Raw genomic sequence first — 133,240 nt, 5'->3', positions numbered from 1 at the left:
AATCAATGTCGATTCCTCATTACAGGAATGCATTACTTGATTCCTTTCAGATTACATTTCGTACTACTACTATCAAAAGTACATTTCGATAGTAGATATGTTGTTGATGTTGGCTTAATAGATATAGATGCACCTTATTTGAATCAGCGGGCTCAGCACGGTTCCATTTTTATCCACTATCACTAAGCCCGTCACTTTCGCACTTACATACTTGTTAGAACGTGACAGGCATGGTGATAAATGATAAAACTGCGACCGTGCTACTAGGGCTGGTGTGCAGATTTCGAAAATGACCATTTTGGAATCCAAGATGCGACCATGCAGTATGTCATAAAAGTCGTCATGGATGTTGTTTTATACGTATCAGGGAGTGATACGATAGGTTGTTCAGTACGTGTGGTTCTGAAGAGGAACGAAAATTTTATTATTTTTGCGCTACGAAGCACTGTTTAGGAGATCCAGCCCTATAAAGATTTTCTCTCTTTTTCTTCTTCTTTTTATTCGTTTTTAGGGTTCCGTAGCCAAATGGCAAAAAACGGAACCCTTATGGATTCGTCATGTCTGTCTGTCCGTCCGTACGTCACAGCCACTTTTTCCCGAAACTATAAGAACTATACTGTTGAAACTTGGTAAGTAGATGTATTCTGAGAACCGCATTAAGATTTTCACACAAAAATAGAAAAAAAAACAATACATTTTGGGGGTTCCCCATACTTAGAAGTCTTAGAACTGCACTCAAAAAAATTTTTTTCATCAAACCCATGTACCTGTGCGGTATATAATGGATAGGTCTTCAAAAATGATAATGAGGTTTCTAATATATTTTTTTTCTAAACTGAATAGTTTGCGCGAGAGACACTTCCAAAGTGGTAAAATTTGTGTCCCACCTCCTTCCTGTAACTTCTAAAATAAAAGAATGTTTAAACTAAAAAAAATTACATTACCATGCAAACTTCCACCGAAAATTGGTTTGAACGAGATCTAGTAAGTAGTATTTTTTAATACATCATAAATCGTAAACCGCAATTTTATTATGTTACTTGCTACGGTACGGAACCCTTCATGGGCGACTCGCACTTGGCTGCTTTTTTTAATTTCCATTTCACAGATATTTGTGACACACCTTCGTGGCATTCAGCCATTAAAGTGGTAACACTGTCGCACCGCGCTGCGGCCTCGGAGCGTCGCACCCATGGGTGAGATCGAGAAAGAGATATCTGTTTCTCTTTCTCGCTCTCACTTATGGGTGCGACGCTCTAGGGTCGCGGTGCGGTGCGATGGTGTGTTACCACTTTAAAAAATATATAGGCAGTATTTGGTTTATGGTACGATTTCTTTTTTTTCATCTTTATAGGGCTGTATACTTGGTCAACCAGAACTTGACAGTAGAAAAAGGCGGTAAATTTGAAAAATGTAGGCGCGAAGGGATATCGTCCCATAGAAAATTTGAATTTCGCGCCTTTTTTTACTGACAAGATTTGGTTGACCAGCTATATATCCTAAACCGTACGTCGTAGCGCAAAAATAATCAAATATTCATTCCCCTTTATGAAACTCCTAAGTCATATTTAAAAAACACAAAAAAATAAAAAAAAATAAAAAAAAAACAAAAATATTTATAGGGCTGTATCTCCTAAACCGTGCGTCGTTGCGCAAAAATAATAAAATGTTCGTTCCTCTGTACGAAACCCCTAATTAATATTTTAAAAAAAAGAAGAAAAAAAAAACTTTATAATGCTGTATCTCCTAAAGTGTCCTAAACCGTACGTCGTAGCGCAAAAGTAATCAAACTTTCGTTCCCCTTTAGGAAACCCCTTAATAACATTTAAAAAACACAAGAAAAAAAAAACTAATAAATAGAAGAAAAAAAGGAAAGAAAAATCTTTATAGGGCTGGATCTCCTAAACCGTGCGTCGTAGCGCAAAAATAATAAAAATTTCGTTCCTCTTCAGAACCATACGCCGAACAACCTATCACGTTAGGACATTATTATTATTTCACATTGCATGTAATAATGTCTCAAATAAGAATTTAAGTTTCACTATTCTAGATTAACATAAAGAATAATGACATAAGACTATGAACTCTAACTACTATCGAATTTAATTGAATCATTTTTACAAGCAAGCAGTAACGTCAATAGGTGTCTCATTTAATATAATCCGAATAAATTACATTTCAGCAACACCTCCATATTTCACAAAATAAATCAAGACATTATCCAACCTATATAATCTTGACGTATATTATTATATCAAAGACGCCTGTACCTAATATAAACCGACCAAGTAACGAATTAGCTATACCATCATATTTAACAAACTAATTTATGACGTTTTGCAACCTTCTTATTTTGGCAAATATATTCCGACACAGCCGGGTGGTATTCTATCTGTCCAATCTCGGTCCAATGTGTATTTGCGTCTCACATTTTGCTTAATGAGAGAGTGAGACGCAATGCATATTGGACAAAGATCTTAAACAAGTAGAATACCACCTCTTTCATTTGATAAACATAAAGAATAATGACAAAAGACTATGAACTCTAACTACTAGAATTAAAGTTGAGTTTTACTAACGTACATAATTATCTTTAATGTATTTTGACTGATTCTATTTCAATTTGACAGAAGCCCTGCCGTATTTATGGTCAATAAGGTCTACTGGCCTTAAAATTGTGTATGAAATTACAAGCAAATATCAGCTTAAAGAATGATAGTGTTAACGTTAGTTTGGTAACGTTAGTTTATAATGTGAATTGGGTAACGTTAACAAGCCCTGCAATAAAAAGTAAAATTACCGGTAAAATTAACGTTAACTAGCTAACGTTATAATAATGTTAAGTTATCAAGTATCGTTACCATTTACTACCGGTAATAAGGTATTTTTATGATTTTAACGTTAAGTAACGTTACTTTATAATGTGAATTGGTAACGTTAACAAGCCCTGTTAAAAAGACTTAAAAGACTACTGTCTGTATCATCACCATCAGATCAGCTCGATGGTACCATAAAAATATTGTATTGTCACCCATATTCATGAATCTAGTATTAAACTGGATTGGGCATGAGTGGTGGGGATAACTGACAGAACGGGATAGACTTATGTATCTTTCAGTAGGAGTAGCAGCGAAAGCGCTATTATTGTTTGTCCTTGTCACAGTCTCACATTTTTTTTTATTCCTCACCGTAAATTAGCATGGATGATTGGTCGAATTTATTTGTTGCCCACCATAACAAATAAATTCTACCTATCATAGCGTCGCATTGCGTATGTTTTGTCCCTCACGGAGGCACGCGTAGACCACTTCTATAGGATGCTACCTTCTATGCCCATATTACATATTATGTACTTATGTAAATTTTCAGCTTCATTGAACACCCGGGAAGTGGGTCAAATTTAATTTGCATGATTTGATTGGAACCGGGACAGATGAAACTAACTAAAAGCTTGTAAAAATGTGGCTTTCCAATTTCTATTGCAACTTCAGATGAAAACGTCCTTATTGAAGCATAAGGACCCTTAATTTATGGAAAGCCACATACAACAACCAATTCGAGGCTACTAGGCGGCAAAATACGACTCAATACGAGTAGGTAGGTCAAATATGAGTAATAAAATACGGATTTATATTTGGCCAAATATTCTTTATTGTGACAAAGTTATTCTTCCTCGCGTTATCCCGATTTTGCCACGGATCATGAGAACCTATGGTTCGCTTGACAATTAATCCCAAGAATTGGCGTAGGCACTAGTTTTTCCGAAAGCAACTGCCATCTGACCTTCCAACCCAGAGGGTAAACTAGGCCTTATTGGGATCTGTTAGGCTGTTAAAGTTTAAAGTTAGCTACTCGTAAGTCTCGTAACACAACATATAAGTTTCACATTATAACAAAAATTACTTACATATATATTATGTACCTAAACATATTACTTTTCTAAAAAAAGGACTGAAATCTAGTGCTGCGAAGAAACGGTATTTTTGTTCGGCTTTTTTGTTGCTATTTTGGCATATGGATACATGGTAGAAGAAGTAAGTGTATGGAATCCTCCTCCATTTTGCGTGGTCCGACGCACCTGGCCGGGTTTTCGCGATTTTCCGTCAATGTTCAATACCTTATTTCTTACGAACACCTAAAATAATAAGTTTAAAATTAATCTCAATGTCTCCAGTTTGCTGTTCATTCAAACTGACAAAATCCAAATTTCTGAGGCAATATACGACCGCTGTCTTATATAAGCCATTAAATATCAACATGAATAACCCCACGTTGCGTTGTTATAAATTTAATTAAATAAATAATTATTTTATTATTTAATTTATATCAACTAATTAGGCATAGCGTCCAATTTAGAATATGGCACAGGCACTAGTTCTTACGAATTTTACCTTAATTTATTAATCAAAGGACCTGAGGTAAAAGTGAGAAGAGGTTGATATGCAGATGCAACCAGCTAGTCGCCGACGCTCCGCTTCCCCCGGGATTAGCCCTTAAGCCTGCACCTAACAGACTGGCTCATAGGGGGCTATGAGCTCGCCGTTGCGTCAATTTTCATTTTTAGAAAAAAAAACTAGTCTACTAACTACTAACAACACAATAAATGCTTATTTTGCCGCATTCTTCACTATCTCTCCCTGTTTCACTGCCATCTAACCCAGAGGACAAAAATATAGCTTATTGTGGCTACTCCGTCTTCCTCATGACTCATGATATTTTACTTCACCATAAAGTAATTGGTGTAATATCAAATGATATTTTTCGCACAAGTTACAAGAAGTTCATTGCTAAGAACCACGACGATTGGTTTAAAATTTAAACTTTATATATAATTTGTTACCTAGTAATTATAATAAATCTGTTTTCTTTTTGACATTTAGTGGTATATGTATTGCTGTATGTTTATTGTCAAGTTTTTTTTAATTCTGGACAATTGTCATATATTCGTTTTCATGATAGATCTACACCAACGCAACTGCATGTCATGTTCTTGCGGTTTATTTTTATAACGCCAAGATCAAAATTTGACTGTTAACTCCATCTTGCGTCGAGTAGAGGAATCAAAAAACTATAGAAAATAGAAATGCAGTTTACTCTATGCCATAGAATCCCCTTTTAAATGTCATAAATCCAAACATGGCGGCCATACCAATAGACAATCAAGTCTAGCGATGAAATGATTTGTTTACATGAGATTCACTGACAGATAATGATCTTTACCTATTCGACAACCCACGATAGTTCAGATTCAAATGAACTTCAACATGCGACGTCAAAATTGGCATGTCGAATAAGGCCCCTGGTTCAAGCACACGCCAAAACATTTGATTATCCAATGAACTGCACTCTTCATTCAGTTGACATTGCCAGTTAGAATGCTCCAGGCAACAATTTTACACTTTAAAGATCGGAAGAAATCGTCAAGTCAAGTTAAATAGAGAAATATTGCAATCAAAAATAGTTCTACTGGTGTTTTCCTAACTGTTAATAGTAAAATTTGAGCAGAGCACGTAATCCTGCCGATCATTCAGTAATACTTGTAACGTTGCCCTCGAATAAAAGGATCCCTACCTCTTATTAAAAATGTATATGGCCTAATACCCTTTTAGCAAACTTGTTTTAAACAACACAATTTTGTAAGATTTTTTATTTTATTTCAGAGGATCTTGGGACCTAAAGGTACTACAATCTATAGCTATATATATTATAGGTGGGTATTTGAAAGCCGGGGCAACCTCATCTACTCCTACACGAACCTGCTGTTCAAGAGCGAACGCGCCAAAAGGCCAAGACTACATATTGAAATTTTATAGTTTTTTTTGTTTATGACGTATCATACTTCCTAACTTAAATCTTGTAATACACATTCACATTCACTTTCTTCTGTTTTAGATTCATACAAAAATATCCTTGCTCTACAAAAATCAATATTCAGGACGGCAGTCATATAAATCCAAAAGCACCTAAACCACTTTACCGAGCACATGCAACTTAAATCTTCAGGCGCACGTCTTTCTAATATTTCATAGAAAGGGCAAATTGTATCATCGCCGTGGCGTTGAGGCTGGAACTAGAATTGAAGGTGACAACACGCTTTTAGCGCGCTCCTAACTCGTCGGCTGGCTGGTGCAATGGGATTACAGGATGTTGGCTTGGTCCAAGATTCGTATAATATTTTTAATTTCTCGGTTGATTTCAGCCTATTCTTTATTTTTATTGCCTAAACGTCAAATTATTATTAATTTGGACAGTTGTTAAAATAAAGGGTATTTATAAAAAAACATGTTAGCAGTTAACAATTATAGAAATGTTGAAAGTAGGTATAAGTTTCCCCTGAATAGGGTAACAGGTAGGAGCCGATCTGTCGGCAACCGTCATTCTCTAACTGCACGAGGTTGTGCACGTGTTCTAACCTATTGGCTCTTAATCGGATTTCGATTTAATTTGGTCAATCGTACTTTATTTTGATTTCAGGTGTGTTTAAATAAAACCGGTGATTGTTAACCCCATTTAGATGGCTCAAAAACTTTACCGTGGAATGGGGTTACTTTGAATCCTGGGTTTACTTTGATAAAAACTTTACTTCATGTTCAAACTCGAATATTACGCTTTCTGAATGCACCCTGTGGATTGTTTTTCTTTACGGCTGGCAAGATTGAACGTCAGGCCTAACAGCCTGTATTACCTACCTATGTCAATTGTAATATGGTAGCAGAAACAATAAAACACCCAAATATGAACACACTTTTCTTAACATGTTTATTTAAAAATAAATATTATACCTATTTTAGAAAAACCTCATCGCTTAAAAGAGTAATAATACCTTTCCTAAGAGCCGGGTGGCTCTGACAGGCTCACAACAAGAGGGGAAAAGTTGTACTGATGCGTTAACTTAGAAAACAGTTGTGCTATTCTACTTGTACGTATTTTATACGAATGATAATATCAGCAAGAACCTGCACTGTTAGAAGCAAACCATTAACATAGCTCCAAATCTAGTGAAAGCTGCAGGGAATATTAGTGTAAGTGTCGTATTTTATTATATTTTATATATAACATAATAATATAAACATTTTCTCTTGCGGTCGTATAAAATGCACACGCTTGTAAGTATGCCTCGTTAATGTGTTTTCAATATAGAATAGCTGCTCTTCATAAATATAGATGGGCTTTTTAGGGTTCCGTACCCAAAGGGTAAAAACGGGACCCTATTACTAAGACTCCGCTGTCCGTCCGTCCGTCCGTCTGTCACCAGACTGTATCTCACGAACCGTGATAGCTAGACAGTTGAAATTTTCACAGATGATGTATTTCTGTTGCCGCTATAACAACAAATACTAAAAACAGAATAAAATAAAGATTTAAGTGGGGCTCCCATACAACAAACGTGATTGTTGACCGAAGTTAAGCAACGTCGGGCGGGGTCAGTACTTGGATGGATGACCGTTTTTTTGCTTGTTTTGCTCTATTTTTTGTTAATGGTGCGGAACCCTCCGTGCGCGAGTCCGACTCGCACTTGGCCGGTTTTTTTTATTTAAATATGACCGTCAGCGACAGATGTCAGAAACACAGGTAAGAGAAAAGCTGTGAAAGGCGTACAGACCGAAAATACCTAAGCGTCCCGTTTTGCCAATTTTGATACTGAACAACAGTAGAATATCAACTTATAGCATCTAATATTAGAAAGTGCAATAAATTACGTCTGTACAGAGTCAGTTTAGTATTAACTGCTGTTTGGGTTGTAAAGCATAGAGGAGCCCAGTAAATCGCTATGCAAATAAGACCGCGTACGGGTATATATTATCGCTTTAAGTTTGTTAACAACTTCTCTTAGACCGCGAGCCACGAACAGGTTTCCATGACCAATCGCCTCCCAGGCGATAACTCCTATAATGGTTAACGGCTACGTATGATGAATCCTCGTGGACGTCAGCTGCCGCTCCGTTGGTGGGTTGAGGAATGGCAGCAACCGAAACACGTAAAAAAAAAATATATTTTCAGTCATCGCCTCCCGTTTGATACTTTGCCAGATGATAGTTTAGGTGCTATTGTTAATAAAAAAAAGCGGCCAAGTGCGAGTCGGACTCGCCCATGAAGGGTTCCGTATTTAGGCGATTTATGACGTATAAAAAAAAAACTACTTACTAGATCTCGTTCAAACCAATTTTCGGTGGAAGTTTGCATGGTAATGTACATCATATATTTTTTTTAGTTTTATCATTCTCTTATTTTAGAAGTTACAGGGGGGGGGACACACATTTTACCACTTTGGAAGTGTCTCTCGCGCAAACTATTCAGTTTAGAAAAAAAATGATATTAGAAACCTCAATATCATTTTTGAAGACCTATCCATAGATACCCCACACGTATGGGTTTGATGAAAAAAAAAAATTTGAGTTTCATTTCGAAGTATGGGGAACCCCAAAAATTTATTGTTTTTTTTCTATTTTTGTGTGAAAATCTTAATGCGGTTCACAGAATACATCTACTTACCAAGTTTCAACAGTATAGTTCTTATAGTTTCGGAGAAAAGTGGCTGTGACATACGGACGGACAGACAGACGGACAGACAGACAGACAGACATGACGAATCTATAAGGGTTCCGTTTTTTGCCATTTGGCTACGGAACCCTAAAAATCGTCAGCCGGTTGTATCGCGGTGGAAACACCGTCAGCTGGTCACATGAACATGTAAAAAAAATTTTTTTTTCAGTCATCGCCTCCCGCTTGATACTTTGTCAGATGATAGTTTAGGTGCTATTGTTAATAAAAAACATCGTCAGCCGGTTGTATCGCGGTGGAATCACCGACAGCTGGTCACATGAACATGTAAAAAAAAATTTTTTTTTCAGTCATCGCCTCCCGCTTGATACTTTGTCAGATGATAGTTAAGGTGCTATTGTTAATAAAAAAAATCGTCAGCCGGTTGTATCGCGGTGGAATCACCGTCAGCTGGTCACATGAACATGTAAAAAAAATTTTTTTTTTCAGTCATCGCCTCCCGCTTGATACTTTGTCAGATGATAGTTTAGGTGCTATTGTTAATAAAAATAATCGTCAGCCGGTTGTATCGCGGTGGAATCACCGTCAGCTGGTCACATGAACATGTAAAAAAAATGTTCATGTGACCAGCTGACGGTGATTCCACCGCGATACAACCGGCTGACGATCTCTTTTATTAACAATAGCACCTAAACTATCATCCGACGAAGTATCAAGCGGGAGGCGATGACTGAAAAAATATATTTTTTTTACATGTTCATGTGACCAGCTGACGGTGATTCCACCGCGATACAACCGGCTGACGATTCTTTTTATTAATAATAGCACCTAAACTATCATCTGACAAAGTATCAAGCGGGAGGCGATGACTGAAAAAATATTTTTTTTTACATGTTCATGTGACCAGCTGACGGTGATTCCACCGCGATACAACCGGCTGACGATTTGTTTTATTAACAATAGCACCTAAACTATCATCTGACAAAGTATCAAGCGGGAGGCGATGACTGAAAAAAAAATTTTTTTTTACATGTTCATGTGACCAGCTGACGGTGATTCCACCGCGATACAACCGGCTGACGATTCTTTTTATTAATAATAGCACCTAAACTATCATCTGGCAAAGTATCAAACGGGAGGCGATGACTGAAACCAATTATTTTAAATTTTAGATTGTATTTATTTATTTGTTTTATAAATTCATGTGACCAGCTGACGGTGATTCCACCGCGATACAACCGGCTGACGATTTTTTTTATTAACAATATCACCTAAACTATCATCTGACAAAGTATCAAGCGGGAGGCGATGACTGAAAAAATATTTTTTTTTTACATGTTCATGTGACCAGCTGACGGTGATTCCACCGCGATACAACCGGCTGACGATTTGTTTTATTAACAATAGCACCTAAACTATCATCTAACAAAGTATCAAGCGGGAGGCGATGACTGAAAAAAAATTTTTTTTTTACATGTTCATGTGTACAGCTGACGGTGATTCCACCGCGATACAACCGGCTGACGATTGTTTTTATTAACAATAGCACCTAAACTTTCATCTGACTAAGTATCAAACGGGAGGCGATGACTGAAAAAAAATTTTTTTTTACGTGTTTCGGTGGCTGCCATTCCTCAACCCACCAACGTAGCGGCAGCTGACGTCCACGAGGGTTCATCATATATGGCCGTTAACCAGTATACGAGTTTTCACCCGGGAGGCGATGACTGACGAAATTTGCGCCTGGCTCGTGGACCATCTGAACGGAGCACGCCTAATAGCTAATAGTAGGCCAAACTCGGCAGATAGGTTACGCGGTTTGATTGCGCCCTGCATAATTTAGCGAATTATTTGTGTAGTTGACGGAGAGGAGAGATTTGGTATGTAATTTATTGCCTCGCAAGATATTTAGAGGCTTAAGATTAAAGTAAAGGGCCACTTCTCTATACAGAAGTAGTCTCCATTATCCTCTCTAGATTTTAACATTTTAGAAAAAAAAAAACCGGCCAAGCGCGAGTCGAACTCGCGCACGGAGGGTTCCGCACTATCAACAAAAAATAGAGCAAAACAAGCAAAAAAACGGTCACCCATCCAAGTACTGACCCCGCCCGACGTTGCTTAACTTCGGTCAAAAATCACGTTTGTTGTATGGGAGCCCCACTTAAATCTTTATTTTATTCTGTTTTTAGTATTTGTTGTTATAGCGGCAACAGAAATACATCATCTGTGAAAATTTCAACTGTCTAGCTATCACGGTTCGTGAGATACAGCCTGGTGACAGACGGACGGACGGACGGACGGACGGACGGACAGCGGAGTCTTAGTAATAGGGTCCCGTTTTTACCCTTTGGGTACGGAACCCTAAAAATGTGAATTAACCATAGCTATTAGCTATGCTCCTTCGATTGTTTTATTTTTCGATTTTTTAATTATAAGAGTTAGGAGATTTTAAAATTTTGTATGTACATAATTTGTGTTTCGCTCCCAACTTTAGTAATAATCAAACAATCGAAAACTGTCAAACGGACGGGAAGGGACACTGCTATGATTAATATATACATACAATAAATTGTGTAAAAATATTTTCCATAATAATATTCAGGGAGGAAGATGTAGACTACGACGTTTGTACGGAGAAGCGTTCGTCCACTACTATCCTCTTAATAGCGAGCTTAAAATAAGGTACTTAAACTCGTTTAGCAGTCTAATTTTTAATACTGGCATTCTGTTTGTCAATATTATTGCCAGGACATATTAAATATAAATAATATAACGGTCACCCGCGTATTTTTCAGTCGTAGATTGGTCGACATGTTTCACTCCATAACGAGAAGCTTCAACGGGAGCGCGCGTTGGCGGATCGACGCAGACCAATCATGTATGTCGAGCATTCTTCAACTTAAAAATACGTGAGTGACTTAAAGTTACTTATTTAATTTGTCCATATTTCACAGAAGACTTAAATTGCTATTAAAATCAGGCAGTATCAAACATTGGAGCATTTACTACTACTACTAGATAAGTAAGTTTTCTGACAGAAACGACGAACAAATTCTGGGTTGCACAACCCAAACTTTGTTAGAACATTTAGAACGAATTATGCGATCGATTACACAAACGCGATTCTTCCTATTCGTGATTCCCATACATATGGATTCAACTGCAATTTATTATATTCGGGATTTTTTCAATTCGCGATTCTTCACAATATGGGTTCAACTTAATTGCAGTTTACTGCATTCGTAACTTCACTCCGTTGTTATTTTTACATAATAATTAGTGTTTCATCCTAATAAATACCCACAATCCCCATTGTTATGACAAAGCCGTCTGCATCCTAAATACATAAAAAAACACTGAACGCCAAATTCCAACGGACTAATTCAGTCGTACGTTCACATCCATGGCGAGCCGGGCAATTAGCCGCCTACCCGGATATCCGTCTATCGATTTGCACGCAGCTATTATCCTTGCGTTACCCGGCCGGTCGTAGAGCAAGGATCAATTACCGCTACCGCCCTATATTATGCGGGAGTGAATGAACAAAGAGATGCACTCCGTAAGGTTAGTACGTCTTTCGTCGGGAACTGTACACGTTTTTATAACAAAGTTCCCACTGATATAGCGAATTTACCACTTAACAAATTTAAGTCACACATTAAGCGCTCCTTGTTGAGTAAGGCGTACTACACTGTAAATGATTTTATAGATGATAGAGATGCCTTTAAGCCGGCAGCTTGATTTCGATAGTATAATAAGAGTTAATATGTATTGTTTTTCTTTTCTTTTTTTTTCTTTTCATTGTGAATTAATCATGCTAGTGTCCAGTAGAATTGACACATGAGACCATCATGTTCTCGATTAATTAGGTATATTGTTTATATTGCTTAATTTAATTTTAGTTTTTGACACTTGGAGACCTTATACATCTCTAAGTTTTAATTTTATTTTTAATTTGTTTGTACATATTTATATTTTTAATGATTCTGACACTTGAGAGACCTATACATCTCTTAGTCAATATAGGGCATTTTGCTTAGTAATTATGTGAAGATATACCGTTTTTCATGTAACATACAAGAACAAAATGTTGTGTCTCACAGCTATACGTTATTACAATTTAAATATTAATATGGCCCGGCAGCTTGAATATGTCATGCTCGCTTAAAAGTCTTTGCTTACGGTGGCGTTGTTGATCGGGTCGCCACTTTCCCGAATGAAGGTTGAGAGAGGCGATGGCTGAGATACGCGTCATACTCGTGAACGGGTGCTGTTTGTGGAGACTGGTCTATTTAAGCTAACACGAGCTATTATATTTAGTAACTTTATTTTTGAGTATAATTACATGGACACACCTCATTCGGTTCTCGTATGCTATTTTATTTTTACTATCATTTTCTTTAATTTAATGAATGTTTTAATTAGGTATACAGGATTTTGACTCTTGGAGACCCTATACATCTCTTAGGATAATTTGATTAACTACTATATATTGTAATCTTTTAGTTATGATGACACTTAGAGACATTTACATCTCTAAATAATTTTAGATTATAGTTTTTGTATCTTTGTGTTTTTTTTTTCAATACTATTGTTATTGCGTTTTTTGTAATTCGACATTTAGAGGCTTTATACATCTCTATGTTAGTTTGATTTGATATTTACGGCTTAGTTGTATTTTATAATTATTGATGTGTTTTTTTTTTTGCTGTATGTAAATTCCATATTGACGTGTAAAAGTGCCCTTGTGGCCTATTTGCTGAATAAATGTTGATATTTGATATTTGATATTGATATTTGATATTTGATACTGTGACGTTACTGGATGTAAATTAGGCAATTGTTTCGAAATAATGATTGCATTTGCAAATTATACGGATATTCTGAATTTAGAGTATGCACACAAACATACTCGTATAGAACAAGCTGCATCAATCTAATATACAGCCTAGTTAATAGTGGGTACTGCCATTGGCACAAGAAAATTGACAAGAATATAATATGCAGTAATGACCATGAAACATTGAAACCTAAGATAATATGGAGATAAGTCTTTGGAAAAGGCAAAACCACTGTGTTGATATTAACCTTTCAATACACCGTCAGGTACATAACAAATGTTTTTGTTTACTAAAATCAACTTGCATGAAGGAAATGATTGTTTTCCCGTCTCGACAACACCCGTACATTTATTTGCCAAAAACGCTACATAAAGCACGTTAACGCAATCTATGACCCATAGTTTTGATAGTAATGGCCCTGTTTATACGGGCTCCCAGCGCCTCTCCACTCGGTATCGTATCTCTAAGAGATATACTTATTTTCGCCTCTCTCATATCCTCCGCTCCATCGGAATTTCCCTCAGTAGCGAACTGGCGTAATCCCATTTCGTTGAGATTAAAAAGGGTCTCTTCTGACAAAACTGATTCAATTGTATGATGTAATTTTTTGAAAAGTCGCTTGCGTTATATTCACTTTTATCCTGTTGCTATGATTTAAATAGAATTGCATTTGCTATTCACTTACGAGGTTTTGATATGGTTCAGGAAAGAAGAACAAAATCTTAGTCCGTGTCTTGGATGTGCAACTTAACACAGTTGTCAATTATTCTAACGAACTAAATTGAATATAAGCCGTTATAAACTCGTACAGAAATAGATGGTAACTAACATTCCCGCTCTGGAATCTACTGAATTTTTATACACATTATTTTTCTAAAACTTCCTAAATTACGACATAGTTGATTAACTTATACCAAGAAATAAATAAATTTGCAACTATACCTTCAAACATGTTGAATCCATCATATTCAACGAATTTGAATTCCTTGTGACATGTCGACTCCTCTCGCTTTGTCTGGAAATAAAAATATGTTGTCTCTGATTCTATGAAAGATTGATAGAGCTAACATGGAAGATATTTGCGTTCGAAGGCACTGGTAATACAATTTAAAGTTTTGGAGCCCACATGAGCCTCCGTCTCGTTGTCATGGCAACGCCCTCTCGGATTTCTCGCTAAATTTCGGCAAACGCACGACGTGTATGGATAAAGGAAACGGTTTTCCGAGGAGGTGAATATCATTAGCTGATCGAATGATAGCGTTTGCTTACCATTTGTCGGTGCCATTAGCGAAGACGGAGATCCAAAAGAATATATGAGAGTGCGACTATGCGGAAAATGTGTCTACCGGATTTACTCGCAGATTGTACCTACCTACTTACAAATCGAGTGCTGATACACTTCAAAGTAAAGTTTTTTTCAAAGTATGTAGTGTTTTTTTTTACATAAGTACTTATATGAAACATATTTGACAAAAAAATAAATGAGAAATAGAAAGAAAGTATTTATTTATACCACTTATACTTCCTAATAAGATTACATATTAAGTTACTTACTAAATGAATTGTATACATTCAAATATATACACAGTCGTAAATTATAGTAGATAATTAAAACGTACACTGTTCAGACATTCATGGGGCTTCCTGAGAACAGTATACACAAAGGTCATAAAAGTAGGATCTGGTTAATACGCGTAGCGACTCTATAAAACTTTTTATAGTGTGTAAAAAAGCGGCAATAGGGAATGCACCCAGATTACAAAGGATGTCAAAGTAGGTATAGTGTACCCATACCAAATAAAAATGTACCCAGTAGGTACATTGTGAAAACTTAACAATTGTATTGTCGTTAGTCTCACTACGAATCAATGTTCTATTTCTCCAAATCATTTAACTATCGGTGAGCAAAAACAAATAAACACCAAAATCTCTAACCTATAAGGTACTCGTATGTTCAGAAATGTAAAATATGATAGGTAACAATTAGGCATCAAGTGCTGAATATGAGACTAAGGTTACCCAACTTATAAAAATGTCTCGTCTGTGCCAATTTTTGTATTGTGTTAAGTAAATGTAACTTTACTATTTAAAAATATCAGCGTCCCAATCAAGTTACACGCCTACTCAATTTAAAAAAGCAATAGTGGGAGAGGAGAATATATCACTCGACGTGGCAATGAAAAAGGAATCCGTCCCAGGCAAACGTCGCTACGTTTATTCACCCCCTTTATTTACAGTGGGGATTTTCTGATTTTACTTCGGATTTTCCAACAGTAGTCGGATTGCAGGCTCCTTGTTCCTCTATCTTTTCTTATACTACAAAATAGTTTGCTTCATATTATTTTCTGTACATATGGGTATGTTTTTTTTATATTTTTTCAAATTTGTTTTCTAATTGATAGTCCCTGAATGAACTTACTGTGTTTTAAAATACCTATACACTTAAGATGTGTATAAGTTCCAATGTGATGTGATAGCATTGTTTATGCTGTAATTAGGCCCATTGTTTTTCAATTAAGTAGCATTCCTTTAGGTGACTAAATATTATAGAACAAAGTCCACTCCATACCAAATGACCAATAACATTAGTCGTCATAATGTTTAGCGCTAATTTTACAGCATTTGCAACTACCACATTAATAGTTAAGATATTCTTTACTTTGTATTACAAGTTGATACCTAATCCAACCAACATTTACTATCACATAGTTTTATGCTAAGTTTGTGTTATGTAGGTACCTAATTGTTTATATTACGTTATGTTGACGTAGTTTTCGCTATATTCTGTATGGCGAATGTCAACTAAGCCCTTGGTTTACAATATTTCAAACAAGGCATCGGTATTTAAATTTTCACAAGTATTGGTTTAGGATTTCACACGTCAAGTTTAACATATCTATAATTTTGAGTTTCGACCTTGTCAGAAGAAACTGTAAGTATCTTTTAACAGTTTAAACATTTATTGATTTAGGTACATTGTATATATATACTACTGCATACTATATCGGTCTATCCACAGAAATCGCCAAAACGAAATACATAAAGTAACTGTGTAAGTATTATATAAAATTTTCTAGGCATACGAAAATCAACATAACGTGTATATTTTATAGGTACTAAAAGTTTAAAATTGTATAGATTGTTCACACAAATTTTCTCGATATTCTTTTATTCAACATGTTTTGCATTTTAAAGTCAGTCAATAGTGGAGTATATTGGCGTGCTATCCCATAAGATTCAGTTGTAGAGGAGCTAGCCGGATAAATCCCTGCTTAGGAGATGTTCTTGGCTCCAACAGACAGATAGCTTTAGATATTCTTTACCGTTTGCCCCTACATTCACTTTACCGATTCTTATGTCGAACAATATACGGGAAGTTTGTCTCTTTCAGCTGCCTTACTTTAGATATGCTGCCACTGGACGCAGTGAAATGTTAAATTCGTGTTACTTAGTAGAAAAGTCAACAAATAGTCTCGTTTTGATAGGTGCTTCATAGTTTAGTGCATTACCTAATGAATTCGGGAAGTTACTCATTGAGGCTAAATAGTAAAATAAAATAGGGGACCTCCCGGTGCTTAGTAATAACAGCCATGCAAATGATGTCATTAAATATTTTTTCTACTCCAGCACTTAAATGTGTCAATTAAATGACTGACAGTGATATCTAAAGCAATGTCATTTGAATGCTTTGTCTATAGGCTCATAAGATGACTGCTAGCAGTCATCTTATGAGTATAATACAACTGCTTTATTTTTTTTAAAGATACAAGTTCCGATCATCTTGATTGAAAGAGGTATGTTTTCATTTACAATAATAACTCTTTTTTTTTTAAATAATAACTCAATTTTTTTTTAAATAATAACTCTTTTTTTTAATAATAACTCTTTTTTTTTAATAATAACTCTTTTTTTTTAATAATAACTCTTTTTTTTTAATAATAACTCTTTTTTTTTTTTTTGCTGCAGCTGTCATAGAAAAAGTAATGTATGCAACAGCTCATAATTGGTTCTTAAAATTCTCGGGTCTTTTTTTACAAAACTCGACTACGTCTCGTTTTGTAACTTCGACCCTTGAATTTTAAAAACCCTTATTATATCACTGTTGCATAAACTACTATTTTTAACTCATAAGTAAGTGTTGTAATAAATACAGAGTAGTAGTATATTGCTTAAAAATGAGGATGAATATGGGTTCTATTTAACTATAGCAAACGATCATTATCAATTAGGTTATTAGGTTAGGTAGGTACTGACATATTAAGTATGTGGAAAAAAAGATATGTACACTTCCAAAAGCCATTAGTTATCCAATAACTCCAAATCTTACAATCTCAATTAATTAAGGTCTTATTGCCTATATAATCTCACAGTAATATAGTGATATCACTATGTCCCTGGAATTTCAAGTCTTAAATAATTAAATAAAAACTTACAGTCGTCATGCTACACTATCAGCCACCTACAATTAAGTACCTATAACAGGTACCTACAACAAGACACTTAAACAACTTTGCCACTTAAAGAGACTTTGAAGTTTTTAAATATCTCCAAGTCGGATTGTTTCGTGAAGTTTCGGAAATTTTCCTGTCAGTGCCTGAGTGAAAGGAGATTAATCATCCTGTCAGACGAAAAAGAAACGATAGAAACTTTTTGGAGGTATCCTCGCTCGGCTTTCATCGAGGATGTACAAATAATAGGCAAAGTTTTAAATTAGATTTCCAGTGAAAGCATAAATCAATCAATATCTATATACAAATAGAAATGAAGAAAAAAAGATATATGTACTAATCGTATTGACAAGTAACTAAAAAGAAGATAATATATGTATCATAACCGGCCAAGAGCATGTCGGCCGTTCCGTAGCTACCTGTCCGTCACTATAAGTAGCTGCCTGTAACGGGGGTTAATAGTAAAGTATCATTTACATTACAAGAAAAAAGGGACACATTTATTTTCTTTCTGTGTCGTTATTTCCGAAAATATTTAATTTGTCAAAAAATGGTTGTTGAAGCTATTCTTGTCGAAAAATCTATCCAATGACACCGGACACCATAAGGGTTGCAGCAAAAAAAATCATCCCCACTTGTAAAGTACCCTCAAACAATATTTTTCTAGTTGTTATTTTACGACTTTGTGATTGATTTATATATCTATGCACTCTTTCGATTTCCGTCCTTAAACTTAGCAGTAGATACATAATTCCAACAAAAAATCAATTAATTTTATTATTCCTACCCAGAACACAAGTATTTACATAACTAGAAGTAATAAACATCACGCAAAAGTATGTACTAGCTTGTCTATTTCTGTTTCCGCTGATTCGAATGGCAGCATTATCACAAGGAAAGGTTATCGGTTATTCATTAGTCATTCGTCGTCGGCCGACCGAGCGAGCAGCGCATCACCCGAGCCTGTATTTGTGCAACTACGAGTATGTGAGATTAGCTCGAAATGCGTCTAGCGTTTGTGACATTACTAGGTTTGTTTGGTGTGTGCGTGACATACGACATGATTGTTGGGGACACTGTGCACCGCAAGATGGTCTTCCACCAAAGGGTGAAGGAATTTGCGATACCGTTCAAGAAGAGGATTCGGACTTTATCCTATACGGATCCCGAGAAAAGGACAATCAAAGTACGTATATGTATTTGGGAGTTAAATTTCAATAACCTGTATTTTACAAGTTCAGTAATCATAATTTATAAATTTTATATAAAACTTTAAATTGCAACTACACTTTTTTAAGTAGGTAAGCAGATACACCTATACTAGAAAAAATATAAAAGTAGTTAGTAAAAATTAAGAAATAAATATGCATTGACATTGTTGACCACATCCATTAGTTGGCAAGTAATTTACCTACTTCTACATGAACATTAGTGACGGACAACTAATGATAATCGAAATATTAAGTGTCACGTTAAAATAATTCAGCACGTCACACCACAACAATAATTATATCCTACCATAGGTATGTAGGTACAGTCAGCTCCAGACCCCCCCCCCCCCCTTAATTATTTTTAATGAAAATTGAACATTTAATTTACCTAAATATGAATGTAAATAAAAAGTTTAAAAGTGCGTACGAGTATTGTTTATAAAAACATGTTCGTTTTTTAAAAGTGGGTGATTACGGTGTATCTATTTAATAGATAATACAATTGCAATTTCTTAACCGTTGTTGGTATTTTTTTACAGGAGTAACTAATACGTTATCTATACTATTCACGTTGTAAGTTTATACCTAGGTACCCTAGGTATACCTAGGTATGCGCTTAGGTGTATATACATACTCATAGCGAATTAACTCGAAAAAATCCATCGAGTAATAACAACATAATTTACTACGCTCGTAAGTTATTTACTCTAAATAGGAGTTAGATATTTTTCTAAAAAAAGCAGTTCTAAGTGAACGCGGGTTTTATTATTACAGTCCCCCGTAATTGACGACTGTTAACTGCTTGTTAATGTTAAATTAACATTTCTTAGCCTTATACGGGAAACTGATAAAAAAAGTCAGCTTACAACAGTTGTATCGACAACTACACAAGTTGTAGTTGAGATGCAGTTTACCTGACGCTTACCTTCTTTCAAGTCCGAGAAAAAAAAGGACCACTTACAACATGTATGATAGGAAAGTCTTACTCCCTAAGTAAAGATATGTAAGGAAGTCGTAATTTTATATAGTCAGTGTTTTCATTTCGATTGCAGGGTATCGCAGCTATAGACAACGATTTCTCACATGCCAGCGCCAATATTACGGAAGGTGGAGTAGGGAAGAACTTCGTCACAGTGAGAATGAAGAGTCAAAGGCACCATCCACTCAACTTCGAAGTTGAAATATATGTGTAGGAAGTAGGTAACTTTTGTATGGAAAGGCTAAATTGCATGCGATGGATTAGACAAACAAAATGATCTGCTGCTGGTGAAGGATTCTTCTGTTCAGTTATTAAGTACGTAAATATGTTATCGGCTGAGCTGGGACATTAAATAAAATAAAGATAAAATGATCGAGTAAAAAAAAAATCTAATTGTCTACCTATTCTAGTCTTTACATCATACCTAGGTGTCGAAAACATTTGATAGGATTCCAAAAAGGGCACAATAGCAAAGTAAGCTGCCAAGTTATTGCAATGACAATGAATTGTTTTAAAACCTTGACGTACTAACGCCCGGTCGTATGAGTTGAGGCAATCGAATATAAATTAAATATTGCATGATATTAAATTATCTGTTCTTGTAAATAATTCACAAAATTATTTAATGTAAGTAGTAATTATAGAGGTTATGGATGCAATATGTTCTATTATAGAAGCACAATTGACATAAAGTCCGTGATCTGAATTCCATTTAAAGAGATTATATAAATTCAATTAAGTACTTATTAAGGCCTTTCTGTGTCAAAGGCTCGTAACCAGCCACAATTATTGCGGTTTCCTATTTATCCAGATTTCAATTAACTTGGTTTTATTGTAACCTATATAAAGTCTATAAACATACAACTTCATACCGACTATTCTGTTATCACATAAGTATCCATGTTAACGCGAAACTCAAACTGTGAATGACGTAAGTTAATCCAACTATGTTTTAAACATACAGTACTGATCTATTATTACATATTTATGATATGAATCTCTTATTGTTAAGGTTATGTTAGGTCGTTCAATATTACAATAAGGCATTGTACTCGGAAGTGAATAAACATTTATGATACATACATGTTTTTTATAATGACATATTTAAACCTAAAGATAACCATATTGAATTTCAATACATTACTTAAACATACAATACAAATATGCAGACCTTAGTATAAATGTAAAATAGCAGCCCTTGTACTGTAGCTACTTAAATTCAAGTTAATAATGATTGTCATATATTTCGTTCTCTCGGGTTTACACACTTCGGAACACTTTACAGGACTTGTTTCCTGTTTACCTACTAATAAAATAACAGTCAGCTGTATAAATTTTAGTTTTTTTACATATTGTTTCGTAGTTTCAATCAAAACCTTAAGGCCAGATTTCACTTTTTACAAGGTGTCAAAATTGCGTGGTAAATAAAACAGTTTTTTTTGTGGGTGTAATAAGTATGTGTTACTTTATTGTCGATTTTTAATCCAAAATAAATTTTAGTCTATTCCAACGTGATTGTAAAAAAAATGTTGAATATATATGGACTAGCTGTTGCCCGCGACTTCGTACGCGTGGATTTGTATATTAGTGGTTACATATTCTACATTAGCTTAGAACATTATGCAGCAAAAGATAGCAGTAGGGACTGTTAATCATTTGTTAATTATTATACACAACCTGGCTACGAAGTTTCAAGCCCCTAACCTAGGGCCTAACTGAATAAAATTGTTCTCAATATAATCCCTCTCAACCTCCAGCATATTTTCAAGTCCACTATTTAGTAAAACCTACTACCTAACTACCTATTTACGAAGTTTGAAGTTCCTAGCTTTAAATAAAATTTGATCTCTCTACCAAGTTTCAACCCCTTCCTAAACCTTTTACGGGATGAATTAAAAAAAAAGCTGAAATTACTTTTCATGTATTCTAATAACATGCATTTATACAACGATTTGAATCGTGCCGCACTCAAATAAATGTTTGACCTCCATACAAATTTTCAACCCCTTTTTTACCAGCTTGAGGGATGAATTTTCAAAAATGCCGAAATTACTTTTCTTGTATTCTAATAATATGCCTTTATACAAAGTTTCTAGTCCCGCACACACAAAAATGTTTGATCTCCTTACAAACTTTCAACCCCTATTGAACCCTTTTAAGGGATGAATTATTAAAAACGCTGAAATTACTTTTCTTGTATTCTTATAATATACTCTTATACAAAGATTCAAGTCCCGCACTCAAAACATTTTTGATGTGCATACACACTTTCAACCCCTTTTTCACTACCTTGGGGGATGAATTTTCAAGAACGCTGAAATAACTTTTCTTGTATTCTAATAATTATGCCTTTATACAAAGATTCAAGTCCCGCACTCAAAAAAATGTTTGATCTCCATACAAACTTTCAACCCCTATTTAACCCTTTTAAGGGATGAATTTTTAAAAACGCTGAAATCATTTATCTTGTATTCTTATAATATGCCCTTATACAAAGATTCAAGTCCCGCACTCAAAAAAATATTTGATGTGCATACAAACTTTCAACCCCTTTTTCACCACCTTGGGGATGAATTTTCAAAAACGCTGAAATCAGTTTTCTTCTCTTTTATTATAATACCTTTTTACGAAGTTTCAAGTTCCTAGCTTACGATAAAATTTGAACCCCAAAACAAACTTTCATCCTCTTTTTAACCCCCTTAGGGGTTGAATTTTTAATAATGTTTAATTAATGTATTTTTTTTATTTTATGTTACGCGTTTATAAGAAGTTTCAAAGAATTCGTAATGGATTCCATCTTTCAACCCCGTTTTAACCCTGTTAGGGGATGAATTTTTAAAAACGCTGAAATTAATTTTCTTGTATTTTAATAATATGCCCATATACAAAGTTTCAAGTCCCGCACTCGAAAAAAATTTCGATCTCCATACAAACTTTCTACCCCTTTTTCACCACCTTAGGGTATGAATTTGCAAAAACGGTGAAATTAGTTTTCTTGTATTTTAATAATATATCTTTTAACGAAGTTTCAATTTCCTAGCTCAAAATAAAACTTGAACCCCATACAAACTTTGGATCGCTATTTCACCCCTTTAGGGGATGAATTTTGAAAAATCCTTTCCTAGTGGAACCCTAGGCCTTATAAGGAACCTACTTGCCAAATTTGGACTTTCTAGGCCCAGCGGTTTGGGCTGTGCGTTGATTTAAGTCAGTTAGTCAGTCAGTCAGGTCTTTCACGTTTATACAGGGTGGAAAGATAAGTCGGGCCCTGGAGGGAAACTACCTTAAATCCTTAAGCTGGCTCATTTTACTTAAAGCAGACATTCCTTTATTTTTAAAAAGAAACAAAACTGCATTCAAAGTATTTTTCTTTTTTTCTTCAATTTGGCTTGTCTAAAAAAATCTTGAGTACTAAATATAAGATTTTATGGATATTTTGTACGACAGACGAGTGTAATACCTAATGTTTCTTGGAGAAATGTTATCATTAACATTAACTGTATCGACTAGTAGAATAAAATTGCGAGTTTTTATTTTTTGGAATTTTAAGTCGGTTCGAGTCCCGGGCGAGGCAAGCGAGTTTTAGAAAATCTTTGAATGCAGTTTTGTTTCTTTTTAAAAATAAAGGAATGTCTCCTTTAAGTGAAATGAGCCAGCTTAAGGATTTAAGGTAGTTTCCCTCCAGGGCCCGACTTATCTTTCCACCCTGTATATATAGATAATATCGTCGGGTGACAAGTAAAAGTCACTAAGTACTATCAAAAAATTAAAGTACACACACACACACACACTTTACGTGGGTCATACTGAAAGTTTCTGGATTCTGATATATGAGAAAACTTATTTTTTCTAAGTGGCCAGTTCAGGAATTTTCAGTATGACCTAAGTATTACACTTGTAACACGGTTTATTGTCCAATAATTTCAATGATGTTAGTTAGTGACTCTTACTTGTCACCCGACGATATTATGTACAAATATAAAATATTCAGAAAATTAATTAGTTCCACTTTATTTCGTCCAGTATCATAAGTTTGATATTTACAGAATTACTTAAGGTACGGAAAATATCCATTTCCATGTAAGACTGTTCCTGAGAGTCTATTTCACGGCCGTCAATTCCATACAGCGTCGGAGCTCGGAGGCTGAAGAACGTAAAGGCACAGACTTATGCATAGGTCGTGGATGTAGCGTAGGCAACTACCTACAGACGTCATTCCATACATCGTCGACTAAGTATATCAGTTATATCATCAAATTCATCAATAACTTCGGCAAGAGTTCGAATAATATCCATCATTATTATATTTATAGTATGTATTTTATAAATATGTGGTAGTTTATATATATTTTATTTATTTATGTAATTTATAAGTATAGTTTGCTTTTTTTAACTCACTCAATATATTTTCTCTCTCTGCACCAATTGAAGGTATCTCTGTTTGGCCCTATGGTTGACTGGTAGAGAATGCCATTTCACATTAAGTCCGCCATTTGTACATTGTTGTATATATTTTGTGCAATAAAGTTTAAATAAATAAATAAATAAGACTTCTACTACTACTTAACAAAATTAGACAAAAGTAGTCCTAAATTATGATGAAATCTTAAGTTCTTGTAAATAAATATATTTTCTGAAACATTTTATCTTTCACAGTCAGTTCAAAGGAAAACGAGTAACCTTCCATTACTTCCAATAAACCCAAAAACTTTAATCCCAACTCACGGCAAGGATCGCGTGTTCCATAAATCAATAGAACAAAAACCTTTGTTAGATTAAAGAAGAGCAGAAAATATTTGGACATGGGGCACGGAAACAGCTTACGGGCTGGTTTTTGTGGACAGGCCGGCAATAAATCAGGAAAACCGACCAGACTCTGTATACTTATCGTTTACTAAGCACAAGCGATTCTTCGGCCGCAAACAACCAGTATAAAATGACCTTTTAATCTGTAGCAACTACGATTAATCGAAGTACACATGTGAATATGTTTATTCACCTCACACATGCTCTCACTCGCGGTGCAAATAAAACTGTCCAGGGGTCGATGATATCTACCGGGACTGGATGCGCTAACCCTTTTTAGGGTTCCGTAGCCAAATGGCAAAAAACGGAACCCTTATGGATTCGTCATGTCTGTCTGTCTGTCCGTCCGTCTGTCCATCTGTCTGTCCGTCTGTCTGTCCGTCCGTATGTCACAGCCACTTTTTTCCGAAACTATAAGAACTATACTGTTGAAACTTGGTAAGTAGATGTATTCTCTGAACTGCATTAAGATTTTCACAGAAAAATAGGAAAAAAAAACAATAAATTTTGGGGGTTCCCCATACTTAGAACTGAAACTCAATTTTTTTTTTTCATCAAACCCATACGTGTGGGATGTCTATGGATAGGTCTTCAAAAATGATATTGAGGTTTCTAATATCATTTATTTCTAAACTGAATAGTTTGCGCGAGAGACACTTCCAAAGTGGTAAAATGTGTGTCCCCCCTGTAACTTATAAAATAAGAGAATGATAAAACTAAAAAAAATATATGATGTACATTACCATGCAAACTTCCACCGAAAATTGGTTTGAACGAGATCTAGTAAGTAGTTTTTTTTAATACGTCATAAATCCCCTAAATACGGAACCCTTCATGGGCGAGTCCGACTCGCACTTGGCCGCTTTTTACTTTGACAGGCATTGCTAAGACGTAATTTGGATTTGGGCTTTAAACGAATTACTTACCCTACACTCAGATAATTGTGGCCCAATCTTTCAAATTTACGGGTTTGTAATATGTACATAAGGACGTCAATAAGTAATTTTAAATTAAAAAGTTTGGTAAGTATATTGGCTTTGGCTAATGTGCGAAGTTGGTGGGAGGGGGGGGGGGGGGCTTTCAAATAAGCAATATGTCCCCACACCCACTAGGGCAGCGCCACACTCATCCACGGAGCGAATATTTTAAGAAATTATCTAAATACTGTAGGTAATTTAGAGTATCCTTTTATAGGTTATTTCGTGATTTTTCAGATATTTTTAAAGCGAACTCTATAACTATACCAAAATCTGGGCACCAATTTATGTTCGACTGCGTAAGAACAGCAAACTGCACTGCTGTCAGCTACACACATTGTTCTAATTCACTGACTCGAATGCTCGCGGGCTTCTGATCTCTCTATACATTCACCAAAAAAATAAAAGATATAATATATATGAACTGCTTTTTCTCAGTCAACAAAAAATAGCAAAGCGTAACACTTTCACCAAGCTTGCTAAATATATTTATAACAGAAGCGAAACACATTCTCTATTCATAAATTTCCTGGAAAAGTACATCTACGCTTCCATCATAGAGGCGGAAGTTGCAGGCCCGAGGGATAAACAAAAAGGGTAGGGTTTTTGCGGGCCCTCCGTTATTAATGTAATAACTGACACTTTGTTTTATGAGAGTTCCTACTTTGCTAGTTGGTTCGTGCTGGGCAGCGATAACGTGCTGAAGCCGAAAATATGTTATTTGGAATTTGAATCAAGAATCATCAATTGGCTTCAATATTTTTTGTTATAACTTTAAGAATTTACACTACGAGGACGTTTTCTCGAGGCTTATACATACATACTTAGTACGAAAACAAGTATTTTAATAATCGAACTAAATGTGTAGCATAAAAAAACAATGATATGATGACATGACAAATGGAAATATATCGTACAAGAAACATAAAGACTCACACTATGAGCCTTACTAAAACATACTCCAGTCGTTTTTTCTAAGTGATATATTTTAGGGGAAAAGAAAAACCTTACCTAGCTAAAGGAAAATCTTGCACGTCCGAGGCGGGACTTTGCTCCAATCGCAGCTTAAACTATCGTTGGGCTCTGTACTCAGTCCGTTCGATATCGCGTAGGTACGTTTCCAACGTTCAGGAATTTCTAATAATGCACTGACTTAACTATAAAGACAAAATAAAGTGTTATCTGACTGTATTCCATAGGCAATAAGTGCCAAATTTGAATGTTATTTTCTATTCCATTCCGCAAAGTTAACATTGTATAGACACTTTTACGCTACTTAAAGGTAAATTTGAAAGAGTTTTCAGCTTACAAGGAACGGGTCGGGATCAGTTTAAACTGAGCATTTTTGTAATAGAAACGAAAATCGTCTAAAACTTTTAGATTCCAAAATAAAATGTAATTCTCTTCTAAAATAGGTCAAGTTTTTTCATACAATTTTACTAAACAGTTCTTCCTACAATCTGAGTAGATATAATAATATTAGCTTCAAACGTCCTTCCCAATTTTCTGCTATGCAGGGTTGCACTCATATTCTATTAAATGGACCAGTAGGTAAATCCTCCGTAATCCTAATGTTTATCCTAGTTTGCAATTATTGGGGGGACACAAAATGTTTTCTAGGAACGTAGTGGATTTGAAAAAGACATACGAGTATGTTAATACAATGTTAATTCTGAGTTTAATCTCCGACTTCTATACGGAACGGAATGGAACACAAACAACTGGTATCAAATCACAACATTTTGAATGAAGATACTTTAGCAGCGGTTGATTGTATTGAAGGGGAGTCATTAACCCATTTCTTTATCCATTTTAGCCGATTCATAGCTTTGTCAGCTTGCTATCGGGAGTCGATGAACTTTGATGTGGGTAGGCATGCACAAAAGAATGCCGTAACAGTAACAACAAAGGCTTTGATGTTAATTGAACGACATGTATACGATCTGGTATACATAGACGAAAAAGGGTAACTTGCTATAGGTAGGTAGGTAGGTAGTAATATAATAAGAAGAAACATTGTACCAAATTTGGTTTTATAAGTTATAAAACTTATATAATTATTATACAGCTCTCTACGGGATATTGATTTAAGGTGTATTCGGGTAATTCCAACTGTTTAAAAAATGTCCGCTAATTCTGAATATCACCCATAATTCCATATTAGAGCCATATTTTGGAATCACCCGACATTTTAAGCTTTTCGGAATTACCAAATATACCTTACAACCTCTACTCAATTTTGTTTTATACTTCAGCCGTGACGCTACTTTAGTGTAACACAAAAACCGTGTGAAATTTATGGATAAAATTACAATTTCGTAATTTCACCAATTCACTACCTATACAAGATACAAGTTGATTGACAGATGGGTATACCTAAATTTTATCTCATAATTCTTTAGGTTACATTAATATTTATAAATGTTAACTTTGTTGAGCTATTTTGCTCATATACTATCTATTTATAATAAAATGTTACGTTACGTAAAATGTAAGGGTGGTTTCAAAGACCAAAAGTAACTTATTGTCGTCATAGTCAATCCTCAAATAAATTCATACAATTCTATCTATGTATTATCATTTTCCCAGTAATAGGATACAGTATCCAGCCACCAGACCTTTCCAAAAGCCGACGCGTCCCAAATTAAGATTCGATTTCCCTATACATTTTAATTTAGCGGACGTCGTATATCTAAGGGATTTTGTTGAGAAGCTAATTGCGTAAGACTTGGTACCGCTGCGGGTTTGGCCCATCCATCAATCAGGATCTGTCGGGGAGCGTAGAGGCTAATTTGCCCGTTTGTTTCGCTATTAAGGCTTGCTACGTTGACGGGTATCATACATTGTATGGCTCTTTGTGTTGAGCGTACCGGCTTTGGAACAAAGCTTAGAGGTGATTTGGAGCTCTATGTCTTTGATTTAGAAGATATTTTGCAAATAATGAAATTGCACGACGTTTCATCTCTTCGAAAGTTGTGTGAGGGTCGATGAGCAATGACGATTTTATTTGGATAAAGTTAGTCAGATAGATGGCTTCTGACGGAGTCTGGTCCATAAAAAAGCAATAATGATTATTATGTAGCACGTTATCTACCACGATTGACATAAAAATACATTGTTTTTCGTTTTCTAACAAAACTCATCGAAGCTCAGCTTACAAAGTTTTGGGATCTTTCTGTGACCTAAACTTATTACTTACTTAAAGGAACTTAAGCTGAAAATAGGAAATCGAAACTACATTTTTACTTTCCTAACACCAAAGTTAAAGTAAAATGTAGTTGACAAACATTAAAATAAACAATGAAACTGGAACCACAGGCTTTAATAAGTTAAAGGTCTCAAAGAGCTGAAGACGGGATTTGAGGTCATAAAGTAGTTCCACCGGGATCAAGGCATGGGAACATAAAAATCACTTCCTTTTAGGATTTGGTAAAGAAGTACAGAAGGGAAGGTTGACACGGAAAGATTAAACTTGCACTACAGATAAGAGAGCTAAATCATAAGTGATTTTGGTTAGAGAAAAAGAATAATGTTGTAAGGGTAGTTCAATTACAGATTGAATTAAATATGCATGGCCTTCTATTAATAAATGAATTAATAACTATTATGAAATGTATTCGTAATGGTAGTAAATTATAATTGTTGAATTTTGTATTTTGTAAGCTGTTATTTATTTCTAATTTATTTATAATGTATTTTGACGATTCAAAAGAGATTGTAAAATCCTACTTGATTGAGATGATATTCTATTTCTGATTATGATAGTGATATTATAGTAAATATGTGTAATCTATTACCGGAAATGTCGTTTTACCAGAAATTTCCTTGTTGCCTGCAACAACACTGTCAGCAATTCTCAATATTAGGCATGACAAGAACTACATACCTATTTTCTAGTAAATACAAACATTTTTTCTTAAGGGTACTTTCTTACAACTGCATGTTCTGCGCTGCAGGCAGGCAAGTAAGAAGTTGACCTGCTGTAAAGCCTATTTCCCATTGAAGCACTACACGTTGACGGAGACATCGTAAAAGAAAGCTTAGGATTGATTAGAATTTCAGATACGCAACCTACTTGCATACATAGAAATTAAAAATTGTCTTCATTGTACTACATATTCTTGCAGGGTTCTCTTGCTGTTTTGGATGCTAAATGAAATAACACACATCTAGAAAATAGCGAATAAGATTATTTATATAGATTTCTTTAATTATAACACTTGTGCAAAGGAAAAACACTATAATCTATGTATAATTTGAATTCACATAATTACGACGTCTTTAGTTTGAGGAACTCCTCAAACTAAAGACGTCGTAATTATGTGAAACTCGATGAACTCATCGAGTTTCACATAGTTTTAATAAAATTAAATACTAGGTACTTTAGATATTGACAGTGTAGGGAATGCTTACTTCAAGGACTAATTTACCGATAGGTACATACATTTCAATTTAAAAAGCCCGTCTAAAATTCGATATTGATTAATTTTATAATAATCCCACAGCTGATCCAGATCAACACTTCCTAAAATGCAACTCCTTCCTCATCTTGTAAAACAATCACGAAACAATCTTCAGAACTGTCGAGGGCTGGCTAGGGGAAAGTTTCCTAGCAACGCAATATGTCCGCCACATACAAACGACTGCAAATGATACCGAGAATTATTTCGCCGCTGAACTGAAAAGTATCCCCGAGGCGAAAGCGTTTTAGTACGTAATGTAGTAGGTATGTCACATGAGAGTTTGTAAGCAGATAAAATGTTTTAAGTTTCTGTATGAGATGTTTTGTCACAACACATAAATAAACCGCTAATTTATGTCCGTTTATCTTGATAATTATTATATTATGCAGATTTTAAGTCATACTTAAACTAAACAAGTTGTGAAGTTTTACTTTGCCTACGATAAATCGCAAAGTACTGGACAGATCTCTAATATTGAAAGAAATAAAAATGCGTAAAATTTTGCGGAGATAACTCGCATATTATGCAGCAGATCATGCTGTAGTAACAGCAATAGTGCTGTAGTATGCAAAATAAATAACATGTAAGTATACATGTTATTTATTTTGCATACAGGGAAAAGTTAACCTAGTCCGTATCAAACGACTACCTATACCATTCCTTTAAACCATTTTTCATATACATATATACATCATTGTAACGAGCAAAGGCATCCGGAAGCATTTTCGCATTCTTTCCCCTCGCTGCCTACAAATGTGTCACACATTAAGAATGAGTTAGGTTTATGAACATCATTTTGTCGACAACCATTAGACAGGGCTCGTATGGGCTCTTCAAAGGAATTTTCTTAATAGTCTATTTATAAAATCAAAATACGACTTGGCTATCTGTCGCCGACCGCAAACTAAAACAATTTTAATTATATTTGACACTTCGTAATTACATGGAGGAAAGGAATACTATTCTGAGAGCCATTCGAGGTGAGAACATTAGAAGCTATTAAATATATTTTAATGTTTGTAGACGTCGGCCGTAATCCAGGAAAAATAATAAAGGCGAACGTGAGCGCGTGAGGCCACAAATGTCAGAATGTTTTAATTTACGTTTACGATTCGGAATTGGTGTGTGCGATGTCTTTGTTGAATTTTGATTAGACGTAAGTTAAATTAAAGGTACCTATAATGTTCCATTTTCATATAAATAGGTAGGTAACATGACTTAGTCTATGTTACCTTTGGGGTCAAACCGATAGCTCGTAGTCGTGTAAGTACCTCTATCTTCGTTTGATCTGTACTGAAAGCGACGTATATAAATAGTTAACCATAAAATTCATGCATAATAGCAAATTCGCGTCAAAAACTGTATTCATTGAAATATTTGAAGCACCACTCATTTGAAGACCTTCCTGAACTTAACGCCTTACCTAAATTTGCCTTCTACTTCATTAGATGCTAATTAGCATCTAGTTCTAGGTAATAATGATTCAAGCAATAAATAAAATTATATTGGTAATATAAAGGGTAATCTGAATTTGTTATGAGTTACCCGTCAGTTTTATATTAACTGGTTATCACATAAAAACCGAAAAGGTATTTTCGTCATAGGAAAGCAATTTTACTAAACGGAACTTAATTACATAAAATATATTTTATAAACCAATTGAATGTTTCGGTCGTGTCGTAACGCCGCCCGTGGTCCCGAGCAGAATATAATTATTTCAATAAGTTAAAGTCGTGAGTTTGGACTTAATATTCTTACCAAGCCAGTCTCTCTGTTATATTCTAAGTAACATGACTGTACTAAAATAGCGAAACCTAATTTCTACCCACATACTTACACTGTAAAGACTGTAGTTACTAGGTACTATAGGTTTTAAAGAATGAAGTTACCAGTAAATCATGATAGGTAAGTATATAATATGGGACTTTCCAGTTACTTTTTCTCTATGAATATTATCAAGAACGACAAGAACTGCTAATTTGACTTCAAAAATGATGAACATAATTAAACTTTGCTTGTACTAAATCAAAACTACGGTCTCCGGGGAAATTTTTCATTTAAATTGGAGCGGAAAAACTCGACTAGGTGTATTAATCAACCAGACAAGGCAAAAAGTATAATTAGAGGACTTTCTTACTCTTGTTTCGTTTCGGGGATGAACATTTTCGTAATAAGCCTGCTTGGGTAAGTAGTATAAATAAGTAGGTACAATCAGCTTCAACAGTAGCGAATCAGACTACACGTCATAAGTCTAACAGCATACATATGACTATAATGTAGAACATAAGGACTGTAACAGATACTTTTGAACACAAACTGTAAATATTTACCTATCTCTAATTGGAAAAGTATTCCATGGTATTTTTGGTATCTTATCTCATCCGCTACTGTTGATGCCGACTGTCCTTAACCTAGGTGGATAAAATATCACATTTCATGTTTAGCTCTTGGATAAAACGAGTTGTGAACTGATAAATATGATATTTAAACACTAGTTATCGTGATTGCAAGTGACATATATATAATTACTGAAATTACAAAAAAAATAGATTTGGTTTTCAGTCATTTATATTTCATAACCTACTAATTATTTCAAATATAACCCGTGGGTTAAATTATTACATTATTATTTGAATTAGGTAATTGGACAGTCAGCAGCCGAAGTTGCTAAGCGGGCGAGGTGTTCAAAATTACCTCGACGCGCTCTTATTCTCGTAACAATAAAGTCGCGTCAAGATCATTTAGAACTGCACCTCGCCCGCGTAGCAACCATTGCTGCTGACTGGACAAAAAGCTATACGCAAATACAATAGATGCGAGTTACGAGTATCACCTATCGATTGTGTTCCTTTATTCAGTGGTAACTGTAAATGCGTATAAAAGCGGGTAGGTGTCGCACTCCTCGCGTAGGTAGGGGAAGTAGTTTTATGACCCCGCCCTGGGCCCCTGACTGTTAGTCCGGACTGATTCCTTGATGACACAGTATTCGTCGGAATACCACATGCCGTTTCAGTTTCAACCTTTTTAACAAGAATACATCGAATGCGTGCTCAACTTTAAAAAGAAAAATAAGCTATGACAGTTTTATAAATCGCGCTGTCAAATATTTAGTAGGTATCTTCAGAGCTTAATTTTATTATCGATTATAATAAAACGGGTCACTAACGTTTTTACTCTAATGTTTCAGTAGTTTTGTCTTTAAAATATCAGATGGAACGTAAGTTGTTAGCAGGTATAAAAAGTGAAAAAAAGCTGAGAGACTCGGGTGTCCGAATAAGGTTGGCATTTTCGAGGTAAGTGGACTTCCTTTGTAGTCTAGCCAAGGGCGGATCCAGGGGGTCAACTGACTATAAAGAAGGTCAGAAGGTAAACACCAGTTTAGAAAAATATTTACTGTTTTCCTAGACCCAGTCAGGCAACAGCTAGGTTACACTCGGTACTTTCGACATGTGTCATTTATACTTCTCGCATCCCTTCTCGTTCTTATATCATTAACCCTTTAAATGTACAGCCTCACTGGCGGAAACGTCCAGCGTCGCGTTCTCAGGGTGTGCACTGAGGCCGCCCACATATAGGTAGTTGCGTTTGTACTGCATGGATACCGCGCCGCACACTACGCCGGTCGCTCCGCTATGTCTTCTGTGGCTCCGCTCAAGCTTCCGCTCGGACAGCACTCAGGGCGCCTAGCCAGGATGCCAATCGTTTGCGCCGTAGCGAACGAAACGGTAATCTCTCTCTCTATCACTATTATTAGTGCGACAGAGAGACATGTGCGTATCTTTCGCAATGGAGCGAACGATTGGTATATTGGCCTGGCACCCATGAGCCAGTGCTATGCGAGCCGGCTAAAAAAAATGTTTACCCACCTGTGCTATTCTCACACCCCTATTAAGTTGAATCGCAATTTAACTGACTGTCAACACGCGTAACTTGATGTCATGAATGAGATGCAGAAAGAATATGCTTTTTTTTATAAACCTTACTCGTATCGTATTTTATCTTTCGTTTCGAGCAGCATCTGCAAACTGCGGGTTGTCTACACGCATAAGAATGCACGGCCGTCTTGAGACGTCGCCCCCAAGGTTGGCTGCAATTTTACGAGCGGCCGCCCTAGCCTGCCCCTGGTATGCAGCCCTAGCTAGCATTCCCGTACAATGCTACAAATACATGAAAATTGCTTTTCGTGTAAATCTCTTACTTTTGGCTCTGTGCAGATAAAGTTAAATTACGCATTCTTTAGGCAAATGTGTAGTAGTATATCTTTTGAATAACCTTTCCCTTCAGGTCAAGTGAAAACCTCTAGGTATCTATGTCAATTTGATATGTTTTCTTTTTACTTTTTTTTTACTTTTTTTTTACTTTTTTATGTTGGCAAAAAAGGTATCGGACATAAAAATAGCTCTATATCTAAATTTATAAAAAAAGCTGGAAGAAAGTCTATGAAAACGTATAAAGTAAAGTATACTCTGCTTGCACTTGAGTTTTGTATGGTAAAATCCATACATACTACAGAAGATACAATGTTGTTAATAAATAATAACTGGACTCATCTTAACACTTGCCCGGTTGCATTTTTTTTGCCTCTAAGAAACAAAGATAAATCAAATTTTACGTAAGTTATAACCAGTGATCGTTAATTTTCCAGCAATTTTGGTGCAGCATTGTTGGTTAAAAGCATCTGTATGCCCTACTCTAGGTGGAATAGATAATTAGGGTTAATAACAGTAATATTAACCTTAACCAATCCTCTCCCTAGAAAAAAATTGGGAAAATCCTTTAAAACTATGCTGCACCAAAATTGCTGGAAAATTAACGACCATTGGTTATGACCGTTTTATGAATGAAAAATGTTATATTAGCCAAAACAGGGTATTTACACGTAATATTTTGGGCAGGCTATACGTTAGTAACTAAACTAGGCTGAGCCTGTATCTGCGAGTACGGTAACAATTGACAGTAAATACAAATTTAACAAAGAAAGTACTGTTCTTATCAAAGAAAATCATTGTAGGTAATTCGCACATAGAAGATAACTAAGAATTTAAAAATAATATTTAGCGCCGTCTACAATAATTACCTAATACCTATTATTCACGCGGCGTTATACGGCAGTTGTCGGTCTTCTCATTTGACTAGCCTCTAAGTGTCACATAGATTTAGCTTTTTGGCTACCTATATAAAATAATTAATCAGTCGCAAGAAACCGTTGTATTTATAACCGCAGGTTTGAATACGCAATCAATCCCTTCCCAATCACACCTAATACTCGACTTACCCCTAAATCCTATATGGCCATAATTATCTATGAACAATCTCTACAACGTCCCCATTTATCATCACGTAGAAACAGTTTTATCGCTCATGTGACGATGATTTATTACCGCTAACTTAAACGGTAAAACAAAAAGGGGCCCAATTATGCATCATTTATAAGAGCCCATGCATATAAATCAATGTAATAACGCATGTCCTAATAACAGGCCACGGCACCGACGCCTATGAAACTGGCGTCTGTAGGTATACACATATACTGCCTAGACTTGTTCGGAGAGTGGTTGAGTGAGGATGACATTCAATTAACTGAAGCCTACGTAAGTACTGTAGTAGAATCTCTAGTAAAATAGACGCATCAATTGGTTTCAACAATTGACAGAGATGCAGATATAATTAATAGAAATATTTAGTACCTAGCCCAATACCTACCTCTTATTCTACGTTTCATAAGTGCAATCTTGCATCTTACAAGGAAAGGTCCCGTCTGTCCGGCTCCAATTTGAGTAATTTTTATATAGTTGGAGAGTAATCTAAAATAACAGACACGTATTTTTTTAACTACCCAAGCTCAATCTATTTGGAGAAAGGATCTAGGTATCGAAAAGTGATGCCCTGGAGTCATGCCCTATTTTTCAATTTGAAATAACTTTGTATGATTTGAGTAAATAACAGTGCTGTCAACAAGTACCTACAGCCGGTAGCCATTTATTAGATATATTGAACCGGTCTTCACAAATTTCTTAACAAAGCCTGTAGGTAGGTATTATCGAGATTTTAAAGTGCATGTTCAGATATTTTTAGCGCATTGGCCGCTCCCATATATCTCACTGTGACGTACTTGTTGACAGCTTCGCCAAACCTGTAGGCAATGTAAAATGGTCTGGTGGGCTGGAAATATTTGTCACAAAGCAAAAGCAATGCAACACACAAAACATGCCGCTGTTTATTCCCACGCGCCTCGCTGTGCTACGATTGCGAATTTAAAATTCTATTTTGGAGCTTTGCGAAAAGTTCAAATTGCTGGACAGTAGGTACGTCGCTACCCAAGTAAAGTGGCGTGAGAGTATTGAAAATTGCTACGATTGTGAGCAACGAAAGTTGACCGACTATTTCGGTGGAATAAAATTTCATAAGTACTTCCATATTGATAGGATTGGGTGTAGGGATCGAAAAAGTTTAATACTGCAGGCAATACTTAAGTAGGTACATACTTTTGCTGTACCTATACCTATTATTCTCATCCTTAGGTAATTTAAGGTCCTTGCTGTTCGTGTTCCGGCTTAATTGTCTGTACCAGTATGACAGGCCCCAGTCTCCCGAAGAGACCGTAGCAAAGTACCGAGACTACGCTAGGGGGATGATGATGATGATGAATGAATGGAATCGCACAGATAGCTTTAGTATGGAGATAAAAATCCAAATTTTAAAATGATAGGGAAACAATTTACTGAAATTCTGTCCCTATCATTTTAAATAGCACAATTGGCCTAAATAAGTATAATAAATAAAATAACGAAAAGAGGAACAAACAGCTCACTGAATGCTTAAGTTTGAATTCAACGCCATCTAGCGGAAATGATGGATACAGTCTCCTCCATAGGCGCTGTGTCTCTCATTATGGTGTTTATTCAATGCATCCAATCTCTAAGAACGCGTCTGGCGCTTTTATTAGTTTAGTGCGTGTATGTGAGATGGCGCTTTATTTAAATAATTTGAAGCTGTATATTATACTAGCTACTAGCTTATTGCCCGCGACTTCGTATTCGTATTCGTGAAATTAGTTCCAACATAACTGATGTAAGTAAGTATAGCGCCTGGATAAAATCTAATAGCAATAATCTTTAGCATAATATGCTTAACTGCTTACACCAATTAACAGGCAATTCATAAATTTTCTCATTTCCGCCCCCCTTTTCACCATCTTAAGGGATGACTTCCGACATAAAAACTATCCTATGTCCTTCCACTAACTCTATTACAAAATTAAACTAAATCTGTTCAGCTGTTTAAGCGTGAAGAGGTAACAGACAGACAGAAAGACAAACAGACATTAATAATAGTATGGATTATAAACACTAGTTTACTTATTATCAGTGATCGTTAATTTTCCAGCAATTTTGGTGCAGCATTGTTGGTCAAAAGCACCTGTATCTCATCTGTACTAGGTGGAATAGATAATTAGGGTAAATAACAGTAATATTTACCTTAACCAGGCGTGTCTCACTCCGCGATTTCATCGCTTTGCTACAGGTAGCTAAAAGTACATCCGTTCCGGCCCCAATTTTGGGGAAAGCCATAAGCCGCGCGTGGCGCTGTCGCCACCTAGCGGCCATACTGTGCTGATCGTAACAGACGCGTTTTGTTAGAGAGTGAGTCTTCTGTACTTAGTACTATTATTTATTCTGTGCCTTAACCAATCCTCTCCCTAGAAAAAAATTGAAGCAAATCCTTTATTTTTACTATGCTGCACCAAAATTGCTGGAAAATTAACGATCGCTGCTTATTATCGAAGACAGATGAAGAATTTTATCAACCCCGGATTATTATAAAATAAAGAGAACAACAAAACTCGACAATTTGCTATCTTAATTAGGTACTTGATCCAGGCGTCTGTCAGATATTCATTGGTGGAGCAGAAAGAATGCAGGCAACTTGAAGCGTACCTAATTATTATTACGTCACCCTAGGCCAGTAAGTGGGATTTTCTTCCCGCTACGCGAGAAGAAAATCTCACTTCCTGGCCAAGGCAAGACGTAAAACTTTAGACAAACCACGGGCGGTAATTCGTAAAGCCCCAGATCGCATATTTATCACAAACACCTGTGATCTGGAGTATTTACGAATTCACCTCCCTAGGTATGTACGTAATGTACTATTACTTATGTATTTGATTCAAGATTCGAATATATTAGGTATTGCAAGGCGTTTCTGTTATAGGAATAAACTGGGGCCAGGTCCAAGTGACATGTTACTACACTTACTACTAACTTTCTATTACAGCAACACAAGAATTGTTGCCTCCTACTTATCTCGATAATTCCTCCTGTACTAACTAGGAGTTTCTGTTTGACCCAATGGTTGACTGGCAGAGAATTCCTTTAAGTCCCGTCCTTTGTACAATTTTATATCGTGCAATCAAGTTTAAATAAATAAATGTGACGTTATCTATGAAAAGGGACCTTATTGTCGTTATTAACGATGCTCCGATATAAAGACTATGCCGTGCGACGCTGTGCGGCGTAAGCGCCATCGACAATAAGGTCCCTTTTCATAGATAATGCCCCAAATAATTGCATAAGCGATTGGGCTTGCCGCAATGTTTGTCACCTTCGAAGTAGGTAGGTGCCTATTAATTTGTTGTTCATCCAATGTTCTCCACATTTGCAACTCGATAAACTTTAGGTTGAAGAGAACGGCGAAACTTACAGATTTCACAAATCGAATTATTTAGGTAATTTTTGTATGTTTTTCAAACTCGATGGGCAGGCTGACAGATTTCATCTCAGTGCAGTTTCGCGAGACTTGGCGTTTTTAGGTTATAAATTATATGGACAAGATACCTGTCACTGTCACTCTACCCATCGTATTTGAAAAATACTGTAGTGCAAGCAAGTGCGTTAGAGATGGAAACTGTCTTTGAACTATGTAGGTATGTATAATGTTTGCCGTAGCCCCCCAGGCGACGTGAAGTCATCACTCACCGCATGCGGCGAAAAATCAAGTCCTAAATCTATAGGGAAGGAATCATATAAAAATTCAAGATGCATTATCCAAATATTTACTAATACCAAATCAATATTACACACATCAAAACAGACATATGCACAATCTCACTTAACTAAAAGTAATAAAAGTATTCTTTATTTTGTTTTTGGAAAACAATTACATAAGTGTATAAGTATAAGATATTTATTATTTTTCGTTATAATACTTTATTGAAAAATAATTATTATATAAATATGTACAAAGTTCATCTAAGGCACTTGATTTGTGAATTGCCGTTAATGTAGGTAAAATAAGTACAAATTTAAACAAAAAAATAATAACATGTAGAAGCCCTTCGCCGACGTCTGATGATGGCACTAGACATGTTTCAAGAAACAAATTATATTGTTATCGCAATGAAACACAATAAATAACCTATAACTAACTATAAGCAGAACGATTATTTATACTTTGTACGATATTCCCTACTTTACTTGATCAACAATTTTATTTGATTTAGCTAGGTTTCCTATTCCATGTTCCATCGGTTTATGGCATTGATTTATATAATTTCACGGTAAATGCGTCATTTGTATAAACTGGTCTTTTGTACACATTATAAGGCACTCATGATACGATAAATTCTATCAAAAATGTTACGAACAAGAAAATGTAGTAATGCTTAATTTGATTGTTTTAAAAAATATACCTCTGTATTATTTATTGTTTTTTTTTTCATCTTAGGAAAGGAAAATACCTATTTTATAATATACGTACGACTATTATTAAGAACGTGTTAACACAATTGTATGATCTCGAAACGCATATGCGGATCCGCTCTTAACTATTCACGAGACCAACGAATTAAGTACTTAAAATAATGTATCCATGGACGGAGTGTTAACAACTTCAAAAGGTAGGTATATTGATTGAGGTTAAGTGTATTTTGTATATCATATTTTAGCAATTACAATTTATTGAAACCAAATTAGCTGTTTGAGATATTTTAACCATCAAGAAAGATTTTGTCAGTGACGTATCCATTATTCGTAGTAATCTCAGTATCAGATCTCTATGAATTATTTTAAAAATAATATCTACTTACTCAACATATTAATAATTGAGATGTTAATAATAAAATATTTAGAAGAAATAACATTTCTATTGCACTATTTTTTGAAAAATATTGCTACAGCAACTGCTAACTTTTTATAAGGTAAGAATAAATGTATTAACTGTATGATAAAATTGAGATTAATCCTTCAACGGGTAAATAAGAGATTCTTACCGGAGATGATTAGAAAGACACTTACAATAAGGTCGATAAGTAAGGTATATGCTTTCCAACACACTAGTGTAGATAGGTACTAACCTATGACGCTCGACTATAATATTTAAATAAATTCTAGATCCAAAACTGCAGATTAACGATAAACATAGCAAAGTTAACAATAATTTAATCTCCTCTAACTTAACTAAGTTATAGAATAACATTTTTATAAATAACCCCAAAGAACATTATACATTTAACTAAGGCACTTGGGACGCGCATATATAACGGGTTATCTTTAAATATTTAAGCACTAATATTATACATATAAAATACAATCCTATGTATATCTCTAAAGATAAATGTCATACCATAGATTCATATACTTATTGACCAATAGGTTAATAATTATAACAAGGAAGACTTTTTTTTATATAGCTTTCACAATAAGAAAATATTTGTCAAAATCGCTACAAGTATAATATTAGTCTTTGGTTTTAAAGATAGATATAGTAATATGGTTGCCAAAAATGTGAGGTCAATAAGTATGTGAAAATCTCCTATTTATATTAGACTATAAATCGAATATCAGTCCAACATTTTAAATAATTTTAATGTTTATAATGCAAAGCAATGAAACGTATTAAAAGAAACGCTAGCAAGAGCATCATTTACCTTTAGAGTATTGACGTAAAATATGAGTTCGTCCCGCCATGTAAGTAGTCACACCAAAAGTATTATTTGATGCATTTAAAGCGGATGGTACTTACATTAGCTTTTGAATTAGCCAAATGAAAACATGTATCTGGTTTGATTGTGCCACGCCAACTGGACTGCACAAAATGGCAATCTCAATTTATTTATTTCACTCCATTGGTGGATATCCGTTGTTATTCCAAAGAAGAACAATAATGGTATTGTACCTAAGTAATTAGGTTCACTCAGATTACTTAATTGCAAGATACAAGTACCTTGTAATTCTGAGTCAGTTTTATTTCAATAGTAAAATGTACGGTGCTAAATTAGTTTCAAACAAAATACAAAATACGCGACAGTCTTCGAAAAGTAAGTGTATAGTAAAATGCATAGAAATAAGTCATTTAGTGACACAATACCTGAGGCGTCTTCGGTTTGACAGTCAACAAATTTAGCACCGCAAGTACGGGGCAGCCTAAAACAAATCGTGCTTAAACAACAATACATTCAAGCGACAACAAAAATACAATTAAGTTACAGAAATAGTAAATATAGTCGAGGGCGTGTGCCATTTTAAAAATGTTAATAAAGTTCATCATGTTATAAACATAACAGGCAGATAAATGTTAATAGTTAGACTATTATAATACATAGTATATGTTAACGTGAAAGGCCCAACAGTTATAGCTACATGGTGGTCGATGTTCCGATGATAATGTTACGCGGCGAGGGCGGCAGCACCGGCCGCGGCTCCGGTTAGTCCCTCTGCGCCGTTAGCACTCTCCTAGCCGGGTTAACGAGAAGAGAGAAAAACAGAATGTTAGTATCGATCGAAATGTCATGGTTCGACTACAAGAGTAGCCCCAATCCCGGGTCCAACGGACGCTGACGTTGCACTGCGCAAACCGAATGGGGCGATGTTAGGTGAACTCGATTCGATACATTATCTTTATAATTCCATGGTATTACAAGCTCAAAGGGATCGCCTCGACATGCAGAGATGCAACAAAAGCGGTAAACCGTTAACTCGGATTGATAATGACTTGTGTAGGTACGGATTTTTTTAAATAAAATTGTACGTAATCTGATAAAAATGTCAAGGGGAGTCTATCAGGCATTCGCGCCGCGACATTAAGTTCCGATTATTGCCCAGTTAATAAAATTATATTACACATCGGATAGGTACTATTAGTTTACGCAGTTAATGGTTGAAATGTTAAATTAATTTAGTATGATAATGATACGAGTAAATTCTACAATATAGGATTAAAATGCCCAATAGTTCCCAACAGAGTAATGTTTGAAACCGAAGTATGAAATTAATTCAATCGCTGCATCAAACATTACTCCAACAAACAAGCATAAGTAATAAATTTTATATACCACTTAGGTATTATATAACCATAGCACCCAACTGCAAGTATGTAGTTATTTATAACATCACTGTAACATCTCAATATATTGTATGTAGCATTCTCATAATGTTAATAATTTACGATAACATATCAATCTCGTTACATATTTGCATGTTAGTTACTCATATAATATAAATACATATGTAGTTACAAATAATCTGCAAGTAGTGGCGGTAGCAGTTATGAAAGTGCACTTTATTATTATTTCACAAACGGGAACTTGGCCTTGTGGAGTTGCATGTTAGTCGTGTGAGGCTACAACTGTCCAAAATGATTGCACGTCATCAACTTTATTGACTTATCATCAAAAGCACGTTAAGACAATTTTACCGCGGATCTATATAAACTAATATAAAGAAAACGCTTATTTTAAATTTCAGACAATTTATTGCATGTATTCGTTCTGAAAATGCATTTAATTACAATCAACAACTGGAACAATTATTTTACAAAGAAACATTACACTTCAATACAAAAAAATATGCTGATCAAAAATTCATTTTATTAAAAAAGAAGCTTTAAAATACGTATTAACGGCATTTGTATGCCTCATAATCCACAAGGACACAAGTGCAATAATAAACACTTTCTAATAAGAAAGTACCTAAATAAAATATATCCTAAAATACCTAGGCAAAATAGAAACAACTAGTTTAAAAATTTCATATAAAAATCTTAAATTGACTAAGAAAGTTGTGATGATTAAGAATCTGTCAAGTCAAAGGAGGGGCGTTTTGTTAATACTGGACTGATGGCACGATTCTGAAAATACCCTTTCCTTTGACTAATACTGGGCGAAATTCAGAAAAGAAGGATTTCACAACCCGGAGTAGCACCTCGTGACCTACATTTAGCAACCTACTCAGATTTCAAAAAGGCTAGTATAATATTATTCATTTGAATGAGTACAAAATTAAATCCTCCTTTCCTTTATTTATCTATATGAAATGTAAAGATACATGACTCTTCAGAAGCACATGTTGTGGTACCTAGTCTGTTGCAACAACAGCATTCATAAACAACAACAAGAGTATAATAAATTTGGTAATACTGCTGTTTACAACATACATTAAAATAAAAAAGAAAATACATTATTATAATGCCTTGTGCATACTCATAACTCATAATAATGTCGTACAACACAACATGTAACAGATCTAAAAATCTATAAAAAGAAATATAAAAATCACAGTTTCCAAATTATGCAGGGACTCTTCAACCCGATGTGAAGTTACGGATAAAAGGCCTTATCGAACTAATAATAAAAACGTACCTAATAAGTACACAACAAATATTATAAGAGACACAGAGAGACAACAAAATACACTCACGCATTCATTACTGAGAATATGATTGCTTGTCAAAGTTTTACTCAGAGAAAGAAAAAAGACCTTCCATCTAGAGCTACCTAAATAGTCGTAGTCGTAAAATTTACTATGGGCATGTAGGCAATACCCACAGTACAGCAATAGTTAAAATCTACTATCAACACAATTTGTAACAAGCAAGCATACTCGTCGTACACAGCATGCGTGGGTGCGCTTCTCACCTTGTGAACAAAATGGCGGCGTGAGAGCGTTTTGGCGGGAATTAAGGCGCCGGTAAGGCTGTGCGTTGGTAAGGGTGCTCCCTCACTTGCGCGAGCCGACCCGCCCGTCGCACGACACCTAGCGGCATATTCATATAAATCATCTGTGTCACCATTACATCAGAGCTTGAAAACGTGATCATTTATTATGAAAACTATATAGTAGGTACATTCATTTGTATCAGGTAGGTACTTAAACAGAATCGCCAAGATCCATTTTTTATCACAAAATTAACATGATTAGATATTTAAGGCAATTTTTGGCGATAATTAGATAATAGTCGATTTAATTTCAGTGGTTCAAGCTCTGCGTATTTTAAATGCTGAAAAGAAAATCTCATTATTCTATATTCAAATATTTATATGCTAAACTTTTCTGATAGCTATCTATCACTGCCAAATACTCGTCATTGTCAACTACATAATACTATTTTTATCGAAGCTTTTGTTTGGCAGTAACCCTAATTTATTTATAATATTATGCCTACGCCTACATATTACCTATTATTTTTAGTGCTTTGGAAATAAAATAATAACATCTCGGGTAAACGTTTCCCGGTCAAGGTACAGGTAATGGCTGGCTTCGCAATTTCATTTTAAATAAAATAAATTGACTCTACAATCAACTGTATTACATGTAAAACTACACAAAATACGGGTATGATATTTTCATAAAGCTCACTCTTTTCTATCCTATCTAAATCTTTAAAAGATAATAATACTTAACCTATGGTATGTTTATAAATATAAGTATGGCTAATAAAATAATAAATTACGACATCATTTATAACATTTAGAACCGCCTAGAGTGTTGTTCATTTTTGATCGAAATGTATATGTTCGTAGTATTAAATTAGTAAGTGTGTTATAAAGTTAAAATTAAAATATTGTTTTGTAAATAAAATCAAATAACATATTTTGGTCCCTTTTGCTTGTAATTAGCTGATGCTTATTTGTAACTTATTCTGAGTTCCAGAGATAAGTGGTGAGTATGGCTCGAGCGGAGTGTAGACACGACAAAACAGCATGCATGATGGCACTAGAGTGTGGCTAAAGTCGTGACAGTTTAAACACGTATTAGTAAAAGTCTAAAAACTCAAAGAAAATTGGATACCTATTAACATTACAGTATGTTAATATAATTAGTGGTGTTACAAGCAAGGGTTATCACAAGATGATAAAATGACGGGTTTTATTATGACTATCATTATAAAAAAAATATAACGAAATAAACAAATAAATATAAAAACTCTACTTCTTTGTTAAAATACATCGGTAACTAATAAGATTTTTGTTGGCAGTTCAACTTATCAGTAAAATTAAGTATTGTCTATTTTTAAAACAGTTACGTCATCTGCCATCCACCTATCCTAACAAGACGAGTATGTAAAAAACGTAAATATTAAGTAATAAATAATTGAAATATATTAATTTGTAAATAGGTATTTAAAAAACCTTTATAATGTATATAAATAAATATATCTCTGCTTTTTCAAATACGAAAAATACCTTTTGTAAACCTGGTACAAACAGCCGTCGAAGAAACAAAGCTTTCAAAACTTGACATAGTTATAACATCATCGTAGGTACAAAATGATTGTGGTGTAGTGTTTTGCTTAACAGATATAGCTTAACCTAGATTGATCATGGCTTTTAAATGACTGTAAGAGTGCGTCCTGGGGCAAGTGGTGTTTACAAAGGACGTCAATAATGTTGCGGAGGTCGATACGTCGCGTGGTGGCGGTCGTATCTTATGGCGGACTGATGATGCGTTTGCGGCCAATGTCAAAAGCCAGCAAGTAGGTATCTCGACGCTGCAAACCCCATTAAAATATATCACACACAGTTCACTGTAAGCTCAATACTGTGTTACGTATCGTATTAGTCGATTAGTGTTGTGTATTCACGAGCCCTCAATATTTGTTAATAAACGTGGCCAGATCGCTGCCTTGGGTAAGTTACCTAGTTACTCGATTTTATTACCGCGGTGATTCATACCTAATTTATTAGTTTGTTTAAGAAAGTTAGAAATTTGAAAAAGTAAGGTACCTGATAAAGTAAATTATGACATTACGAATATCATGCACGTAAATGATTCATTCGGAAAACAAGACTTATTTGTATAGGGTGCCCACATGTTAGTATGTATATTTACACTATTTAAGTACCCGTTTATTACTAAGGCACTAAAATGCGTCCGTTGATTCACGATGATTTGGTGAAATAGACTTAGGTGTAGGTAATGTAATTAATTTACCTACATACTAACACGATAGCACCTCTACGTTTTTAAGGCATGCGGTTATTTCAAACACGATGATAAATTGCTTTATAATCGACTTTAACGTCTTTTTGCATTAATGCTTCTAAATTGTTCTAACATCTAGCTTTTAACGTTATGATAATAATACGAGTACTAATATGACTGTTGTCTGTATCGAATTTACCGGATGATACGAACCCAGTACCGTGTGTTCCGCATCTAGTTAGTAAGACCAGCGTTATTCAATGACATTTAAATCGATTAGCTTACCTATTTAAATGTCATTAAACAAGACTAGTGTTCGAGTAAAGAGATCAACGGGCGAACAACCCACCCGTATGGTCAGTAGTGGCGTACTCCGCAGTGAGTAACGGGTTGGCGGCGGCGGCGGTGAGGGCCGCGTAGTTAGCATAGTCGGCGTAGGGGGACGCGTAGATGAGCTGGTGCGACGGTTCGCCCGGGGACAGCAGGCCGGCCGCGGCGCCTGCGCCGGTGCCGTTGAGCAGGCCGGCCTGGCCGCCGTGGCCCGCGGACATCCTCGGGGACAGAATCAGGGGGGCCCCGAGCGGGGCCTGCGTGCGCAGGGCCACGCCGCCCACGCCACCGCCTGGCGCCAACAGTCGTTGCGTCTCGGCCGCGGCGGCCGCAACGCGACGCCATTCCTCGTCCGCTGTGAAGTCACCTTCATTGTATCAATGATAAGATACACTGCATTCCGTATGTTAGTAAACTTACACCGGTTAGTCAAATTGGCCAAATCGTTAGGAAACAATTCCAGTAACTTTCCTTGTTACATTCGTATAAGACCTACTACGGCTTGTTCATAAAAAGACAAAAAACTAGAGTTGGAAAGCAGCCAAATTATGTGTAAACAAGACGTAAGGTAATATAGGTATTCATGAAAAACTTCAAACTATATTGGCACTAGCTGTTGCCCGCGACTTCGTACGCGTGGATTTGTATATTGGTGGTTATAAATTCTACATTAGCTTAGAACATTATGCAGCAAAAGATAGCAGTAGGGACGGTTAATCATTTGTTAATTATTTTACAACGCATGAGATTTGTCTTTCACAACCTGGCTACGTAGTTTCAAGCCCCTAACTGAATAAAATTGTTCTCGATAATCTCGATATAATCTCTCTCAACCCCCAGAAGATTTTCAAGTCCACTATTTAATAAAACCTACTACCTAACTACCTATTTACGAAGTTTGAAGTTCCTAGCTTTAAATAAAATTTGAACCCTCTACCAACTCTCAACCCCTGTTTAAACTTTTAGGGGATGAATTTTTAAAAACGCTGAAATTACTTTTCTTGTATTGTAATAATATGCCTTTATACAACGATTCAAGTCCCGCACTCCGATAAATATTTGGGTTCCATAAAAATTTTCGACTTCTTCACCACCTTGGGGGATGAATTATCAAAAACGCTGAAATTAGTTTTCTTGTTTTTTAATTTAATACCTTTTTGCAAAGTTTTAAGGTCCTAGCTTAAAATAAAATTTGCACCCCAAGACAAAGTTTCATCGCCTTTTTTACCCCCTTAGGGGTTGAATTTCCTAAAACGTCGCAATTACTTTTTTTTGTAATCGGCTATTATGCCTTTCAAAGAAGTTTCAAAGCATTTGTAATGGATTCAAACTTTCAACCCCTTTTTAACCCTGTTAGGGGATGAATTTTCAAAAACGCTGAAATGACTTTTCCTGTCTTATAATAATATACCCATATACAAAGTTTAAAGTCACACACTCACAAAAATATTTGATCTCCATACAAATTTTCAACCCCTTTTTCACCACCTTGGGGGATGAATTTTCGAAAACGCTGAAATTAGTTTTCTTATTTTTTAATATAATACATTTTTACAAAGTTTCAAATTCCTAGCTTAAAATAAATCTTGAACCCCATACAACCTTTCATCCCCTTTTTAACCCTTTTAAGGGATGAATTTTTAAAAACGCTGAAATTACTTTTCTTGAGTTTTAATAATATGGCTATATACTAAGACTCAAGTCCCGCACTCTCAATAATATTTGATCTCCGTACAAACTTTCAACCCCTTTTTCACCACCTCGGGGGATGAATTTTTAAAAACGCTGAAATTAGTTTTCTTGTTTTTTAATTTAATACCTTTTTGCAAAGTTTTAAGGTCCTAGCTTAAAATAAAATTTGCACCCCAAGACAAAGTTTCATCCCCTTTTTTACCCCCTTAGGGGTTGAATTTCCTAAAACGTCGCAATTACTTTTTTTTGTAATCGGCTATTATGCCTTTCAAAGAAGTTTCAAAGCATTTGTAATGGATTCAAACTTTCAACCCCTTTTTAACCCTGTTAGGGGATGAATTTTCAAAACCGCTGAAATTACTTTTCCTGTCTTATAATAATATACCCATATACAAAGTTTAAAGTCACACACTCACAAAAATATTTGATCTCCATACAAACTTTCAACCCCTTTTTCACCACCTTGGGGGATGAATTTTCGAAAACGCTGAAATTAGTTTTCTTGTTTTTTAATATGATACATTTTTACAAAGTTTCAAATTTCTAGCTTAAATTAAAACTTGAACCCCATACAACCTTTCATCCCCTTTTTAACCCCCTTAGGGGTTGAATTTTTCAAAATCGCTTCTTATCTCTTGTACACTTTACAAATGCAACCTAGTGTGCAAATTTCAACTTTCTAGCTTTTGTAGTTTCGGCTCTGCGTTGATGAATCAGTCAGTCAGTCAGTCAGTCAGGACACTTGCATTTATATATATAGATTGACCCTATAGAATTGAAAAGGCCCAGTTAATGGAACAATCAAAACATGCTACAAATCACTTAAGTTGTGTTGCCCAGATAGTTAACGATTCATAAATTAAGACAATTTATGGACATTTGTTAAACAAATAATAAAAATGAAGCCATTGAAGGGTGATAAACATCGTGAAATAATATTACAGCCATGACTAACAGAAAATCCCCAAACACAAACAGTGAATTCAATGGTCATCTGATCGTGAACAGAATGCAATTATTTATAACCCATTTAGTCAATCACACTAAAGCAAACTTGAGAGACATTGTGATTATATATCAAACACTTCAGCAGGTCTAGCACCAACATTAAAAACACAATAAAAATAAAAGTCAGTACCTACACAAAAATTAAATGAACAGTGTTTGAAACCCTTGGAGGATATAACCAAACGGAGTAGCCATTAACAGGCGTTCCCTTCTATCGAAACTCTATGACCAATGTTCATACACATTGTATGGACTGACGTTTATCTGAAATGGCTATTTTTACGTTACGTATACATTTGACGTGCCCCTCCCCTGCAGAAATCGGTAGACTGTTTTGAACAGAAAATGACAGACAAGGCGTCTCCATTTGGTTATATCCTCCAAGTTGAAACCCGATTTTTGTTAGTATTTTTGACGGATTCTGTTAAGAAGCTGCAATAAAAGAAAATCAGCAGTTTACCTAATTTAATGATGCAAATTATGGATAGACATTTCAATGCCGCTTGATAACAGAATCCCTGGTTAGTTAGTGACAAAACATGAATGCGACCATACTTATGAGGCACTGACCGTTGACAGGCACAACGGCTTTCGCGCTGGAGTCGCGGTAGGTGCCGTTGATGATGGCCAATTCCATTAATTGACGTTTCTTTAATTCGTCTTCGCCATCCGCTTGCTGTAAATAAAGATGTTCAATTTTAATTTATGCATTGCTTCTGCAATTTAGCATAGTTTACGTTCTTAACCAACATCCGTAATAGATAGATACTCATACCTTGCAGAATTCAACTTGCAACTGAATTCCGAATCTGTAAACAAATTCAAGATCCAAGAGTGTCATCTGATTAAGGTGTACCTAAACGATTCGGGCAGCAACCCGAATTTAGACACAATTCCTCAACAAAGTATGCCATTCCATGTCCTTGTAATGTTGGATGACTTGGTAATTGTAACACTTTTATTTTGAAAATGGAAAATACATACTCCCACCAGATTTTAAAATACAGGGTAAAAGTAGTCCAATAAGGTACTTACGGGAATAAGTAGACGCTTAACCTCATCGACGGCCCTGGCGAGCTTCAGCTTGGCCCTGTTCTCGGTATCCTCTACCGTCAGCAGCACGTGCAGGTCGTCCGCCAGGTGCTCCCAGTTGGGCTTACCCCTGTTCGCGTCCTCCTGAAAATTTCACCAGATGGAATGAAGAACCCAAAACTCCTCAAATCACAAAACCACCACCACAAACCACAAGCTCGATATCGGCCTGACAAGCGACCATGAAGTTTTAAATTTATAATTTAATTTTAAAGCTAAGTCTGCAGTATTATTCGAGGGGTTAAAATCGTCAGTCAGCAGTCTCGTGGCTTTAAAGACGTTGTTTGCTCAAATGGAGCTATGATTTCTTACCAGCTTTTATGAATTGATGTATCTCTATGAAAATATACAATAATATTCTTAAAAAAGATAAACCAGTGGTAATTGAAATTGAGTATTTCAGAAACTTTGCTATATGAAATGGATGCCTACGATTAGGTACAAGAGTTTGGCATTCTAGCTGTGTTTCTCTCAATCTAATTATTCAGCGCCACTTGCACCATTCCACTAACCCGGGGTTAACCCGTTAACCTAGTGTCAAATTATACTGGTAACCATGGTAACTCCAGGTTTAACCGTTAACCCCGGGTTGGTGGAATGGTGCAAGTGGCCCTAAGGGATTTAAGTAAATTGTAACCTGATCCTCCATTAGGGCTGCATGAAAAACAAAATTAATTTGTTTAGGCGAATTTAAGTAGATTAGATTGTATGGTATAAGACTGAATGATTAGCTTACAGTAATGCTCACCTTCTTCTTGTCTCTCATGGATCCCTTGCCTCTGACCATGATTTTGCAGCCTGTCTCCTGTTCTAGCTGCTTAGCTGTCATACCTCTGGGCCCCAGAATCCTTCCCACGAAGTTGAACTGTAACAAAATAAGACCATTCATGAATACTTGTTTCAATTCTTTGACATTTTTATATACATCCAGAATAGGTATGAAGTCAACTCAAACTCAAGTGTTAATAATGTTAGACAGATTTTGAAAAGTATCAAATAAAATATATGTACGTAAATTGAATTTCACCACCATTTAGTTTGATCAATTAGTCATAGATAATTTTACATCTTAACTCTGAGACGCCCCAGTACAAGTACTGCTATTAGCCGTAGGACTAATTACGCGCTTCGCTACGCACACATCGTTTCCTGTGTGCCTACACACGTTTACATGTACACTAATTTAACCTCAATTCCTTAGCTTCAAAGCGTCGGCCAGTAAGGTATATGAACTGTGAACCAGTATCACTCTGCCGTACGTTTGCACTAAGAAAATGGACCAACCCGCTTGGCACCTCGCCAGAACACACATAGGTATTTCACAATTTTTTCTTGAAGATTCAACTACGTTAATTATTAAATGCTAAATTAAATGTGAAGCGTAAAATTTAATACGTGTCAAACTAACCAATTACCTGCGTTGCTATAAAAACTGCTAATGGATGCTCTGAAAACTCGCACATATTTTGAAACATTAAATCCCGAAAAAGGTCGGCAATAGTTTGTGATCTACGATCTAATTACCTATGAACTGTATTAGGTTGATTACCTATTGTACCAATGCAACTGATGAAATATGAGACACGGAAACAGTCTTGGGACATTCAGCATCCGTCGCGGTCGAGCAACCGTGACGATCGATGGCGGGCCACCAATCGTAAATCAATGGGAAAACAAACGAACCGAAGTTTGGCATATTGATTTGCATCTAATGAATCTTATCAAACCACAGTTTATCATAAATTGACATCTACGTGCTTATAGATCTTGGCTTTGACGGATTAGAAATCGCATCACATATACTTACAGTCTTACAAACTGTAACTTGCTTATGTATTTTAGCGACATGCCGTCACCATTGCTATTTTATAATTATTGCTGCATTAGTTCTTATTTCATCGTTAAAAATCAGTACAAATTACGAACTTGAATGTATAGGGTTTGCGTTGGCCTTGGAATTAGTTAATAGTATGTAATAAAATGTTTTTAAGGACCTTCACAAACCATAAAAGATAGATCAAAGGAAACGTACACACAATACAAGCTGTAGTATAGAACTCGAACATATAAATAGCAATTTTGTAAAACTCCAGTTTATATTATCGCGGTTTCCAGCACATAAAATCCTAGCTGTAATCGTAATACTCGTAGTTATATTAAAGCGGAGGGCTTGACTGCTTAGCGGTACACCGCAAAACGGCCTGCGGGAGAAGACTTCCTCTTTGCATGTCAACTATTATTATACCCCCTTGTAAATAATGATGAGCACTAAAAGCTCTATTTAATAGCACACTGAACCCACGCCACAGTGTATCTTTAGGTACGAGTATAAGTATTCGGAGCTATATTTTATCCTGACATATCAAAATAATGGTCTAATAGGTCCAGTGTCATAACAGGTCTTGGACTCTTTAACAAACATCTTTTTATAACTGGTGTCACAGATAGTCCCCTATGCAGTGGATGCATGGAGACAGAAGAAACAGCCTCTCACGTGGTGCTGGAATGCAGCGGAGTGGCCCCAAACATCTCGGATCCCCGAGAGACCTCCCCGAGGCCCTACTCAACATCAAAGGTTTGGTAGGATTCCTCGAGGAGCTGGGCTGGCAGGACTAGCCCACCCCCTCATCACGCAAAATAGGCGCAAGACGTCGAGTTGCGGAAAATCGCCCGAACTACAATACAATACAATGGTGGATAAGTTTAGATTCTTCTAGGTAAATTTAGTTTTATTATAATTTAAGATAGTTTTACAATGTTTGTTTTTTAATTCATTTATTGTAAAAATGTAAAAGTAATTTCTGTTAGTAAGTATTTCCTTTTCCTTGGCTTTTTAAGTTTCAATTGTATAAACTCACTTGAGTCTGGGTTACCTACGAGACAGGCTGAGCCTAGTGTAGGAACCAGAGCAATCTGACATAATATATTTCTGAGCTGAAAAAAAATGGTCTAATAATTTTTGGATTTACAGCAATACAATACTATGGTCTAGCTAGACTCTAGTTTTTCTCCATGTCATTAAGTTAAATAGGTACCCATCAGCGTACAATGCATTTCACAATCCTGTGCGAACCGTCGCCACCGCCGGACATGTCACGCCGTTTTGAAACCCGCGCGCCAGTTGGCTTCGCGCCCGCGCTTCCATATCCCGTCATTTCAGGGAAATCATCTTACTAACGTCTGTGCGTACGCAGCATTTTTTAAACTCGGATTTTAGAAGTCCATAAGTACCGTAAAAGGGGGTGAGTAGGTGCAAAACTGACATTCAAACCTCGATAACATTTTATTTTTACATAATATACCTATGCAAACTGAATAGTGTATATAATAAGTGTTCCGGACGTTTGTATTTTAGTTTTTATTTTATTTTGGGTAGTTCCATTTCATGACTTTGACGATAAACAGGAAATCCCACCTCACCCCGTAGTCCCTCGTATTTGGGGTGAGTTGGGTTTTCATACAAAGGTGATTTTGGAAGATTGTTGGATCGATTTATTTTATTATGAGTATTACGATAGCTCCATTTTAAATTGGAATACATTATTTTAGTAGCAGTAGCCTTAAAAATCCATCTCACCCCCCTTTCATCCCTTCTCTCCCCATTCATAACCCAACTCTCTCCGCGAACCCTACTCACCCCATTTTACGGTAGTTTAAGATAATTCTGCACAGGCTTTGAAGTGACAGAATGTGAACGTGCCATGTCATATTTTCATAAGAATTTAAAGTTATTTGTGTAGAGTTAGCTTGATCCGACTCTACATCCCCATGTAAATTAACTTATAACATCGATTTAGATCTAGGAGACTTTTAGGTACAAGTGTTCCAAAACTAAATGGATCGTATAGCTCTAAGACATTTTAGTTACAATCCACTCAACAAATTACTTGATATGAGTATTTTGTAATGACATTCAATAACGTTTATAAATAAAACAGAAACCTCACGGCATTTAAACTAAATTTTTGTCTCGATTGGTACACCGGTAAAAAATGCAGACGTTTAATAATGTCCCACATTTAACTGACCGAAACCCGCCACGTCTGAGGCAATATTTTATCTGGAATTAGAAGAAACTGTGGTCGTGACGGAATTAGGAAGCCCGAAAACGAGCGAGCGACGACAGCTCTTGGCGTCGATTAGTCGCAGTCGCTAGCCCAAGAAAAATAACGGACCCATCTCCTTTCTTCGATAGCGAATAAGTACAATATTTGATTATTTTTTTAGACAACAATCCGTAAACTTCAAATGTATGCAAACTATAATTGTGTCTTCACAACTGACGAAGTTTAGTTTTTCCTTTCACTTCGTAAGTTCATATGTAAAAGTCTTAATTCTGGACTAACACAGATTTTATTTTGAAAAAGCATTCTAACTTAATGGAAGTGTAGACTCGCGTACTCATAGCTATTCCTTGTGTAAACAGTTTGTATAATAACAGTGCTTTGATAAACATCAAACTTGTCGTAAGTATCAAAAAGTCAAAAAAGGTTATTTTCATGATGATATTTAAAGGTATAAAATAATAACCACTGGCAGTTTAAAATTATAAAGTTATAAATATTGGTACCTGATGCAAGATGCAAGTGCATCTTTGAACTGTTGCAGCTTAATATAGAGAAAGTAATTATGGGATGCATGCTCGTATCTATCTGGAGGCCTAAGGCATCTGGTATAATTTATCGCATGAAAACAACTTCCACTACGTAGGTACTACAATATTCCATTTCATTTAGTACTTGATTGGCTTCAGTTAAGTAAATTTATATTTCAGTGTGAAAATATTAGGTAGGTACAAGACATAACCTACATATTTTATTGAGTCATCGGTTACGACATGTTCCCCGATGAAATCCGAGCGATGCTCAATGTAAATATGACGAAGAATATGTTTAAAATATATTCAGTAAGAATTTCTTTCTGAATGTATTTTGGTATTCCTTAAATAAGATCCGAACTACAAATTTCTGGACACAAGTCATTAATATAACGAAACGAACAATATAACAAGTTATTTTTACTCGACAAATGTATTGTTGTATCAATTTGATACTGTCACTAAATCTGGGTTAACGATACAAAACGAGTAGATGATTGTCAATGGCGTGAATAGAAATTGCATTGCGCGGGCGCAGTGCAGTCGCTCGCCTATCAAAAAGCCTAAGCCTTTCTCCCACGGGTTTCTTAATTCTGTAAATGATAAATATTGTACTATACCATATGACTTTTTGGTATCCTCGTGTTATACGGGTTCATCCAGCTATTTAATTCAATAAGTTTTTTAAGAACTAGCCTAGAAAATCAGAGATGGGCAAAAAGTAGTTTGATTAAAACTAAGATCAAAAATGGAACCGTTATTCACATCTGGGGGCACGGTAGTGCCCCCGCCAAGACGAGCAAAGCGAAGCGCAAGGGCACTACCTACCTTTTCTCGAAGCGCTTCGTCGTTTTTTGGAACCCTCATAACTTGGATTTAAATTATACCAGATAAACAAAATTCTCGGGATATGATGTCAATAGTGGACTTATTAAACATAAAAAAATTCAATTGCATAGCTCTTATACTTAAGATTTTATTCATATCTAAAAAACCCAAATTTCGTGACAAGACGAACTTTTAAAATCCCATTACTCCGATAGTAGGACTGACAGGATTTGAGAAGTTCATATAGTCCGATCAATCGAGCCAACAGGAAAAAAAAATATTCGTATTCCGATTGATCGGACTAGTCAATCGGACAATGCGACCTAAGGGGTGAAGTTAGGGCTTGTAGAGTTAGAAGCTTGGCTCTACAAGAGATCTGATAACTTTTTGTCAGTGCGAGCCGTATGGTTTCGTCTTGGCAACATTTTACATGAAAATGTTTTTGGTGGGATCAACTTTACTACGAATTAAATCCTGAGCTTACCAATTAGATTGAAATCGATTCATATGATTATGGGCCCGATTCGAATTTTGTAATAGATATCTATTAGACATCGCCAAGATACGATAACGATATGTTTAATATCTAACCTGTCAAATTTGACATTTCCGCGATTCTGGAGATACTTTTGAACGATTTCCACAAAATATTACTTAGAGATCAAATTTACATCTAATAGATATCTAACACGATCTATCGTAAAAATTGCGCTGCAAAAGAGAACTACAGTTGAAATCTATATATCTATAACGTATCTAGAATGGATCTAGTACGTGTCGTCTCTTGTGAATATCTTGAAGTTCGAATACGGCAGTATGTCACTTCAATCATGATTTGAAAAAGTGATTAAATTATTCAAGCGGTTGGTTATATAACTAACGATTTAGTTGGTTATATAACTAACGATTTAGTTGGTTAAATCATATTTAGAATAATTTAAGGATCGTTTTACCGTAGTTACTTTTCGTAACTTTACGTACTTTACGTTTTACGTAGATTTAAATAATTAAAAATATGATGTAGTTACATGTTACATATTATGTAGTACGAGTATAAACCATGTAAAAACACTTACTAGAAACAGATTTACTAATTAGAGAAGTTCCAATCATATAAAATAATCATGATTGGATGTAGTTCATTTGCGATTTTCAAGTTTCAATCAGTAGGTTGATAACGATTTATTTTTGAAAAATGAGTTGTTTGTGTTTCATTTTGATTTAATCAGAGATGGTTTCATCATGAAGATTTTTGGCCAAATCATCAACATTAGTGCCACTCTGAATAAAATCATGCAGCCGATATGGTTGCTGATATTTATTAAGGTGCGACACTGTATGATATAAACTAAGTATATAATAAAAGCACAGATCATTACTGCCTAACAATACAAATGCTGCAAATTGTATTGTCACTGTCAGGCACGGCGCGTGGCGAGAAGCCATCTAGTGTGCTGTGTGCCTGTTATCATTACGACCACCACTACCAATCAAGGTCCAAACAGCGGCATAGGTAGTCGATCTATTCGTTGGATGTTCTGTTATAAACGAATAGCACATGCTACCTTTAGGTTTTAAAGCACAGAATTGTGCTTACGTTTGAGGGTAATCGCGACATTTCCTATGTTTGACCAAGTCTGCGTACTAGCATAAGTATTACACTACTGTGACTATTTTAACATGTTGCATTGTATATGATGAAATAAAAATTATGTGGCTCAAACCACGCGCATTGATTATACGCACATGGACACACATAATGATTAAGTACCGAGGAAGGTGGATCCAATTTTGCACGCTTGCTGACTCTTCATACATTTAGGGTGCATGAAATAAGTCAAATATAAACTTGGTACCTACTGAGTTATTTTGATTTGATTGATAATTACGCGTTGGCGTTCTTTGCTTTTATAACTATTCACGTAATCTAGTATGAAATTAGTATTACTTCCATGCCTGCAAGAGCTATTTAAGGCTCTCAATAATGCGATCTTTACTATGTACTTGCTATGCATTTCGGTCGTTGAGATTTAATTCGCACCTTATCCGCACGATCTTCTTGCAGTTTGTCATCAAATTCCACAATGACCACAAATCAGCAGGTAATAGGATTACTCCTAGTAATACTAATCGCATATTACACGTCATGGCTATTACTTATTGAATACAACGAACAAGTGAACTATTGACCGAGGCTGGCAATCACAAGTCATTAATACCAGATAGTTGCCAATCCCACATTGTGACTGATGGGTTAATACCTACATAATTGTCGTACAGCGATTGGTCACGACGAGATATCGTTGCTGCCTCCGGCGGTATGACGGTCTCAGAATGCACGTCGAAGCTTCCTTGATCAAGGGTTCCGATTGCCGATTGGGTTTATATTCGTAATATACACCCTGCGAGTAATATGAGTAATTACCGGTTGGCTTTTATCGTTTTATGTCTTGGCGACAAATAATGCACCCAGGCAAATTATTGTTTTTTTTTTTTACTTTTATTTAGTATATTTAGAATTATTCTTGTCGAATGACTACTAAAGGATACGGAACAATATTATAAAATGCAATTTTTAGTTATCATATCTATATTATTATGATCAAATTCTTAATGTCACAGAACCATGTCGATAACCGTTCCCGGTGCATAATTATTTATATGCCAGCGGCTCGTTTAATCTGTTTTCTCCCCGCTAGTAAAACCCATAACGGCCGAGAGACAAAAGACAATTTATAATATATATCAAAAACAAACAAGCAATAAGATCAAATCGGGCTCACCATAATAGGCGCCAAGTTAACAATGTAAACGGTAACTTGCAGTTTATTATGCATTATTTTATAGCAGTAAATCATTTTTACTAATGACTTAACAAGCTGCGCCTGAGAATTAGTCACGATCGATCTCTTGTTGTTTTGACTTATTAATAAATATAATATTTATAATAATTTCATACATCAAAGACGGTTTAGAATAGTAGGTAGGTACGTAGTTACCTAATGTGTATAAAAAAAACAGCCTAGAATTAAAGTAGTGGTTAGTTATTTTGGAACTACTAATTAATAACTCCACGGCGACTGCTGTCAACTCCTGTTGGAACAGTAGTTCCTCCCCTGCCTGTTATACATCTCAAAATTTATGATTATTGGAGATTCAATCTTATTTAAACAGAAAAATTCTTAGTAGGTACGTTATTTAAGCTGCTGAGAAGAAAAGGTAAGGTAAGGTATTATAGCGGCTAAAGAATACTCGCGTCTACTAATAATTTATATAAAATATTCGGGCTCATAGATTATTAACATAGCTTTACAAAGATTGCAAAACGGGACTTAATCGCGTATCTAAGTTTTAAGATTTACCTCCGACGTTTCGAGAACGGGGTTGTCCCCGTGGTCTCGGAGAAGACCGACCGTTGTGCAATTTAATAATGTGTAAAAATCGTGAAAGTTTAAATCAAAGCTTTACAAAGACCCTGAATGTCCAACAGATCAACACGATGGTAATAAATAATTTAACTGTTAATTAGTTATTAGTCATTATAGGTGTGTCATCACGAAGCGTTTTAATTATGCAATTAATTAGTAATAAGAAATACATATACTGCAAATTAATGTATATAATTTTGTTAAATTTGAAATGCCAGTTTTATGTTGGTACAATATCGAAACAGTAGTGAAATGCAGAATGGATTCGTATTTTGTGTCATACCTAATTAAACTGGATAAGATTTTTTTTTTTCTTCGAAATATAATTAAGTAATAATTCGACTTGTTTAGTTTAATAGACAATATTGCTTCATCCAAAAAATTTGTGACTATTGTATTCACGACAAGTAGGTTACCTAAATGCCGCACCCGAGAAACGAGTAAAAGACGCAAGATACAAAAGTGGAAACAGGGAGCCAACGAGAGCAGCGGTGCCCGTGACCCGTGACCACGCTGCGGAGCATGACCAATCCGATCGACCTCATTGCCGCCGGGCCAATTGCACTTATCACCGTTAATGTAGGTGATACATTACATAGTATCCTTGTTTCTAGACCGAGTTTTGTCACTGTTGAGCGAGTACAAAAGTTGGTACGTGCAATAAACGTTAGATAAAAGGTTTAAATACTTAAAGCAACATACAGATATATCTACTGATGTTAAAAAACAGTTCTCAAATTGTTATTTTTTTATAAATGTTGGCACCTCAGGGCTCATGTGGCTAAAACCACGAAAAAGCGGTTGTTATATCTTCATATTTTCCTCTGTGTTTCTTTTGCACGTTCGAACGCTAGAGGAGCGAATAGCCAAACAAGTCAGAGGTCCGCGGTTATAGGACCCCTTCATTTCAAATCAGTTTGTAAATTTCTTATTTTTTTTTTAAATAGGTATACTCCCAAAAAAGTGCTTCAGGTAAAATGGAACTGAACGTGAAGACCATACCAGGCCATTAGGACCCCTTGCGCCATCCAGGGTTAGCCACTAACTCGGGGTTAACCGGTTAAGTACAGTACAATTTAACCCTGCGTTAACGGTTAACTCAGAGTTAGTGGCTAACCTCGGTGCAAGTTGGCCCTTATTGATCAACAGAACGCAATGAAACAATGTATCGTGGCCGTGTTTAGGCTAATTATACCTACCTAATAGTCTTGAGATTCACTACATCAGGTCGTCCATTATTTTAATGAAAATAAAATTTAACACATTCACTGCCAAGAACACACCAGGTGTGTTTATTTTATACTCGAAATGGGGCGCTTGGCACTGAAAGTGTTAAACTGTTTTGTAAAGTTAGGTTTCATTGTCATATTCATTTATTGTAAATTAGTCACAGTCACAGCCAAGCACACACAACGCTACATGTGCAATATTTTTTTTTTAATAATTTCATTGCATAAAAAAAAACTTTTTACTTAATTTGCATACATATTTTATTTAGAATGCTTATAATTAAATCTACAGTTATTTTTTTAAACCGGAGAATTTTCATTAGGATTTGTGCTGCATCACTAGTTTATACTACGTTTCGTCACTAAATACAATACAAAAATTATAATACAATACAAATAACAAACACTGTTGAAAATACAAACGCAAGAAAAATAATCTAAGTGTGGCAGAAAACAAGAATCATATTTATGCTACCACAGTGTATTTAATGAGACATGCTTTAACAACCCACGCAGGCATTTTCTGCGTAAGTTATAGGTTAATACAAAAGAAATGTGCCATAAAAAAATGTTAAATACAGAAAATATTACTTCGTAACAAGATAAACACCAGACGCCCACATACGACGATTGTCCAAAATCTCTGCAACATGCAACATTCTGCAATCGCGAGGAATAACATAACTACAGTATTATCTTCATTCTTGCACTTTTCAGCTGTAGGAAAGCCATGTTTCTCTACACACATTAGAAGTGACTGTATGAAAACCCGGCCAAGTGCGTTTCGGATCACGCATGGAGGGTGGGTTCCGTATCTCCGTACCTTCGTACAATACCTATAATTCATACAAGCAAAAGGGCGTATATTCGCGGCACAAATTTTTTACTCGGCCGGTTCAAAATTTGAGGGGAGAAACATAATATTTTTTCACTTTCGGAGTGATTATTTCCAAAGTAGTCACTTAATCAAAAAGTTATTAGCAACCTTAATGTTATTTTTAAAAACCTTCTAATGATGTGCCTACATGTAGTTTTTGAAATAGGTACTTTTAAGGTGACATTCCATTTCCAACTGCAGCTGCACTACTGCTCCGGCATTACTGCGGCGGCCTGAACGCGTCGGTGTGATTGTCAATTTCCATAGTAAATTAAATGACAATACCGACTGCATGTAATATGGTCATTTTAACGTATTTCCGGCCGCAGCTGCACTACTGCTCCGACACTACTGCGGCGGCCTGAACGCGTCGGTCTAACTGTTAAATTCCATAATAAAATGAATGACAATACCGACTGCACGTAGCATGGTGATTTTTGCATGTTTGGTGTATTATAGTAACTGCGGCTGCAGACCGCACGTCAAATCTGTCATCTGCTCTGAAATGTCTTTGGTCACAGATAGAAGTAGTTCTAACAAGGAGAATATTGCCACTACGTTGCAAGGAGTTAATGCATTTATTAATTTATACCTTTAAGTTAAATTGCTTTTAATTGAACCTCAGAAAGATAAATCTGTAATATTTTGCTAATACCGAACGACGTGTCACATCGCCTTCTCCGGAACCCACGAATCACTTTGCAAAAACCAATGAAAGACCTGATAAAAGAACCTACCTGGGGACGTTTATCGTAGACTTCTAAATCCAGCCGGCAGTGTCCGCACGTTTCTGACGGCCGAGTACCTACTCTCCACTGACTGACACTGCCGGCTGGATTTGGCTGGATCACGTAGGTACCTACGTGATGTAGGTGGATCAAGTGCACACCCCGTATACTTCACAAGCTACATGAGTCCCGCTCACGTCGGGTTGCTGTGTGCTGTTGCGGTCGTCACGCATTTAGCCAAGAAGATGGGGAAGATAATTTCAAAATGTTAGCTTACAACAAGTAATTTTTCCTCTGGATTAATTTCATTTGGGTAATTTGGGTGTATTTAGTCAACCAGTAACGCCGCAGCAGTAGTGCAGCTGCAGTTGGAAATGGACTGTCACCTTTATTTAACTTTGAAATACTTACATGCACCTACATATAGGGGCTGTTCATAAATTACGTCATCTATTTTTGACGATTTTTGATCATAATTCGAATGATCATCCCTCCTACGTCATGCTACCATCATCCGATGTCCATGTTTGAAATGACGTAATTTATGAATAGCGCCCCATACCTAGATACCGATGCCTCCCTAAAAATAATTATAAGTATTTTTACAAATTATAAATTCTAAATCAAGTAACGGCTCACAAAATACATCCAAAATTCCAAATTTGATAAAATTATATCTTATAGTTTTCGAATAAAGTGACAAACGGACGGACGGACATGACGAAAATATAAGGATTCCGTTTTTACCATCCCAATGTCGACGTTTAATACTTGTAGGTACTTGTAAATAATAACCAAAACATTTATTAACTTCCTGAGTTGAGAAGATCTAAACGCAATGTAGATTTCTGTGGCAGCCGTAATCGTAAGTGGGCGTTTTTAGGGTTCCGTACCCAAAGGGTAAAAAAAAAACGGGACCCTATTACTAAGACTCCGCTGTCCGTCCGTCCGTCCGTCCGTCCGTCCGTCTGTCACCAGGCTGTATCTCACGAACCGTGATAGCTAGACAGTTGAAATTTTCACAGATGATGACTGTATTTCTGTTGCCGCTATAACAAATACTAAAAACAGAATAAAATAAAGATTTAAGTAGGGCTCCCATACAACAAAAGTGATTTTTGACCGAAGTTAAGCAACGTCGGGCGAGGTCAGTACTTGGATGGGTGACCGTTTTTTTTGTTTTTGCTTGTTTTGCTCTATTTTTTGTTGATGGTGCGGAACCCTCCGTGCGCGAGTCCGACTCGCACTTGGCCGGTTTTTTTTGTTGTCCTGTACACTTTTTTTTCAAATTTGGGATTTTTTATGTTATTTCTACTCAGAATCACGAGCTCTTTCTATCCTAATAGGAGAAAAAAAGTGTCCCAAAATTTCCATACATTTTTCGATCTTTCCATTCCGCGACCGCCATACAAAGTCTATGAAAAATGGTGACGTAATGGAAATAAAAACCTTAGGACACTTTTTTCTCCTATTAGGATAGAAAGAGCTCGTGATTCTGAGTAGAAATAACATAAAAAATGCCAAATTTGAAAAAAAAGTGTAGGGGACAACAAAAATAAAACGCCCAAGTGCCAGTTTCCTCAGTGCACCGTGCAATGAACACCTAGTACCGTAGGTACATACGCTATAGCTACGTAGTTTTAGGTAGCTGAAAGTGTTTAATGTTTGAAACACATTCGCGAGCTTTTACCGATGTTTGCACTCGCGAATGATAAACCGCATACCGTCTGCTGATATGTTTTATGAAAACAAGAATATCGTATAAATAATAAACATTCTAGGCATTCGCTATCGATAATCACTACAGGAATTATTAATTTATACTTAACATGCATCGTTTTTGAAATAGATATTTAGCATTTAAAGAAAATGTAGAAGCTAACATATAGGTCCCTGTCATCCTCACATTACCGATCTCAAGAATCGTTTATTTTGTCTGCAACATATAAATATACCAATCAAAATACTGACAATAATTATCTTGATTTTCCCTTCGTAATATTAAAGTCATAAACATGCGTTTTTTTAACAAATTAATGGCTAATAATTATACAAAGCAGTTATTCGTTCATTGCTTCCTGCGATGACGAACGATTTTCATTATTCTTCGGCATTGCTTACAAGGAATCAGCTAGCGCCGTAGGTGAGCGCATGCGCATGCTGGCAGGTTTCTCATGATGGCCAGCAAAAAGTCGAAGTAACGGGCCCACCGATATGGTCGGATTTAATAACGCGCCTTTCCCTATAAGGGGAGACGCAGTTTCCGCGCGGGGACACGCGCTACGTCGATATCGACAATCATATTAAGTATGTATATTGTTAATGTAAGTATGTATTGTAGGCGTCGTGCACGATGACGTGAACAAGCGCGTAAAGCAATAAATTCGAAATTTAATTAGAAAGTTACTTAATAGCCGGGTACTAAAAGGTACTTAAAATGCCAATATCATAAAAATATTACGATACTGCAAGCTGATATCTTCATTCGAATACCTGCTGAAGATGTGCCTTCTTTTCCATGTGAATTTTGGCCGAAAAACTTGGTTAATATCAAACAATAATAAACACAGAAGCTAATGGAAAACTTGTACTTTGCTAAAATTGAAATTTACAAGGGTCATTACATTATTATTATAGCTAACTCAGGACATTAGAATAGTTTAAAAACGATGTATTTTTGAAATTGCATCGATATTAACACTATTGCAGTTTATCTTGCCTTGACTAGTTACCAGTGAAGCAAGTCCTGGAAACCAGGTCCCGTCAAGGCGATACAACTATGATTGAGCGTAGCTGCGTTCCGTCGTGTGTGCCCTGCATAACATTCACTACCTACGTCGTCGACAGTAGATGAAATCGTAGGTTTCGCATTTAACCTTTTTAAGAGCTACTAGCATTAAACATTCAGATATGATGGCTAAAGAGTTGCAATTGCGATGTGATTTTAGTCACAGTCTTTAAAAATGTAGTGCACGAATCATCAACATTAATGATGTTACGGTTTGGAATTTGTTTCCGAAAACTGAACAGAAACGTGTGCGCGGCCGAGTATAAAAGCGTTAACTACCCATAAAGAGGAACGTTAAAGTCACAAAACTAAAAACATTTTCGTATTATTCATTGGAAGCAAGGTTTCGAAACTATTGTTTCTACAATATTTGTATGTGTACAAATTTTCTTGGGTCTATTTTCGTGGACGAAAATGTTTACAGTTCAGTTTTTGCAACTAGGAAAAGGTGAATCATGTTTTGGGGCAATTTTACAAAATGTCGATCAGGCTAAGAAGTAAGTTTATTTTGAGAATAAGCTTTATATTAAGCTGTTTAAGGGCATAAGATGTTGAACGAATGTCATCGCTTATTTTGTAAATAAGCACTGAGAGGTCTGCCTAGACTCGCGACATCCACATCGTTAAGACCGATTCCATCATGATTTCAGTACGTGACCGATGTCTTGTACGGCCCTTTTGATCGACAATCAATATCATTCAACGTTCAATTTATCTTAAGATTTACGTTCACATTGTTGAATTCCTGACAATTATCTAGATGATCTACGTGTATATGGAATCAATAGTGACAGGTATAAATACACATAGAGGATTTAGTTTAATTTTACAAAGAACTTCTGTATTAAATAGTTTATTCCACCACACATGTTTGAATTCATTGCATAAATTACCTACTTACATTACATAATTATAAAACAGTGCATTACATATATTTAATTATGCAAAGCACAATAATATTAATGAGATATCAGCTTAATACCTATCCATAGCTTCCTATTCTTCTTGTAGACCTTTGTAGTTTAAAACAGGACAGTCGGGACCTGTGAATATCTAAGTGATGGTTCCAACTTTACTCAAAACCAAATAAGGCACAAAATGTACCTACTAATCATAAACGCTTCTTCATTTAATTTATATAAATCATAGACATTGCTTATACCAATACTAAGAACCGCCGAAGGATGTAATTGTCCCTGGTTCTCACCGCCATTAGCCATTCTCAGCCATGGTAACAAGAAACCATTACTTCGATCACGATTACCTCATGTGTGTGTATTTCTAGAAAATACTTCTCCTGTCATTTGAATTTTAGTGAAATCTTTACTGATTGTGCAAGGTTTTTACTTTATTGTTATTCGTATGTCTTTTCCGTATCTCGAACTGGGTGTGTGGGGGCCGAAGCCAACAGCGCAGAGTCCCCTTAAGACAATTTAATCTAAAAGCAAGATTATTGACATTATTTGAATATTATAGTAAAATCATACAGAATTTTCGTCTCGAAAGTATTCATATTAAAAAAATATGGATACAAAAAACATAAAATAAATATATATAATTATATTGTATTTACTATGCAACGAAGTTAAAATTTACGTAGGTATATATTTGATTTTTAATATTTTTCACAATACATAATCATCGATATAATCCCTAGAATAAAAAGTTATTTAATTAAATAGTAACACGAACATGTGTCATCCGGTTCAACGAACTCTGAACACCGAATAAAGGTTTGTAGAAACGTGCTCTGCAAATGAGCCTGGAACGGTATGATGCGAATGAATGGACAACACACAATCATGGATGTCGGCCGAGTTCTGTGTGGCAGGGGACAACATTATTTACTCTTTATAAAGATATTATTGGACGTTCACTAAACAAAATACCATTAAACTCAAAATATTAAAACATGCGCTTGAATAAGCTTTTACAATACCATACACATTAGAAATTGGAATTCTATAACATAATTATTCGCTTCGAAGCAATAGCGGGGCAGCCCTGACATCAGTCACCAAATGTAGCAAGCTGACCACCTTGTGTCGACATGCAGGTATGACTATCGCACTTAATTCTAGTAAGCCGTCGAAAGTCTGTTCAAAACAATCTTTGCCATATACAAAACTAAAAATGTTGAGACAAATTTTACCGACAGCCGTTTTTGGAATGACTGCCCTGAAGCAGTGTTAGGTTTCATACTCGGAGCTACTCTTGTTAACAACAGGAATGAATAACAATCTCTCATTTAATCTGTCCGAGACAGATTTATAGTACTAGAGGAATTTGTTTACAATAACATTAATACCGAACCGTATCCAGTTCTGGTTGATTTACTTGTAACTAGTACGAAAGTTATTAATTTGTTTCGACTAAAACATGGCTTTCATCATGCACAATACATGCAACCACGGGAATCGCGGCTACAAGCTTAGTACTAAATAAGTACTAACTGAATATGAGTGAATATTTAAATTATGTAGCATTCTGGTATTTTTAATTTTCTAAAAAACAACTAAGATCTTCAAGCTACATCGGAATCACTTAAGTGTTGATCAGTGTAAAAGTAAATGCTAAGCAAAATCTATATATGGATAAAACTAGCGGCACGTTTAACCTACCCGCACCACCATTAACTTTCCACAGATACAGTTTTAATTGGACTTTCTCGGAAGACCAAATGATATTATTTATTGTTATTGATATTTAGCTTGTGAAAAGTCTCATGATTTTATTTGGAAGATTATTACAAACTATTGGGTAATAAGTACTACACTTACATCTGGATGTTCTTTGACCGGCACGTATACTTTTTCTGTGAGTGTTGTGACCATGCCTTCTGCTTCTGGTAGAATAAGTGGTTCCTTCTTAACGCCATTTATTTGGAATAGACTCGCTCGTACTTTTGCTATTTCTGAAACAAAAAGAATACATCTATTACTATCGTGAATTCTCCCGCATTGCCTTCCTTAATTTCGTAGATAAATGTCATTTAGGTCTATAATTTTAGAATGCCACCCTAACGTTTGCCTGGCCTCGTGATGTTTATGTGGCGCGGAGAATTTAGTTTTACGAGACCTTATTACAATTCTAGGAATGCTAATACAACGTTTCCAATTATTATGTTTATAGCAAATAGCTACGTAAAATAATCCATTTAAACTACAATGAATCCTGGATAATTGAAATCTCAAGGGACCCAGCAGTTTAGCGTCAATTCACCAGGTTTTCCATTTAAAATACATAGGTATTACTTAAAGTCCAACTACTACTAGGTACTTTGCGACTATTTTTGTGTTTTGTGATACTTGTGATGCAATACTTAATTATGAAAGTTTAAGTACTGTATACCAAGGAATGGATAAGTATAGGCTTATCGAACCGTTAATTATAGGTATGCATAGTTGACTTTCAAGGTACCTACCTAACTACCAACCTAAAGTATGACGACATTGTTATCATCATACGGACCGCCCCTTTGATTTGATCAAGTCTTTGATCAGTCATCATGATCATGACATGATGTAATCAATGGACCAATAGATGAACCTCATAATTATATGACACACTGCGATTAGCTGGTATATATGTCGTAGTCAGATCGTATAATCCGCCGCATTACATTACGGCTAGCCGTTTTACAAAACAGGGGCGTTTTGAAATGCGGCGGTTCGACGATTAGCCGGATTGTCATTGCGATACGTTCTTCAATAAGGCGGCCTACGTTTAGCGGCATCGTATCTACTATTTAGATTGTAGAGTGACCAGTTCTTTCGGTCGTCTACGTAACCAGAGTTTGACAATGTTTGCAATTTAATTTATTTTTACCATGGTCACAGAATAAGTAATAGTATTATCATACAGAACGGACACGCACCGCCCCGCCCCGACTCGGATTACCTCGCCTCTCGACAGCAGTTAGCAGAGTTTTAGCCGCGCGCTCAGTTCGGTTAGCGACGCGATGACGGACGGAAAGTTCAAAATGCCGGTCTATTGCACTATCACAGAATAACATAGTACTACCGTACAGAAAATTCACTCCTTCACAAAAGTCAGATTTAGGTATAAAATTACACCTATATCGCCGCCTGCAAGCAAAATTGAAACTTATAACCGCGCTTGAACCGTGAATCTCCTTTGCGCGCCGCAGTTTTATGACCGAGCTGTGAGTGTCGGCACGGGGTTATCACTTGACAAGTTTTTATACCTATACCCACTGATTTATTATTTTTAAGATAAATATGTAGGAATTACAAACGTTGATTATGTAAACATACATTTTTTATCCGGAGATAGTATGCCTGATTCTCACGGAAGTAAGTTTCGAAGCCATTGTGTATTTTCAATTTTGCGCGAGCGCCACGTGACACGACTATCGCGCACGCCGAGCGGCAGCCCACTGCCATACGCCTGTCCGATGGGCGCGCCGGCCAAATGTACCTAAACTGCGGAGTGACACCCCCCTGGCACTATGTACGAGTACCGAGTGTACCCTGTGTGTGTGTGTGTGTGTGTGTGTGTGTGTGTGTGTGTGTGTTATTTTAGAAATAAGTAATCAAGTTTTTCAATTTAAAATACACGAAATGTGTATAAGGCTAAACTTTTGTATAATAATAGGTAATAATATCGAACGTCACATACATACACGCCTACCGATTTTTTGTTCGTTGAATTTAGGAACATTGTTAAGTTAACATTTTAATGTAAATACCTACACAGATATTACTTGTAAATGTTTTATTTTTAGTTTACACTATTTTCACAAAAAAGAATTTATGCTCGGAATATTCGCGTTTTTATTGATTTATTTATTTATATTATGGAGATCCAACTTAGGGTTAATTTAAGGCTAATTTAGGGTTAGAGTTTTGATTTATTTTGTTATTCAATCTCTGTTATTAATAAATACCTATTGAATTTTTTCCGGGGGTATGTATGTTATATAAAATCAATAGGTATCAACAATAACGTAAGTAAATATAATAATGGCGTAACAAAACAATTGGAGCGTAATTAAACTTAAACATTAGTTAACATATTTCGGTTGAATTATCCAATGCAGCGGGCGGCTCGTCGTGTCACTTCGGCCGGCCTTGGCTCCCGCGCGCCGCACGAGATTCAGCCCTAAGCGACTTACTCACACAATGACGCGTGTACAGACGTGCCGTTCACACATATAAACGCCAATGATTTTCGATGTATGGCGTGTCCGCCCTGTGCCATGGTCCCACCGCACTACTTGTTTCTTTTCCAAAACATTTCCTTCACAACTTAAATAGACGGAGCCCCGCAAGCGGGGCTCCTATTTCTGGGCGGTTTGCCCTTCGGGCATCTGAAGCTACCTAACGAACCTAACCTACTTACCTACCTACGCTTTTTTCCCCAAAGTGTAATGTTTTCACGGACGTCTCACTAAATCAATAGGTAGGTAGGTTAGGTTCGTTAGGTAGCTTCAGATGCCCGAAGGGCAAACCGCTCAGAAATAGGAGCCCCGCGAAGCGGGGCTCCGTCTAGTTAAGTTGCGAAGGATATGTTTTTTGAAAAGAAACAGTCCGACGAACTCCAGATTTGATGGACACCCCAGCGTTTTTCATAGTTTGTTGTTGTTATGTCAGGCAGCGCCAAGAGTGTTAAAAATGGGAACTAAATACTGTCAAAGCGGCGGCTAATGACTCGCTGTATTACATTACGGCTAGCCGTGTTGAAGAACGTATGGCGCCGAATACATTCCGGCGGATTTTCATTCAGCCGCATTCAATCCGGCTAATCGTCGAACCGCCGCATTTCAAAACGCCTCTGTTTTGTAAAGTGGCTAGCCGTAATGTAATACGGCGGATTATACGATCCGACTGCGACATATACAACCTACGGTAATGCAATTGTTATAAAACATCATATTTAATCTATAGTTGAGATCCGCCTATTAACTAGCAGAATCCCCCTAAAGCCATAGTACATTCCTAATTTCAGAAAAATCTTTGAATAATTTTCCCAAAAAATTCACGATGAGAATTTAGAAAGATATTAATAGTTAAAGTATGTACTTAAATAACTTTGAATAGTGACCTCAATCATATATCTTATCTTTAACAAAATCTGTGTAAAGAGCTTCCTTAGTTTGTAACCGTAAAGTATTCAACGTTATCGCCCTTACCCGATAAGAATATCATGAGTCATCAGATGATTTCCGGCGTCCAAATAAGAAACATCATATGCTTGTGCGATGTGCATAAAAAGTGTGTCAAATCTTGACACTCGCACAATGAGTGCGAGTAAATTGGATGTTGTTTGTAGTTTTATTTTGGTACAGCAGAATTTGTGCTTAACGATATGATCTGAATTTGTAATTTAATTTTGTAATAAATATTTGAATGCTGAAATTCCAGCCAGACATGTAAAGAACTGAATTTGTATATATTGACATCTTATGTATAACTCGTGTTTTATCAAATAAACGATTATCTTATCTTATCTTATCTTATCTTAAGCGTTACGGCGAAATAAGAGATTGATATATATCGTTTTTCGATCGTCGTTTATCTAAAATTAACTAATTTTTCTACTACAATATTGAATCATTAACGTTATTATTACAATCAATACTTTATTTGACATTATAAGTAAGGTAGGCTAGGTACATTACCGTACCTTCAAACATCAATCAAAAATATCGTATTTAAAAAGTATAGGTATTCAACAAATTAAATATACATCGGTCTAGTAGTAATAGCTGTAATCTGAAATAATTTATGTACACTTCTGGCCACAGAAATAAAATAAATAATAATAATAAAGAGGCGTCTAAAAAGGAAAGACCCAATTTGTTACAGGAAACGACGGGAAGACAGCGCAAACCTCACAACCACTCTGGGATCAAAGTTGACTTTAAATAGCAAAACCAAAGCTCGTCACAATATGACATAAACATATTGAAAATAGTTTTGCTAATTGGCACTGTCTCATTGGTTATTTTCTGATTTCCTACTGTGATACAAGTAGGCATATAAAGATTCAAGATAGAAGACTGTACTGTAGGTAACCTTCTTCGTAAGTGCACATTGTAGCGTATATTTCCACTCGTTGCGACTGAAAACAAAACTCAGCTTTTGGTAATTACGTGAAACCGGTTAGCATACCACATACATGTTACTTTGTACATGTACATCCGATTCTCAGATAAGAGGCGTATGTCCAGCGCAGCGTGCGACAATGCGCCGCTTTCACACCATATAAGGGTCACGCCGGGTAGACAAGCCTTAACCCGTACGGCGACGTGTGATCGCCAATGGATTATGTATTTAATTGCCACCCTCTCACGCATATAAATTCATGCTTTTAGGATCAAAAGGTTTATGGCTTTTTCCAATACCTACCTATTTGACGTAATGTGGCTTTAAGGCCTCTGCCCATTACACCGTATCATACCATGACCGTGCTATGAACGTATCAGGCACGGAATGTATCGCGATACGGACTACTATAATCCGTATGCTCACCGTTTCGCCGCCTGCACGCACCGTTCTGCAACGTTGCGTGCCATGCACGTAGCGTTTCGGCACCGGCAAAATATCCTCGCCGACAATTTTTGACGGTCGGTGCATGGCACGCTACGGTTATGGTCGGTGACGGAACGGGCTAGTGGGCATAGTCTCATACTTTTTAATACAAAGAATATTTTTTTGCCTGACACGTTCCTACTACGGTCATTTTATAATACGGTGTAGTGGGCAGAGACCTTTATGCGAAGAACTAGCAGTAGTGTGACGTGGCGTCCATATTAACTCTGCTTAACTTATTTAAGAATAATTAAAAGGTACCTCTCTACTATTTCGCCACTAATATTTCTATCGATGTAAGTACATTACTGCGCGATATTTTAATTTAAAAATTATAATCATAAAACTCATCAAGCTCGTTTCGGCACTTATCAAGTTCGATACAATAGATCAAACAATTATCGACAAGTTCGACAACAGAATCAATTTGGCTCTGGCTGAATCCCCTGATGGTCTACATAGCAAGGTCAGAGCATGTTAAAAAACTTTTCAAACTTGTCACAGAGTTGACGGGTGTCGAAACACTTGTAATGGACATTCGAACAATACAGCTTTGTGTAGTAAATGAGGCTTCTAAACAAAAACAAAGGCTGAATTTAATAGGCTGTGTTTTGACACAGGTGATATTGGGGGCTGTCCGCCTGTCATTTCTCGTATACATTTTTGGTTTGATTAATGTAGTCTCACTTGACGGGCCCAGTTCAAGTCAGAGAGGTTGTCACCTCTAAGACTCGGAAACTTGCGCAAGCATTTGAAGTGCTGACGCTTGATGGGATAATGATTTATTTACTTTAGCTAGCCACGCAGGTATTGCAGTGTTTATTATAAACAACATATAAGGAGTACGAGCGGGGTTGTGTTGTACCCGTTCTGTGTTGAAATTACCAAAGTACGAGTATGTGGCTTTTCTGCAATTACAGTCGATTCTCAGTAAATACGTTAAATAAAAGTATGTATTAACCGCTTCAACCTAATATTCTTTGAAATCAAGTAGGTACCGTCCAAGCCAGTAGGTGCCTGTTCCAAGAGGCACTGGTTTGCAAATAATACACACATGATACACCATGTTAGCCCATGTTGTTACTGCCTCAGATTACTAGAACCGCAGCCTCGTCAATTGGTGTTGGTAATTTGAAGCTATTAACACATTCAGTGCCGAAAAGCCGAATATCGGGTATTATATGATTTCGTTCCCAGACCGAACGACCCGATAGTCGGGATCGTGGTATTACACCTTTATATGAAGAAATTTTTGTGGTCTGGCGCGTTGTTTGGCTGGGTGGCAATTAATGTGTTAAAACACTTTAATAAATAAGAGTACAAAATTACTTTATAATACAGAATAAATTAATATTTATAAAGCTCGCTCCGTACTTGTATATTTAATTGTAAGAAAGTTTTGCTTAGATACTTATACATTTATTTATTTATTTATTTATATAGCCCTTTATTCTGAACATATTTGTTGGTTTTAGTAGTAATTTTAGTTTTGAATATTTATATGAAGTCTCTTAGTTCAGTGTGCCTGTCGGCAAAGGCCTCCTCCAACTCCTTCCAGTATTTCCTCTCCAGTCCAGAGGACAAGGGTGGCAAGAGAGAGATACTTATACATACATATAAGAAAACAGGGCGTCTGTGATATATTGTATCATACCTGTCATCTATATTTAAATCACATTAACAAAGTACAATTCCTCCCTGGAGCGCACGTATGCTTTCTGGTTACAGATAATGCAATCTCCATTGTCACCATCCACAATGGCAGCCTGCGAGTCGCCTCTTTGCATCCGTAATCCCGACTCCCTCATTCTATTATAGACGCAAATAAATGTAGCCAGTCGCTTTTAAGGCATATGATACCATCGGCACGCGGAATTGAAACCTTTGACTTACGTGATTGGATTTTTACGTCCAACTTAACGCCTACGCTTGCTTCATGATCCCCATTAGAATACTTTTATGGCCCACTGGCAATCTTAAGTGCAGTGAAATAACAGATTCATCCCTGCCCCTCCAACAAACCCACGCTTTAACTTGATCTTTTACATTCTAACCCATTTATAGATAAACTTTAAAAATAGGATATAGAAAATCATTGTCGCCGCTTGTATTCCTTCTGGTTACAAAACGAATAGACTGGTACAAGAAGAGCTGACGCCGAATTTCTACGGCTTAAAAAAAGCAGTTTTCCAAAATAATCTGTTAATTTGGAAAACTGCTCTTATTAATCAACCTTTAAATCACGTTAATTACTTTACTGCATTTTTAGTTCCAATGACTTCACATACACATTGATTGCATGCACAAGTAGCATAGACTCGGTGTCAAAATCACTTTCATTCTTAGTGCTACTCTATGGAAACTGCTATTTTTTCCACGACAACCATAACTGATGTTTGCGGATGTAAGTGCTCGGTGCATCGTAATAACAAAGTGAAGTTGTTTGCGGTTAGTGTCTAGACGGAGAAATTACAGTGGGACGTTTTAATTAGAGTCGACAGCAAGTGGTGCATGCTTTACGTAGGCCCAGTCTTATTATCTTAAGATGATCTTTATAATAATTCGAAAAATCGTCTACAATAAATAGCTGCACCGCGTATAATTTATATAAATCATACATTACAGAAAAATCATTTTATGACGTCTACCTTTTTTGCATCTTCGTCGACCTAGTAGTTAGTACCTACTCAATCTTCCACCATTATCATCGCCATCAGGCGAGCTTGATATTAAGTGGTCCTATCTAAAAAAAAACTTCTCAAAGATTGTAATGTCACCAAACTCGTGTGAGTTTGTGTAAACATGTATGCAAAAAAATATAAGCTCAACCAAACAATAGGAAGAAGCTTAAAATTAATTATGAACTTTGAGTAGAGTCATAATATATTGTCATACAGAGACATAAGTGAAATAAAGGTATCTCTAGATTAATGAAATACAGAAAAATATAGTTACCTAAAACCGTATTTGTGTAATTAATACACAAATACGGTTTTAGGTAACTAGGTTCAAAGATTCTAGGTAAATGTGATAATGGCAAAATTGGGATAGTGTGAGCGCAGTTTTCTCACGCGAAGCAGCCATGCGCGTACGCCGCTACGGTTAGTTTGCGCCTTCCTCGGCTGCCCCGGCGAAACACAGATCGCTCACGCTATCACGGCCATTAATTACTAATTTTACATCAATTACATTAGTTATACATTCAATGGAATGTGCATTATTTCGCTAGGTATCTACCTACTTCCAGTAAGTGTTATCTATCTTGCTAGCAGTTCGGTTCGGTCGTCCACAACGAAAACGAACATTAGCAGCACACCTCTTTCATAAGTACCTATGTATATGTACCAAACTAAGTAGCAAATACCTAAGAATAATTAAATTAAAGAAAAAAGGTTAACAAATTACCAGATCAACCCAGGCATAAATCAAAACACATTGTTAGATTAATGTCGGATGAATAACAATAAAGTACAAATTGAATGTATCACACTTGAAATGATGAATGGAGGCTAGATAATGAAGCCGGCATACGTCAGGTCAGGGTGCCGGAACGGTAGTGAGTGAAAGACAAATATACTTGCCATCGATACGGTCGCCGCGAGATACGTGGCGTTTTGTTGCTAAGAAAATCATCCTCAAAAACAGCCTCAAGATTTTAACGCACTATCAACTTACTTTGAAGATTCCTAGAATTTTATTAAAGTGAACACAGACACATAATTCTATGAACTGATTAATTAATAATTTATTATAAACTCAATTCTCCATAATTTAAGTACCTCGAGATGCAAACGTTAACAGAAGAGTTAAGAGACTTCCTGTCCCGCAACGGATGAGCTGAGTGTGTGTAGTGTAGGCACTACATGAATTATATACATGTGTATACTTAACGTAAGAGTAGATCAGTGTCAGTTGTCAGTAACCATGCAGTCCCTACAAAGACATGACGTTACAATTTTGACTTATGAATTTACAACAGCAAAAAGCTACCCGAAGCGGTCGATGCAGCAGTGACACGAGATTGATTGAAGTACTAAGACGTTCGCGTGGGCTTATTGTTATTCTCCTGCATTCATAGAACGGTGAAGAAATTTGCATTAATGATGACTCAAATATGAATGAATTAGTAGTTTATGTGACTGTACATAATGAAGGGCATTAAACACGAGTGTGGGTTTAAGAAACGAACGAAGTGAGTTTCTTAAAAGGATCACACGAGTGTTTTAATGCCTAATTATGTACAGTTACATACACTACTTTATCTACCCACATATCATAAGCCTTCATGATGCATTCAGGAGCCGCATATTATGACCGGCATCGCGGTGTTGTTCAGGGCCACTAACAATAATTATTAGTAAAATAAAACAGAAAACAAATGCGAAAATGAAGAAATTGATTTAGAACAATAATAATTATTTACCTACAGTTTGGATAGTGCAATTATTATAATTCACTTGCCCAGCTCGGACAGAAGTATGTTCCTTTGTATTGTTTCCTTGACTTAGCTGGTAATAAGTCATTTATAACGTTAGTTGCTTTGTCACTGATATCAGGAGGCGTCGCCGAAATATCTATATCATCTTGATCGCTCATTTTATGGTTTAAATTCAACAAATTGAACAATTTTATGCAATAAAACAAATTTTAACCTGTAATGGCAGTATTGAAAAGTTTTCTGGCAGCTGTCATAGTTTTTTTTTAATTCAGAGACAAACTAGAGTCGGCCCCAACTATCATATCGTTCGATATCTTACTTACGTGCGACATTTGTCAAATTTGTTTGAAAATTAACAATTCATTCCGAACTAAACGTCATCTCGACTGATATTAGAATAGAGGTCAAATCAAATTTCTTTGTATTTCAAAGATGTTCGAAATTTGAATGCATAATATTAACGAAATCGATGTTATTATTTAGCAATAATAATATTGTTACAGATAAGAAATTTGTTCTAACAAAACAGTATATTTTTATGGTGGTCATAATGTGTGGTTCTTGGACGCATCATGGAGGGTTGGTGATATTTGGGTAGATAAAAGTATATTATTATCCTCGAGTACGTCCCGACATAATGCAAATAGACGCAGGCCGAGATGTCAAATGTATTTGCGGCTGATATGGGTTATGGCTGAAGTTTCTCAAAAGGAAACCAGTTTCGAAATGTTAGAGCAGGTTGGCCTGACTGTTGTGATTGAAATGCTTTTATCGTGATATCTTAATATATGCAAAGTCAAAGGGCGCACAGATTATGTGTACAAAATACTGATGATACGGTATACTGATAAATTGTATAATATGTATTTGAGAAAATGACTGTGTTAGGGCTTCACCGATGCATAATTTCGACTAACGATATATGATACGATCGTGTTTTTATTTCCATGTGCAATAAAGTATATACATACATACATACGATATACCTACTTACTAAGAAAAGAAGCGAATGATTTTATCGTAATTCAAACGCAAGTGTCATATTCAAGTTTAGTTTAGCGTTAACATTTATGAACGCCAGTTAAGTTCTCGGCCGACGAGCAGTGTGAAAGAAAACATGGGAAGTTGTTTATTCGTTGTAGTAGTTTGGTTAAGAAATTGTCCGGTTTCGTTTCGCAGAGGCGAACGCACTTAAACAGTTTACCTGTCTGTGTATTGATATACGGCAAATAAGTACACGGAAGTAAAAAGTAAACGATACATTAGAATCTTCAATTGGAGTTAGCAGTACGTTGACGTGATTAATTTATTATATTAGATTCGAAACACATAACACAGGTGGAAAAATATGTTTCGATAAATTTCACTTCTTTAAGAGCCCGTTTGCACTTTTTAAGAGCCCGCGCACACAGAGAGCGGTCTGGAGCTTCGCGTTAAGGTGATAGTCCATTTCCAACCGCAGCTGCACTAATGTTCATTTTACTATAGAAATTGACAGTAACAGCGACGCGTTCAGTACCAGTAGTGCAGCTGCGGTCAGAAATGGAATCTTACCTTTAGGCTGACCGCTGACCGCTTGATATACGAAACGAGTGGCGTTCAAAATCTGGCGTCCCGTTTTTGTTTGTATTATCTTACGTGAAACATGTCGCTATATAGTCATCTTCTAACTCTTTGTTACCCCTTTATAATTCGGCCGTTTGAAATTGCGATTCCAAACGAGCCTTTTTTCAGGTTAAGGCCCCACTTGTAAATACATACAGAAACAGACTTTGTCAATAACTTTCTAGACGGTCATAAGACTAAGAACGTTTTATTGTCATTTTCAAAAGAGAAAACACCGGTGAAGTGCAATTTCAAGTTAGCCAGTCAAGAGACAGTGCACGATCATGGGTAGCGTAATGACTTCAAGCTGAGAGCATCTAGCTAGGAAATTGGAATACCTACAAGTTTTGATCATTTCATTAAACACTGTATAAACAAATTGAAGATTATTTGTATTAATAGAAAGTGTTCTCTTAGATTTACAACCTATTTTTAAGAATTTACGCGTTTACGCGAATGAATAGTACGTTGGTCGAGCAGCTAAATGTGTCGAATTTAAAGCTGAACCAATGAACGCAGTTCCGCGCCTGCGTTTTAGAATGCAGGCCACGTTGTGTTATTATTTATTCTCCGAACACTGTCTGTAGTTGACGGTTCTTTTATTATAGCTATAAAGCTCAGGCGCAAACTAACGATTTTGCGGATATATCGCTCAATATTTATTTTTCACGGTTTACTCGCTGGCCCAAACGCAAACAGGACGGGTTTACGGTTTGGAAACTAGATTTCTCTTTTAATGTTGTTTTAGAGTAAACGTCCGTAACGCAAGAAGCTACTATAGTTCAAGACACGATCAAGGGTTTTATATAAAATACTTACATAATTATAGGATTAAACGAACTTACCTGAAGTGAAGTTCAATCCTGATTATATGAAGTATTTATTTCTGGATAATTAACAATGTAGTACATCTCGCTCGCTTGCCAATGTACGCGAATTTAGAGCCGCCATAAAAGAAAAAATCACCAACTGTCACGATGACACTTCATATAGTTTAGAGTATTCATACACCAATTGGGAAGTAACCATGGATCCATGGTTACTCGAGGAGGGTGGGGATATCCCTTATCCAGAAATAAATACTTCATATAATCAGGATTGAACTTCACTTCAGGTAAGTTCGTTTAATCCTATAATTATATTCGTATTTATTTCTGGATAATAAACAATGTAGATGTTTAGAGAAGAGAATTAAATAATTTGTAAAAACCAAATATCTCAAAAATCTACCCAAAAACAAGCACTTGTCTTTTTGGTAAGAATATACATATATATCTATATATCTATAATGGATACCTATCTCTATATATCATCAAAGGTAAACTAAACATAAGTTGCTATGAGACATCTTAAAGTAGATCAATGTTAAAATAAAAATTCTCCTTCCTATGACATGGGAATTATCAACAATACAATTAGAGTCTGCTATTTTAATAGGTAAATACTTTGAGAATCAAAGATTTACTGTATACAAAATTTTGAACATGTAAATATATCTAATAAATAAGTATCTAACAAAAGTAGCAGACTAGTTATCTGAAGCATCCCTCCATTATATTAAAACATTAAATTCACTGGTGAGACCTGCCCTTATGAGATCATAAGGGCAGGTCTCACCAGTGAATTTCCCACCAGTATATTTTCTTTACATATGACAATTATCATGTCTCACATTGGATAAGGTAAAGATTTACCTTATCCAATGTGAGACATGATAATTGTCATATGTAAAGAAAATATAGAAATATTATTACCCCCTCTTTTAGTACTAAATAGCATCTAAGTAATGTATGATATATAAATATAAAGCCTCCATAAAAGAAAGAAGACATGTGAATGGCTACTAAAATACCTTGTACTTTCTTGTTACTTGTCTAAGATACGTAAGACAAGGTTTTAAGACATTATGATGCCATATTTTTCTCTTATATTGTATTCGTTTATTCCAATAAATACATAATTTCATTTTATTAAAATTGTGTCAATAGTCATAGGTTCTGGGCATCACCCAGTAAGTAAAATCTTGACACTATTAATTTTTCTTAGCTAAGGTCTTCAAAGAGTTTTGCTATTCTAAGTAAACATAAAAATAAATGTACTAGCTATTTGTTGAAACATGAAGTAACTAACCCTGTAATCTTAGTTTCAAATTCTCAAGTTGATTTATTATTCATGTCATACACCCTTAAATATACTCGCATTGCTTCTCATGCATGCAATTAAGCGTAATTGATTGCATGTCCATATTCTAATCCGAATAAACTCTTCTTTCCCCGTTTGGAGAATCTTGAGACATGTTTGGAGCTGTTTAAACTAAATATAGTAAATTTGTTACTACATGGTGACTTAACACCAGATAGTTTACGTTAGAAGGGATTAAGTACCCTTATTTAAAATATTGTTAAGTACTTAACTAAGCTAAGTAAGTATTCACTTGTTTACTTGCTAATTATGCTAAACGGGGTATTACCAATTATATAGCCTACACTTAAAATACGATAAATTGCTTTCCTAGCTACAACAAGTTTCACTTTGTATTATATTTTAATAATTTATTTCCTCATCATCATCATCCTATCAGCCAGAGGACGTCCACTGCTGGACATGGGCATAGGGAATATTTTATTTAAGTACTTATTATAAATATCTAGAGGTACTTATATAAAAAGATGATCCTGTTGGGTAACATTCTTTCAATTATTTGTTCTAGTATTTCTCACCACTACAGAATCTAAGAAAATAAGCAGTTTAAACCAAAACAACATGTAATTAGGTAAAATAATGTAAAACATTTATTTAGGGACTGTGTGAATTATAAAACCACACATATGTATGTGGATCGGTCTGTGACGTTTCGTGTATTATCCCATAATAAAAACCGCAAATCACTTGTAAGTGACATATGTTCGTACTTCGTATGTTGTACATATGCATACACCTCGAGAATTCTAAATAGGTACTAAGAAAAACAGAAAATGACTATTTATATAACATAGTCATGAGTTATTATGGATCGACAGTTTGTCTATAATGCTCTGTTAAGTGCCCAAAAATATCTTCATAGATCAGCTTGAACAGTCGTAAGACTGCTGAGAGGTGTAACTATCTATCCACTTTCTGTTGGATCTTTCTGATCATATTCGTACAGAGAGTATAAAGAAAAGCATATAAATGCAACAAAATGATCTGTTGTACATTTTATTATACTTTTGAAATTGTTTCAATTCACTACTGATTATTTATACATTTATAATTGATTAATTAGATCATTAGAGATAAAAGAAAAATATCTATTGCTCATTATGGCATAAAATGGGCATAATGGCATAAAGCATAATTTTACTTTCGGAATCCAATCCTTCTTTCATTTCAGCTCTACTATTGATAATTGTCTCCGATGGACCTGACCCATTATCATTAGCCCCCCAACCGTTCAAAGTAAATTTACAGTACCAAGAGGTATCAAACATTCTAACACAAATATAAATAAATACGTAAGTAATTATATTATCTTCATTTTATGTTTTGGGCTTAATTTGGCTAAGCCCGTTACTGTTTTAAAAAGTCAAGGATTCTGCTATAGAGATTTGTTACTACACTACTGTTCAAAAGTTGGGAAATGTAATATAGCTATTACATACTGTTACGGGTTCAGCGGGGGCCCTATAGTGGTATAAAATAAAATAAGGAATTACTGTATTTAAGGGTATATTTCTTTCACTTTACAATTTGCTACGCCAGCTTAGCGGTAGGATTAGGTTATGTAATAACTAATAATGGTAGTAAACTAGCTCAGTCTTAATTTAAATTTAGAGCACAGGGGGTGAGTCTGTGTTTCAAGATGCTGGAAGACCTTGGTAACTGTAGGTAAAAATATTAAATTATTGGGCGCCTTAATAAAATATATTATAGGGAACACTCTGACCTCGGGTTAAAAAAAACACGAGAGTTGGGCCCTGCAGCCGCGTGGTGGTGAGCTCAACCACCCCGGTGCCACAGCAGCCGCCTCCGAACGTCCATGCCAGTTAAGTGGTCAAGGGCAGCACCAGCTCAGCGCGGCCTGGAGCACAACCTCGCTCATGCCGACGCCCTTGACTAACTAGGGAACTGAAGGGGTAAACGAAACCTCCTCTTGAAAGCCCTGGAAATAATTTAAAAACAATAAGTATGAGGCTTTGCCGATCCTCGACGAGGGTTAAAATTCGCAAGAACGGTTGAGCAACTTACCCAATGCAGAAAAGAAGCCGGCTTTGTAAATCCGTGCCTTCATGTCTATGCATGGGGCCTTCAGAGGTTATGGTAAGTAGAACATAATATTCTCCCTGAAAATAAGTAATAAAACAATAAGCACTGAACACGTCTCGAACAATTTGATACGTAGATCAAGAAAAATACTTACGATTAAGCGGTTTAAGCCGCGATTTAAAAAACAATGTGGCACACTGGCCTTTGAAGAAAACGGAATCCTCTCGCTACAACATCTCATCCGAAATGCCGATGACAGCTGACAGATCGAATCACAGATACTCCCACCGCTGCGTCTCGTTGCGCGTACGACGCAGATACAGCGACCGAAACTCGTTTCAATAAAAAAAATAATTTCCAAAAAAGGAAAGAAGAAAGTTATAAAATATTTAATTGTGTTTTAATATTTGTAAATTAATAAAAGTAAACCTTTTATTGAAGAAAAATCAGACAGCGAGCTACTCACGCCCTCTGTCGATATTTTCAGCAACTAATTAGCTTTCGGACCGACGTTAATACGATCAATGCAAGTATTACCATCGCCCAACGCTAGATGTCCTATGAGGTCTAAAAAAATATTGTTACAATACTTACCTATAAACCTAACTAATTATCTACCTACCTACCTACTTATATTATATTACATACCAACCTAACCATTTCTCTTTCTTATCACAAATGTATTCAAGTCTGCCATTTAATGGGCATGAACTTGTGCTAAACTGAACCCTATCATTTTGTAAAAGGGTTCCAAAAAATAAATAAATGTTACCACTGGCTTATAAAGGTCTGAAAGTTTGATAAATAAATGAGTTTGAAGCGTTGGGCTATAATTTAATTGATATTAAATATCCATCCAATGGCTGACTGATTAAGATTTCATATGTAGGTATAGTTTCGGTATTGTATCCTTGTTCACCTACAGTCTTGTATTTTATACAACATACTTCTCATTATCTTACATTTGAAAGTAATAATAAACTCACTTAATTCAGTATATAATATCTTTATATATCTTTTGAACATTTTCACCGAAGGCAATTGGGCTTCAAGAACTTAAAATTCCCATGCTCAACTGACTGAGCTATCCGGGGACATTTCATAATTTTGTTCACACTATAATTGTGACATTTTGGCTAAAATAAATTAGTAGCCCTTGAAGGGTTATGTTATGATGTTATGATATTAGAATTTTTTAGTAAACTTGTATGGCAATTTACCAAACTGCCTGAAAAGGGAACAAGTTATCCATATTCACACAATATGATATATTATTATGAAACACGCTCAAGCTATAGTAAACTTGTAAGAGTGAAAAAAGTATAAGCCATTAACCCCAGGATATGACCTTCACAATAAGGCAGTGGTTTGGATCTAGTCCTTATAAAGGCTGTTAAATAGCATTCTTTTGTACACTAGTATGTGTGTGCTGTACACTGCCACGGCACTTATTTATTTTATTGTATTAGTGCAGGTTACAGAAGTTTTGATTAGCAAAGAAATAATAAAAATGGTAGGCCATTCTTAAGCCTTAAAAGGGTTCAGCATATATTATAAATGCTTAGCATATACATTAATCCAGAGGCATTATTCCAACAGCATCCAGAATATTGTTATTATTTGTAAACAGTAAGTAGATGCTTAATTAGCATACAATTTGTTTAATGCCGCTAGCGGGCTTGCTAATGACAGAATATCATCTATATCAGAATATGCTTGTAAATGATACAGGATCACATCCATGAGTGTGACGAAATTCATGCACTGAATTTCAATTTGCTAATGTCATTATAAGAAATTATTAGGTAATACAAAACAATTCACAAATGTAACGCTGCAAGTGTGATTGGGGCCTTTGGACCCGGCATGGCTCAGAACAGGTTTTAGTTCTTAAGTTTTGTATGTACGTATTTATATTATTGAAATAAAAAACTTTTCCCATTCACAAATTATCATCCCACGGATGAGGTGTTTCTTCACATTTAATCCATTTTATTATTGAATAGTGATACTCGTGCTCGTCCCACGGACGAAGGGCTCCTTGCTATGCAATAAGCATTATATTATAGTCAAAGTGAGTTGAAAAAGATCTGACCTTCGTTCCACGAACAAAGCACAATGTTGCCACGCAACATGTGGATATTTTCAAGCCAACATTTCAAACAATGTCCCACGGACGTAAGTCTATGTTCTCTATAGAACGAAGCACAAAATGTCGCTACGCGATATGTGAATATCTTTAAGTCAACACCTCCAACAATGTCCCACGGACATAGACAAGCTTGTCACACGAGAATGTATAAAAACTTTGTATAGGTACTCTATAATAAAGTGAGGTTAAGTATGTAAATATCTTTAAGCCAACACCTCGAACAATGTCCCACGGACATAGACAAACTCGTCACACGAGAATGTATAAAAACTTTGTATAGGTACTCTATAATAAAGTGAGGTTAAGTACATGACTTGTATCAGAAGTCCAAGTTTCCCCACGGGAGCACTCTTAGCACCTTCTAGCTGCAAGAATTTAGAAAATGAAAACTACTTTTGTTTACTAGCTGACAAATGCTGTCCGTAAAGATGTACAAGGCTGTACAATGTACTTACCACAGTCCGTGGTACTTACGTTGCGATATTTACAAATTTCATTTTCCATGTACACATTGCACTGTATATAGACCTTTTAGGTATAACTGCATGGGAAAAACTAGTAATTACTCGATAAAACTTAATTTTTAATAACTATGCGACAGATGCGTTACGGCGCGCGCAAAATATATGAAGTGTCATCGTGACAGTTGGTGATTTTTTCTTTTATGGCGGCTCTAAATTCGCGTACATTGGCAAGCGAGCGAGATGTACTACATTGTTAATTATCCAGAAATAAATACGAATATAATAACAACAGGTTCTGTAAATATGGTGCCTGCGATTTGGATATTGTTCAAACGCCGTGATGTTTAACACACACGCCGTGATGTTTGTTTGATACACCAACCTAAGTTTTGCAGATTACTAAATCGGCGTATTGATATTCAGCGATTCAATGATGTCTCATTAACACTAATATGTTATACGACATATACAATTTCCGTTTAAAGTGTTTCATTTAAAAAAAACCTATTATACAAAAAGTACCAAACAATAATAGGTATAGGTACCTACATAGATATGCCGTTTTTGATATGAAGACATGACTCTTAAAGTTGATTTAGCTGTATAATGTATATTGAAGATAAACAAAACTTAGACAAAAGTCAACCCCGTGGAAAAATAATTAGGGACAACGGAAGCTATATACTTAACCACGATGTTTTAGTTTGCAAGTTTTATGCATCATATAGCACGTCCAATAGATAATAGAAAGTTTATTACCTCCGGCGAGTTTGACGTTAATAGGATCATGACAGTAGCGACCGTGTAAAATAGTTAATGGACATGCCAGATGGAAATAAACGGAATTAACCAACATAAAGCTTCAAAAAGATTTAAATGAATACTTTTTAGGCCACGGAATAAGTAAAACCGACTAACAATACCTACGTTGTCAATAGGGCGGTTCCAATAAGCAATGAGGTCTAGTGGGCGTATCTAATATAGCATTCAACAGGTAGTTTCATGTCGATGACAAATATTGACAACTTGACTTGAACTAGCAAAAAGCTTCAATCTTGTGTTTGTTGCTGACCCGAAATAGCATAAATTATTTTGAAATGTGATATGACAGTTAAATTGTGGAAATTTGTGGCTGCGCTTATTTACGATTTTGGCACATCTGATATAGGTATTAGTCATAAAGAAAAGAAGTCCAATACAGAAGCACATTTATTTTTATACTGGGTCAACCAAATCTTGTCAGTAAATAGGAACAAAAAAACTATACTCATCCTTTTCTTTTGGGTGCTAGTACTAATGTAAGACAAAGATAGTATGATTCTTTCTATCTATGTTTGAAATCAAACAGAACTTTGACACACTATAGGTGCATCGCAATATAAGTCTTAGCTTGGGTCTTTAAATATCAATTTTATGTGAATCACCTATCACACAAGTTGCCACCATACAAGTTTGCTACGTGTCAATTGAAACGGAGTCGTCGTTAACTTGGATGATTCATCATGACACAATTTATCTATTTTAACGCAGTTCGTATGTATGTATGTATGTGTATAAACTTTTAACTCTTTATTACGCAAAACACAAATTTATAGCACAGGATATAGGCGAACTTATGCCTTCGTTAGTTTTTTGCTAATTAAGGTTATACTGCATAGTGCATACGAGTATACATAAAAATAGATTAGTATCTAACTTCAGGAAGTAGGTAATTCTTTGTTTTATGTTCCTTTTTTGTATCTAAATATCTGCAGATATTATTCAAACGCATGTCCAAATATTTGACAATAGGGACACGTGCCAGCCCCGACAGCATTTGGCACCTTCGGACAATCCAATACCTGTCAATCAGCTCATTCATAACATGGGTCTACAAGGACCGCCCATTAGAACCACTAGACTTCGCCTTGCATCACAACAAGCCGTTTTAATGTATGTAAAACCATTTATGTTTATATACCACCTAGACAGTAAATACAGGGATAATTGTGACATTAATGCTTGCATTGTCAGTCGTACTAATGGCTCAGCCAACTAGTTTATTGTTGTGTTTCATAGGAAACACTAACATCAACATTGAAGGCATGATTTTCAACGAGCCTAAGTTTTTGTATGAATTCTCAAAATAAGGGTGCTTCCTGTAACAGGAGCAATAAATTAAACTAAAGGCTGTACTCCTCAAACTGACCTACATTAGTTCAGCAACTTTTAAAAATTATGAATCCTTTAGACTTCCTCTTTTTCATACAAAATAAATATTGCCTTCAATGTACGCTGACATCAGTGTGTTTGACGTTGCTTGTCACGCTTTAAACATAACCAGGGGTCGGACAAAAAGTGCGGGTGACGTCAAACCACTTATAGGATGATTTCAAATAGTATTTTTGATTTTCATAAACAATTATCACTTATCATTTATCAACCTCTTTATTAAACGAGTTCGCCACTTGAAATGAGTAAGTACGTTTTTAACAATGTGTCAGACATTGTCAATCAGATGAACAATAAATTGACTTCGTTATTGTTTAGCTATTGTATCTTCACGATTATATTTAGCTAAAATTTAGCTATAAAAGTATAATAACATCAAATTATCTTTTTTTATTTTTACTAATCTTACCTGTAGTGTATGTACAAGTTTAGACGGAGAAGTACTGGTCTCAAACATCATGTCATACACACATCACAGAGGTCCTATACCTGTCTCGGGCATGCATAGCGCGCGTAACGATATGGAGTCTGTGGGGACAGCTCGTGTGGAGCGACTCTCGGAAGCGGGAAGTTAACTTAAGAGTGGGCGCGGCTGTGTATGTTAGCGAGCCAGGATGTAAGGAACACTAAATAGCATATTATACATTACCTACTGTTCCGACTTTTGACTATTAAACCTATTTATCTGAGGATCCCACAGACTTGTTCTAAGTGTTCTAACTAATTTCAAATAATTATACCTTATGGTAACAAGTTTCGTGAAATTTATTTTATTCACTACATCACCCTACCACCTGTATTATTAATTCCATGGATTTATTTACGATTATTTTGTTACTTCATTAATACTACTTTGTTACTACATGTCACACGGAAGTTTAAATACAAATTCAAACATCATCCTGTGTGCAAGATTACGTCATTTTTACGTCATCCGCACTTTTTGTCCGACCCCTGAACATAACAAAATTTGCAATACATTGCGTCTTAGAATAAACTTAAAAGTGTAATAAAAATCAAAACATGAGTTATTTTCAAAAGTTGCTGAACAAATGTTGGTCAGTTTGAGGAGTACAGCCTACAGTTTAATTTATTGCTCCTGTTACAGGAAGCACCCTGTATAATAAGTACGAGTATGATGTATGATGACGTTGTTACTGTAGATTATAACTTTTATAAGTCTACTACTATTACAGTGAAACCGTGGTCCATGTGCATATTTGATTTTAGTAATTGGGGAAAGGACACACTCGCAACACATATTTAGGTACTAATTTTATTCCCGAAATGTATATTAACATTTTTTTACGATTTGCGTTGGTACCCACTAGCTTCCCTTTACATTAGAAACCAAACCATTCAAAAATTACAATAAGTACCTATGTATCAAATGAATAGAAATAAAAAGGGTATATTTTCTAACTATATTAGACACGCCTTATATTGTTGACACAGTGATGGATAATTCTAATGCATCCAACGTCCCTAACCCAATACGATGCGGAATGCCGTTGCAATAATAAACGTGTAACATTTACATGCCATTCCTGACCACGGCGAGGCGTCGCGAAAGATGTACGAGCTCCTTTGTGATGCCGCCTGAGCCGATCTGCTGAGCTCATTTAAAAGGTCGTACATACAATCATAGCCAAAGTAATTTACGTCCATCTTAACTACTAAATCATCCAATGCAGGCGATGCAGCCAACCATGAATGTGGATGATATAAAACAGATAAGAATTATACGGGGCAAAATGGCTTTAAAATAATGAACATTACCGAAAAACGCCAAATGCTGGCGATATGCCTATAATTTATGCATGCAAGTACCGACCCGGAACTTAATTTTTATTCTGATATTGCAGATAGCATATGATCCGCATTCGGTAAACTATTAAAACGTACTTAAATCTGGCAGCATTGTTGTTAAATAAGAATAAAACAGCTATTTTATGAAGAAAGTCACACATTTGCCAATTAAGGTACAAGTTATGAAAAGAAGAGTTTAAATTGAATCCCCTGAGTAACACCGCTTCGTAGAATTTCTCACCCATTGTGAATGAGACGGGGCTATGAAAGTCTGAATGGCTTACCTGAAAAAAGAAAACCAAGATTAATAAACAATGATCGGAATTGGTAGTGCCATTTCACGGGACTTCGGTGCCTAAGCTTAGTATGGATATACCTTTTCACCCCGAGGTTTCATATGAAAAGTTTAACACTTTAGTTGGTATCGGCATCGGCAAGTAACGGCAAGATATTGGACGTCTGGCAAATCGGACATTTTTTTTTCAAAGAACACGTTGTTAGTTCATATAAATTTTGGTTCGGTTTTGAGAATATATTTGTGCCAAACTACTTTTCTTGTAAAATGTTAATAGGGAATATTACGCCAAAGTCTGCGTAAGGGGCGCCATTCCCACGATAAGTCACAATCTAAGGGTATACCGCAAAAGAGAGAGTCGAAATTTTGTTATCTAACCTGTCTATCACTCTTGCATATTCGAGCGATAAAGAAGCAGATAGCTGAGTTTCGATTTCGCGCTTCCCGGTAGGCCCTTTGTAAACAAACCGCCTTGATGTATCAAGGTCATATTTGATTGTCTGTGAAAACTAGCTTGTCAAAAAACTGTTTAAGGTACAGTATGTATAAGTTACTCTATGGCAGTGGTTCCTAACCTTTTCAGTCCGGTTATGACTAACTATGGAACCTGATTTTACCCCTCCTCCCAATGGTAATAAAAAATAAAACGTGTACGTTTGTGGTATTGTTATATTAGGTTAGCTTATTACCCCCGTAAAATACTAGTTTTACCCCCACGGGGGTAATTACCCCCAGGTTAGGAACCACTGCTCTATGGTATACTTAAGTCACTAGTGCTGCACTCTGGCAGCAAAACATTTCAATAATACTCCCTATTCTTTTGTAAGATCTTAGATATATTGTTATTATTATTTTTTTATGCTTTAAATTATTACATGCTAGCAACCTAGTCTCGGAATCCCGAGTCTTATCCATGTTAAGTACAATGTTTGAGGTCATTCACCCGAAATGGCACTACCTATTCCGATCATTGTTAATAAATAAAACCCTTAACATACTATTGAATACCCGTTAGGAAATGTAACCTCTCATAAAACTATTCAGGTTAATAATGTATTATATTGTTGTAATTCTATCGTTTCAACTTGGAAATAAATGAATGAAGACTACAATAGTAGGAAATCAGTGATAGTTGGCAGTAGTCACAACGAGTGTCCAATAAATTGGATGATAAATTCCACGTCCCGCTGCGATGGTCGGTACCGCCAGAAGCCCAAGGCGTTAATTAGTACGTGGCGAAGAAACGTACGTCGACACAAGGTACGCGAGGATTATGATTTGATCAATGTTTAAGATCGAAATCACAAAATAATCTCATAGGGTGTGTAAATCTAATAGGCTACTTTCTGCGCTCTAATTTTTAAGCTCAGGGTGTCTAATTTTTAAGGGGTTAACAAAATAATCCGTACCGACCTAATATATATTTGGATAAATAGGTAATTAAAAGGAAATGCCTAATAGACCTGTGCCGTACCAATTTAGAACTTTTCATGGTTAACTTTTACACGGAGTTCATAATGTGTTTTGCATAATATGTATCTTGTCCTCAGTAACTCCCTGTCTCATATGTAACGAGTAGGTAGTGTATTTTGTTTCTTTAGCGCAAGTGACGCAATCTCACTTTGAGGAAATATTTAGCATTTGCGTGGTGGCTACTGGGTGCGCCTCGGATTTCACTGGACCGGCCCGTCAATTATTTTATAACAATGACTATTGAATCAGTCGTTTTAACGTGAAATGTAATGCAATCAATTTATCAATCATACAACATGCCAAAAGGGTCATGGGATGATATTACTTTTATTTGTTTATTAGCAGTATCTGAAAGAGAGAGCCATCATGTAGACGTGTTGAAAGCCTGCTTTCAAACATAAAGCAAGGGATATGATATGGAGAACAATGATTCGTTTAGTACCTACATATATATTTAGTTTCTTCTGAAAGTTGTGTCCCTATATCTTAGTAGAGCGTGCTAATGCGTCTGAATCTTTGGCACAGCGTCGAGTACACACGCACATACATATGGACCGTCGAATAATAAAGCGAAGCTAAAGATACGTTCCGGTTAATCGCTCTGTTTGTGACGAACATTCCGCTTCGAACAGCGATGAGTTGAACATGTCGACACCTGGATCTGACGTGTGAAAAGTTTTGAAACTATTAATATTTACATAGAAAATTTTATGAAATATACTTTATTTTCTAACTTATTATAAATATTACCTGGGACTTGCCAGAAAACACATCAAAAGTTTAACACACTTTTAGTTTATGTTGATTTAAGTGTTGAAAACTGAATGGAACATTGTTGAGAATTGTACTGGAATTGTATAATATGTATTTTTATTATTTTATTACAAAATGCTAAATTTTAGCTAAATCTGTTTAGCTGCGTGAATTAAGAACAAGATCTTTAAATCCCAATCAGCACACTTTCACATTTATCAAAATATTCAGTTTAGATGTTTAAATTCTTGATAAATAAAAAACACTAAATTTCGCGTTTTGTACACATGTTTAATAATATTTATTGATCAAATAAGTAACACAACATTACAGTATAAAACCGAGGCGCTGTGAAACTACAAAATAAAAGAAAATATCAGTAGACAAAGAAAAACAATACACATACAAATTAAACTTACGAATATTAAATATTTGAAATTACGTTTTATCTTAACTTCATATTATAGGATCGTGTCGAATCACTTTTGCTCATGAGCCGCGGCTTGGCTAAGGTCCCAATCCTTATCAAAAGTCAACTAGACGCTGCAGTTAGATTACTTTGCACTGCTCTTATTTCAATAAGCACCTGCCGATTTAATCTTCGGTTGTCGATCTTCAATAATAATCAGAATCACATACCTACTCGTAAAAAAAACATTTCATCCGTTTTCAAGAAAGTACCTATGCATTGGATATAAACTTACAGTACTAAATAAGAACGACCGGTTGTATTTTGCGTAGCGGCTACCGAGTGCTCTGTAAAAGAAGTGTTACATTGAGTTCTTACAACTCACTAAGATGTCTTAGAACAACTTACGCTTTGTTGTCTTAAACGGGACATGCGCATAATGTGATGTTAGTTAAACTTTCCTGAATAGAGACTCTAAGAAGAATATTTAACAAACAGCAGTATGCCATGCCATTAATGACAAAGACAAAATTATAGAACATAATGTTCGTAACGTGCCAGTTTTATTACAGCATTGTCTGGGTCCCATCCCAACTCGTTTACTTAATTACAAATGGGCTCCGGTAAATGTCAATAATTATGCGTTTTGAAACATAACCACTAGGTGCAGTACAACAGAAACTGTTGCTGGAAGTTTTCTAGGTAGATACCTAGAGATACTTAAAGATACTAAGTAGTTACTTAAATACACAATCAGCATAGATAATTACAATCCTTTAAAAATTGGTCTAAAAGAGATTCGCCCTTTGCTACTAACGAACTTATTGTTGTACTCTGTAACAAAATTAGTTTTTGGTGTAATAGATAATATTTATTCTTAAATACAAGAAGTATTTAAGAATAAATATTCTCTATAAATGAGAAGATTGTATCCCGGGCGTACACGTATTATTATTATTAAACATATTCGTGTGTATTTTTTAACAGTTCACTGCGCGTTGCTTTATATTTAGACCACCCACAGTGCTTCTGCCTCTAATTGATCATGCCTATTGTGAACGAATTTAACAGTTCAGAGGTCTACCGATTACCTGCCAATCAAGTTCATTTTGTGTAGAATATATTAAAGAAAAATACGTACCTATATATCAAAGTATCAGTCAAACTTCTTCACATGCCTAAATAGGAAAATCCTCGTCTAAAAGTAAGATTAACTCAAAAACTACTGTACGGATTTTCATACGGTTTCCACCTACGAATAAAGTGATTCTTGAGGAAGGTTTTGGTGTATAATTTGTAAAGGTTTTATGTAAATTTGTTGAACTACCCGTGCGAAGCCGGGGCGGGTCTCTAGTCTCAAATAATATAAGTCACAGTACCTACAGGTACTAAACACCATATTTAACAGATTTTCTGAGTACCAGCCAGAGAAATGCAGCCGAAACGAACAATTTAATTAAATGCATCTCACATTAAAGATATTTCTACAACTATACAGCTCTACATTTATTTGTTAAGCTTAAAAAACCGAGCCCTTGCAGACCACTAATAAATAGATATATGTATTAAAGTATGTAACTCTAAAGAATAATATCGTATACCTACACGGTAGTGTTAGCCTATATATGTATTTAATGATCCGGCATCAATCAAACTACTGTCGACTAATGTTACCTTACGGTAGTATGTTTGTACTTTCATTATGTTAACAGGATTGTTTGCGTTGTCAGTTACTTAGATAGGTATAGGAACATTTTCAATAATAACACAGCAGAATTAGTCACACCATATATTATGTAAGTTATCTAAGTACAAATAGTGAAACTTTTTATTTGTTTTGCTTTAATATTTGCTAAGAATACTCATATATATTTAAAGAGATGAATTATACCAATCAAAATACAAGTATTTTAAGTAGCCACGCGTAAAATATCCAAGCGGCCACTAAAGAAACGATAAATTAAAATAGCTCTGTAGGCTTCGGGTACTTGAATTCGTTCACATGGGTATCCATTACTGGTATCTACCGCGCGGTAGCCAGATGAAACAATTCGATGCCGCAGTTATGAGAAAATTACAGGTTGGGATCGCCGTCAAGTTAATGCCATGTATTTACAAAGGATAATGCTAAGCGGTGCAAACAAATGTTTATAAAATTAGAGTTTGTTGCTTCGTTGCATACCTACCTTTATTTTTGAGCATTAGGAATCATTGAGAGATCCGTGTAGAAACGAGTTAGGCATTTAAATATGATGGGGTCTAGTTAAGTAATAAAGTGATTCGGCGGGTGGTCGCGGGCATACAGAATTACAACAAATGCAGATACCTAAAGGGACGTGTAATACTAGGGTAGGTATTTACTAAATATACTCGCAACTTATTAAAACAGAATCGTAATCACACAATCTAATTTTATTGCACTCCACGCATCCCACGTAGCACAGTAAAGGCTGTAATTACAAAATCGAAGCATAGCATGTTATGACACTTCCTTAACACAAGAATAAGTGACTTGGTACCACCTACATGATCTTAGTATCGAAGGTGAATTGGCCGCCCACGTGAAGAGCAAAAACAGTCATCATCGTCTTCTAACAAAGGTAGCTGATTCGTCGGCGTTACTCAGAACGCCCGTAATGACGAATATGGACATTAGTAAAGTTTAGAATACTGTGTAGGAAGAACCAAACTGCCGGTGCCCTTATAAGGTGGTTCAAAAGCTTCATCATTTGATCAACTTATATTTGTTTTTTATTGAGTCACATACTGCGTCTGTAGTGAAATACATATAGATACCTAGTTGATAGAGAGATTGATATAAATGACAATTTTCGATATCTAGTTAGCTTTAGTAGTATTTAACTTAAACTATAATGGTTTGACAAAACATAATTTGAACATGGTTTTATATGGCGATATTATCTTACGAAGCCATGATTGGAATAACATGTAAGCTAATAACATTTTCCGTTAGCTTATATGAACATTCGTCCGGCATCTATCATAAAGAAAATCAAATATATGTTAACAACGAAATTCGCTTTCAGACATCTACAGTAAAAGATGACAGCTCTATTGGGAGTCAAACATCTAAGTTAACCAGAGAATAAATATTCATAAATAATGATGTCATTGTCTTTCAACACATTTTAACGCGCATGTACATACTACACTAGTCTTTTTGTCTGTAGTCAGCAAAAGCATAAGCGCAGAGCGCGACAATGCTCGTGCAAATGGCTACATCAAGAGAGCACAGTATTTCATATAACACAATGAATTGTAAGCCCTATGACAAATTGTTATAGCACTTGTGGCACTCTACGAACTATATGAACCGTAATGCATGAATCCCTTTCTAAATCATTATTCAGACACTAGAAGCTGGCTTTAAAACGAGTTGCGCTTATTATTTTGTCATACTGCATACAATATGGATTAAACGTTATAAAGTTATTTTTATTTTTATGAAAATACTCGCAAAGTTCACAATTACGAGTATTGTTGCTGTAATTGCTAGCAATCTAGATGCTGTATTAGAATAGCAACTAAGTAAATATGAGAACTACGAATAAATCAAGTCAAACGGCTCAATGATTTTTCTTTCCCTGTTTTATATTATTAGGTATTTATATTATTGTAGGTACTGGCATACAATGACACATGTTACATGAAATATGAACAGCCCAAAATTTTATCGAATAGTCAATTTGGATTCAGGCCTGGCAAGAGCACGGAAGATGCCGTCAGTGCTTTGACAGATCACGTTACTACCCTACTAGATACTAAAAAGAAATGCCTGGGCGTTTTCCTTGATCTTGCCAAGGCATTTGACACTGTCTCGATTCCAGAGCTTATCCACAAGCTGGAGTGTATTGGCATAAGGGGAAAGGCTCACATGATTTTCAGTGACTTCCTGGTCAATCGTACACAACAAGTTAAAATAGGTAACACTGTTAGTAAGGATGCCCCTGTCATTTATGGAGTGCCCCAGGGCAGTATATTGGGACCCAGTTTGTTTCTGATCTACATAAATGACCTGTGTCAATTATCCCTTACAAAAGGTAAAATCTTCACTTATGCTGATGACACCTCTATAATTTTCCATGGAGATACATGGGAGGAAGTATATAGTAATGCTGAGATAGGACTCCATAAAATCAATAGCTGGTTACAAAGAAATCTACTTACCTTGAATTTAAGTAAGACCACATATTTACAATTTTCTTTAAATAAATCATTTATGTATAATAGGGAACTTAAGGTTCACACATGTAACTTTCAGACAGGAACTGACTGTACTTGTACTGTCATTGCTAAATCTGATTGCATTAAGTATCTGGGAGTACTGCTTGACGACAGACTGAGTTGGCAGCCACATTTAGAGCTAACCTCAACACGGATAAGAAAACTAGTTTATATTTTTAAGAAATTAAGATCTGTATCTGAACTAGATTTATTGAAAACTGTGTATGTTGCTCTGGCGCAGCCAGTCATTGGCTATTGCAATGTTGTATGGGGTGGCGCTTGTAAAACCCACATGATAAAACTGGAAAGAGCCCAGAGATGCCTGTTGAAGGTCATGACATGTAGACCATATAGATATCCAACGAGTCTATTATATAAACAATGTCAATTGCTATCTGTCAGACAACTATATATACTACTGTTAGCGTTGAAGCAGCATAAGCTTACCCCCTATGATCAAAATAAAATTACAAGTAAGCGAACAATGACAAATGTATGTGCACCATATAAATGCAGATTGGCTACTGCCAGACGGCAACAGGGATTTATGAGAATCTTTATATATAATAAGATTAACAAAACTCTAAATATCTATCCCCTACCTAAACATGAGTGTAAGAGAAAACTTAAGTCCTGGTTACTGGCATTAGACTATGATCAAACTGAAAGCATCCTACATTAGAATACTCACACACATACACATACACACACACACACACACACACAATATGTATATATATATATATATATATATATATATATATATATATATATATATATATATATGTATATATATATATATATAATGTAATTGCTATGCACTCATATTAGAATGGCATTGTTTTCTGATATCAAAACAGGCCCTATAATTAATTGCTTTCAATATAAAATAAAAACAAAATGGGAAATGTAGTAAATAAGTCATACTAGATTAGATGTTCCTTATATAGTTTCTATTGTCTAGGAGAGGACACTGACTTCTGTAACACAGGTCTTTACCTAGCTCAGAAGTCAGGGACTTCAAAACCCACTTAGTAACTTGTTTTTTGTCAATAAAAAAAAAAAATATTTTATTTTTTTATATTTTAAATAATACATTGGTCAAAGTTTACAAATCTCTAAATAATGAATAAACGTGTTTTGATTTTTGATTTTGATAGCCCGGCTAATTTTAAATCTTTGTAACCAATAAGCTTATGTTGGAAACAAAATAGCTCGCCCATGAAGTCAGAGCTGGTATCATGATGAAGATAAAACGATCAGTAGTTGTGTACTCGAGGCCGAGCATTGTCACCAATGGATATTGATATTCAAGAGTCACGAACGCAGCGACCACAGCTGATGTTTTAATTTCAATACCAATTCATATAGTAGGTATATTAATTCCTATTTGTAAACATTTGTATTAAACACCTCCTATGAAATGAAGTCACAATGAAAATAATCTGCACCTAGTCACGCGTATAATCTGTCACGAAAAAAATTACAGATCTTTATCATCAGTTCGCGTTAGCGATTTGCATATTATTAAAAGTTTTACAATTTGACCTCAAGATCGATTGTACAGTCACCAGCAAAAATATATGACTGTGGGCAGCCGTGCAAAAATATCTGATGCTCCATTGGAGGCATAAGTATATGACGACACTACCTCGGTAAAAATATGTGATGCTTTGTGGCCGGCAAAAACATCGTTAGTCTGTATCCGCATAAATATCGAATCGGGTCGCTTAAAAATATTTGACGCCTCATAAAAATCAAAATTATGTGATTACTCTCATCTGGCATAAATATCTCTCCACTGTGAATGCAAATACATGATGGCAGACGGACCGCCTATATATCTGACACGAAATTATGAAATATGTATGTCATCAATCGGCAAAAACGAACCATACCTGGATAGCATAGAGCCTTAAATTGTATGAAGTGATTTGACAATTCACGAAAAGAGTGCAGACTTGTCATTGCATATGTCTGTCTCACGTATTTCATTTGCAATTTTAAATTGTGACATAATTCAGGTAGACTTTTAATAGAAGATGTGTAATAAAACTAATAAACCTCCTTCTTACATAAAAAAGGATGATAAAGAAGTCAACTTGTGGACTGTGACAAGGACAAACAATAATAGTGCTTTCGCTGCTACTCCTACTGAATGATACATAAGACAATCCCGTTCGGTCATTTCCCCCACCCCTCATGCCAGATCCAGTTATATACTAGATTCATGATATGATTGCAATACGTTCAAATTTACAAAAAAATTATATCCATTTTATTCCGTCAAATCGATGATAGAATATAATGTGAGACAGACATATACAATGACAAGACTGCACTCTTTTCGTGAATTGTCAAATCACTTCATACAATTTACGGCTCTATACCAAACATGTATGGTTCGTTTTTGAAGGTCGATAACATATTTGTGATTTTCCAACGTGTCAGATATTATAATAGGCGGTCCGTCGTCCATCCGATGTATTTGCTTTCACAGTGGAGAGATATTTATGCCAGATGAGAGTAATCAGATAATTTTGATTTTTATAAGTAATCAAATATTTTTAAGCGACCCGATCCGATATTTATGCGGATAAAGACTAACGATATTTTTGCCGGCCACAAAGCATCACATATTTTTACCGAGGTAGTGTCGTCATGTACTTATGCCTCCAATGGAGCATCGGATATTTTTGCACGGCTGCCCACAGTCATATATTTATGCTGGTGACTGTACATGTAGAAAAATTCCATCGAAAATAGATAGGCACTTTAACATTGATCAATAAAAATTTGAAACCTACAGATATTAAATAATATTGTTTCGCTCTGATAAAATCACAGTACTTTGAATTATATTCAGGTCAAGATCACAATACTAACACAGGAATGATGGCTGTTTAACAGATATAAATTTAGGTAAAGAACAATAAATAATAGTCAGTCGCTCAAGAATGGAGCACAAAGGGTGGTTGATCTCTTGGCGATGTAGTCAACACCTACTGCACTTGCTTGAAACATGATCTCTGTAACTACTCCAACCGACGCGGCCGACACAAGTCTGTACTGTACAATAAACAATTCTCCTAAAATAGGTTTTATTGCAGTTGAATTCAATGTCAGTAAATCAATTCCCTTTGCGGGAAAAATCAAAAATATAATTATTCTAATATCAATGGGACTAAGTTATAAATAAATCGTGAGAACTGAAATCTTTAGCAGTCGGTGATATTCTTACTCGGTATTACTTGCGGTTGTACCACAATAGTACCGAGATCAGTTATTTTGTTATTGCGGATTTGTGCCCTGATTGTAATATTGCATCTTGACCACAACATAGTCACGTTGAAAAGTACTTCAAGCATTCATTCTTAGTTGAAATCCAATCATTACTGAAATTCCCAACGAGTATTTGAAAGCAAATTGTGGGTTTAAGTCGGTCAAAATTTGTAAGTCTTCAACGACGGACCCGTACCACAACAAAAGACAACATTAGTACAGCATATGGAACGGCAGGAAACAAGACAAACGTTGTAACAACGGCAGGAGAACAAAAAAGGGAAAAAGCAACTTAACGGTCATCCCTTTGTCTTACGGAGTACAAGAAACGTCTAGCCATTGTGCAATCTGGCGGTCTAGCATGAGTTGCGTTCTCGCGCGCGACTTCATACATCTTGCGCGACTTCAAGTATGGAGTCGCGCGCGAGAACGCAACTCATGCTAGACCGCCTGACGATTGTTTGCAAGAAGCCTACGATAATTTGCTATGACTCGGTAGGTAGATAGGAGGTACATGGCATACAAAATGTTACTGGCCTGAAACAATAGAAGTGTAACAGTACTTACTTACATATTGAATGTAATTATCAAATAATATATTGAATTAGATAAACAGCTTAATAATTTGAATATATTTCAATAGATGTACGAGTATTGTTGCACTTTAATTAGCGTAGCATAATTCTAGGAAGATAGTTTCTTGCAGCTGTTGATTTTGGGTCAATGGATCAGATGTTTTCCTAGAAATAATTTTGCAAGTGATGGACAGCCCAACGTACAACTGATCGGCATGCAATAAACAATTGTGAGATTTTTTATTGCTTCTCTCTTGGAAATACATATAAGTTTAGTTTTGGTAAGCTGAATTTTGTCATGCGACTGCCAAGTAGGTAATAGGCATAGAACTAGGGAATTGAATTTGGTATTGATACGAAAATCTTGTACGTATTGATGTTACAACCTTGACTAATAATAATAAAAAAAATTGCTAATTATATATTACTAAAGCCCACTCCCAGCATTCCACTAACCCGAGGTTAACCGGTTAAACATGTGGTTACCATGGTTACCAGTACAATTTGACACTAGGTTAACGGTTTAACTGCTTAAACCCGGGTTAGTGGGATGGTGCAAGTGGGCCTAAGGGACCTAAGGATACAATATTTTTGCCTACGTCATGCGCGAGTCTTGTAAGTGTTCAAAACAGAATGAATTCTAAATCAGCTAATTGTATTTAAAAGCCATTCATAATATTTAAAAATAAATCACATTATTGCTAACTACGACGGGTTCTATTATTTAAAATCAATGACTAATCTATAAGGACTAAGCAAAAAAGGTTCTAACACCTTTTTCTATCGTTTTAAGATTACCTCATTCTTATGGCGCTCCCCATCTGACGTCACTCAGTTATCCGAGACAGCTGATACTGGAATCATTCGGCATACAAATGGGAACCTGCACCGCAGCAGGTAGAAACGGCGGTACAATATTACACCTGTGCTTTATTGTGTAAGCGATATGGGGGAACACTTTTTATGTACCTACAATGGTTTGGAACGATCGTAGAAAAATAATATGTAGGTAAGTACAAAAATATAAAATCAACTAGGTGATTAGGTGTGTCGAAAATAAAATAACTTTTTCATACAATGTAAATTATTATATTCGTATTATATTATGAATCCATTAATTTATCAATTTAACTTTCGAAGAAGACTCCTTTCAGCTATGAAAAATATGTCACCGTTAGTTGTGGAGCAATTTTTCCTAAAAAAAATTGTATAAAATTATTTGTTACTTTTTTTATGTCTGTGACCATTTTTTTCGTAACATGTCTACTTTAGAACAAACTAGCAGTATGTTAGCTCGTTACGCTTTAGCTTCATAGAATAAATAAGACGTGACGCCACTTACAAAACGTATAAAATTTACACAAGAGTGTTTACACTATTACTAATCTTTTTAACGTCTAAAAGTGATGTCATACTACTTAACTCACGATTTCCTAATTCTTAATCGAATATTTGATATTGTAAAATAGAAACTAAATATTTTTTTTAAAACGTGGTATGATTTGTAAGTCGATGCTAAGATTTTTATGAAATTTTGCTCGGAAGTAGATAAGGAAATGTCTCAACTCAACGGGCCACGCCCCAAAATACCTATGTATTTAGTTGCAGTAAGACTGTTCAAATGTTTGTCACCATTGTCGCTCACTCTGATTATTGATGGCTCTCCTAATTTCGATTGTTGCTCTAAGACTAACAATACGGTTCTTTACGACTTCAGAGACGACGAAGCTTCACTTGAGATCGCAAAAAAAATCAGAACACACCGCAACCACACCAATTTACTCTCTGATAAATCGCGCCTATCACGGCGTAATAAAGCTTGAATTCGGGCACGACAATTGAATCGAATTGTTACAGTAAACGTTTCCAAACTGCAATCATAGTATTACGTGGCAGTGGACGGCAACAACCTGATTGTACCGTTACAAGAGTCGCGCTGAACTGACCTAGTGCGGGGACGATATCAGGACAGCCGTGTTCCGTCTTTACGACCATGATACAAGAATTCACGAATGCGTAAATGATTACTGTGAAAATTAAAAATCTTTTAAACCTCACAACCTCGGTATGGAATCACGATGATGTCATACGGCTAAATAGAGAACTTAATGGAACAGGACATCCTAATGATCGTTTTACAAGATCATCATTTCCCAGATCTTCTGAGCAGTTGCGCTAGTGGTGTAACTAGGTGGTCAGCCATGTCACGTTGTACTCGTTTAATGTAATGAACATTAATTTGATGCAAGTGGAACTGATTCAATTGCTATCAGCCTATCACCAATCTACAGGCGGCATCGACCCGCACCGCACATTTTATACCAGAACAACAAGATTTGATGCATAGATAGTACTTATAACTTAGGTACCTGGATAAAGTCAATATTTAGTGACTAAGCCACTAAAGGTATTGTTGTGTATGTACTTATGTCCTTTTTGACATAATTTCGCATCGGTTTAATGAAATGCCTAAAAAAGATTAATTTGCATTAACATAATATCATTAGTTTCCATTTCTTATGATTATGTTATGACATGACGTTAAAGTGCTAAATTAAATAGTATTAAGCATACAGTTTAAACTGCAGACACCGTGAATATTAAGAAGATGGATTACTATCGTATCGTATACGTATCGTATCGGAACACTAAAAAGGAGATCAATAAGATAATGTATGTATGTAGTAAAATTAGCAACACGCGGCATATCTACATTATCAAGCTTTCCCGATATTCTAAATTTACTTTCAAAAATACGGAGCTAGCCGCAAGGGAGTTTCCGACAATCTCGACGGGTGGATAAGCGACGCGAGTATTTATAGTCGCCTGCGGGGTCGACGTGCCACGTCTCCCACGCCGCGCGCACGGGACGCGAGGGGATCTAGAAAACAGTTACACGAATGTTTTATGAATTAAGTTACAATGAAACTGCAAGCGCCTGCTGAGATAATTAGTGCAACTGACCCGATTTAGGCGGCACAAAACCAGTTATTTAAGTAGACATTTGAATGCAAATCTAACTTCTACGAAATCACACTACTACATTTTATGAATACAAGTAGATGATAAAGATGATGTTTTCGGACAATTCTCGGGATCTTAATTGGGGTCTAATCTTAATGCTAGTAACATCTTAATAATAAGTGATATTAAAGAATGACATAAGTAGGTACATACTAAAGCTGGGTTTTTGTGTAGGTAATGCGCTATACTGAGACTACCTTTGAGCAAAACTAGGTTCTAAAACGATTTATTCTATCAAGTCATTAGATAAGTGACATGAGAACGATTAAAATTAAAATGATTTGTATTTTGTTGTGAATTCGAATACTTACATATAAATTTCAAACAACACGTGCAGAGAATTTTCCGTATTCAACCTATTTTTTTTTTCTAAGTACCTAATTCTAACGCGTCTCATATCTTTTGTATGTAAAAGACATCAAAAAACTCGTTGATTATTTTAAATTGTGTGCACATTTTCACAGTTTACTTAGTAATAATTGACCTACTCGGGTATGGCCTAGTGTTTACCATGTTAGTGGTGCGAAACTGGCAAACCGTAAGCGAGTAAGTAGGCTTGTTAATGCAACGACGACAATTCGTGCGTTGCCTATTACGGACACTGGACACTTTACGACCCCTACATTCAATGGACAAAAACGTAGATTACATCACACGCTATGAAACCTGGTCATGTTGTCTTATTAGTTGAGCGAGCGCGGGCGCGGCGCGGAGTGCTTGAAGCTTCAGAAAATCAGTGTAACGTGACCTCGAGTTCCAACAACTACGGGTAATCGGAAATGGCTCCTATACTGGGCTATAACCGCGAAAATCGAAGTTCGCAAATTACGGGCATTTTTCTCTGACACTCTAATTACGCCTTCATTGGAGTAAAAGAGAAAGATCCCCGCAATTTGCGAAATTCGGTTTTCGCAGTAGGCTCTGGTTCATCAGAACGATCAATTCCTGATCTTACTTGTTACATAATATATATGTAGGTATATTTATTCTAAGGCTTTCAGTTACTTATATTGGTAAATATGAGAAGAATGCTAGCTTACGCTCGGCCTGTGCTCGTTAAAGCTGACTCATAGGAGCAATAACAGATGGTGTATGAAACTGCAAATATAACGAACTTAGCAGAAGATGGTGGTCTAAGGCAATGTGGCAATTTTTGAAGTGAAAACTTCTTTAGCGGCGCTGGGCACTTTTTGAGGTGGGGAAAAAATGATTAACTCGAGACAGCGTAAGGCGATCACGTGACCGTAAGGCGATCACGTGACCGAAAGGTTTAGATGGCCACTCATTTAGATGGCATTTAAATCAATAAAGAAAAACTCAATGACATTACATGATGAAAAAGGTTTTAATCTTGTACGGGCCGAAATACGAGGATCTCACAGTTACAGTTACATTCTAACTTTATATCACTCAAATATAATTCAATAAAGCTACAACTTGATGAAATCGCTAATAAAAGTGAATTCTAGTACTGGTAAATAAAACTCAAAATATCATGACCAAATATATTTAGATGCGAGGTTTGCAAGGTAACTTTACAATTTCTATTCGAATTTTAAACAATTAACGCTACAAATTTGAATTTCGAATTTTAAACAAGCTCACTGGCCAGCAATTTCGGAACTAAAGTTTTAAAGTTTTTCAATAGAAAGGAGGAAGGGTCAATTATACATAGTGCTGCAGACATTTTGGACTAGTCATTGAGTTCTCACTTCTGTCGGCACTCCCGGAGTGCAACCCGTTGTTTTTTAGGGTTCCGTACCCAAAGGGTAAAAACGGGAACCTATTACTAAGACTCCGCTGTCCGTCCGTCCGTCCGTCTGTCACCAGGCTGTATCTCACGAACCGTGATAGCTAGACAGTTGAAATTTCACAGATGATGTATTTCTGTTGCCGCTATAACAACAAATACTAAAAACAGAATAAAATAAAGATTTAAGTGGGGCTCCCATACAACAAACGTGATTTTTGACCGAAGTTAAGCAACGTCGGGCGGGGTCAGTACTTGAATGGGTGACCGTTTTTTGCTTGTTTTTTGTTGATAGTGCGGAACCCTCCGTGCGCGAGTCCGACTCGCACTTGGCCGGTTTTTTAAAGTATTTAGGCCGCACTGTGGCATAAGTAGCAGGACATCGAAAAGTTACCAGTCAATGTTTCTGAATGAGAAGCAAGCTGATTAGAAATAATTATTTCTACGAGTTAACGAGGGCGTGCCGAGTCCGGTGTCACCCGTGTCCGCTGCCCGCTCATTCATAACAACATTAGTCTCGGAAATAAAAATAGAGATTGTCTACGACTACGACTATAGTGAAAAATGAAGCAGGTGATGCGGCACGAGAAGTGGGATGACAAATAGATCGGTCGTTCAACTATACACATAAAAAAATCTTCGCCTTGTGGTGTCAACTGGCCGATTTATTACAACGAGTCTAAAGGGCTTTTCATATGAATTAATTCAGACAAACAACAATTTCGACACGTCGAGCGTTTAAATATGTCAGTCCAGTGAAGTCAGTAGGCCAGATTGCCGGCGATTTTCACGCGAAGCCGCCAGAGAACGAAAACAAGTTGAACATACCTACTAATTACTGTTTGGACAGAGTCCCAAGAGATAAACACCTAAACCTCGGCCAAAAATACACAAGATGGCGTCGGTTCATAATAAAACAATTTAATGGGCCAGCGCGCTTTCCGCGGTGACGAAATCTGCGCCGACTCGTTGCGTAACCTGAAATGCGATCTTTGCAAGAGAAAACCGTTTAAGGTCGAAATAATTACGAATGGTTGCAATCTGAATTAAACAGAGAACCTACAGTTCGCGCCCGGTCTAATAAATTAGAGTCGGCCGTTACTAAAAACCTGTGACTCATTGCGTTTTTCCATGTCGTCTGCGAGGTTTTTTCGTATACAGGACGTTGTCTAAATATTTTCTATGTAATCGTAATACGGTTTAGCTATCAGTAGAAGGGTTAGAATATATTTTACACGTGGATATGAAATTAAAGATCGTTAAAAACTGTCGTGGTATTATAAAACTCGCCTGACATTAATACACTGGATGCTTTCTTTTAGAAGACAGCTCATTTGTTGTGGTTTACAAATTTGCGCCTGGCTGCCAACTACCGACTGCGTGATTTCCAAACTTTTGTTACTTCAAAGCATCTTAAATGTTTGATACGAATGACTACTTTATTAATAAACCGGAAGTTCTGTGATTCATTTCATTGACATAAGGAGAGCTCGTATAAATTTTTTGCATGGGTTCCATCGATCAGATGTACAGCGAGCTGCAAAATTGCATGGACATATCAGGAATGGAATAAGTAGGTATATAATATATAATCATAAAGTAGCCAAGCACTTTTGCAGCTGGGTGTACATATGAGAAACGTTAGTGTCAGAGCAAATAACGCAGGTTTAAAAGACAAATGCCAAAATCAATATTCTCAGAGCTAAAATCCTTAACAAAAGCGCATTATTATTCCTATTGTCTATTCACTGGAACCTTTCCCTTTTCCCCTAGATTGAATCTGTGCGATTGTTTACGCGTAGCTGCGCGGGCGTGGCGCCGGAAGCAGGATCCCCGCGCCATTGGCCCGCGACAGTCCGAAACTTGGCCGGGCGGACCCTGGATTCTCATCGTTTAGCCTGGCTTTCGACTCAAAAACCATTGTAACGGTGACCTCTAGATTCATAATAACTACTCGTAACCAAAGATCATAATTATATCTAACCGCCAGAAGGGAATACCGTCCCTGATCCATTTATGCTTATAGAGTAGACCATTGCGCCAGCTCCTAGATTAAAATAGGTAACCAAAATATCGTCATTGAATATGTCCGATGATGGAATATTTGAAGTTTTTGGTTGAATGCCTGCATATATTATAAGAGGATGTAGATAACCATATTTATTTGCAAGTTTTCAATCAAAACTTGAAAGAAACGTGAGTAAATTATTAAAAATTGACTTGATTTTATCTCGGATTCTTACAAACTTTCAACTTTCAGACGATGTGTTTGTCACCATTTGCGTACCTATTTCTGACGTCGCGCGTCGTTAGAATATCCGCACGTACCTAGTTATTATACGTATCCGAACTATATTAGCTTACGAGGATTACAGATAATCGGCCGCTAAATTATAACAGTGACAATTACGTCCTCGAATCTCCTCGAACTTCTTTGTGTCGACTAAAACTAGGTGTCACAAAGCTATTTAAAAAAAATTATAAAACGGCACTAACTTCTTATCGTGATCCATCACGCGACAAGTACGGAACCATTAGGCGCTCCCATCCCGGTCGTCTTGTAATTTTTATTGCGCTGACAACCCCGCCTTGCATTGTTTTAGGACTTAATGAGCGTGCACTGCCCGTGCCTTCGTGCGTCGCGATGGCGCACGCCCAAGAATAAAACACTGGATACGGCAAAAAGCTTGATTACATTAAATGTCTAAAATGATGTGAGGACCCCAAATAAATGGATAAATATATTGAGTTGCAGTTACTTACCTATTGCTAATGTACTCGTTATTACTTGAATAATTCATGACGATCAAACTGGTTGTTACTGATTACTAAACAATTATGAATGACAATAACATTCCATCTAGACAGCACTGTTTAATTTAGGGCTACAATCTTTCAAATGATTAATATAAGACACATTAAGTATTTTTGAAGTGAAAACTTCTTTAACGGCTGTGCACTTTTTGTGACGGGGAAAAAATGTTAAACTCGCGAGAGCGTAAGACGTAAGACATAACCCTCTCTTTCTACCGCGCGGCGAAAATGTATGCCTGAGCCTGCTGTTTCGTTTTTATTCACCAAAGAACTTTAGTCATAACGTATCATAATCAGGTCAATTATTTAAAATGTTCTAATCTTGTACTGGCTGAAATACGAGGATCTCACAGTTACATTCTAACTTTACGTTCAATAAAGCTACATCTTGATGAAATCGCTAATAAAATGAACTCTAGTATTGGTTAATAAAACTCAAAATATCATGACCAAATATATTTAGATGCGAGGTCTGCAAGGTAACTTTACAATTTCTATTCGAATTTTAAACCACTAACGCTACAAATGTAAGCTCACTGACCAGCAATTTCGGAACTAAAGTTTTTCAATAGGAAGGAGGATGGGTCAATTATACATAGTGCTGCAGACATTTTGGACTAGTCATTGAGTTTTCACTTCTGTCGGCACTCCCGGAGTGCAACCCGTTGTTTTTTTAGACATTGTCAGCTCGCTATTTGGAAATTTACAAAGATTTCAATCATTATGGTAGAGCGGAAACGAAACGTTTAGATAAACGTCGATTTTATTGTATCTCATGCATTTAAGATCTAGACAGGAAATGACTGTTAGTAGTTGCTAAGCGGTTCTGTTTAGCACAAGAAACTCTATTAAATATTGCATTTGTGTTCAGTCTGGATGGCAAAACGAACTACATACAAACTGTTTTGTTTTTGGTATTTTGACCTAAGAACCCTAAATAATTGGTAGTTCAAGTCAGTACTTGAATACATACAATGTTCTGCTGAAATACTTAACAACTGTCTTTGGTTATTTTAAATTTCGGCTTGGAAGATCAACCACAAAACTGCTACTAACCTGAAACAAAGAAAAAATCGTATAAGAATAAATCAAAAGCTACTGTAATTTCAGTTATCGTTATTATACATTCTTTTAAGAGATTTATTTTGCATTGAATAATTTTACGGTTTAAACTCACTTGTTATATTGTTAGTTTGTCTCACAACAGTTTAAATTCAAAGATTTATTTTGCCTTTCGAATGTTTTAAAATAGTGTCCCTTGCGTTGCCTATTCCCAAATATCACATCCGTGAGGCCACCGCTCCAGATGCTTTATAAATAACCAACGGCATGTCATTAAAAATATCCAATTAATTCGTATTAAGACCTATTTGCGGATCATTACCAGGCGAATTTAGATCTTAACCAAACGCAGGAAGATTCATTTCCGAGGGAGGAAGAGTAAAACTGTAGACGACGGCCCCTGCGCCTTTCAGACAAATTAAGAAGACGTCTGTATAAGTCGTTGTTGGGTTCCGGCAAATGTTTAATATTTTTTTTTAAAGAATACGTTACGTAAACATTTCGACACCTAATAAACGAATATGGTTTATTCCTTGTTTTCTTGAAAGAAATCATTTTAAATGCGTGTTCGAATCCTTTAATCTTTAGAAATGAGAGTTACGACTCCCGTTTTAGACTGCGACAATGCTGCTATTGTTAGCCGCTTAACCCGATAGCTCGCTGTGATTACACATAATGTCAAATACGAAAATATGAACAGCCATTGGACCGGTAGTTTATCGGAGGGGACACTATCGCGTACTTTATCGGGGTATAATAGTGTTACCGTTAAATATTAAATGAAATGCAGGAGAGGTCGATGACGGCTTATGCGGGCCTGACGCCAATTCTATATAAATTATTTCCATTTACAGAATGATACGTCACCCTTGAACAATATTTGGCAGGGTATTTGGTAGACAGGAACGTACAATATCGACAATCATTTTTGAGTCGTTTAGAAATTTTGCAACTGTCCTCAAACATTCTGTAGGATGAAATGTTTGTTTAAAGGTAATAATAAACTTTAAATACATGTATCAAACTGAGCTCAACCTACTTTTAATACTTAGCGTGGTAAAAATGGGACATATCTCTGAAGTAAGTGTTCGAATTAATGAAGATTGGCTCAGATCCAGATAGCTAGAATCTAAATATTCTGAATCACATGAAATTGCTCTATTTAAATTATGAATGCGTGGGCGTTTTAATGTATTTTTCCAGTCACACATATTTTCAGTACGAAATGCATTGAAAAATCGGACAGCTGGATTTGATAATCACAAGTACTTATGCACAAAAGTCATTCGCATCTATCGCGCCCATGCGGCCTATGAAAGGTGATGTTTAGTTGTAAATCAACATTGTTACTGTATCTCTTATCTAAATACAAATGACATTGCCTACTAAAACACTATCTTCATTAATGTTGTATTATGTAAGAAGCATAACGATAAAACATCAAATGCATGTGAGGAACCCACTGACCTCAGTACAGCTATTTATATTACGGTCATCACCAAGACAGGTTCGGAATAGATAAACATACATAGGTAATTACATTATTTTGTAGCTTGGAATTCAAAGAGACTTAGTTGTCTCTTGATTAGATATTTTTAAATGTTATGGTAGCTATTGGATACTGGGATATGAAATAATGTTATTTAGTACGTAAACGTGTACTGAATGGTATTTATTGGGCCAAAAAATAAACAAACTAAACAATAAAAATAAACTACATGCAATATAAAACTTAAAATAATCTTATATATAAACTTTAGATATTCTGCGGTTCCGTCGTATAGTTTAATTAAGCGATAATAAAATTAAATATAACCGCATACTAAGTGCATAATTAAATATAGATCAAAGCGTTATTAAAAACACCTAATGACTTTACCCATAGTGTGTTTGCTAACATCTTTAGCATCGTATTGATAATCAAGCAGTATACCCTAACCATAAATAAGGTCAAGAATATTTGATTCCAATCCTGTAAATGACGTAATACAGAATGTTTGTTTATACGTACTTACAGCTATGCTATGAGTAGCTATACAATACATCGTTTCCATGTTTTATGACATCAACGCTGTCAGTCAGTATTACTTACTAGCAAATTCGATTTTTAGGGTTCCGTAGCCAAATGGCAAAAAACGGAACCCTTATAGATTCGTCATGTCTGTCTGTCTGTCCGTCTGTCTGTCCGTCCGTATGTCACAGCCACTTTTCTCCGAAACTATAAGAACTATACTGTTGAAACTTGGTAAGTAGATGTATTCTGTGAACCGCATTAAGATTTTCACACAAAAATAGAAAAAAAAACAATAAGTTTTTGGGGTTCCCCATACTTCGAACTGAAACTCAAAAATTTTTTTTTCATCAAACCCATACGTGTGGGGTATCTATGGATAGGTCTTCAAAAATGATATTGAGGTTTCTAATATCATTTTTTTCTAAACTGAATAGTTTGCGCGAGAGACACTTCCAAAGCGGTAAAATGTGTCCCCCCCCCCGTAAAAATAAGAGAATGATAAAACTAAAAAAAATATACGATGTACATTACCATGTAAACTTCCACCGAAAATTGGTTTGAACGAGATCTAGTAAGTAGTTTTTTTTAATACGTCATAAATCGCCTAAATACGGAACCCTTCATGGGCGAGTCCGACTCGCACTTGGCCGCTTTTTTAAAGTGACATGGTGACCATATGGCTACATAGTCGTCATAATGGCTTATACACTAGCGAACTCGAACATTGAACATTGTCCACCAGAGTGTCAACTTGTAAATATGTATGCATGCCTACGACCCACTCGCATGTAGGCATATATCTATGGTTTATTAATAGGTACCTAGGTCTAATAAGTAGGTAAGTACCTAATATTACCTACTCTCCAGAGAGAGCTGCAACTTAGTTAGTTTAACAAACGTAAAACAGGGGGCAGCTTACGTCAAGTCGCAGCGAATGACGGCGAAAGACGTATGTCTAATAGACGGGTTAGAGTGAAACAAAAACATTTGTGCCGGGTATTTGGATGAGTCACTGCATCGCATCTGTATTCTACGTTCCAATTAACTAAAGTCTTTATTATTTTCAGTGTTATTTTGACAGTTTTGATGGTAATAAAGCTGTAGTTACATTTAGATAAACGACACGACGTACTTATGTGTCATTTTAATTATATCTTGATTTCATAACAGTACGTACGGATATGATGGTCGTTCTTGTCTACGTGACAGCGTGATAAAACGGTGTCCGTCACTTTCTTTCCCACGGTGTTAAACAGTGACAGTTATTTTATCACGTGGATAAAGATGGATAAAGCTATCCATAATAGGCTGGCTGATGCCAACAAAAAGATATCATATCACTGCTCTTACAATTAATACAAATGACAGCTAGAAAATTACATTATAATTGAATTATGCAGCACAGAATTCAAGATGACATTAACATCGTTATAAGGGAAGTTTAACCGGACATGAACAGTTGCACAATCGCATGAATGAATCAGTAATCGTTCAGCCTTTAACAAATTGCTTGACGCGAAATGAATGGGGACCCTTAAGCCGTGTACGTACCGCGGAGGATGGTAGGGGAATTATTCCAATGACTTACTAGACACAAGTTTATGCTACCAGTTTAAAGGTAACTCACGCTACGCTGTCCGAGCCTTGTCCGACTAATTACCTATTATATTAATTCGAGATCTCAATCTGACTATGCAGTAAGGAATTGGCCGACATAACCTACCAGACACTGCCTGATAGGCGCGGATGCGGGGGTGCGCCACACTCTCGCAATACGTCAGGAACAAATACTGCTTAAGCGCTCCGACGACAGGGACGCAGAAGTGTAAAGTGAGATGCAGATATCTGTAGCGTGACTGAGCGTCCCTGTCGTCGGTTATTGAATTAAGTAAGGTGTGTGAAAGCGCTCTTAAGGTACAAATTGGAACCCACGAAATGTCGCGACTGCAGCAGCTCGCGGCTACACGACTTGTTTCTATGTATTTCTATGAAATACGGAAGTCAGCGACGTGTGGCTCCACCGCAGATCAGTATTTCCACTCTCACTCGGAACCAACTGCAAACCGTTCTGCAGTCGAGGTCGAAATTATAACACAGCGACATGACACCACGACGTTAACATCTGCAGTTGTCGTCTGCAGTCGCGACACGTCGCCGTGTTCCAACTTGTGCCTTTAAGTTAAGGCTTCGTCACACGGGCGCGTTTTCCGGGCGGGGCGTGAGCGTTTTAATATGTAAAAGCGGCGCGCCTCGCTCACGCGCCGCCCGGAAAACGCGCCTGTGTGACGAAGCCTTTACTGTATCGATTCTGTAGCCCGACTTATCGGTGTTAGAAAGGCCTTACAATGATTTTTCTGAGCGTGCGACTCGCTATCAATGGGAATTACACGGTCAAGTCGGCGCCAGCGCATCCCACACGTGGTGGCGTAAGAGAGGCACTTTCGACATTGTTTATGCAGCTTGTTAGTGTAGCGTTGCCTATCGATTAAGCTCGGAGAGCGAATCTAAGATATCCGTGTGAAAAACAGGATTTTGGACCCTAATGCTGTCATAACAACTATCTAAATGCCACTAATTAGCACCCGATGTTGCACATATATTGTTAAAAATGTGGGCAGAAAGGGTCAATCACACTACGCAATAGAAAACTTGCTAAACACTTGTGCTGATTAGCAGTCTTCACGGGAAGAAAAGAAACCTATTACTCAGTGCCTATTCTTTTACGCTTATAGGAATAACGTGTTTTCAGAAGATAAACATTATACAGGGTGTCCCATAAGGGATACGTCACAGTGACACTGGAGGTAGACCAGGTGAAGAGGACCCAAACCAACTTAACATGACCCCAGTAAAAGTGGCACGGTTTTCAAGTTATTGCCAAATTAAGTTTTTTCATGAATTTTGCCTGTTTTTAACATTGTTAGTGTCAGTGTGCACTCGGAAAGGTCTCAAAGTTAGTTTTTTTTTATGTGTACGGCATCATGAATAGTTAATTAAGATAACTGAAGTATTTTGCCGATATGCAATGTAAAATGCAATAAAATACTGGTTTAATCTTGAAATAAAATCATAGCGAAACATTAATTTCGACTTTGACCACTTGTCGTGAAAAAAAAATACTAGAAAAATAATGAGCAAATAACGTCACTTTATTAAGCATGTCATGCAGATTCAAAAATGGTATAATACATGTACCTTCCTGCCATAAAATAGGAATTAATATCATCTTTCGAATGCCTCATAAAAAATAAGTTAAAATTAGAAAATCTGGAATCCGTTGCTACTTAGTAGAAATAACGATTTAATGTTAAGGTATCTCATTATGGATACAGAAATAACAAAACGCCCATTAAGTATTTGTCGAATGCCTGAAAGAAAGAAATGGAAAGTGGTTATCTCTCTTTTTAAGGATATCATTGATTTGATAAAGGGTCAAAGAAAATAAAATACAGGTAACGGGCAAAATTCATGAAAAACCTTAATTTGGCAATAACTTGGAAACCGTGCCACTTTTACTGGGGTCTTGTTAAGTTGGTTTGGGTCCTCTTGGCCTGGTCTATCTCCAGTGTCACTGTGACGTGTCACTTATGGGACACCCTGTATACCTACACAGGAAAAGTCTGAAGAACAAAGAGCCTAGTCTAAAAAGTATACGCGACGATACGTAACACTATATGATAACAAATAAGTCACGTATCGGCAAAGGCAACTTGTGGCATACTGTATAAGAAAGAAACTGTCACTGCAAGTCCCACGACGGCGCCAAAGCCGCTTGCCAGCGCCACCTACATGCCTCGTAGAAAGTTGAAGAACTAGACCGACCCTGTTTGGACGAATTACGAAATGACTCACACGGACTGTTTTGATTTTCACTCAACAGAAGCAAATACGAACACGCGTAGGTGAATGTCGCCAAATGTAAAAGTTCCCAGCAATCTGAAATAATCTGAATGTTAATTAAGGTCGCTAAGAAAATTTATCAATTGTGTTGGGATCGACTTTGCTAATTGGACATAGGTACATTTTATTAACAGTCCGCGGGATTGAGGCAACTGATTTGAAAGAAAATAAAATTGGTATCCGACCGTAGATCTGAGGGCCTACCGCGAACCACGTTCGACGTGTTACCTCCATGTCACACTTACGTACGAATTTACAAGTGCGACAGAGAGGCAACACGTCGGACGTGGTTCGCGGTAGGCGCTCTGCTGTTTGATTTACACTAGTACTAGTGCGATCGAGTGGTGAGGCGAAAAGCAAGTGCATTGACACCTGCACCTGCGATCCCTGTTTGCCTAAGGATATTAGAGAGAGTTTAATATTGCGTTAAATATGGAATAGCTTTAAACCTATGACAACTTGCCAATAATTACGTGACAGTTAGGGTAACATTCTATTTCTGACCGCAGCTGCACTACTGGTACTGAACGCGTCGCTGTTACTGTCAATTTCCATAGTAAAATGAACAGTAGTGCAGCTGCGGTTGGAAATGGACTGTCACCTTTACCTACACTAACTCATTTCATTTTGTAGTCAAACAAAGAACGCGATTAATGTCGAGTCTTGCGTTATCGTACCTAATCTGCATAAAGTTGACAACAATGTTCAGAATACAGTTATAATTTAATGTAGTAGACATAATACACACATTAACATAATTATATATATAGGCACATATTATAACATTTTAAATTCGGTAATCAGTAATACCTATACCAAAATCATATACCTACGCACGTTCAATACTTTCTTGCGGAATTTGTGGAATATGGTACCTACCTAACAGCCTTTAATGGAACTTCATACATGAGATATATTATATTTACATGCTTCTGCGACTTACATAGATAGGTACTATGTATAATCGGCCATCAATCTATAAGTAGGTATATCTTTTGCTTAAAATGTCATGTGTCTGGGCGAAAACTAATGTATGCTAATCTGCTAACGTAACAGCAATTTCTAATACTTTCTCACAATAAACTAGTTTCAGCGTAGTATTATTACCATTTCATCGCATTTGGTAAAAAACAATGTGATAATGCAGAAACTAGAATACCTACATATCTGGAGACACGGCAGTGCCCCCGCCAAGACGAGCAAAACAGAGGCACGGCCGTACCATCCTTTTCTCGAAGCGATTCAGGCCATTTTCGACGTCTTGTAATTTTGTGCTGGCTGTAGCTAGAACCCTGAATTTTCAGTAATATATAGGGCTAAACATGCTTAAGATATATTCTAGGCCAAGTGATTATTTATACGTATTACAAATTAAAGATATATATTTGATACAGTTTTAACACCCCCTGGCACTGATTAAAATAACCCACTTGGTTTCACATTACATCTCAAAACTTTTTTGTAGTAGAAGCGCTGCGAGACTTGCACCTTTTTACATGTAATGTTTTTGATGGGCTTATGATTTCGTCACACAAGTCTAGCATGTTCATTTTGTTGTACCTTTTATAGACGGAGGAAAAAATACATAGGTACTGCATCTAACAGAAACGGACAGATTACTATGATTGATTACGATTTACGATAAGTTTATTACCTTGTTTAAAGAGATTACTATCATTATTGGGGATTACCGCTACACTATATTAGATAAAGGCGCCACAGATTCTAAAAACAACTTAATCCTGTTAAAGTATTAGATATCACGGTACATGAAATATCGTTCTTATTAAGTTAAACATTCGTTTTCCGTCCCGCGTCCGCGGCTTAGCTTAGTTGTCATACGTGCTACAATGCTGTAGTTTAGAGATATGTACCTACCTAAAGCGAACAAAGTGATAAAATAATACTTCAAAAGATAACTTACTTACAAGGTAACGCACTCCTACACTTTAATAATTTACGGTTCCGATTAAGAGATAAGATTTAAAGTATTAATTTTCTGTAGAGTCGTTACCCCATCAGCCACTCTGACAACTAACTTGACGGAAATAATTTAGAATGATCGACATATTATTACCTATTCATAGTTATTTCCCACATATTTACTACTTACCTAACAGAAAATATTTTAAAATTCGGTAATTACCTATTTAATCTATGTAGGTATATATTTTAGTATTAAAAGAGGTCAAACATAACATATAACAGTGAATCTCGACAAAGTATCTATGTTTTCGACATAATTCAAGTATCAACTCAAGTGGGTGCTGCGTAAAATATGAACAGTCACAACCATAGTAGCAGTGACGACCCACACCGTCATCGATAAAATAACGAAAACCTTTTTTGTCTAAACTAACGAGATTTATTCGCCCATTGTACTATGTAGGTCAACAGTTTTCCAACGCGCTGTGTTTACTTTGACCGCTAACAAACGTTCATTGTGACCACTGGTGTATTAAACCAGTGCATGTTTGTACATTACCTACCACGCATTAGTAATGTAAATTCATCAAGATCAATACTCACTGGAGACTAGAACGTCGTTTGGCAAAACATTGCAAAGCGGACATATACTCGTAGAATGTATATCTAATTGCCTTCCTGTTTACAAAATACATACGAGACTTAGGTACTGAAGCGGGATGTGCTTTCTAGTTAGTTTATGCCAAACTGCCCTGACGGTGGGAATGGGTTGGGTTGTAAGTTAGAGATCATACCTACCTACTCAATACTCATACATCAGAAATTTTTCCCTTATCGAAATGCAAGGCGCCCAGTTGTATTAAGAGCCAACAGGAGTGGTCATTTCTCCATACAAACGTACTCGACTGTTTCCTCCGTGGGTTTTGAAGCTAGAGCAATGATTTTTTCAACACAGATTATTATTGTCAATATCTGTGTCGGACCGTTTTGCTTTTTTTGATATATTTGTTTTTTAAGGCCAGGGCAAAATGGCCTAATTGACTATGCCGCAATGAGAGGCGTGCTATTCAAAACTGATATCAATTTATCAATTAGTCAAAAAAGCAAAACGGTCCGACACAGATAATGTCATTATCATTTAGATTTCCAAATTTGGTTACGATTGGTTAAGTTTTGGAGGAGGAAACAGTCGAGTACGAAACCTCGATTTTTGAGATTTTTACGCAGGATTTTTCGCCTTGTCCTTATCGCACTAGTTTTAGGAGCCGCTTCCGTTAGCGAGACGGGTATATTTACCTAAAATATTTAAATCTTAGCTCCTGTTGGCTCTTAACTACCTATATAAGCACCAACTGGAAAACTGGTAACGGAAATCTGTAACTGTCTAATTTCCTTTTGATAATGCTTTTAAGCGGTTACCATTACCATGACCGTTATTTCGTTTGCCTTCTCATATCCTTTCATTTCACAGGCTCGTGCGTCCATAGTGTCCGTTTCACACAGCACTCCCACGAAATACCTTATTTAGTCGAGATAACGCATATACTTCCGCCGGATTTTCTTAAGGTTTATCACTTGGAAATTACTTATCAGGATGGTCGGCGTCAACAAATGTTACGACAATTACATCTTCTCAGCTAAAGCCTGTAGGGCCTACAGTGCAGGCAGTGATGGGCTGCGGCCGCAGCTAATAGTTATCTAAAGTTGTTGATCTTAATAATGATACAGAATATAGCATCAGGTTCCTATCCTCCTGAGAACCCTGAGAGAAATAGATAGGCTACGCAGATACACAAACACACATAGGTACACATTCCACATTATATTCAGAGTTTTTATGAATATCTAAAGGTTCTAAATTCAAAAACAAAGCATATGCTTCTGGGTCTCAGGAGGTTTTAGTACTTGTAGCATTATGTAAGACAAGATAAAAAGTCTGCCTCTTACGATCAGGTACAGGGGGTATATTTTTAATTATATTTAATTGAAACTGATAGCATGCATCTTAAAGGGGCTAGTACTTGTAGGCGTCGTAAGGCCTACAATTAATCTAACCCGGTCCACCCATCAAGTCACCTTCGTCGACTGTAGGCTGGCAGCTCCCACGCTTTGAATCAACCTTTTTGTTTGCTTCCCCACGAAGACTGACGACTAGTTGGCTGATCTCAGCTGGTTTGCTTAGTTGCTAAATATTCACATATGCTAAGCAATGTTTGCCTGGGAGGTGATAACATTCAATAATGTTGTTCCTTGAGGCAATTATGATAAATTTATTGATAATTATGCATTCCAATTAAATTATCCCGTTTGAGCATGACTCTGTAATGGAAATGGAAATCTTAAGTGCGTTTCACAAACGCTATTGTGAATGGATTAGGCTTTACAAGCAAAACACACATTTTATCGGACAAAGGTGAATTTCTTCACAAAGAGCAAATAACCATTTTTCAAACTATCCAATTCAATAAATCATGTTACCGCGTAGGAGGCTAAACTGTAAAATATTATGGAACCGAAAAGCTAAAAGCGTTTTAGGTTTGTTTGTCAGTACGCGTAGGCCTCGAGTAACACCCACAGGACAGGTTCGCTCTGCATTCTGAAGCGATTGATTTTCATTTCAAATTACAGTGCTCACGCGCACGCTGCCTACGCGCCCTTCCCGAACGCATTCTTGTTGCGTTCAAGTACACTAAGCACGATGGTCACCCGCTTTCATTAACATTCCAAGTATTTGTCGCTCGATTGTGGGTTGGCGGAACAAAAGGCAGTGTTCCTGCCGTTCGTGAATTATAGACGCCATTATTCCGAGCTGAAGACACACGGGAACGGAATGATTGCTGGTATTGTTCTAAGCTTGCTTTGTAAGCATATCATTACATTTTCTTGTTTGTGTGCACTCGCAACATAATTTTTGTCGACCTTAGAAGAATATTTATCATTAGTAAAGTGATCACGTCGCTTGAACGAGGCGAGGTGGAGATACGTGTAGCGGCAATGTCGTGGGAACGATGAAGAATAGACCTCAGTATGATCCAGTTTTCTAGAGATGCAATACGTAGCCTTATCGAGGTCGCGCCGACGAGATAATGAGTCGCGTGTCAATATTAAGTTTCTAGGGCATTTCTCAGATCGAAACTTGTCTAGGGTAGAGAGTGTCTATGTAAACTGCGATACTGCTTGGCTTTCCCCATTTTAAATCATTCAACGGTTGTGAACCTGATTAACTTGAAATGGGAAGCGAAAGTCGTCTAAAGTATTTTGATACATGCAATGTATTATTATGTACCTATCTTAATTAGTCTAAAGGAAAAACTATGTTCGTCTAACATTTAAAGCACCAATGTACAGTTCTCAGTACGAGACGGCAGCAAAATGTTCATAAAAACTGAGATCAGAGCCATCAGAAGACGCCCTTATAAGGTGCGGACGGCGACAGCGGCGGCGCTGTTGACCCATAAATAATTTAGTCCATAATAACAAAGCAATAATTCGAAGACCGTCAGACGTTTTAGACATTTTAATTAAGCAGCCCACAGCCTGTTACAACCTGTTGGAGAGGGACTGGCACAACCTTGGCTTCTACACCTCCGCGCTACCCACGACTACCCTCATTTGGTCATCAGCGTAGGCGCAATCGCCTAATCACAAGCTAAGCAACTACATAATGAATGACCCAACTCACTTTTGCTGCAGGGTTGCGGAATCGTCAACATCAAAGTGCGTTGCGCCTACGCAAACGCAATAATTACAATATTATTTACTAGCCTCAGCTTAATAAAGTTAAATTTTATTTTTCAAAAAGAATCAATGAGTCGCACTCAATTCAATGAGTAGGTAGGTACATTATTTAGGTTTTTGAAAATACCTACATCTTCTCTTATTACTTTTATTTATTTATATAATTACATTTATTTAAATATATACCACACGGCACACCTCGTAAGTATTTTTAAAGTTACGTATTACACGCATTTGCCAGGTAGACAAACCTGTCAGCCACTTACTAAGGCTATTAAACTTTATTTTATCTCTTCTCTTATCCCAGTTTAATCTGCAAATGGAGCATGTGAAACATGACTGATAAACCTTATCTGTAAATCTGGTAAGTAGGTATATTAAAACTACATTCTTTTCTCTCTTATCCGTAATCGTTCAATTGCTAACTGATTATTCATTGATGGCCCTTATCTTGTAGTGGATATATAAAAAATATTATCTGTAGGTACCTACAGGCATTGTTGCGACTGACAAATTGGTATATTTACATTGTTATCTAGCGGTGTTCACATTGGATGTAGTCGGAATGTAAACAGCCCAATTGCTCAGTTCGATATGTAAACATGATCAAATTAAATTGCTTGTGATGATTCTGTATTGTTAAATGTCAAGGAACAACAACGTGGCAAATGTTACATCCAGGCTGAATTCCTTGTTGAACTTCGAATGACATTTGAGAAATATTTAATTAGTAACTTCAAGTTCTCTGCTTGGTTTCCAGTATTTGACATGCTGCAAGTCATTATAGTCTGTGCGGAAAGAGAAGAGTCGTAAAATGTATGGGGCCCAATACATTCCACGACTCTTCTCTTTCCGCACAGACTCCAATAATGGTGTTTTCTTTTCCAGTTTAGGTAGTTCCTCAATTCGGTGTAACACGATACCCCACGCCTGTCGTCTGTCAGCTTGCCGTCGATATTTTCGTCAACTCTTTGCGACTAGACCGGCGACGCGTCAAATAAACCATAAAACGATCTGCGCTCCTATTTTTATTTGGACAGCAGCAAATAATTTAAAACAATTTTAAGCCGCTTGCTATTTCTCAATCTACTTCAAGTGAGTCAACATCAAATGTCTACATACTGCAGTTATCAAAGCTGAATTTAATAAAAAAACCGGCCAAGTGCGAGTCGGACTCGCGCACGGAGGGTTCCGCACCATCAACAAAAAATAGAGCAAAACAAGCAAAAAAACGGTCACCCATCCAAGTACTGACCCCGCCCGACGTTGCTTAACTTCGGTCAAAAATCACGTTTGTTGTATGGGAGCCCCATGCACTTAAATCTTTATTTTGTTCTGTTTTTAGTATTTGTTGTTATAGCGGCAACAGAAATACATCATCTGTGAAAATTTCAACTGTCTATCACGGTTCGTGAGATACAGCCTGGTGACAGACGGACGGACGGACAGACGGACGGACGGACGGACGGACGGACGGACGGACGGACGGACGGACGGACGGACGGACGGACGGACGGACGGACGGACGAACAGCGGAGTCTTAGTAATAGGGTCCCGTTTTTACCCTTTGGGTACGGAACCCTAAAAAGCGCCGCTAGCCTCTTCGAAACACTTTGATCTTTATGGTACCTAAATGTTAAATGTTTTTTTAAGTGTTGGTTATAATCAGAATTTGGCCCATCGTGGTTTTTTTCCACTTGCTTATTTCTCGTAAATTCATCTTATGTTTACGCATCAGTTAAATTTTTCAGGTTTTTCTAGTAGGTACGTAATAAGTAAGTCGCTCTGAGCGAGACTAATCAATTTGGCTCGTACATAGCTCATTTAAATGTGTGTAAACATTATTTGGGCTACTTAAATATGCGGCCAAATACTTCACCTTCTACCTACTAGCAGATGACAAGAACCAACCATACTCGCAGTTTAGTAATCTTTGTAATTTAGTAACGAAGGTAGGTAACAGTAAGGTAACAGTAAATCATTATCGTGACGACAAATATGACAGTCGGCAATGTCGCCCCAATAGACCTTGCTTTGCTAGACGTGACTTGGATTATAATGATTTTTAAGTCGTTGGTAGATCGTATAGGCAGGTAAGTATTTGTAGTTTTTTCATTGAAATTTGCTTCAGTTGACAACGAGCAAGTTAACAGGTACATATAGTACATTACGATACAAGTGCGAAAAGAGTGGCGATAAATTGAAACACAACCGAAGGGAGTGTTTCGACACGAGTTGCGAATTATCTTTTCGCACGTGTATTGTACAAAGTTTTACAGTACATATGGCCCTTTAAATTTTCGACATAGGCACATATTGTGATTATAAATGTAACCAACTTGACAAGCTTGGCATGTTGGCAGGAGCAGAGTTGGCCCGAAAGAGATATGGCGGGACGTCCTGGACGCATTTTGCATGGACTAGGCGATGATAGCGAAACAGAGGGATTGTTTGTTACTTTTGTACTTATACATACCTACCTTGTTTCACTACTCATCTCGGATTTTATAAAAAAGCAGCTGAAAACTCTTTTAGTTTGTTCGTCGGTCACCGTACATACTTAATTCATAATTATGATTCACTCTTCATTTTCATCTTAATTGGTTCATGATTCATGGTATAGCAAGCAATGACTGAAACTAATATCCAATCTGGTAATTTTAAATTTGAGACATGTTGCCTTTGTATTTTTTGCTTTCCTAATTCTTAGCTGAGCAACAGAAAAAAAACCATACAAGTGCATGTGAATTATTTTTAACCGTCTCTAAAAAAGTCCTTAAAAAAATACTAAGTAGGTAATATGCACATCCGAATGCTGTTTTGATGTAGGTAGGTAAAAGTTTTTTTTGCTGTACAATTAGGTTTTAGTTAATTAAGGTTTAATTAGGTTAGTATTTTTTTGCTGATCGTTTAAAATTTAAATCCCTCCCATTTTTTATATGACGCTCAATATGACAGAGGGAGCAAAAATTCAAGTCTTTTTATTGGGTCAAGTGGAGTAGATATCATGGTGTAGAGGTACCCTTATTTCACCGTAAAATCTTTTGCCGAATTTTGTTTTAAAGAAAATTATTCATAGAATAATCGAATCCCACATTTTTGTTACAACTAATATTGTTTCTTCGATTATTCATTTTAAAGAAACATACTTGTAACTTTATTAAAATTCAGAATATTTATTGAAAGATTTTTAAATAAAATAAAATACTAACTGTAGAATTATTATTCATTGAGTATTATTTGTACGACACTACAGTTCACAGAATATTGATTTCAACTATTATTACTTCACTAAATTACCTTTCACCTAGTATTCATTTAAATAAAACACACTTCAAATACAACTAAACGCACTTAGACTTAAAAGTCTAACTAATCAGAATCCGAATCGGAGCACCCCACTATCCACGTGGTCTTGTCTGTCCTACCCCTAGAGTGTATGTAAAAAGCCGGAGGCGCGGAGGGGAAGCGGCCCTCGCCCGCCGTAGCAAAGTGCAGAGCACAATGTGAGCCGTAGCGCCTGAGGCTGGTCGCCGAAGGCGACCAGCAAGCCGAAGCTGCGGAGGTGAGCATTTGTGCCTGCGCTTTGATACGCAAGGGCGAAGGGGCTGCTTTGCCCGTAGCGCCGGAGCAGACGCGGAGCACAACTCGATAAAGAATATAACTCCAACAATAACAACTCCGCAACATTTACATACATTTGCGTCAAAATTTCATGATTTTACCCGCAATGTTATTGTTAACGTTGCAATGACTTTCGGCCTAACAAAAATATGTATGAAGAATACTTTAATAATATGAAATAAATGTTCGACTAAATAAATGTTTTGTATTTTAAATTTCGGTAAACCATATTTATGATAATCAACTTTTATACATATCGATGATTCTGTGAAATGAAATTACATGGATAAATTATCCTTAAAACGAAACAACTTTTTAATTTTTTCTGTGAAATGTAAATTACTTGAAAATTTTTCTGTGAAACAAAAATCTACAGAAAAATTGGCGACAAAACAAAGGTAAACCAGATATCATTTGTGTGCGCTCGAGTTGTATCTATATTCCAAAACATTTTTTTTTTGTTTTTTTATTTTTAGTGAAAAAAATTAAGTTCAGCATTTTCCGGGGCTAGCTCTTAGTCTATGAACTTTTATATGAACACGCTCATTTGTATGTTTACATGAATTTCATTTGTGTGTCGATACCTACCTAGCTACTTCCACTTCCACAAACAGAATAACCACGTTTACTAAAAACTTGTACACATAGCCAATTTTTGCTGTACGACATAGATAGGTACTTGTCTATAGGAAATAGAAAATCCTGTCACATGTTTTTGAGTAGAAAGCACCGAGGAAAAATAAAAAAATCTTAGTGTTGACACAATCTGATGCTTAAACAGATTATTTAAGCTAAAAAAATAATGTGCAGAAAAAAAGTGTGCTAGAACAGAAAAGTGTTACTTTGATTGATCCCTCCTATCAGGGAGGAAAAGTGCCACTTTGATCCCTCCTAGCAGGGAAGAAAAAGCTCTTTTCCGAATAGGTGGTGTGAAAAATAAATAGTAGGTTTTTGGTGCTAGTTTCCCGGAAACTAGGTGTTTACCAGAGATGTGACTTATTTGAAATACTTGTATTTAAAATGCAAATACTAAATGCAAAATACCTATTTTGTATTTTGTATTTAAATACCTTTTGAAGAAAACTATTTTGTATTTTATTTGAAATAGTTTTTGGGACCTATTTTCTATTTTCAAAATACAAAATACTTTATAGTAGGTAATGTAGGTAGGAGTTACAATCTTTTCTGATGTTACAATCCTGGCAACTCTCTCATACTGTTGAATCTGTTTAGTAACGTCGCACATGACCACAAGCGTAGCGAGTGGTTAAAAAAGTGGAATCTTGAGTGTTGCGAGGGTTTCAAGGTACGAGAGGAGAACAAACTTTTCTGCCCTGATGAAACTTTTCTGCACAAACGAGACGTTTTCATCACATTAACGAGAGGCATTATACTAGCTGTAAAACATTACAAATCTAAATTAATGCTTTTAAAAATTGTCCGTTATAAACCATCATCCATCCATCCTTCCGGTTAATATGAGCAAACAACAAGAAATTTGCACTTAGAGGACTGATTGACACACTGTTTTCAAAGAATGAAGAGTCTTTTCAATTCGGATATTTTGAGTAATACTTTTTAATTCAGACTAGGTATTCACTATTCAGAGTACCTTTTATCGCAAAGTATTTGTATTTTTAAAAAGTATTTTGAAAATACCTATTTCGTATTTTGTATTTTAAATACAAATTCAAAAACTATTTTGTATTTTGCATTTGAAATAGTATATCAAGGAAGTATTTGTATTTTGTATTTAAATACTTTTTATAAAGTATTTTTCACATCTCTGGTGTTTACACACCTGATAGAAGTATTGTAATTCATGAGGAGTAATTAATATCTATACTGGAAAACCAGCTTGATAAGCAATTGAATGAGTTTTCCAATGGCCGTTACAGCTGTTATAGGTAGGTACGTGGCGAGTGGTTAGACACAGTACCTACCTACTTATAGTTGGTTTTTAGGGTTCCGTAGCCAAATGGCAAAAAACGGAACCCTTATAGATTCGTCATGTCTGTCTGTCTGTCTGTCTGTCTGTCTGTCCGTCTGTCCGTCTGTCCGTCTGTCTGTCCGTCCGTATGTCACAGCCACTTTTCTCGGAAACTATAAGAACTATACTGTTGAAACTTGGTAAGTAGATGTATTCTGTGAACCGCATTAAGATTTTCACACAAAAATAGAAAAAAAAACAATAAATTTTTGGGGTTCCCCATACTTCGAACTGAAACTCAAAATTTTTTTTTTCATCAATCCCATACGTGTGGGGTATCTATGGATAGGTCTTCAAAAATGATATTGAGGTTTCTAATATCATTTTTTTCTAAACTGAATAGTTTGCGCGAGAGACACTTCCAAAGTGGTAAAATGTGTCCCCCCCCCCGTAACTTCTAAAATAAGAGAATGATAAAACTAAAAAAAATATATGATGTACATTACCATGTAAACTTCCACCGAAAATTGGTTTGAACGAGATCTAGCAAGTAGTTTTTTTTTAATACGTCATAAATCGCCTAAATACGGAACCCTTCATGGGCGAGTCCGACTCGCACTTGGCCGCTTTTTTTAGCATTAGAAAGAAGGTAAGCGATCTTGTCATGTCTTTTAATTGAAAAACGCTTTTTAAAAATCAGTAACTTATACTTATGAAAGCAGAAGAATATAAATGATCGTATTAGATTCATAATTGTTACATATTTGCCGTGATTTATTTTTAAAACATGTATTTCAATTAAAAGACACATCGAGATTATTTACCTTTTTTCTAATGCTAAAAAAACGAACTATAGAGATAGGTAGTTTACCTACACCCTAACCCTACGCCCTTCTGTCGCCCTTTGTAAAAAAAAAACCTAAAAAAAGCAGACTGTAATTATTTTACAAATTGATTTCAAATTACAAATTAATAATCATCTTCTTATTCTCTTATTTAAATTAGTTGCTATGCCTATATTAATCAAAACAATAACTTAAGGAATGTATATGGTACGCAAATGGTAGGTACACAAATGGCAACTTGTTTAATTGAAATCTAAACAGTGACACGCCTGTAAGGCGGCGTAAGTAGCCGAGATAAGGGCTACTACCGCGGGCTGGTTGCAATAAAACAAGGCTACGGCGTGCGCCGGCGCTGCCGCGGCCGGCCGTACACATCTCGTGGAGACCGACCGTACGGTACCTACGCGCGGCGACATTCCGCCAGCCCCGCGGAATGCGCGGCCCTACAACAGGTTACAGGGCGACCAATATCCTTCGCACTGCTTGCCCCCAATATTATATAACCTCACACATCTGTTTATCCACACTGCGATAATTAACAAAGATTTATTTACAACAGCTGTCCTGTCAAATGTTGCGCTAAACCCGTTTACTACCTAGATACATTCATTTCATCTGTCTCTTCTCCGCGACAATCTAACTGACCGACGACCGCAAACCGCCGACGCGACGGATAAAATGCACAGATTTATATCGCTTTTCGTATTAAAGGATCGCATTACAAACACCACTGGACCATAACTCGGCGGGCGAAGACCAAAATAAACTTAATATCGTGTGCGTTGTATGTTACATTTGTCGGCTAGTTGTCAACGCATCCAATTTATGTTGACCTCGGTGACAAAATTCAACAATAATGTCGGCACTTTCGCTAGATCACCTCTTTTAGACAGTAGATTATCATCTCCACCTACCTTCATCCAGAAGTCGTTCCATGTGCATGAAAACATTCGGGAACGCGGCCAGTTGCTTCCTGTCTTTGAGCAACTGAGCTAAGTAGTCCGCTATACTTTGGGTCGAAGGATTGTTATTATCACACATTTTTGTTTCTATTTGAACAACTAATGTCACGTAAAATGTCTATTCAAGCACGTTGAAATAAGAGATTGTACTTTAGTTATTAGGTTATTGTTATTTTATAGAGATAAGTATGTTAGACAAGTTAAACTTCACTTCCACACACATCGACGTTTCGAACACCACTAAATGACGGAGTTGACCGAAGTGAAGTTGTGGGCGAGTATAGCGCCGCGCATGCGCTCTTGTCGAACGATTTTTTTATGCGCGTGCGGCGCCGTTCACAGTGTAGGCGTAGCAATGATATATAGTGGTCTCGCTCATTCTCCCATTTCATGCCTATAGACTGTTCTACTTTAGCGCTGAAGACCGACCAAGAGTCGCCATCTAGTCAACCTACTTTTAACTACAAATTTATAAATTATAATTCAATTCATATGAAATAAAAGATAGGTACATAAGTTTCATTGAGGTTTAGGAGTAAGTAATTAGGTTAAGATAGTGAGCCATTGGATCGATACAGAAATGATTGGTTTTAACTAAAGATGGACCGAATATTCGGTAATTATTCGGTATTCGGCATATTCGACAAGTTTTCGAATGTTCGTATTCGGCCGAATGTTCGGCATTTTATTATTATTCTGTTCGTCTTGTTGCACACTATAAAATGTTAGCTCCTCCACCCCTTCCATCAGGTTACGGTATACCTACCGGTGTCATTAAACCACATGATTAGACATGTTGAATCCAAGGGATATTTTGACCTTAAGAAGAGTTGGAAATTTGTTTAAGTGTCCCTTGCCTTGTTTGACCTGTTTGTTTCTTGGGAATGCCAAGGAAGCAGTTTATCTGCGGTAGTTCGGTTGCTAATGTAATCGAAGCGTTTTCAAAAAGTTTATTAGAATTATACAGTTGAACCGAATAATTCGGCCGAATATTCGGTTCGGTAAAATCTGAACCGAACATTCGGCTGAATATTCGTATTCGGCATACTCCATATTCGGCCCATCTCTAGTTTAAACCTACCTAGCCATTTTTTTAACAATCAAATTAGTTCCAAAACTTCTGTACCTACTAGAAAGGTTCGACCTGGCCTGGGTAAATACAATTTCAACACAAGATTAAAAAAAAAAGAAAAACCGCCTTCAAAAAGAATAAAATAAATGTTACCTATCCCTTTTATATGCGCCAGCAACTGATATGTCTGAACTCGGTGCCAAGCCTCAAAACTCTAGTATTGAAATCCGGGCAAACAAGAGCAACCAAGATTGAACCTCGAGGATGGCGAAACTTCCAAGGCAAGAGAGGCAAATATTTAAACTTTGCTGTCGAGTGTGTCACACAATTGTTCACCTCACCACCGCTAGGAAAATACTAGGTACCTATACTATGAAACATTACAAATCTAATCAAAGTTAAAATCATCGCTTAAAAGTCAATTTTGCTGACAAATCAATAGGTACTTGAAATAAATTACTTTGCTCACATATGGATAAACTATAACTTTACATGTATATTACTCATTGTAAAAAATAAAGAGAGCCTTCCCGAGCAGTGTGGTGAAAGATAATTAATTAAAATAATTTATTTTATCCTAACACACTCTGAAAATAAATTTCAGGTAACTCCTGTAACTTTCGTGTATGAAAAAACATTAATAGGCGAAAATATACTGCCCCGGAAGAAATGGAGATTCGTCTGAATCTGTTCTTATCAGTCCTCGCTAATCTTTTCGCCGCATAGACTACCTCGCCAGGCAACCCCTACCATCAGGTAATCGGCAATTCAAGCCGGCTGTTTTCGCTTCCGAGCCGGCAAAGGTGCAACATCAACAACCTACGTTACGCCAACGCTCCATACGTATTTGGAGGTTGCCAGAGTTGTCGCGATTAGAGAGTGAATAGAGCCTACATTTTTTCTCATTCGCTTAAAAGGAAGTAGTGGGCGAGCGTCGAATTGTTTTTAATATTATACCTAGTCCTATAAGGTTACGCAAAACATTATGGTTTTGATTGCGCAGTTAAACACCTGGTTTATTATAACTTCCTGTGCATATTTAAACAATTATGATAATATGCAAGACATTTGTTCCTTAATTGTCTCGTTATTAATTATGAATCAAGTATGGCAGTAAAATAATAATATCTTTATTAAATGTACCTAATACTTAGGTACTAATAGGTAGGTATAAATATGCATAATATAGGTAACCACAGAAGCACGAGTATTTGGCAAATAGGTACTTACATATATGTACATCCCACCACCTTAAATCAATTAAATTGCTTTGCATCAGTTACCACTGCTAACCAGTAGGTAATTTGTATGACATATATCAAATAAAAAAAAAAAGATCAAACACGTCTCGGCTGTTTCAAATATTAAATGAAGGTAGATTCGTTGTGACGTCACAGAATGCCTTCAATTAAATAACTCATGGGATTTCTGTAGAGAAAATTCTTACAGGTAAACGCCACCCTAACGCGTTTAAGCATAAAGGGAAAAGGAATGGAAAGATTCGCACACATCTGGTAGGCCTACCAGGTGTGTGCGAATCCGTGGCTCAGTTGGCAAAGCGATTGGACCGGTGTTCCAATGGTCGCAGGTTCGAGTCCTGCAGGAGGTGATAATATTTCCACTTTCCTTTAATTAAAAAAAAATATTATCGCTCGCAGACGTTTCTGTTTGATATAAAATTAGTTATTGGATTTGTTAGAAAACTACCCCAAACCTTATTGAATAAACTCCGTTGACGAGCAATAGTTTTCTTAAATTTATTATTTTAAATAATATTGGCCCTGTGGTCTCCAGTGGATGTCTGCTGCTAAATGATCAAAAAGTCACGTTCTATAACATTTATAGATAGTATATACTCTTACTGTATATGCTCTATTCCAATAATTTCACGTCATAAATTAGCTGAGGCTGTGTAATATTTATGAAGGTTTTGGTCCAAGCTAACACGTACGGTTGTCTCACTGATGCGGTTTTCAGCAATGCGATTAAGTTAAGAGCACCCAAACAACGGCAAAACTCCTTAATTTTTGTTGCCGGTGGTAGCGGTGTAAGTTTATACTGATGGATGACACCGATGTGCCAACAGTCACACAGCCAACTTCTAGTTGATACCTATTTATATCAGCATTTGTGTTTGTCATCTACCTATTAACCTCTACCCTCTACCTACCTATTATCGGGGAAAATACAATACAATGAGTAGGAAAACATTTGTTTGAGCATAAAGAATATATTTTTCGTCTACTCGTATAGGAGTAGATTTTTTGGTGGTAATTTGGTGTACGGTGTAAAATCTCTTACCTAATAGAATTAAGCTTATAAATACCTACATACAAAAACCTTTATCTTACAGTTTCAAGATATCGTTTCGACTTCGTTTATTCTCGATAAAGAATTAGCTTAACAACGCAATGGCCAAACTTCGTTCAAATAGAGCAGTGCCTTCGATCAATTAAAATCACCCAGATGGTACGTTTTATCAATTTAGTTAAAAGGATAAATGGATAATTGACCCCTATCCGTTGATCTCGTAGTTCTATCAAATTAAGCGGATTAAATAGTTCCACGTTCTATATTTTGGGCAATAATCGTTAGTATCTCATATAGTAATTATATCGTTTCGTTTGTTTCTTCCTCGATAGACACTAAAATAAATAAATACATATATACCTAAATTATGAACTGAAATAGATGCCACATACTCTAAAGAAAAAGTCACCAAGGCCTACGTTGGTCGAGGCCGGATTCGAACCGGCGTCAGCTTACGCGACAAACGTTCTGACTCCTGAGTCTCATGACCACTAGACTCGGTCAAATTATCTAGTATATTAATATAGTATTCGATTTTGCAGTTGCAGAGAGCTTGGGATGATGATGTTGGGGCCAGAATACACTTGCATATCTCATGGGTGCTGCCACTAGTGTCGATCTGGCTCAAGCGCTCAAGTCGGTGTCGACAGCAGAAACGAGAAAGTAAGTAGTTGCAGGCGTTGAACACTCCTTCATTCAACACATTCAGTGGCCCTCCGCCTGAGCTGCAATGAGTGTGTATCCCCATAAACGCCCCTTCGGATCCATGGTAAAAGCGAATGGCCATCATGCATTAAGTTGCTGTCGTTGTTCAATGAGATTTGCTCGACACCACGCTCTCACGACATAGTTAACTTCTCGTGCTAATATTGATACCCGAGCAAGCGAAAGTTTCCAAAATTGCTACGCTCGTGGTCCGAAAAATGGAATCTTGAGCGAGGAGAGGGATTCAAGGAAATTTTCATTTGATTACTTTGCCCCACATGTGGATAAAATGCAACTTTGTCATCCGTTTTTGAACAATCAAGAGAAACTTTACCAGCTGGTGTGGTGAAAAATATTTTTGTTTTAATTACCGCGAAGTAACGCCTGATCCTATTAATTATTTAGTTTTATGTTATGAATTATTTGTTCATGGCCAAATGTGTTTTGGTACATACCTACAGAAGTAACACGTTAAAAGTTAGTTGGTTTCGTTGCGTTTTGTGGTAGAATTAGAATGTAAATGTCCTGTGTCTTCACAAATAGCCTTCTGCAGTTTAGTAGCTAACAAGGAGAGATACTTAAATGAATTAAATGTACTGCGAAATGCAAAAGGTATTTAAAATCGTTTTATGACAACATTTTTCACCGATACGCGCGCTGGGTCTCCATAAAAGCCTCGCGATTATGCGGCCGCGCCGCCTATGGCAGCTTGCTTGGAGTCTAATTATCTAGGCGCGCTTTGGGACACGGATCTACGAAGAAAATTAAACTAGGAAATGGTTTCTACGGTTTTACGCTGTTACTTACATTGTATCACAGTATTTTTAACGAGCACCCAGCCACCATACCAAAATCAAGACACTTTTTAAGATCTGGAAGTTTTCAAAGCGCAGACGCAATAGTTAAATTGCTTCAGCAGTAAATTTAGACAAGGTTGTTTCTAATTGAGCTTGCTCAATAATTGAAAGTTATGACAGTTTTCTCGATAGTAAAGGCATATGTAATTTAATATCATCACACATCAAGTCCGCG

At 36.2% G+C, this 133,240-nt stretch overlaps 2 protein-coding genes across 9 annotated transcripts; one reads left to right on the top strand and one right to left on the bottom strand.

Annotated features, from left to right (window-relative positions):
- Positions 1 to 18,701: 18,701 nt before the first annotated feature.
- Positions 18,702 to 20,337, top strand: LOC134662129 (probable salivary secreted peptide). Its single transcript, XM_063518399.1, has 2 exons — positions 18,702 to 18,977; positions 20,055 to 20,337. The coding sequence occupies exons 1-2, from the start codon at positions 18,795 to 18,797 to the stop codon at positions 20,193 to 20,195; spliced, it is 324 nt and encodes a 107-aa protein (XP_063374469.1). The 5' UTR covers positions 18,702 to 18,794; the 3' UTR covers positions 20,196 to 20,337.
- Positions 20,338 to 41,028: 20,691 nt separating this feature from the next.
- LOC134658446 (protein held out wings) lies at positions 41,029 to 128,387 on the bottom strand. Of its 8 annotated transcripts, none has more exons than XM_063514129.1 (8): positions 128,074 to 128,387; positions 67,801 to 67,934; positions 51,282 to 51,410; positions 50,489 to 50,629; positions 50,009 to 50,129; positions 46,773 to 47,120; positions 44,137 to 44,254; positions 41,029 to 41,956 (listed from the first exon to the last, which is right to left on the bottom strand). In XM_063514129.1, the coding sequence occupies exons 1-7, from the start codon at positions 128,198 to 128,200 to the stop codon at positions 44,178 to 44,180; spliced, it is 1,077 nt and encodes a 358-aa protein (XP_063370199.1). In that variant the 5' UTR covers positions 128,201 to 128,387; the 3' UTR covers positions 41,029 to 41,956; positions 44,137 to 44,177. The 8 variants fall into 8 exon arrangements, with proteins under 8 accessions (XP_063370199.1, XP_063370218.1, XP_063370211.1 ...); XM_063514148.1 differs by having other exon boundaries at positions 50,024 to 50,129; XM_063514141.1 differs by having other exon boundaries at positions 46,773 to 47,108; positions 128,074 to 128,386.
- Between the last annotated feature and the right edge of the window lie 4,853 nt (positions 128,388 to 133,240).

Source organism: Cydia amplana, chromosome 2 (genome assembly GCF_948474715.1).
Source record: "Cydia amplana chromosome 2, ilCydAmpl1.1, whole genome shotgun sequence".
Classification (NCBI taxonomy): domain Eukaryota; kingdom Metazoa; phylum Arthropoda; class Insecta; order Lepidoptera; family Tortricidae; genus Cydia; species Cydia amplana.
The sequence above is the reverse complement of the archived record's forward strand: the minus strand, read 5'-3'. Positions and strand labels throughout refer to the sequence as shown.

What these genes read in the sequence shown, in the direction of transcription:
- LOC134662129 (XM_063518399.1), top strand. Translation starts at nt 18,795, where the DNA reads ATGCGTCTAGCGTTTGTGACATTACTAGGTTTGTTTGGTGTGTGCGTG. An exon ending in CCGAGAAAAGGACAATCAAA is followed by an intron (nt 18,978 to 20,054) that starts GTACGTATATGT and finishes TTTCGATTGCAG; the next exon opens with GGTATCGCAGCTATAGACAA.
- LOC134658446 (XM_063514129.1), bottom strand. Translation starts at nt 128,200, where the DNA reads ATGTGTGATAATAACAATCCTTCGACCCAAAGTATAGCGGACTACTTA. An exon ending in GGAACGACTTCTGGATGAAG is followed by an intron (nt 67,935 to 128,073) that starts GTAGGTGGAGAT and finishes TTTTTGTTTCAG; the next exon opens with AAATAGCAAAAGTACGAGCG. An exon ending in TTAAGCGTCTACTTATTCCC is followed by an intron (nt 50,130 to 50,488) that starts GTAAGTACCTTA and finishes CTTTATTTACAG; the next exon opens with CAAGCGGATGGCGAAGACGA.